The sequence below is a fragment of the Macrotis lagotis genome, chromosome 3 (genome assembly GCF_037893015.1).
Source record: "Macrotis lagotis isolate mMagLag1 chromosome 3, bilby.v1.9.chrom.fasta, whole genome shotgun sequence".
NCBI classification, from domain to species: domain Eukaryota; kingdom Metazoa; phylum Chordata; class Mammalia; order Peramelemorphia; family Peramelidae; genus Macrotis; species Macrotis lagotis.
This window is the reverse complement of record NC_133660.1, coordinates 177,047,279-177,191,457: the sequence shown is the minus strand read 5'-3', so window position 1 is coordinate 177,191,457 and position 144,179 is coordinate 177,047,279. Positions and strand designations below refer to the sequence as shown.

Below are 144,179 nucleotides of genomic sequence, written 5' to 3'. Positions count from 1 at the left end.
CCCAATAAATCTAAATTTGTAAAATAATGAGTTACTATGATAGAGTGCTACTGAATTTCTAAATGTATGATAACATTAAATATTACAATCATTTTTCCAAATTTGTAGACTCCCAGAAATCTATCAACAGACCCCTAGTTAAAAAAATATATGTCTTAGTACCAACCCTAGAGTCAGAAGGACCTGAGTTCAAATCTGGTCTCAGACACTTACTAATTACTTAGCTATGTGACCTTGGGCAAGTCACTTAACCCCATTGCTTTGCAAATACCCCCAAAAAAAAAATAAGAACCCGTTTTAGAGTTTAAAATTTAGACCATCTATACCATTAATACCTCTACCAACAAACTGGTATTCTACTGAAGGAATTAAACCATGTAAAAATTGTACTTCAGTTCTTTAGCCTTGACCTATAGAAATTGATAGGTTAGCTAAGTCATATGAAAGATGGAAGAAAAAGAGGGGAAGTTAAAAGACTCATTTATCTAGGAAGTATGAAACTTCTGCTTGTATCATATAAAGAGGTTGGTGAAAGAGGAAGTAAACAGTAAAAGGTGGGGGGAAAAGTAAAGGAAGTTCTGCCTGCATAGTGTGGGAAATCTGCCTGTCTTGCTCAGTCCCTAGGATCTGAAAGCCTGTATCAAAAAACTTTAAATTCTCTATTAAAATGCAAATACCCGCTCCTTTTTTTCCTCTCAGGTCCCTATCCATTTCTCCCTTCTTTTCTTTTTTTCCCCATTTTCATTTTATTCTTTTTCCTCTTGTCCCTCCTGTTACTATTTCCTCTCTCCCCATCCCATCCTCTTTGTGTCCTTCCTGTCTATATTCTTTCTTTTCTTAATTCTTCTCTCCCTTCATCTCTACTTCTGTCCCTTAACCAAACCCCCTTTCTCTCTATCTCCTTCAGCATCTCTTAACTCCTCACAGGCCTCAGCTTCCCCAGTCCTTAGTGCTCTACTCATTCTTCCCTGCCCCAAATCCCTGAGCCACGATGCTGTCCCCGAGGGTGGCTGGGGGGCTTGTGCTCCCGGGACTCTTCCTCCTTTCCAAGAACACGCTCCAGAGGCTGCCCCAGCTGCGCTGGGAGGAGGCCCACGCGGTCATGGTCTCAGCCAGGCTAGTGTCCTCAGTCCCAGCTCTCCTGGCCTCCACAGCTGGCTACATTCTCTCCACCTCCTGCAACCATGTCATGGATGACCAGCACTGGCTATCCTCAGCAGTGCCCTACTTCATCTATGACATCTATGCCATGTTCCCGCGTCACTGGCACAAGGATGAGGGAGGGGCTGGCCCCCAGGAGGCACCTGGGCTGTGGCCCGAGGCTACCTGCACAAGGAGTTCCTCAAGGTGCTGCACCATGCAGTCACGGTGCTGGTCTGTGTTCCACTATCCGTGGTGTGGTGCCAAGGCGAGGGGGACTTCTTTCTGGGCTGCATGTTGATGGCAGATGTCAGCACACCCTTTGTCTGCCCAGGCAGGATCCTCATCCGGGACAAGCAGCAACACACCCTGCTGCACAGAGTGAATGGTCCCTGGATGCTGCTGTGGAGTGCTGCTGTTCCCCTACCTGTACTGGGCCTACGGGCAGCATGCGGGCCTGCCCTGGCTCTCTGTACCCCTCAATATGCCAGCCCGTGTCAACCTGGGGGCCGCCCTGCTGCTTGCTCCACAGCTCTACTGGTTTTTCCTCATCTGCCGGGGAGCGTGTCGCCTCTTTAGGCCTCGGGGACCCACCCCTCCAGTCCCCTGTCAGCCCCCCGGACTTCACGATAGGCCCCGGGACTGAGGAGAGGGAGAGGGTTGGGGCACCCATTCCTCCAGGAATTGGGCTCTGGGCCTGATGGGTAGGGATGGGAACTAGGGGCCTCTCCAGTGGTCCTAGGCCTGGAGGCTAGGGATGGAGAAGTTGGGGGGAAGCTTCTCCCTATATGATGGTAAAAGGGATGGAACAGGGAGCAGGCTTGTAAGAAACAGCTACCTCTCTTGTCCTCAGGGTCCCCAGGACTGAGGGACAGAGGGTTTGGAAGGGCCAACGATCTTCTTTGTGTAGGAACTAAGAAAGTAAGAAAGTGGAAATTAGGAGGCACCCCCCTGCATATATAACCCCAGGGATACCCTTTTTTTTCCCAACTTTAATCTGCAGGGGGCCTAAAGGAGGGAAATTAAAAAGGAAGGTGCCCTATTCCACAGCAATTTAGGATAGGATGGATTAGGGGGGAGACTAACAGGGATTATAGAGGATCAAGGAGTAAATAATCTAGAGAAGGGCCCTCTCCTTTTTGCCAAGGACACGCCTATTTCCCTTCCCCATATGCTGTAGTCTAGGGGAAGGCAGCTCCTAACCTCACGCATTCCCTCTGGGTGGGAGAGGTACCTCTAACCTCTTTGTGTCTCACCAGGGTATAGCTTGGCTACCCCTTAGAGCTAGCTAGCTCCTCTCCTACACAGGCAGCCCAGCATCTTTCCAGACCCTGAGGAATTTTATTTATTTCCCCAGGTTTGTATTAGTTTTTTATGGGGAGGCAGACACTGACAGGCCACACACCACCACCTGGCCCAGCCTCTTCACTGCTGAGTGCCCCACTTGGGGGAAACTGGGGGAAGGGGCTCTTGCGCTCATTCCTTCAGGCTATATAATTTGGCCTTCTTGCCCTCTCCCACCTGTCCCTGGTGCTACAGACCTCTTGAGGCTTCCTCCAGATCCAGGAGCAGGGGGAACCTTGGGAGGCGTTATATAAAGACCACTAATAAAGATGAGAATCAGCGTGAATGCCAAAAAAAAAAAAATGCAAATACCCTGAGATGTTCCACATCTTATCACTTAAGAAAGGTGGATTATGCTAAGAGTAGAGCTTGCCCCCCCATGTCTTTCTCCATAGCCCCCAAATTAATTCCTGTTCAGTCTTGCATGAAGTTGCTAATTCAAATCTAGAATCTAGATCTTTTTTTTCTTGCAATTTAATCCAGAAACTAGTGATGGACTCCAAACTTCCATGACAAGAGAGATACAATTAGCAATTTTGGTACCAGTGGTAAATACCACAACAATGCCTCTGGATCATTCATTGGAGCAGAGGGGGAGGCAGAGAAATCTTAAAATGAATTTACCTGAGGATGGCTCCTGGGATGAAGGAAGCATATCACCTGGTACTTAATTATTCTTGTTAGCTGATATGAACCCAAGTTGTTTCACTTTATAAATTTCAGGATCCTGAACAATGTTCTAATTGTCTATTCTTAGTTATAATTCTGGTGTTTTCATTAGTTCACTTACTTGTGAAGTATTCAAGGATACTCACCGAACAAGAATATAAAGGGGTTTTTGGATAGAGATTTAACACCTTGCTTCTTTTGGGCTCTTTTTTACTTTGTAGGCTTTAATATTCTGAGAGATGAAGATCAAAGATTAAATATGAAAATTAATTTTGAAAATATAGTCTTTCAAACATATGTATGATATCATTATTATCAATATTAGTAGAACATTTACATTTTCTTTCTATCCAATTTCAGTTATCAGGCACAGCTTGAATGAGAACTATATATATAGTCCAGGAAATGTATGACTTCATGTAAACTGGGAAGAAGAAAAACATTCACAAGAGGGAGGCACTAGGTCAATACCCATGTCCTCAAATGTAAAAATACTTGGTAAAATTTCTGCATAATGGCAGGAAAAAGCAAGACTAAATCCATATCACAGGCTAGGTTGACTATGTTTTGCTATATGTAATTATTTTGCATTGAAAGGCATAATTTGGCCCTGATAAATCTAAATTTGTAAAATAATGAGTTATTATGATGGAGGAGGAGGAGCAGGAGGAGGAGGAGGAGGAGGAGGAGGAGGAGAGTTACCTGGAGTTTGCAACACAGAAGACATCCCACTATGGAAGAGAAAATAGGCCTTCCATCAAAGTCCTAGCAGAGCCTCACCAAAGCATGGTAAACTACCTGTGGACTGAAAGCCAGTCATATACAAGCTCTGATAGGTCATCCTAAACTGAAGATGTCTTAAATCTGAATTAGGTAACCAAGTGTATATCTGTCTTCTAAGGATTTGACTAGGTAAATTCTAAGGCTAAGGATGTTGATAATATGTTTACTGTTAGATAGTGATTTAGGGTACCCTAGTGACTCCTGAAGAACTCTACAAAGTCTGAGAGTTGCAGTTTTGTCAATGAAACCATTGTGTCTTTGAAACTACCAATAAACTACAAATCTCAATAATCTCTCTCTCTCTCTCTCTCTCTCTCTATATATATATATATATATATATATGTATATGTATATGTATATGTATATGTATATACATATATATATATATATATATATATATATATATATATATATATATATATATGTAAGGATTCTTTGAGCCCAGTTAGGTGAAGTGATATATCTTGTCACCCAACCAGCAATTTGAGGTCTTCTTTACTGCAAGTCTAGTGTTTCATTCACTAGTCATTCAGAAAGTCAATAAGCATTTATTAAGCACCTACTATTTGACAGGAACTGTGTTTAAATGAGTAAGGATACAAAGAAAGGCAAAAAACAGTCCTGTCCTTCAAGAGCTTACAACCTAATTGGGGAGACAATAAGAAAAGAAATACAGGCAACCAAGTTATAGATGCAGGATAAATAGAAAGTGATTACTGGGGGAAGACCCTAGAATTAAGAGGGATTGGGAAAGATTTCCTATGAAAGCTTTTAGGTGGTAGTTGAAGGAAGTCAAGAAGGTCAATAGAGTGGAGGAGGAAGAGCATTTCCAAGCATGAGGGAAAGCCTGGGAAAACGCTGGGAGCTAAAAGATTGGAGAGTCATTCATTAAACAGTAAGGAGGCTGCCTAATCTAAGCACTCCTCACTATGCAAAAAGACAGTTTTTAGTTTTTAGATATCAACCTAAAAAAATGAACAATGTTAATTGCCCTAAAATAAATTTGACTCCTTTATTTCCTATTTCTTAGATTACTATTCAATAAATTTTTGAGTTGTCTGAGATTTATATTTATTATCCTAGTAAAAGGCATCATGATGTATTTAGCTGGATTAGTAGTTCCTCCTAAAAACAACAGTCAATAAATACTTCAAAATAAGCATTTTTCTGCAATTTTAATGGATTTCCATAAATTTGTTATAAAAATAAAGATTACAAAAATAGCTTAAAATTGCACTGAGATTTTTGGGATGCCCAGTACAACTGTACTTGTAGATCTTGAAATCACAAAGATGTTGAATAATAGTACTTTTGCCCTGAAACTCAATTTCTTAGTTATGGTAAAATTTAGCTAACCTAACTAGAATTTCAAGAAGTATAAAAAGGCTAAATGACAAACCACATAATAGACTATTACAATTGATTTTAAAATTGATAAGAGCCGGAAACCAAAGTGGTAAGTGAAAGGAAATGTTGTTATGAGTAGAATTTAAAAAATAAATCCAGTAACATTAAAAGGCTCCAGTGGTCATTTTTGAGATTTCTCTGTCTTTCTTTATAAATAATGGAAATCTTAATCCAGAAAACTGAAAACAATAATTGGGAGCAACAAAATACAGTGCTTGTGGGTTTGTAGAGATATGTATTCTTTCACTACTGATAAAATGACATTTTTTTAGAGAGTAATCTGACAGCAGGCCTGGCATATGTAAGGACTAAAGAAATTTTAGCTCGGTTGATATGATAATGATAAGGACAATGTTAAAATAAATCATATCCTGTGACCCAATAATTCTTGGAAATTCTTGGAAATATACCTTTAAAAGTATCAGCAACAGCAAAAATAAAAAAGAGATAGTTGTTCAAAGATTTTCATAACAGCATTAAACAAACAAACAAACCTGCAAAAAACAAACAAAAAACCCCCACCAAAACTAGAAAGAGCCTAAATGCACAAGGACAGGAAAATGGGCAAAATAAATAGTGATACACTAATTTAATGGAATTTTGTGGTTCTTGTCATTTTTCAGTCATATCCAACTCTTTACACCTCCCTTGAGATTTTCTTGGCAAAGATATTGGAGTGATTAGTCATTTCCTTCTCCAGGTCATTGCCAAGAAAATCTCAATGAGGAACTGAGGCAAACAGGGTTAAATGACTAACTCAAGGTCACATAGCTAACAAATGTCAGGTCACATTTGAACTCAGGACCAATACTCTATCCATTGTACTACCTACAATGCAATTAAAACTGATATGAGGAATATAAAGAAAAATAAAATAATGTAAAATGTGAGGGGAAAAAACAGAACTTGAAGAAAGGAGTACACAAATTATGTTACAATTAATTACACATATGAAAAAAAGTAAATGAGAATGAATGAGTAAAGAATATTGATAGGGATTTAGAGTGATTGAAGTAATATGATGTTCATGTGTTGAACAAGGTTAGTTGTATTGAAGTTCAATGTTAAGTTTTTAATAAAATACTTTTCACTCTTCTACCACTTGTAATGGTTTGGCAAAATAGTTTTAACTCCAGAGTCAATAAATCCCAGTCCTGGGAAGTTTGTTGTTGTTGCTGCTGCTGCTTCTGCTGTGGTAGTTGTCATTGTTGCTTTAGTGTTTTGGTGTCTGTTAATTTTTCCAGTGGGAGGGAGAAGGTATTAGATGCTTTCGACTCAGTCTTATCTAAAACTGCCCAAACTCTGGTCACTTGGGTTTTACCAGCAGGGTTACTTGAAGAGAAGTTCAAGGATGAGTGAGGGCTACTTGGGGAGGGCAGCCTTCTGGGAGCTCCTGGGACTTCTCAGCTGCCACCTCACCTGCTCCAGCTGGGACCCCACCCCCTGCCTTCGTTGGAAAAAGAAAGAAGGTGAAGAGGAGGGACAGGATGTGGCTGGAGCCGCCAGCTTTGCTCCTAGTCCATATGTGGCTCAGCAAGGATCCTGGCCAGATGTGCTCAGCTGCCTCTTTAAGCCTTTCAAAGGATCCTTGGAGACCCTTCTATAGACCCTCAGCAACTCTAATTGAGGTCTTGACCTGAACTGGGATCAAGAGGAAGGTGAACTGAACATTCCACAAGCACCACAAATGCAAAATTGATGCCATTTATTTCTCTTTTTTGTGTCTGGTTTCTTGAAAACATAAAAAATTTCTTTGTTTTTTTTTTTATTTTCTGGACTGGTTTCTAGACCCAAAATAAATTTGATCAACCCTAATCTAACAATCCACAACTTATTTTGATTGTGATTCAAAAAAGAATTCAGTAAGCATTCATTATTGCATTTATTAATGTAGCCTCTTTTAGAAAACAAGTTACAGTGATTCTTCAAGCAACATACTGGATAATTTAAATGAAAACAGCTGAAGGAGAGTGACAGGCCTACAGGCCTCCCAAACAGAAGGACAGCTCAAAAGTGAAATTGGTTCAGTTTGGGAATGGTGGTTAGAGAGAAAGTTTTGGTGCAAAGGTAGGGTTTTGTACAGAGTTTTTTTGTTTGTTTTCTTTTTGCTGAGATTTCCTTCAGCCTGATCCAGAAAAAGCAAAAGAGGAGAGTGACTTGCTCTCAGAACCAAGCAAGAGGAAGGCCAGATACAATCAAGACATTGTGGCTCTTGGCAAATTAGTGAGTAGTAAAATAATATTAATATGGTATATAATACTAGGACTTTTGCTGCTTTAAAATGGTTGTGATATACTGAAATAAAATACAGCCAATAAGAAATTGATACTATCAAATTAGAATATTATCATTTTCTTTTTGGTACTTGAAAGTTTTTTTTTCTTTCCTTCGTGGAAGATGCTCAAAGAAAAAGAGACACCAGTAAGACTCAGGTTTGAATCTTTATTCTGACATATGTTGGCTGCACATTGTTGATGCTTTTCAATCATTTTCAATTGTGTCTGACTCTTTGTAGCTCTGTTTGAGGCAAAAATATTGAAGCAGTTTGCTATTTCCTTCTCCACTCATTTTACAGATATACAGATGAGGAAACTGAAGCAAACAGGGTAAAGCAACGTGCCAGATAGTAAGTGTCTGAGATCAGATTTGAATTCAAGAAGTTGAGTCTTCCTGACTCCAGATCTGGCTCTCTACATGCTGCACCACCCAGCCAACCTACTGACTTCTTAATCCTGGGCAGATCATAACCTGTCAAGACTCAAGATCATAACCTCAGCCAGCTCCATAAGACCTAAAAATGGTCCCAGCTGATAGAATGAGCTTTGTCACCTGAGAATTCCCTATATTATTAAAATAACATATCTAAGTTCTACTCTAGTCTTTGCTTTATCTTTTTTTGGTTTGTCTGTGTTTGAAAAATGAATTAACTCCTCTGATCAGATATAAATATGTTATAAATCATACATCACATACAAAGGATAGCAACGCCTTTGGTTTCACCATTACCCACAAAGATACTATTTCCATGATCAAGAATTCTGAAATTCCCCTATATTATTGTAACAGGGAACTGGCTGGTGAGGGTCCAGTCTTTGGAGTGTGAATTAGCCTTTTCTTGTAGGATGTACAGAGAATGAGCAATATTCTTTACCCAATGCCAATTCAACATCTAGAATCTTGGTGAACCTTCTTGTGACTATGGATGACATCGAAGCTACTGGTCACTGGTACAGGCCCTATTTGGAAGGATGTCTTTACTTCCATTCAAGCAATGTCTTCTCAGTAAATATCTTTTTATAAAAGCTGATTAATATCAATACTCCTCTATTTGGCCCTCCACAGTCTAACTCCAACCTTTTTTACATTCTTGCTATATAATGCCCCTGCTTATATTCTTTCTAAACCAGTCAAACTATTCTTCTTGCTATTCCATATACCTGGTGCTCATTCTCTCACTTCTTTCATACCTTGAAATCTATTTCTCCACTGCTCAGAATCCTTAGAGACCTTTAAAAGTCAGCTCAAGTGCCATGTACTATATGGTAATTCATGATAACTCCCTCCACTAGTGTAATTCCCCCATTAAATTAATCTATATTTTCAAATTTATTTTACATATTTTATGTATTTTACTTATGTATGAACATGTTGATTTCCCCCCAAAGAATCTAAGCTACTCGAAAGCAGGGGCTGTTTCACTGGAGGAGCCTCAGTTCCTAAAATAATTGTTGGCACGCTGTGGGTACTTAATAAAAATTACCGATTGCTTGACTCATGTTTAAAGATGATATTATAAAAGTAACTGCTATCAATGTTGTACAAGTATATCTGGAAAATACTTTTATATAGATCAATTGTTCTCTCTTCACTCTCCTTTGCATCACAGCTACAGACATCCAGAAGATTTTGGTTTGTTTTGAATGGCTCTTAACTAATGGTCTTCATCAAGGAAAATTGTTTTGAATGGTTGAGGAACTTGAATGTGAGGCTTATATGAAACATATTAAAAGGTGTTTGGAAATGGAAGATTCAGACATGTGTGAGCTTATTAGTGGAATCCTCCCCATCAAGCCCTTGAGAAAGAATTGCTTGGGGGTTGGAGAGTAGAAGTGCTTTTCCTCCAGCCTTGGCAAGAGGAGTATTTTTTTGAGGATTTTGGTTTTCCTCTTGGTGTTCTAGTACCATTCCTGGAATAGCTGATGCTTGAGTACCAATACTGTAAGCCAAGGTAAGACTAGATGTGATGAGGAAAAACAGTTTTAAGACTGCAAGAAGCTCAATAGAAAAATATCCTCAAGGGGAGCATCTTGAGAACTCTAGCTAAGTGACTTCTAGGAGCTATGAGTTACCCCTTTGCTTGAGCCCACTTTCCCCTGGAATCTGTATATACTAGTGGGAGAGATCATCACACACTTTTGGGGAGCTGTTTAGTGCCAACACTGCTGTCTATATCTCCTTAATAAGATATTTTTTCTTTCAAGGAAAGATGGCCATATAATGAGTTTCTTAACTTTTTCTGGTTAGTGAATCAGAATCAAAGAGTTAAGAACTATTCCAAAGTCTTCTGGGGTTTTCTATAAAAGCTACAAGAAACATGTATTTTTGTAATCTATATAATGATGTCTTATCTATCAGAGTGAAAGCACAAAAATCTCTGATCCATAGTAACACACAAGGGCTGCCATTTTTTAACCTTGCCTAGGGCACACAAATCTTTGCCCTAGTTTTGCCTAGGTGGAGTGGATCAGATCTAAAGAGATGTTTTAAGAGACTACTAAGGGACTACTAAATTGCTTGAATGTCTAGCTAATAATCAAGTGACCCATATTCTAAGCATATGACTTTTAGTAATTAAAATATCCCTTCAATAGGCCATGCACTTACGTGATTTTTTTTTTCTAATGGTGGTTATGGGTAATATTTTCCCAGGCCCTCCCTGACCAAGAACAGGCATTCTTAAACCATCTGGCCAGCATGGAAGGGGGCAGGGAGGGGTGTGGTCTATGTCTGCAGAACAGACTTTCTCTGTCCACTCTCCTCAGCAGCAGATGGCTGCTCCGCACTCACCCACTTCATACATCATGGCTCAGTGAGGCACTACCATTCACCATAGAAATCAATGGCATCCATCCTATGACCCCAGCAGACTAGAAATTCTATATGTTTGTTTGAAGTGGATTTCCTGAGTGCACCAGAGAAGGGGGAACCTTAGGAGTAGCTTGGTGATAGAAGAGGAGAGATGTGCCAGTGGGACTAGAGTGAGGCATGAAACTTTCTTATTTAAATTAAACAAAGCTCCATAGAGCCTTTTCAGTGAAGAAGTATTTTCTCCTAGACTTACTACCTCTCTGACCTGTTTAACTCACTTGATTCCCTCTTGAAATGTTTTTCTTTTACTTTGTTTATATGAGACTGATATTCTGGGCAATGAGCCCAGTTTAATATAATCTTTACTGTTGTTACAGCATCCCCAATTCTACCAAGATGGTTATTATCATTCTCCTCTGTTGTTTGAGACACCTTAGTATGGTAATTATATTATGTTCACACCTGTATTCACATAACCCCATCTAACCCCACCCAGCCCCACCCTTCCCCATTCTACTTTGTACTTAGGGGGTTACACAGGCAGGTACTACAAATAGTTCCTGTATCAATTCAAATATGACTGTACTGGCAGAATATAAAATAAAATTAAGATTTGACAAGGTCCAACTCACTATCCCTGTAACTTTCTGCACCTCTCCCTGGACCCCATCATCCAATGGATGTCGTCCCTCCTTACCCTCCTTATCAGAATAGAAGGGAGGAAGGGGAGATGAGAGGTGTGCTATCTTTGCTTTTGCATCTGTATCTCCAACACTTAGTAAAATGCTTGGCCTATAATAAATGCTTAGTAAGTTTTCTTATTCATTCATTCAGTCAGTCATTTCTTTTTTTTTTTGGTTTTAACAAAGCAATGGGGTTAAGTGACTTGCCCAAGATCACATACCGAGGTAATTATTAAATATCTGAGAATGGATTTGAACTGAGGTCCTCCTGATTCCAGGGTGGGTGCTCTATCCACTGTGCCACCTAGCTGCCACTCATTCATTCATTCAGGCAAAAATTTCAGTCATTACATTTACTCCAGAGAAATTGGAGGCCTGGATTATGCTAATTGACTATCTGTGTCTACCAAAGGAGATGGACAATCTAAAATGCAACTGTATTTGGTTCTGACAAGTATCATAGAAGGTTTTTGTAACAAATCTCTTAATTGTTTTACACAATCTTATATTTTAAATAAAGTTTTATATTTTCTAATTTTCAAAATATTTAGAAAATAAGTAGTAGGAAAGGACAGATTAGGGGTATCCTAAAAATAAGAGGAAAAATACCAAACTGAAATGGAGATCCTACTATAGGTAATTCAAAAGCAGCTAATAGAGAGATGAGAAAAATAATCAAATGAGATTAGGGATGTGAAGCAATTTTATAATGTTAGAGTGCTGTATATCTCCATGATGATAATAATAATGATGACGGTGGTGGTGGGTGAGTTGCAGGGGGAGAGGGTGAAGAGAGAGTTTGGGATTTTTTTTTGCCTAAAATCATGATTTATGATCATAGGGTCTTGGGTCTACAGCAGGAAAAAAAATTTTGAAGTTTTTTAGGACAATTCCCTAATTTTACAGATGAGGTAACTAAAGCCTAAAGAGATGAATTCATTTGCTAAAGATTACACTGATAATAACCAAGTTAGAATTGGGACTCAGATTTTCTAACTCCAAATCCAAAGCTGGTTTGAGTTACACCCTGTATGGAAGCTTTCTTCCTTAATGCAGACTGACAAGGAGTCAGGAATTTGAGGTCTTAGAATATTGCCTAGGGCACTAAGAAGTGGACACTGTCAACTAATTTAATCCTGTCATTTTGTAGATGAAGAAAATAAAACCAAGAGAAGGGACATGACTGGTGGATAGATAGTGAGGTAACTAGTCTATATTAAAGCCTTCCTGACTGACTTCATCATACTATCTTTCAGTGATGAGAATATGTCACTCAAGAAAGAGAGGTCAGTTGGAAATCTATTTGAATCCAGCATGTGTGTTTTAAAATGAAAACTCCAAACCTTATTTTCCTTTGGATTATGTCATACTTGTAGTATAAGTTTAAATGCAGATGTTGATAATAAGTGAGTGTAATAATAACATACTTCAGGGTGTGTGGTCATTAGCCAATCGACAGTCATGCTTTGGCCTCCAGTCAAGGCCCAAGGTAAAGTTGAGAGCCTGGACCTGTCCACAAAGTACTAGTATTGGCAGATAGAGTTCCTACAGAATCCTAATCTACTGACAATGTAATTTACTAGAACAACAAACAAAATGTGTTAAATGCTTAAATGCATATTCAAGTATTTATCCACCAAATATTTAGACCGTGAGCTATTTATGCCTAGAGCCTAATCTTCCTGAGCATGTTGGATAGAACCAATAACCTTCCAGACCTCAACAAATATATTCAAGAGGTATTACTGAGTGCCTACTCTGCATCATGTTTTGTGAGTTCTAGAGGTAAAAAGATAGGCAAGAGCTTGACCCTATTCTCCAGAAACTTGCAGAGAGACCAACTATATGCCTAATTGTGGCTTAAGGAGGAGCATGATATCAATCAGTTACTAAACATTTAATCTCCCACTATCTGTCTATGTATAGAAGAGAGGACCAGGCAATATGTGTTGAAAAGTTATATCCTAATACATGAAAGAATTGGGATTTTTATCAATAGGGAAGCTCCTAGAAGATTTTTAAGTTGCCAGGACTTACCCAGGAACATACTGCTAGTGCCAGAGCAGGGCAACTTGAGCTTCATGATTCAAGGTCTAACACTAGCCACCGTACCAAACTGCCCTTTAAATAATAAAAAGTGTATGTAAGGGCTGATAGATTGAACTTTTACAGGAAGTTGTCAGTCATTTATTCAACAGCCATTTATTAAGCATCTTCTATGGACCAAACTCTGATATATTCTGGGGATTATGAAAAATTAAATGAAATAGTTTGTGTACACAAGGAGCTTCCATTCTTTTGGGAGGAAAATAATATGTACGGAGAAAAATGAATACAAAATACATAGAAAGTAGATACAAAGTAATTACTGAGGAGAGAAGAGCTAGGGGGTCCAGAATAGGTTTCATGAAGGAGGTGGTCCTTGCTCTTAACTTTGAAGGAAGCTAGAGAATCCGGCTAATGGGAGTTCATTCCAGCAGTGGGGGACAAAAGAGACAAGAGATAGGATAATACATACGGGGAATAGCAAGCAAGCCAGTTTGGCAGGAACCCTGTGTAATATGAAGGAAGTCTGACAGGGTAGGCTAGAACTAAATTGTAGATGGGCTTTAAAAGCCAAAGAGATGAGTTCCAATTTTATCCTAGAGGCAAGAGGGAGTCATTGCTGCTTCTTGAGCAAGATCAGACCTGTGCCTTAGGAATATATCCTGTGCTTGCTATCAGGAATAGACCTTTGCTGACTGAGACACCTTGAGAAAATCCTGTTTCGCACTCAGAAACTTCATGTCCTCATTTTGTAAAATAGGACTTGTAATACTTGTACTACTTACCTGACAGGTTATTACTGAGGAATGCACTTTGTAAATGTAAAAATGCTATAGAAATGTGAGATGTTTATTAGGTTCTTTTAAGTAGATGTAAATTCTAGGTGTTAGAAACAGAAGCAGGAGTAGCCATGGATTATGTCTGAGTGTCTCCTGGTAGGGGAAGGAGTTGAAATAAAGAACACATATTCCAGATGCAGAAATCAGGGAAAAATAAAAATCAGCAGAAAAATTAAAAAAAGAAGTTCTGATGTGCTTCTATTGACTCTATGAATTAGGAGAAATGACATCACCTAATGAAAGATTGGGATAATGTATCTCTATAGGCAATTACTTATTTTATAGTAATAAATATTAACATTTATTTAGGATATTACATGTCATTTCTCAAATTTCTCCTCATCATGCCAGTTATGCCCAGCTCTCCACATTTCTAATTACCTTTCATTTATTTCTTTCCCCAAGAAAATCTAAGTTCCTGAGGGCAGGAATTGTGTTGCTGTTTTGTATTTTTATTTCCATTGTTGTTGGCATTTTGAAAAGGCTTTATCTAATACCATTTCTGATTGTAAGATTCAAATGGGCAAGATCTGTCTTAGCTAAACTTGGTGAACACTTGCTACACACAATAAGTGCTTAATGTTTGTTAAATGAATAAATAGATGGAGGGATTTTTTTCTTTTGGTGATTAAACTGTAACAATTGTTATTTGAGTTTCCTTTTATAATTTATGGCTTCCAATTTCCCTTTAGTCTCTAGCTTTCAAATGGGTCCAAGATCAAGAATTACAAGATCTGAATGAGAAAGATTCTTAAAAATCATCTGATTCAATCCCTTCATTCTGAAGGTGAGTAAACAACTCCAGTTGAATGACTTACCCAAGGTAATGGAGACGGTAAGTATCAGGCTCACATCTGAACCCAGGTTCTCTAAAAAAAAAATTCTGTGCTTTCTCTGCTTTTCCATGCTATCTAAACTACCTTCATTTGATAAAACTTTTGAGTCAGAGGCTCTCATGAGACACAAAGGGTCCAGGTATTCTTTGAGGGGAATTTTTTTTCTCCCCCAGAAAATCTGAGAAACTCATTATAGGATGCCACCCAAGGAGTTCTCACCAACTCAAAATTCAAAGAGGAAAATCTTTATTGAGAGGTTGAAGAATTCAGAGTTCACAATTGTAACTATGGAAAATAAATACATCTTTCAATGAAAAGAAGAAGACCACAACATCAAGTCATCAACACCATGACAAGCATATGAATTGGATTTTGAGTGAGGGGGTATTGTGCTAAGCCAACCAGCCTCACTTTCTCCTCCAGAGTCATCTGGGTCCAGTGGCCAGATATGGACTGGAGATGGCCCTGGATGAGAGGCATTCAGGATTAAGTGACTTGCCTAAGGTTACAGTTAGTAAAAGTCAAGTGTCTGAGGCTGGATTCCAACTTCTGACTGCCCTTTTCAATGAGATAACCTCTCCCAGAGAGATCCTTTAAATGGCTCTCCGATATTTACAGTGACAATCAGACAGGGATCCCTGCAGATGTTGTTACCTGATCCATTTAAGTGACTCTTCTTGTAGTTCTAAGAAGCATCCTGCAGGTGAATTCCCTTCTAGTAGCTCATATAATTAATATACAAAAGTGTTCCTTTTCATAGTTCTTCAGAGAATCCTTCTTGATATGTTCTCTACAAAACCACAAGGCTTCCTTATTATGTTAGAACAGATTTGCTACCTCCTCTAATTAACAAATAGTTCTCCCCCTTTCCCAGTAAAAACAAAAAACAAAACAAAACAAAACAAATAATGGAGGGTGAGGAAAAAACCAACTTTGCAACAAATATAAGTAGTCAAAAAAATCTGAACTTCTGTAAATATGTATGTTGCAAGCTGAATCTTGAATCCATCACTTCACTGTCAGCAGTTGGGCTAGTATACTTCATAAATAATCCTTTGGTACTATAATTGGTCAATGCCAGAACTGAAGCCTTTGAAGTCTCAGTTTTACTCCCAAATCACATTATTTTCTCTTACCTTTCTCTCCACAGTCAATGTAACCAATATTTCTAGATTAAAAGTACTTTACATTTGAATCATTTCATCCTCACAATAACCCTGTGAGGTAGGTGCTATTATTATGTGTATTTTATAGATGAGGAAACTGAGACTGAGAGAGGTCAAATGACTTATCTTGGGTCATACAGTTAGTAAATATCTGAGTCAGAATTCAAACTCAGATTGTCCCGACTCCAAGTCCTGCACTCTTCTCATTGCCCCCAAATTGCCCAAATTTCAACAGAATATAAAGTCCTGGAGAACAGGGATTGTTTTGGGTTTTCATCTTTGTAGTCCCTGCATAGCATCCAGCACATACATAGTAGGAACTTAATTTTCTTTTTCTTGAACTGTTGACTCTTCATCTACAGGGGAAAAAAATCCATTCCAAAATGAACCAGTATATGAGATAATGGACTGAAGACCTAGATTGTATAGGCTCAGTTTGCCTCTAGCTAGCTGTAGGAAAAAGTCAATTCACATTTATTAATGCAAGTTTTCTGATTTGTTAAGGTTCTTCTCAGCACCAAAATTCTACCATTAACTTCATTTATAACAACCTCTTTTCTGTAATTTTTTCCTCTCAAACGTGTTTGCTTTGAACTACCAAACCATCATCAATTTCAACCCACTCATCTATAATCCTTCTCTAAAACTAATTCCTTTCAAATGGAATAAATTAATTTCTTCTTGGATCTTTATGCTTAGAATTTTTTTCTCTCTCATATGTGTTCTATTATTGTGACTGGGGCTTTAAGGTTCTGATTGAAGGTAGATAACCAGCCTGGTGGACAGAAAATATGGAAATTGATCTAGATGCATTAATCATACTTTTCGGATTCATTTGTAAGATGGCTTAAATTAATTTTATAGTAGGTGTGATTTTGAACTAGTTAACATATAGTCTGGAAAATTTTAACCCGCCTGGTTCACAATCTGGTTGGTATAATTAAATTGATTTAAAATCCTAGAAGCAGTGAATTAGAAAGATCTCAGTGACTTTTAGTCCAATCCATAATTACAAACACCCTTGACAACATCCCCATGAAGTAGTCAGTGGTTTGTACCCATAGAGAACAGAATTTCTTTTTGTGATATTAAATCATGAGGAGTAGTTTTGTTTAATGAAAAAGCATGGGATGGCTAGGTGACACAGTGGATAGAGCACTCAGGAGTACCTGAGTTCAAATCCAACCTCAGATACTTAATAATTACCTAGCTGTGTGGCCTTGGGCAAGCCACTTAACCCCATTGCCTTGCAAAAACCAAAAAAAAAAAAAAAAAAAAAAATCAAAAACCCATCCTGGAATAGTAATTGGCCTCAAAGATTTTCAGTTTAATGTTTCATCCTTTTTCTGTTCTACTTATAGAAATGCTTTATTTATTTGGATTTTGTTAAGTTCATAATTTTTTAATGCTTTATCTCACACTTTTTGTTGTTGAGTCATTTTAGTCATGTCCAACTCTCTGTGACCCCCTTTGGGGTTTTCTTGTCAAAGATGCTGGATTGGTTTGCCATTTCCTTCTCTGGATCATTTTATAGATAGGGAAACTGAGGTATGCAAGGTTAAATGACTGACTGTCATAGAGCCAATAAGTGTCCGAAGCTGGATTTGAACTCAGAAAGGTGAGTCTTTCTGACTCCAGGCCTGACTCTCTATTCACTGAGCCACCTAGCTGCCCTCTCAGTAGAATTCTGTATAAGACACTTCTTCTTGTCAACTATTACTATGAAATATTAAACAAATGTGAATTTTTACCAGACATGTTTTTGTTTATTAAATCAAGACTTTCAAAGCACTCCCTCAACAACCACTGGACTATACACAAGAGACCTTGACCTGGAGGAACTTCTGCCCACGTTCCTAATTGATGACTCAATAGCACAGACCACTATTTTTAGAAAAACTCAGTCTTGCTTTACTTCACTCCCTCCTTTCCAGTCACTTCCTCACCAATTGACTGCCTAGGTTATGTGCCTTTCCATTCTCCACTTACAGGTCGGGAACCATGAGCCATTATAAGTCAGCTCAGTCAGTCAATAAGCATTTATTAATGGTTTACCTCTTGCCAAAGACAATGTCCCTGGATAGGGTGTGTCTGTCTCCTCCTTTATGGCCCTAGCCCATCATCTGGGTAACTTTCCATCCCAGTGATCCTCCCTGGCCACCACTCCCCTAGGTATTAAGGTAAGCTCCTTGAGGGCAGGGACTGACATTGTTTTTGTGCACTATTCCCAGAGGTTAGCATAGTGTTTAGCACCTAGTAAACTCTTAATAAACTTTTTTCATTCATTCATTTAGCATTTTTAATGGCTCTTCTTGGCCCTGCTCCAGACCTTCTAGACTTCAAAATCATTCCTCTGGGGCTGTCTCATCTAGGAACTTGCCCCAGAAGTTGGGGCCTCTACCAATTCCTGAAGACTCCCCACCATCAGTACTCTTCCTCAAGTCTCAGAAGTCTACTGTCAATACACTGAAGGCTTCTCACCATCAATACCCCTCCACTAATCCCTAAAGGCTACTCACCATCAAAATTAATTCTCAAGTCTCAAAAGATTGCCCACCATCAATTCCCTTCCACCAGTCCCTGAAGCCTGCTCACCATCAATATCCCTTCACCAGAGGCAGCTAGGTAAGTGCAGTGGATAGAGCACCCACCCTGGAGTCAAGAGGAGCTGACAAACTTGACCTCAGACACTTAATAATTACCTATATCCCTTCACCAGTTTCTGAAGATTGTGCACCATCAATGTCTCCCCACAAGTCCCATAACTCCCCCTCTCCTATCCCCTTCTCTCTTTGGAGGGAAAGGTCTTCCTGGAATCCCCATTTTGTGAAGCCCCTCCTGACCCTCCTTCTGTTTTTAAGGTCTTCAAAATCATTCCCCACACTGTATACTCCAGAAGCTTTGTACTGAGTTGTCTTTTCCCATTAGAATATAAGTTATTTGAGGAAAGAAACTTTTTTTTGTTTGTATTTGAATCTGCAGCATTTATCCCATTGCCTAGTATATGGTAAGCACCTAAGAAAGAATTGTTTCTTTCCTTCCTTGCTTTTCTTCCTTCCTACTTAAGCATTTACTATGTGCAATACATTGTCCTAGATATAGTAAGGATTCAAAGAAGACTAAACAAAGATTCTTCCTTTAAACTTTAAGGAATCTGCTAGGATCTTGCGGGATTTTTCCCATGTGAAAAATGGATCTCCCCAAATGAGAAAAGATGTAGTTGGGTTTGACCTGTTGGAAATAAATATGTGTAACCTTCCTAGAGTTTGTCCTAATCAAGGACAAAAATTACAAGAGATTTGACCTAAGAAATAGCAATAGAGAATTATTAGATTTACAAGGACTTTTAATGATGTTTTTCTAGTTGAGATTTATCTCAGGAAAGAGGGGTCTGGCTAGACCCCTCATCAATGGGTGGATCCCCTGATTTAAATAGCAAGTGTCCAGAGGGAGGTGTGAACTGAATTGTCACCTAATTTAAATTGCAGTGTCCAAAAGGTGTGATCTGAAACATCACCTCTGACTTGTTTAATCAAAAGAGGGTACAGCCCCCAACCTAATATGGGAAGGAGTCAAAGTGAGGAAGAAGTGGAGGAAAAACAGGAAGAGCAGGGGGAAAAAGCAGAGACACATTCCAACTGATGGAGATTCATATTAGACCTTCAAGGCAAATATTATACCTAATGGGGCTTCTGATGGGATTAGAAGGCAAACCCTTTGTTTTGTTTTACTTTAAGGGAGTCATCTCTAAGCAGTCTTCTCAAATGGCAGATGGCTTAATTACCAGGAGAGACTTTGGTTGGACCTCCCCCATAGCTCTCTATTCCCTAATTTGATCAAAAAGAAGATTTATGAAATGGTGAATTTATAGTCACTTGTTAGAGAAACAGGTTTAAAACATACTCACTTTTGACATTTATGAAGACTAGGAAAAATGTGTGAGTTTTATTATTAAATAGAGACTATTATTAAATTTTCAAGTCTTTATTGGCCACCACATTGTTGAACCAAAGCAGAAAGTGCTAATTTCCTTCTAGCTCCCAAATCTCTTGACTTGTTCGTATTCTTCAGTTCTGAAGCTTTTGAGTAAGGATGGAGGGGTGGGGATGGGGGAAAAAAAGGAGAGGAGGAGAGTGAAGGGAGAGGGAGGGAAAAGCACCTTATTTCTAATCTTCGCCAAAAAAAAAGGGATCAAATGCTATTACTATTGCTCACTCCATTCTCAACAACAAATGCATTTTAGCTACTTGCAAGTTGTATACCTTTTTCAAACAAGAACACAAAAAGATGATACAGATCATTTTACATAAAATACATACTCTTGTGTAGTTTTCAAAAATTATTTGGGATAGGGTGCAAAGCCTAAGTGTGTAGCAAAATCTGAATACCTTGCCTTGAACATTTTATCATTCAAAAAAAAACTTATAATCCAAAATTTTTTCAATTTTCCTGATTTGGGAGCCAAGACATCCTTGGGAGAAAGTGAGGAAATAGTTCCCCTTCTCTTTTTCCCTCCTACCCAAGGTCATATGATATACATGAAGCCATCCTTGATTTCTTCTTCCACCTACCAAGGGTTCTTAATAATTTGGGGTCATAGACCCTTTTGATAATCTGATGAAATTTATGAATCAGTCTATATATTAGACTACAAAAAAATCAATTACATTGAAGTAGTTATTTAAAGACAAAAAAAATTTTTGACCCTCAGGTTAAGAACCTTTGCTCTAAATGTGTTCATTACTGAATGAATGAATATCTAAGTGAGCAAAATATTCTTCAAAGGAAAATCCTTCCGCTTGGCAGAAGTTGTTGTTCAGTCATGTCTGACTCTTCATAACTCTGCGGACCATACCATCCATGCAGTTTTCTTGGCGAGGGTACTGGTGTGGCTTGCCATTTCCTTCTCCAGTTCATTTGACAGATGAGAAAAACAGGGTTAAGTGACTTGTTCAGGGTCACACAGCTAGTAAGTGTCTGAGGCCATATTTGAACTGGGATCCTCCTGCTCCATCCACTGTACCACCTACCTGCCCTGGAATAGTCGATAAATAGGCTAATTCTTAGGCAAATTGTATTTGATTGGAAAGAATTTCAAACACGATGATCCTTTTTAAGAAAATGGTGCTAATGTCTCTCAAATCTCATAGACCCTATGGCCCATGGAATCACAAAGTGGGACATAACTAAATAACAATTTCTGGTTTTCCTTTTGTGTTTTGAAGGATATTTTGCTTACTGAGATATTCATTAGCTGCTAAAGCCCTACCTAATTATGATTTGTCAGAGATGGATAGGAAAGGAGGTGAGCTTGAAGGAACCATAACAACAAATGGAAAGATGACCACACCCTTGGGTCACATCCTGCATCTTTCTCTCCCTAAACCAACCATTGATGCTCTAAGATTTCAAGCTTTTAGGATTGAGATCTACCTGAATATTATTTAGATAAAGTCCTATAAAACCACCAGTGGCACTAGCTAGCTGTATGACTTAGAGTAAGTTATTTAACTTTTGTAGTGCTCAATTTCTTCATATATAAAATGTCAAGGGTCCCTTCCAAACCTCTGATTCTAATGGAGAGAAAGAGGATGAAAGCATTCAATGAGTCCTGAGTTTCTGGATTAAAATTCTAACTCTGCTACTTACTATCTGTATGGATGACTTTGGTCAAAGCCCTTACCTCCCACAATTTTCTTATCTTTAAAAGGATGTTAGATGAAACTACTCCTAAAATCTCTTTTTTGACAAGATACCCAAATATACCAATATCTACACTGAAGACCTCTCAAAGTATGACAGTTTAATATGGAAATGACAGGGGTAACTAAGTGGCACAGTGAATAGAGCACCAGACCTGGAGATAGGAGGACATGAGTTCAAATACAACCTCAGACATCGCTGAGTGACCTCCAGCAAGTCACTTAACTCCATTGCTTTGCAAAACAAACAATAAATAGAAATGACAGAATCTAAGAGTTGGAAGACACCTCAGAGGCCATCTGGCCTATTACCAATACCAAAGAAATCCCCACTAGAACAAATTAGATCAGGAGTCATCCTACTTTGTTTAAAGACTCCTAAGAAAAGGGGAACCACTACTGCCTGTTTTTGAATTGCTCTGATTGTTAGGAAGTTTGTTCCAATAGTGAGTCTAAATTTGCTTCTTGGCAATTTCCATTTATTGCTACCAGGACCAAACAAAACCAGTCATCTCCTTCATGCCCAGGATAGCCCTTCAGATACCTGACCATGGTTATCATGATCCTCCTGAGTGTTCATTTCTCTATGCTAGACATTCCAAGTCCCTCCCAATTCATCATTATACATCATGAACTCAAGGGCCCTCAATATCCAAATTGCCTTCCTTTATATACACTCCAGTTTATCCATGACTTTTTTTAGGTTTTTGTAAGGCAAACGGAGTTAAGTGGCTTGCCCAAGGCCACACAGCTAGGTAATTATTAAGTGTCTGAGACTGGATTTGAATCCAGGTACTCCTGACTCCAGGGCCGGTGCTTTATCCACTACGCCACCTAGCCACCTAGCTGCCCCCTATCTATGATTTCTTAAAGGTCACCTAGGTGATGAAGAAGATAAAATACCAACTCTGGAGTCAAATCTGACCTCATTGGCACTTACTAGTTGTGTGATCTTGGGCAAGTCATTTAACCCCAATTGCATTGCATCCAGGGCCAGTTCCAGTCATTCTGATCCTTTTCTGGCCACTGGACCTAGATGGCTCCAGAGGAGAAAGTGAGGCTGGTCATTTAGCACAGCCCCCCTCACTCAAATCTAATTCACATGTATGAGATGGCATCATCTCTCTGATGTCATGGTCTTCTTTGAGAACAAAGGACAAAAACAACTACAGCAACTTGAAACCTTTATTGAACTAAATACAATGCAGGATGATTACTTTCCTCTTCCTAGAAACTATACCCCTTTTAATAAATCCCAAGATTACTTTTACTTCTTTAGCTTTCCAATCAAACTGCTAATCAATATTGGGCTTGAAGTCCACTTAACTCTCTGTATTTTCTTCAGAACAACTTTTAACTATACATGTCTCTTACACCATATTTTTGAGGGGTTTTTTTTGTCCCCAAGCTAAGAATTTACATTTATCTCCATTCAATTTCTCCTTATTAGATTTAGCCCAATATTCTAGTTTGTTAAGAATCTTTATTACTTAGCTATGCCTCCTAGCTTTGTATTATCTGCAAATTTGATGAACATACCATTTCTGTTCTTATCAAAATAAATAAAAAAGGGGCAGCTAGATGGTGGAGTGGATAGAGCACCAGCCCTGGAGTCAGGAGGACCTGAATTCAAATCCAGCCTCAGATACTTAATAATTACGTAGCTGTGTGGCCTTGGGCAAGCCACTTAACCCCATTGCAAAAAAAAAAAAAAACCTAAAAAAATCAACAAAATGTTAAAAAGTACAGGGTCAAGTACAGAATCCTAGGGTCCTTCTGGAGGAAAAACCTGATAATCTTTTTAATTAATGTAAGTACATTCCAATTCCAATAAAATTCAAAAAGGACTGGTCATGCCAGGCTTACCTAGCCAGCCTAAAGACCTCCAGGAAGTCTAAGTATTAGTTTGGGTCCCCATCTGCTTACAAGTTTGTTTGCACAAAGAAAGCATTCCTAATTACTTAGTACATGTTGGCTTATTAAACCAATTACCTAACAAGCATCAGAGTTTGGGGATAAGCTTGTGAGACAAAATATCTAAGGTACCCTTGGTACCATCTTCTTTCAAAAATTAGAAGAAGATTGGATTTGACTCCAAGAAAAATCCATCATAAAAAGGTGAAAATACTTAGAAGCATTTATTGTTGACCAATAGGTGCTAATGAACAGGGAGTGGTTAATAGCTATAGGCTTAATATATGCTATTAGCAATTCAAGAAAGCAATAGGGGAAGTCAATACCAGGTCAGATGCCCCATAGCTTTATACTCAGCTTGCAAGTCAATTAGCTTCATGATGGTGACAAATATAATGAGTGATACCAAGAGTAAGGCTGTCACACCCAGTATCCCTGTTGAAAAAAAGTTTTGTCACATCTGTAGATTCCTTGGTTTTACAGAAGTATCAGAAATAATAGTCAGGAGGGATAAAGGAAATGCAATTTGGTTCAAAATTCATTTATCAAATGCCTATATATATCAGATACTAAGCTAGGCATGGGTAATAGAAAGACAAAATAAAATATCCCTGCCCTTTAGGAATTTACATTCTACTGGGGTGGAGTGGGGTGGAGTGGGGTGGGGTGAAGTAAGGGAGGACAGTATGTATACATTAGCTAATACAACATAATAAATAGTATTTCAAAAGGTAGAGAGGATAAACCAACAATTCTGGAAATAAAAATTTCTGTAGAATCCATTCTCCATTTTTAGAAATTATTAAAAAACAATCAGTGATGGAAGAATTTAACCAAAATATGAATATAGTATATGGAAAAGTATTGCTCTCAATTTAATGAAAATTCATGGCATTAATTTTAAATGAAACAATGCTTTTACTTAATAACCCCATGATATCCATTTTTATGAATACCTCAAAATCAGGGAGGTAACTTTATATGCCAATAACCAGAACTAATAAAATTATAAACTGCTCCATTTAAGGCACTTAGTGATGAAGGATACTGATAAGATTCCTATCCTGCCTACCCAGTTCTCTCTGTTGTCTGAGGGCAGACCCCAGGGTCTAGGAAAGAATCCCCATGGAAATCTGGTGCCTCTAGGAAACCTATTTGGATTTACACTCACAATACACGAGCATTTCTATGCCCAAGAGTGTAGCTTCAATTGAAAGAAAAGTGACCTGCTTCCTGGGTAACCAAGGAATACCCTTGAGATTACAGAAGAGGAAAGCATTCCCAGATAATGGCATCTAATTGAATTCTGTTGTAGATAGGAGAGACATGAGAGTAGAATAAGAACCCCTCATCACTTGATAAGTAAGAAAAAGTCCAGAAGCCATGGGGCAAATTGACTTTAAAAATAGGAGGGCAGGGAGCTTTACTCAGTAGTAATTCATCTTGGACTTCATGCAACTTCATGTGACTTCAGGAAAGTCACAAATATTAACGAAAGAAAGTGGAATTAGACTGGGCAACCTTTGTCCAACACAAACCCATTAGGACAAAGGGACTGGATCAAAAGCATACGTTCAATTTTTGACATAATAGTATACAGTGTGGTCTCAAAATTCAAGACTCCCAAAACAAGGACTTGAGGCTTTTTTTATTGACTATGGCTTTGGAAATGTAGCTTCCCTTAATTTCTGCATCCTTTCTTTTTCATTAAGTTGTTCTCCACAAGTCTTTGAAATAAATACTGCTTTACTCCAAATGTTGACAGGATCTATGAATAAGGATAAAAGCTTCAGATAGTCTTGCTTTAACCAAACCAGAAGATATGTTGAGTAGTTTCCTACAATCTGTTTATTTCTATCCTGCCATCAGAGATCAGTTTATACCCAATCCAGGGCCTTCAGTCTGACTCTTCCCAGGAGAGTTATACTTTAAAAAAACAAACAAAAAATCTTTTTATTTAATTCTAGACTCATTTCTAGAGTCCAGACTTTTCTAGACTCATTCTAGACTTTTATTTTTGGCCAAGTCATCATTCTTTCCCTTGCTGTTTGAGTACTGTCTGTCCTAGTCCTGACCTGTTCTTCCTAGTCTAGATTGAATTCCCAGCTGGCCTCCTTGGTTATCTGCTCTAGTGCCCAGGTATTCCTGAATTGAAAATGTTTTCTTTGTTACTACATTATATTGGGACACCTGGATGCTATTTATTTTTTTAGATTTTTCAAGGCAATGGGGTTAAGTGGCTTGCCCAAGGCCACAGCTAGGTAATTATTAAGTGTCTGAGACCAGATTTGAACCCAGGTACTCCTGACTCCAAGGCTGGTGCTCTATTCACTACGCCACCTAGCCGCCCCTGATTTATTGTTCTCTATGAACTCAGAACCTTTGGTCTCTTCTAAAGGTCTCAAATGATGCCTCTTATTTATCCACTAACAACTAGCCCTTCACAATTAACCTATCCTAATAATTATAAACACTTCTAGGACCAAAGAGCTGGGGCACTATGCCTAATTTCTTTCATTGAGGAGTGTATCTGCTCTGTACCCAAGCACCAGAGATCAGGTTCAGTTTTGAGAAAGGTCAACTCTCTTTTCCTACACTCTTTTGGCTCAAACCTCCATCCTGGTGTGTTAGAAGGAAATGGTTAAGGCTCATGTTCAATATCTCCCCCAAAGTGAGTAATAGAAAGGTGGTTATGGCCTATGTATTTTTTTCTATACACATGCAAAAATGATAACACAAAACACAAAACATGAATTGACAGAAAGAAGGGATAGGATTCAGTAACATAACTATTATTATACTCTTCTGGGAAGTTGATTCTTAAACATCATCAAAACATAAAACAACTTTTTAGGACTCAGTATTTATTACATTTCAACTCAGTTTTGCATTGTACCCTCAAAGGCCAAAGATCTCTTCTTCAGTTGGAAGTTTGGTAAGAGAGGGATTTACTTCAACCTGAGGTCTCTGATCAATAGCTTCAGCATTGGTTGATGATTCTTTTGAGAACACTATGGAATTGTTTAACCTGTCTCTCCAGGATCATGTCCTTATCACTGATCAATGTGGCTCCATCAGCACTGAGTAATTGAGATGCAACAGAAGTCTTTGGCCGATAAATATCTTCTGGATATCATAGAAATGCTTTGGATTGTTGAAATAGTGATAAAACTGAATCTCAAAATCTGCTTGCTTACTGAGCCAAAAATCCAACCTCTCTCTAAGCTTTTTTTTAATAGAATTTTACTTTTTTTTTTTAAGGTTTTTGCAAGACAAATGTGGTTAAGTGGCTTGCCCAGGGCCACACAGCTAGGCAATTGTTAAGTGTCTGAGGCCGGATTTGAACTCAGGTACGCCTGACTCTAGTGCTGGTGCTCTATCCACTGCATCACCTAGAATTTTACTTTTGATAGAATTAAACACTGTCATCTTAAAGATGGAGGAATTGACCCTGTGAAGTTTTGATTTTTCATTTAGCAATTTCTGAATTTCCCCATTATTTTCGTCAAACCAGTCCTTATGTTTGCAAGAGTTCTGACCCAGATAAGCAAATGTGGTGCTGTATACCAAATTCTGAAAGCTGCCCACTCTTTTTTTTTTTTGTTTCACTAATGCTGTGTGCTGAATCAACCTTATCCCAGTCAAGATAACTCCCACTCTGGTGTAAAAATCACCCAGAATTTCAAGCTTGTACTCTTTTGGCACACTGATGATGAAGGTCTCCATATCTTCATAAAAGTTTTCTTTAACCTCATCAGGGTTGATCAGGGTAGGAGCATAGTCACTGATGATAGTGGTATTTTCCTGCAAATGACAGTAGCATTGTCATGAGTTTGTCACCCACATTCATTTGGGAGCTATACAAGCTTGCTAACTAGATTAGATCTGATTGAGAAATCTATGCCAACTTCATGGTGCTCCTTATCTCAGCTGTCACTCCAGAAAAACGTGTATTCAGTGCCAACTTCAGGAAGCTGGCCTTCATTTGCCTGCCTTGTTTCACTAGAGCTGCCATTTGGACAGAGTATCCTCTGAGTTCTCTTGCCACAAGAGCTGTTTGTTTATGGGTCTACTGGATCTTTCGGTTGTATATATTCCATGTGCCAATAGGGAGAAGGATCATCTTTGCAAGTTTTTGTTCATTTTTTTTTTGTACGTGTTGGGTGGGATCCCCACCTGCCACAATCAGCAGACCAGGGTTCAGTGAAGCAGACGATTTTGAGGACACCTTCTTCTAGTCCTTTTTCATGCCAGGAGGTGAGCAAGGTTATCCTTTTAAAAATCTGCCCAGGGGGATACCAAATTCCACTGCTGCTTCAGTCCAATGAGAAGACAACCCAAAAGCCTGAGCTACCTTTGAACAGGGTTGTGACTTCAGTTTCCATAGTGTCTCCACATCTGACATTTATCACTCATCACCAGAAGACTCCAAGGGAGGTAAAATAGTAATATAGTAAAAATAATAAAATGTTTAAATTGTAAAATAGTGGATGAGAGCTAATGTCTAGACTTGCTCATGAATTGCCAAGGTGGGAGCAACACTGAAAAGAGCTCAGCAAACCCTCACGTCGGAAGGAAAGTTTGATGAAGTCATCAGCACCAGTCTTTCTTACAGTCAAGACAAAAATTAAAATGACTGAGGGGCAGCACTTAATCCCATTGAGATATATATATATATATATATATATATATATATATATATATATATAAGCACACTCACCTGCTTCTGCTACCTTCTTGCCTCATTGGAACAAATTGTTCTCATTCCCCTATTCCACTGGGGAATGTCTTCCCATATTTGAGGTAGACACATCCCTAACACACTAAAGACTTTTAGACCTATTACTTACCCTCAACCCAGTTCTAAGCATCTGCCCAGAGGGTTCTACTGGGGAAGGGCCACTAAGCTACAGCTCCTTGAAGCCACAGGTGAGAGTTGGTGAGAGATGGACACCAAAAGTAGATGATCAGTCCTGAAAAGGGCTGAGCAAACTCTCACACCAGAAGTGCTAGTCCTCTCTGAATACCCCATATTCCTCAATCAATTCAGTAAATATTTATTAAATATCTATAATGTTCCATGCACTGTGCTGGCAGTGAGAATAAACAAACATCAAATACTCTCAGCCCTCAATGCAGCTTACATTCTATAAGGAAGAAACACTTTTTTCATCCTTCTTTACATTATTTTTTTCTTCTCCATTTGTTCTTATTTAGTTCTTGCAGTGTGGTAATATTCAATCACATTCATATGTTACAATTTGTTTAGTTATTCCTTAATTGATGGACATCTGCTTTGTTTCAAGTTTTGCTACTAAAACATTCTGACATATATATATATATTATATATGTGTGTGTGTGTGTGTGTGAAGAACCTTTTTTAATCCCTAAAATCTGAAGGGCATATTTTTTTAGAAAGATTTTATTTATTTTGAATTTTAAAATTTTTCCCCTAATCTTGCTTCCCTCCCCCCCCAACCCCCTACAGAAGGCAGTCTGTTACTCTTTATATTATTTGCATGGCATACATTGATATAAGTTGAATGTGATGAGAGAAAAAAAATATCCTTAAGGAAGAAAAATAAAAATATAAGAGATAGGAAAATTATATAATAAGATAATTTTTTTTTAATTAAAGGTAATAGTCTCTGGTCTTTGTTCAAACTCCACAATTCTTTCTCTGGATACAGATGGTATTCTCCATCATAGATACCCCAAAATTGTGCCTGATTGTGGCACTGATGGAATGAACAGCTCCATTAAGGTTGATCATCCTCCCCATGTTGCTGTTAGGGTGTATAATGTTCTTCTGGTTCTGCGCATCTTGCTCAGCATCAGTTCATGCAAATTGAAGGGCATATTCTTAAGAGCAGAAGCTCTAGCATAATTCCAAATTGATTTCCAGAATGATTAGACCAAGTCTTTCCATATTGACTGCTTAATTTTTATTATCTGTGCCAATTATCTGGATGTATTTGGGTTTTGATTTGCATTTCTTTTATTATAAGTGATTCAGATAATTCTTTCAGAATCAAATGTCTCTATGAACAAATAACAATATCAAGTTAAAGAAAACATAATGATCAGAAGAAACCATGCAATTATAACAGCTCCAACCTAATGTAGTCAAACAAGCAGATGACTCTGAAAAAAAAGAAAAAAAGAAAGGAAGGAAAGAAGGAAGGAATGGATAAAAATCAAATACATTGGTTCTATTTCCCATCACTTCATATATATAAAACCAATGTATAACAGATGCCACAGCAAAGACCAAAAGAACCCCATAAACCAATCAATATATTAGATTCTTCTTGACAAGCAAAGATAGATGACAGACATTGACTTAGAGTACATACTCATTTGCAAAATACTATGGAAAAAATAGTGCAGGTTTATAAGCATACATAGGGCAAAAATCAGTCTATAGAAAATTATCTTAAGACTCAGAACATCTCAAAAGCATTGACAAATGAAACTGAATGAGGGGGAAAATAAAAAATTTTTTAAAAATTTGCTAGTGTTTCTATTGTAATCTACTTTTATCATTATAATAATAAGGAAAATAAGATCCCACTGTATATTTTGCCTTTATTAACTTTTTTGTTTTAAATTTATATTTATTTTATTTTAATACAAATGGTGTTTTTTATACATTATTAAAATATTCTTGTTTAAGAGTAAACATAATACCCCTTCCCCCAAAAAAATATAGACCCTCATGAGCAATAAAATAAAAGAAAGAGGAAAAATTTAAATTTAAATTTAAAAAAATAATAAACAGGGGCAGCTAAGTGACACACTGGACGGAGCACCAGCCCTGGAATCGGAAACACCTGAGTCCAAATAATGGCTCCAGACACCCAACAATCACTCAGCTGTGCAACCCTGGGCAAGCCACCCTAACCCCACTGCCCTGCAAAAACAAAAGAAAAAACCCAAAATAAAATAAAATAATAATAATAATAATAATAATAGTAGTAGTAGTAGTAGTAGTAGGGGTGGCCAAGTGGCTCACAGAGCACCAGCCCTGGCCTCAGACACCCAACAATCACCCAGCTGTGCAACCCTGGGCAAGCCACCCAACCCCATCTGCCCTGCAACCCCCCCAAAAAAATAACAATAACAATAATAATAATAATGAAAATTATGTTTCAGTCTGTGTTCTAATACCACCAACTCTGTCACAGTAGATCACATTCTTTAGGATAAGTCCATCACAAAAGCTACTTCCATAATTTTCCACTGTTGCCATTGCTGATCACAGTTCCCCCATTTGTACTTCCCCATTACCATATACTATATTTTCTCTCTCCTTTCACTCTGGCCTTCTTCTTAAATGTGCTGTAGGGTAGCTAAGTGGCACAACAGACTAATCACCAGCCCTGGGGCTAAGAGGCCCCAAGCCCACCTACCACCCCAAAGCCCAGCAACCACCCGGCCCTGTGGTCCCAGACAGGCCATCCAATCCCAGCCCCTTGCAAGAAGTAAAAAAGAAAATGTGTTATATCTGACCATTCTCCTCTGTGGTCCACCCTCTCCTCCATCACTCACATTCTCCCTCCCATCCCCCTGTCCCTCTTCTCTCCTTATTCTAGATATCTGTACCCCATTGAGTATATATGCTGTTTCCTCTTTGAGCCACCCCTGATGAGAGTAAAGGTTCCCTCATTCCCTGTCACCTTCCCCCTTCCATAATCATTGCAATATGAAATATCTTGGCCTATTCTACCTCTCCTTTCTCTTTTTCCATTACATTTTTCTTTTGGTCGTTGACTCCATTTTTACAATATATTATATCTCAGCTCTCTCCTGAGCTTCATCCATAACTACCTGCTCTCTTAAATGAGAAATTTCCTATAAGTATTATCAGTATCATTTTTCTACACAGAAATACATGTAGTTCATAATCATTAAGTCCCTCATATTTTACCCTTCTCCTCCACTTTCTATGCTTCACCTGAGTCCTGTACCTGAAGATCAAACCTTCTGTTCAGCTCTGGCCATTCCAAAGGAACATTTGAAATTCCCCTGGTTTATTGAAAGTCCATCTTTTTCCCTGGAAGAGGACATTCAGTTTTGTTGGGTAGTTGATTCTCCATTGCATTCCAAGCTCTTTTGTCTTCTGGAATATTATATTCCAAGCCCTAAGAGCCTTTAATGTAGTTGCTGCTAAGTCCTGTGTGATCCTGACTGCAACTCCATGATATTTGAATTGTGTCCTTCTGATTACTTGTAATATTTTCTCTTTGATTTTGGAGTTCTGGAACTTGGCTATAATATTCCTTGGGGTTGGGTTTTTGGGATCTCTTTCCAGGGGAGATCAGTGGATTCTCTCAATTTCTATTTTGCCCTCTGCTTCTAGGATATCTGGGCAATTTTCCTGTAGGAGTTCTTTAAAAATGATGTCAAGGTTCTTTTCCTGATCATGACTTTCAGGTATCCCAATAATTTTTCAGTTATCTTTCCTGAATCTGTTTTCCATATCATTTGTTTTTTCAATGAGATGTTTCACATTTTCTTCTAATTTTTCATTCTTTGGGTTTTGAAGTATTGTCCTGACTTCTCATAAAGTCAGCAGCTTCCTTTAGCTCTATTCTAGAAATGAAGGGTTTGTTTTCCTCAGAGAGCTTTCTTTTCCTATCTGGCCAGTTCTGCTTTTTAAAGCGTTCTTCTCCTCAATAACTTTTTGAACTGTTTTATCCATTTGGCCTAAGCTAACATGCTGTTTTCTTCAGCATTTTTTGGATCTCCTTGACTAAACTGCTGACTTCTTTTTCATGTTTTTCCTGTATCTCTCTCATTTCTTTTCCCAATTTTTCTTCTATCTCCCTCACTTTATTACCAAAATCTTTTTTGAGCTCTGTCATAGCCTGAGCCCAATTTCTGTTTTTCTTGGAGTCTTTAGATGCAGGAGCTTGGACTTCCTCATCTTCTGAGTATTTTGATCCTTCTTGGGATCATAGACAAAGTATTGCTCAATGGTGTTCCTCTTTTTTCCCTGTTTACTCATTTCCCCAGCCTGTGCCTGTTCTTGGGGTACTTCCTGAGCTTTTCAGTATTATTGAGACATCCTCCCCCAAGGATCTCTGTTTGTGAAGCTCTATCCTCCCTCCTGGTCTGTGAATGACCACAAGCACCCCTTCTGCCAAGGGGCTGAGGTGGGGTGGGCCCCTGCTGTTCTATGGGGGGGCCTAGACTGTGATCAGGATCTGAATATGTTCAGAGCCCCAGAGTCCTGTTCCAGGTACAGAGGACAGACCTTGGAAGTCTCTCTCCACTCCCCTACCCTTGGTATGCTCAGCACTCAAGGCTTAGTTGTCTGGGGGCTCCTGATTACTGGCTCCACCTGCTTCTTTTCCTGGATCTGGGATGGCCATGCTGTTGGCTGAGTGCCCTCAGGGGTGGCCTTCACTTGCTCTCTCTTGCAGAGCCCCCCCCATCTTCCAAGTTGTGCCTGGTGCTCCCTGGGGTGTAGGTCAGGAAACTGCCCTGCTGCCATGAGCTGTGGCTCTCAGTGCCCTGGGATTGCCTGGGGGGGGGGGGGGGCAGGGACTGAAGTTCCTTCACTCTAGAGGCCGTCCTGTAACACCCCCCCCATCCCGTGGAACCCAGTCTTTCTGCTATTTTTCCAGGTTACCTTGGGCTGGAGAACTGTCTCACTAGATCCCTCTGTGGGTTCTGTCTCTCGAAAATTTAGTTAGAGTCCTTATTTTATAAGTTTTGAGAGAGAGCACCTAAAACAAGCTCTTCTCCTGTCACTATCTTGGCTCCACCCCATCCTCAACTCTATTAACTTTTAAAATGAACAAAGCAAATGCAGTCTTCAAAATCATCTTCTAACAGGATATTTCACATGTATATATATATTAAGAAGGTACAAGATTTATTGTAACAAGAAGTCACTATCTTCAATGATTCTCAGTCATCAAGTGAAAAACAAACAAATGGATATAAACTTGCCAAATGTGTTTGCTTCTGGCAAAAAGGAAGTTTTCTTCAGAATCCAAATAAAAAAGGGATTCCCTGAAGATGGTCAGGTCCTTCAGATACTCCCATTTATAGATGTTACCATGATGGTTTTTTAACAATACTCAGGATAGTGCAGAACTTCCCCAACAAGATATACAACCCTATAAACAAGATCAGCTGGGGAAAATTATTTAGTCCTTTGTTCTTGAAGACCAATGCCATCAAAAGGGGTGATGTTTTGACTTGCAAATGAATTGAATTTAAGTATGGCAGAGCTATTGGAAGACATTAGTCTCATTCTCTCCTCCAGAGTCATCAGAATCCAGTGGCAAAACGTGTTAAGATGAGTGGAGATGACCCAAGCCAAATAATAAACAGAATAGATAAATTCTATTGCCTAGTTGCCTACACTATGATATTCAGGTTGACAAGTTAGTTTCTCATGTTAGTTCAATCAATTAGTGCATATATTTGAAACAGGCACTGAAGATAAATTGAACTGAGCCCAGAATTTAATAGGTAGAAGACAGAAAACTGGATCTTATTTGGAAAATTGTAGAGCACTTTCAAGAAGTCCAACCTGCTCTCTGACATGAAAACCCAGCTAACATCTCCATTCTCCGGAGATGTTATATGTTTGCAAATAATGGAACACTCCAATCTCTAAAAAAGTAAAAACCAACAGCTATACCAAAGGGCAGTAGAGACATGCTTGGTTGACTCATGGAGGCTGTAACACATTAACCATGGTAAATTGTACATACACTGTGGCATGAAAAACATAATTCAGGAAATATATCATTAGAAAAAGTGGGACACGGGGGGGGGGGGGGGGGGGGGGCGGAGCCAAGATGGCGACAAGAGCTGATCATGACCTAGGTGCTCTCTCATAAATCTTTGAAACTAAAGACTCTAACTAAATTTTCGAGAGACAGAACCCACAGAGGGACCCAGTGAAGCAGTTCTCCTACTCAAGGTAACCTGGAAAAGACCAGAAAGGCTCTGCTCCACGGGGCCGGAGGGGCAGCCCACCAGAGCAAAAGAACTTCAGCCTCCTGGAGGCAGCCCCAGGGCGCTGGGAGTCGTGGCTCGCAGCAGCGGGGGAGTTTCCTGACCTATGCCCAGAGAGCACAGGACACAAATAGGGGGACCACTGCCAGAGTGAGCACGTGAAGCCCAGCCCTCAGGACACACAGCGAGAGCATGACCACCACAACCCAGATCCAGGAAACAGAAGCAGGTGGAGCCAGTAAGCAGGAGCCCCCAGGGCATGAGCCCATTGAGCCTAGGAAGGGGAGTGAAGAGAGAGACTGCCTAGCTCTGTCCTCTGCCCCTGGAACAGGACTCTGGGGCTGTGACCACATTCAGATCCTGATGGCAGTCTAGGCCCCCCAATAGAACAGCAGGGACCCCCCCACCTCAGCCCCGTGGCAGAGGGGAGCGCTTATGGTCATTCACAGACCAGGAGGGAGGACAGGGCCTCAAACACCAAGATCCCTGTGGGAGTATCCCAAAAGCTCAGGAAGCACCCCAAAAAACAGGCTAAGGCTGGGAAAATGAGCAAGCAGAGAAACAAGAGTAACACCATTGAGAAATATTTTGCCTGTGAGCCCAAGAAAGATCAAAACACTCAGTCTGAAGATGAGGAAGCACAAGCTCCTGCATCTAAAGACTCCAAGATAAACAGAAATTGGGCTCAGGCTATGACTGAGATCAAAAAAGACTTTGAAAATCAAATGAGGGAGATAGAAGAAAAACTGGGAAAGGAAATGAGAGGGATGCAGGAAAAACATGAAAATGAAGTCAGCAGCTTAGTCAAGGAAATCCAAAAAAATGCTGAAGAAAATAGCATGCTAAAAACCAGCTTAGGTCAAATGTATAAAACAGTTCAAAAAGTTATAGAGGAGAAGAATGCTTTAAAAAGCAAAATTGGCCAGATGGAAAAAGAGATAAGAAAACTCTCTGAGGAAAACAAATCCTTCAGACAAAGAATAGAACTCAGGGAGATTGATGAATTTACGAGAAATCAGGACTCAGTACTTCAAAACCAAAAAAAAATGAAAAATTAGAAGAAAATGTGAAACATCTCATTGAAAAAACAAATGATATGGAAAACAGATTTAGGAAAGATAAGTTAAAAATTATTGGAATACTCGAAAGTCATGATCAGGAAAAGAACCTTGACATCATTTTCAAAGAATTACTACAGGAAAATTGCCCTGATATCCTAGAAGCAGAGGGCAAAATAGAAATGGAGAGAATCCACCAATCCTCCCAAGAAAGAGATCCCAAAAAACCAACCCCTAGGAATACTATAGCCAAGTTCCAGAACACCCAAGTCAAAGAGAAAATATTACAAGTAGCCAGAAGGACAAAATTCAAATGTCGTGGAGCTGCAGTCAGGATCATACAGGACTTAGAAGCAACTACATTAGAAGCTCGTAGGGCTTGGAATATAATATACCCAATGGCAAAAAAGCTTAGAATGCAACCGAGAATCAACTACCCAGCAAAACTGAATGTCCTCTTCCAGGGAAAAAGAAGGACTTTCAATGAACCCGGGGAATTTCAGATGTTCCTGTTAGAATGGACAGAGCTGAACAGAAGGTTTGATCTTCAAATACAGGACTCAGGTGAAGCATAAAGATTGGAGGAGAGGGGGAAAATATGAGTGACTTAATGATAATGAACTGCATGTATTCCTGCATAGAAAAATGACACTGATAATACTCATATGAACCTTCTCAGTTAATAGAGCAGGTAGAAGGAGCTTTTATAGTTGAAGCACAGGAGAAAGCTGAATTTGAAGATAAAATATGGTGTAAAAATGGAGTCAATAGAAAAAAGGGAAATGTAATGAGAGAAAGAAAAAGGAGAGGGGCAATAGGCCAAGATATTTCATATAATAAGATTTTTCTTTGTTACAATGAGCTATTGCAATGATATGGAAGGGGGGAAGGCAAGGGGGAATGAGGGAATCTTCGCTCTCATCAGAGGTAGCTAGGAGAGGAAACAGTATATATACTCAATGGGGTATAGACATCTGGAGTAAGAAGAAAAGGGGGGGGGGGAATGTGAGTGATGGAGGAGAGGATGGACCATGGGAGGAGAGTGGTCAGATAAAGCACATTTTCTTTTTTTACTTCTTGCAAGGGGCTGGGATTGGAAGGCCTGGCCGGGGCCATAGAGCCAGGTGGATGCTGGGCCTAAGGGGTGGTAGGGGAGCTCAGGGTCTCTTGGCCCCAGGGCCAGGGATCTGTCTGCTGTGCCACTCAGCTACCCTACAGCAGAGTCAGAGTGAAAGGAGAGAAAATATAGTACATGGTAGTGGAGAAATAATGAAAGGAGGGAGTTGCAATCAGCAATGGCAACAATGGAAAAATATGGAAGTAACTTTTGCGATGGACTTATCATAAAGAATGTGATCCACCCATGACAGAGTTGTTGGTGTTGGAACAAAGACTCAAGCACATTTTTTATTATTATTATTTTGTGGGGGGGTGCAGGGCAAATGGGGCTGGGTGGCCTGCCTGGGGCCACATAGCAGGGTGATCGTTGGGTGTCTGAGGCCAGATTTAGACCTGGGTACTCCTGGTTCAAGGGCCAATGCTCTGTCACCACCCCACCCCTACTAATATTACTATTTCATTTTCTTTTTTTTTCTTTTTTTTGTTTTTTGTTTTTTGCAGGGCAGTGGGGTTGGGGTGGCTTGCATGTCACATGGCTGGGTGATTGTTGGATGTACAGGGCCAGATGTGGGCTCGAGTGCTCATGGCTCCAGTGCTGGTGCTCTGTCCATTGCACCACCTGGCCATACCTACAACTATTACTATTATTTTTTTAATTTTAATTTTTTTCTCTCCCCTTTACTATATCACTCAAGCGAGTCTATATTTTTTGGGGGGGAGGGGGTATTTTGTTTACTCTTAAACAAGAATATTTTATTAATGTATAAAAACATTATTTGTACAAAATTAAAATAAATAAATATTAAATATATAAAAAAGAAAATTATCTTTATGTGTAACTGGAAAAAATAAAATATTATAAACTAAAAAAAAATAAAGAAAAAGTGAGACAGTGATCTAGTGAGGGGGAGAAGGAAGCACAACAAAGAGGCATTCCTATTATTACATTGATAGCTACAAAGTGGTAAGTAGCATCTCCAATATAAGGAATAATAGACGCTCTATGGAATATTTATGGGAGAACATGGACAAGAATAGCAAAGGATGTGGAGCAAATGAATTGCTATCTGCAGTGTTAGAGGGAATCTCCACAAATTCATTGATGTTATGATATGATCTTGTACTGTTTGGTGGGAGACTGAGTTAGTAAAGTAACTTCACATTATGCTTCTAGTGAAATTTTAAAAAAAACTTTACAAAATATATTATTCTCTAGAGGTAAAAACTGAACCCCAGTCAATCCTCTACCAATTAGTTTCTTGTTCCTGCAAACATAGACACATAGGCTTCTACTTATGGTGTATATTATTATAGGCAGCTAGGTGGTCCATTGGATAGAGTTCCAGATCTAGAGTCAAGAAGATGTGAATTTAAATCTGGGCTTAGATTATTCCTAGCTGTAGGACCCTGGGCAAGTCACTTAACCCCTATTTGCCTCAGTTTCTCCATCTGTAAAATGGGCATAAAAATAGCACCTATTTCTCAGGGTTGTGGTGAGGATCAAATGATGTAGTAATTGTAAAGTCCTTAGCATGATAGCAAGTAGTAAGAGAACTGAAGGGATTAGGATAGCAAGAGGTTAATTATGATTGAACTACATTGACTCCATCTTGTGACTCAATTCTGGAGTTCGTTCAGTTCCCTTTCCATTCAATTATGGGTGTAAGTGCAACTTCTGTCCTGTTAGAAAACTTAATTCAATTGAAGCATTTGGGAGAAAATCTTGTTGTATTATTTGGATCTAGGCCCAAGTATCTGGGAAGCTAGACCACCTCAACCTATTTGAGACCCTTCACTAAAGACCTAGGTTCTGCTAAACACATACCCTGTCAGACCCAAAGCAAGGAGTTTTCTCACAATTATACATCTCAAGCAATTCTTATCTGAAAATTAGCCCATGTTCTTTTGATTGTTTATGGAACCTTGGGGGAGTGGGACACCTCTTTTTCTGAATTCAGGAAAACACATTTATTCTCTCCACTACAAAATTAGAAAGTCCGTAATATTTGCTTCAATTAGAAATCAGATTACCTGATTTTGTATCCTAGTTAATTTTTTCTTTTAATTAATTGATCTTATTTGATTAATTATCTTTAAGGTATAAAAATCTGTTAGGGGTCCAGTGCCAAAGTGGATGAAGGCAACTTGTTCCTAATTGTTAGGCAACTGCATTCAATCATTGCTTAATAAATTGAAATTTTCAGAAGCTCTAGCCTTCAGTTCCTCAATCATATCATCTTTCACCTACCACAGCAATAAGTAATTTATGAATGTTATCTATTATTATTAGCTATAATATCACATCTGCTATATGTTATGCTGGGGAAATATGCATATGGGATCAATGTGTGTTACATTATATTTTTATGTCCAATGTTCCTTGCATTTGATTCCTTGCAAAAAAAAATTTTTTTTAAATCTTTGTAGTTCATCTTTGAAAGACAAAGAACAGCACATAAGTATCTATAAAACAAGCAGAATGATTACTAAAAATAAAGCCCTATACCCACAAGCAAACACTTCAACCCTAGTATATAGGATGATACAGCTGAAATTCCCTTGAATTGATTTTTGCTTTACAGTGATACTTATAGAAAGAGCAACATTTTTGAGGAGTAAGCAATTTCAAACAATAAATAACAACAAAAATCTAGGTCATATAAATCATACATGGAAGGAAACTATAGAATGATTGTCATTTTCAGTCTTGTCTTTGAGAGCAATTTAGCTGTAAAAACAAATCAAACATCCTTTCTTAAAATTTCCATAACTGATTTAGTCATGTGAATAATTTTTTTTCAAAGTCTGGTCAAGGGGTGGCTAGGTGGCACAGTGGATAGAGCACTGGCCCTGGAGTCAGGAGGACCTGAGTTCAAATCAGCCTCAGAAGCTTAATAATTACCTAGCTGAGTGGTCTTGGGCAAGCCACTTAGCCCCATTGCCTTGCAAAAAACAAACAAACAAACAAACAAAAAAAGTCTGGTTAGATATCACAGCTTTAAAAAAAAAAAATCTCACTTTATTTAATAGCAATAGAGACAGCCAGACTTTGCAAGCTGGCAGCTTTATTTGGTCCAATTCAATTGACAATCACTAAGGTGATGATTGTTTTACAAGAGATGTTGTTTATGGAGAATAGAAAAAGAAGATTGTACATCTTTCTTAAGAGTCTCTGAGAAAATGATACTTATGTTTACCATATGTCTCACTTGAAGCCAAAACTTTAAGATGGGAAAATTAATAGATGCTTTGATACTTGATTAAGTTATGGACCAATGAACTGATATACAAAAGTTAAAATATTCCTAGCTGGTGGCTATTTTTTAAAACTATGTTTCTATTCCTTGTTTCAGGAATTTAAAACTGGGAAGTTTAGATCTCAGTTATTTCTCAGATTTCAAAAATCTACTTTCTGTTCAATTAGTTCAAAGAACAGAAATAAAATGGAATCATGACATTCTCTGGGTAATTTTTTTTTGGCAAGGCAATGGGGTTAAGTAACTTTCCCAAGGTCATAAGCAAAGAAATCATTAAGTGTCTGAGGCTGGATTTGAACTCAGGTCCTCCTGATTCCAGGACTGATGTTCTATCTGCTATACCACCTAGTTGCCCCCATTCTCAGGATAATTAAAATTCCTTTCAGTTACCCTTTGAATTGCTCTTTGTAAACTAGAATTTTGTCTGTTCCGTTTAGGTATTGTCCTTTCTTATCAAAAAAGTTATTGAAAATAATAGGAATGTTCAGATAGTCCAGTGTGAAATTCATGGGTCCCATGCTTTCACTATCCCATTACCTTTTTTGAATACTAGTCATTAATCTAGTGAATTGATTGGCAAAGACCATATACATCTTTTTGCCTATATTCTGTATTAGCCCTGGTAGTTTAAGTTCAATAGTAGAATAAAATGAGATAATTGTAGATCATTCTACAATTAATAAAAGGAAATGTACCTAGTCATAGCAAGAGAAAAATATTTAACAAGGATAGACTTTGAAAATTACTTGAATTGATTCAGTTTATTGAAACTCCCACTGCAATCTAATTGCCAAGCATTTGAGACTACTCAACCTCCTCAAGGCTGCTTTATACTCAATGTTAAGGAAAAAAATGACAGCCAAATCCCAAGAAAGTTCGCAATACCTTTTAAGGGAAAAGTAGTCTACGTTACATGGGAGGAACTATTCCTCCTATTATATGTCCTATCTTTAGTGTCACATCTTCAAATGTACCCAAAATATTAGAAATAGCAAAGTATTTGGGAGATTCAAAAAATTTATTTGAATGATAACCTAAAACCTGGTAAGGAATCTGAAGATCCTCACAAAAGATAAAATGGACAATTTTGGTTATCTAAAAATTTTTTTTAATGTATTTTTCACTAATATCTAATATAATTAAAATTAGAAAGGAAATAAGTAATATCAAAAATCATTGTCAATATTCTCTGATAAAGGTCTCATATTCAAGTCACATAAGACTCAAAGCTATAAAACTAAAAATAATTTACCAATAGACAAATTGTCAAAAGGAAACAATCAGTCATCTTTCAAAGGAAGAAATCAAAATCATCAACAATCACAAGATTTTTAAAAATGCCAATTAGGGAAATAAAAATTAAAACAATCTTGACATTCTATTTATACCCATGAAGTCAATAGATATGCCAAAACAAGAAAATCTCAATTATTGGCAAGACTGCTAGAAATAGACACACTAGGGCACTATTGGTGGACCTATGAATTGATCAAGCCATTCTGTAAATTAATTTCAAATTATGCCCCCAAAATTACTAAAATATGCATACTTGACCCATCTATAACCCAAAGAGGTTAAAACATTAAGAAAAGGACCTATATGTACATATATATGCATACATATATTTTCCTAGTCATCAAAAATTGGAAGCTGTCCTCCTTAAACAAATTAGAGAATGTGAATATCCTGGAATATTATTGTGTCAAAACAAATGAAGAAATGGACAGTTTCAGAAGAAATTGCGAAGCTATGAACTGATGCAGAGAAAAAAAGAGGAGAACTAGGAGGACAAGAATACGGTGACAAAATTATAGCAGAAAAACAACCTTAAAAGACTTGAGAATTCTAAAATGGAATAACAAGTCATAAGTCAAGAAGACTAAAGATGAAACTTGTCACACACTTTTTGCTAGGAAGGTGATACACTTAACATTCAGGAAGAGACATATATTTTTAGGTATGGTTGATAGAAGAATGTTTTGCTTTATTATGTATTTTATTATTGTCATTATTATTGTTATATAACATTATATAGATAATGGTATAAAATATAATAGTAAAATAATATAATTATATATAATGCATTATTATATTATATATTATTATATACGATGAGGGTTTTATTCTTGAATTTTTATGGGTTGTTTTTTTTTTTAGTTTTTGCAAGGCAATGGGGTTAAGTGGCTTGCCCAAGGCCACACAGCTAGGTAATTATTAAGTGTCTGAGGCCGGATTTGAACTCAGGTACTCCTGACTCCAAGGCCAGTGCTCTATCTACTGCGCCACCTAGCCACCCCCATATGTTATTCAATAGTGAAGTACATGACAGAGACAGATTGTAAATACATGTAAAAATAAATAAAGTTTAAAAAAATTTCTGAAAAAAATAGAAAATTTGAAGATCCTGTCTAACTAGGGAGTTTATAAGTTAGAAATGAAGAAGGAGGGTATTCCAGAATTAGGGAACAACCTGTGTCAAGGCATGGAAAGAGGAGACATAAAGGTGCATAACAAGATCATCAAGTAGGCATATAGGGAGAGGAACAGTAAGAAGAATAAATCTGAGGGGCAGCTAGCAATGAAGTGGATAGAGCACCAACCCTTGGGCAAGTAATTGCCTTGAAAAAAAAAGAATAAATTTGAAAGATAGGTTGGGAAGGTCTTTAAAAATCAGATGGAGAAGTTTGTGCTTTATCACTGAAGCTTCTTGAAGAAGAGAGTAACATGAAATACATTATAATATCAAGAAACCATTATGCCATATTATGTCACATTCTGTGAGATTATGGCAGAATACATCAGCTTGTCATAGAATGTTACTATAGAACATTCATAGTAAATATATGTATACAAATAAATATATATATATATATATATCCAGTTCATTTTCTTTTTTTTGTTTGTTTGGGGTTTTTTTTAGGTTTTTGCAAGGTAAATGGGGTTAAGTGGCTTGCCCAAGGCCACACAGCTAGGTAATTATTAAGTGTCTGAGACCAGATTTGAACTCAGGTACTCCTGACTCCAAGGCTGGTGCTTTATCCACTGCACCACCTAGCCGCCCCTGTTCAGTTCATTTTCAATCATATCTGACTCTTCATGATCCCATTTGGGGTTTTCTTGGCAAGCAGCTCATTTTAAAAACGAGAAAACTGAGGTGAACAGCATTGAGTGATTAGCCCAGGGTCACACAGTTATTAAGTGTCTGAGGCTTGATTTGAATTCAGGAAGATGAACTACATCTAACTAACTAGATCTAACTACAGGACCAGAACTCTATCCACTAGCTGCCTTGTATATGTGTATTTGCGTCCACATACAAATATGAGCACACACATATTTTTATAATACTTCCTTGGGTTAATAGTCTCTCTTGGTCCTGCCATGCTAAGTAAAAAAATAAAGCTACACAACACTTTCTGTATTTCTAGATTTTAATATATTTTTGTGTTCTCCTAATTGCCATTAGGGAGAAACTGAAGAGAAACATCTTGGAGTAGCTGGCAGCTGAGTTAGTACAAAGCAGAAGATGAAGTTTGGGCCACAAGTTTCCAGAATGGAAAAATCACCTACAGAATAAACCCCCTGGATGCCAACTTTGATTTAAGTCATCATCTCCAGATGTAGGGAAAACCCTATAGAAACCCAGGGGACTATTTGAAGGATGTGTTAAAGTAGGGGCAGAGAACTCTGGAGACTCCTAAGATTGTGTTCAGATGCTAAGTTTAAGGACATACTCAAGTAGTTCTCTAGACTCTAGTAGAGGGGATACAACATCTTGGAATCAGAAGGATTGTACTGCTGATATGATAGGCTGGCTTAAGGTCCTAAACTGCCAATCTCTGGGATTAGTATCTGTGAAAGAAAGTAAAATCACCAGTTGGGAAATATTATGGAATCAAGGACCTGGTCATTTTGGTTCTAGGATTAATTTGTACATTATCTTTTTGGTACTTTTTGGGCCATGATATTCTGGTAAGATCTTATGAAACTCTAAGAAATTGGTAAAATATAAGGGAGAGAACAATTCTCTTTCAAACTGGTCTTGGAAGTCCAAGTTCCCAATTTTGGAGATAATGCATAAATGCAAGGCATGGATTTGAATTCCACTGGTTGCAAGAGATTCCCAAGGCTGCTGAATGAAAAACTGAAAATCTAGTCATATTTCTAAACAAACCTTTTAGAATTTGAACTTGCAATGTCCTGTTTAGAACATCATATCTAAAGAATTGTTACTCTTGAGGGTTTTGATAAGCATGGTGACTTGCGTGACATGGTAGTAACTATGGAATAACCATTTTTCTGTTTCTCCTCAAAAAATGTAAAGATTTGAAATATATTTTTCCATTAATCTTTTACAAGTATGTACACAGAGCATATGAAAGTAAATGGCAGCTGTGACTTTTCTATTGATACTTCTTAATTCCTAATTGTTTAGAACACCATACCTCCTTCCTCTTTCCCAACTTCAGCCATACACAAAAATAGATCTCAGAAGTGAGCAATGCCAAAAAAAAAATGAGCAATAACTAAGCATGTGACTGGATTAAGAAGACAACTTTCTGTCTTTATTAGGGTTGAATCTCTTTAATTTTAAAATAATCTATACCTTAAAAACGGACATCAAAGATTCTCAGATCTAATACAGAGAGCTCTTTTTCTAGCAAAGAAGCTGGCATTGCCTTGGGTCAAAGTAGGCCCAAGTGGTTCAAGAGTGGTTTAAGGTCAGACAGAATTCTAGAAAATCAAATATTCAAATAGGGTTGTCTAGTAAAAGGTCTCTATTTTTATCCAACTCTACTCCTTTTTTGAGCCCTAACATTTAGGGCTCACTTCTACCACTGAATGAGCTTCAACTATGGACAGTTCCCTGACCTTTGTAGGGTTATCCATATAGGAAACAATGATTGCTTGGTAAGAAGAATAGTAACCTCCCAGGATTGCTCCCACAGACATGCTAAAACAGACATAATTTATCACAATGAATAAGGTCCAAGATGAATGGAAGTAAAGGGGACCCCAAACTGATAGGAGTAAATAGCAGTAAATATCTTTTGGTTTAACCCTTTTTTTTGCAACAATCCACTTTCAACATCTAGTTCACCTTGAAGCAATCTTTTAACTGCCTTGGCACCAGAAGCACATTTCTGCTCATGCTGGCAAAGTTAATGCATTACATGAATAACATATGTGGTTCTTGTGCAGATGTGGAAATGGGATAATTAAAAGTAACTCTGAGTTCCAACTCATCATTTCTTACCTTTTTTTATCTGATTAACAGGGGTTTTTTTTTTTGCATGTTTATATGTTAATCTGTGTTATTAGAGAAATACATGGGGTGAATAATATAAAACAATAAGCAATTACAAATCAGTAGTATCTGGTTTTGAGAAGTTGCAAAATTTCCTTCCTAAATATCTTGTTCTTAGACTAATATTGAAATTTGTTTGCACTCTTTGAGTTTATAAATATGAGCAAGAGGGCAATGTGACCAAGAAACCTGCTAGGTAGCAGGTGGAAATTCTTAAAAATTGGGAGGGACCATGAAAGTCAGCTAGTTCAAACTCAATGAAACAATCGTCCCAGCAGCATCCATACATACAAATGCTATCTAGAGAAGGGGAGCTCACCACTTAATGAGGAAACAAATTTGGGGAACTATATTGTTGAAGACCTCTGGGTTTGGAATTTTTTAGAAAAAAAAGTTAATAGATAACCACCAAGGATAGAATGAAGTTGATTGTGAGGCCTTCAATGGAAAATATAGTCAGAAGTTTCTAACAGGTATATCCTAGAGGCAATTTCTCCATAAATTTAGAGGCTAGCACTGGGAAAACAGACCAAGGGGAAAAATAGGTCCTGCCCTCAAGAAATCTGTATTATCTTGTGGAAAAACAAAAACAAGAAATAATTCATTTGGATCCCTATTCTATTCTAATAAGTAATATCAGTTTGATATTCTATATAAATCATATAGGGATAGATAGGTTCTTATAGTGGGCCTCAAATTTTAACATAATGTTCACTGCTTGTATACCAAGTTATGAAGCTCACTTGAACAATCATAAGAATGTTGACAAAGATATCATCATCCTATCCAAACCTAGCATGCTTTGGAAAATCTCCCAATTTATTTTTGTACCTCTAGACCATTCTCTCTTGTCCAACATGAGCAAGTGGCCACCTTATGACCATTTAGTCAGTAGAGATCTTCGCCCAACCTATAACCCTTCTTGCTATCATTTTTGGCCCTCAAGAGCAAGGTCTATCAACCAATGAAATTCTTATTTTATCATGGATCTTTGCATATTTGGATATCAAACCCTATTAAAAACAAGGTCTCAGAAGAAGGAGGTATCTCAGATCAAGAGGAAGAGGGGACTTCATCACTTCATCAGAGGGGACCATGAACCCTTTAATAAAGTGCCATTGACTCAGATCTATTCCCCAGTCTCTTTTATTGTAGGTTGGACAATTTTAATCCCCACAGTATACACACACACACACACACACACACACACACACACACACACACATACATGTGTACACTCATACCCATGTACTCATACTTGCCTTTCTGTCATTCAGGAAACATCATAGTCCTTCAGCCATTATGCTATTTTAATTGATTATACTTATATCTTGCTCCAGTACTAGACTTTTGAGTTCTCCAAGATCAAGGACTACATTCTATCTAAACTTTATATCCCTGCCAGCATCACCTAGCATTGTGTTAGACACAAAGTTCTTGTTTTTGAGTTGTTTCTGTCATTTTTGAATTTCCATGACTGCATTTGGGTTTGATTTTTAATACTTTGCTTCTGATCAGCTTGAAAACATATAAAACTCATAAAAGCTCACAAACTCAGAACTAGAAGAGACTTTAGAAGTTATTTCACAGAGGAGGAAAATAAGATCTAGAGAAAGGAAGTGAGCCAAGGTCATTTGTGAAGTAAGCAGCAGAACCAGAATTTGAACATAGGTGCCTCCAGCCCCAAATTCAACTCTTTCCTTTTGAAGATCTCAGATGAATTACCTGCTCCTTCTAGAAGCTCCAAGGTTAACAACCCTTATGTCTGCAAAAGCTTCTATTTCTGCCATCTCTTGAAATGCAGCAAGCATAGTGAATATCATGTTGGACCTGGAGTCAGGAAGACCTGACTTCAAAATATGATGCTACGGGACTGGGTGATAAAAAGCTCTTTGGGCCTGAATTTCCTTATCTATAAAATGGGGGCTCTAGGAGGGTGGGGGGGGTATGATAGTATCTGTATTAGCAATTTCACAGAATTGTTGTGAGGTTCAGAGGAGATAACAGATGTAAAACACTGCAAACCTTTCAGCACCAAATAAATGTCAACTATCATTATCTATAGTTCTTACTCAAATCAATTTTCAATTAGTTACTGGCACAGCAAGGTATCCAAGCAGTGCCAAAGTCAATAACTGGGCATCTGTATCTGCAGCTACCTGCAATGCTGGTAGAGGAAAATAAGAGAAATTACTATTGTTGGAATTTTCTGATTTTCTCTCTCTCTCTCTCTCTCTCTCTCTCTCTCTCACTCTCTTTTTCTTCCTATTTCTCTCTCTTACTCTTTTTTACTCTCTCACTTTTTTCTCTCTTACTATCTCTTTCTCTCTTTAATTTTCTCTCTCTTTTGCTCTACTACTTTCTTTCTCTCTCTTTCCCCCTCCCCTCCCCCATATCCCTGATCCAGGACTCTATACAAACTAAGAACATTACTATAACACTGGAAGCAAAAAAAAAAAAATGTAAAAATGAAATAAAAATCCCAAACTTGAAAATGAGCATCACAGAATTTGAGATTTGAAAGGGATGTTGTAACTGTCAAGTCCTCAGCAATTACCAAAACTACTCCCTATGATAATATACCCAACAAGTGCCCATCTAGTCTCTACTTGAAGGTCTTCTAAATGGAGGAATACATCACTCCTGGAACAGCCCATTCTACTTTTGGATAACTCTAATTAAGAGGAAGTTTTTCCTGGCATCAGGCCTAAACTTGTTTCTCTGGAGCTGCTGCCCATTGCTCCTGTTCCTGCTCTTTTTGGGCCAAACAGAATGAGTCTAATCCCTTTATCACACGGCAATCCTTCAAATGTTGGCACACAGAATCAAGGTCCCCCTGAGTCTTCTCTTCTGGTTAAATCTTACTAATTCTCTCAAACTATTTTCTAGGAATGTTTCTTAAAAAACAAGTAAAGGGTAATGTTTGGGGGAATACAAATGAATTATGAGGTTTCCTTAAAGATCACTACTTTCCTGATTCCTTATAGAAAAGTAGGATATGAGCCTTGGGGAATAACCAAGAGAAAGAAATGTCCATCTTTAGGGGCACCACATCAGGAAAACTAGCTAAGGGAGGCAAAGGTATATGTTTGCATGTGCCCTGGATATTTATTTGCCTGAATAAAGTACTGCATTCACTTAGAGTCAGATTAAAAGTCTGGCACAAAACCCAGATTTTTAATTAACAAACAATCTAAGAGAAAACAAGTGTAACTTAAAACACCTGAATAAGCAGGTTAAGCATGTGCAGCTGTCCTCACAGGTGTGATGCTGGGTAGTTCCCCTTCTTCCCAGTCATGCAGAATAGCAAGTGATCTTGTAGCAGACACTCAGTGGCACTTTTTCCTCTGTGTATGATATCTTTAAGGAATAGCTGGCAATTTTGATGATATGCAAAACAGTGATGTGCAATCTGAATACAACTGGGGCTATTATTAAAAATGTGATGGAGTTGATTTACAAACATGAGAGTTTATAAACTTTCTTGTTTTATCTCTGAAAAATAGGCATAGTTTCCCCTTGGTTTCTATTGCCTTACATAAAGGAAGATGATAAAAGACTCCTTGAATAATACTTAATGATAATTCCATTCAAGCACTTTTGGATGGGGGGAACTGAACCTATGACTTTCGATAGGGGATTGAACCTATGAATTCAGGAACTCCTAGAGTCTGAAAGTGACCTGCAACTCCTAATCTTAATGAGAGGAAAAAGTAATAGATTTGGAATCAGAGGATCTAACTGCCAATCTCACCTCTATTATTTCCTACCTTTGTGATTAGTCACACCTCTCTGGGCCTCAGTTTACTCATATGTAAAATGAGGGCTTAACTAAATGGTCTTATAGCTACAAATCTGAGAAGTTAAGTGACTTACCTAGTAAGACACACCTAAAATATGTCAGAGGCAGAACTTTAAGCCAGATTTTCCAGAGTCTTAGTCTAGCTTCTATCAAGTGCATCAAGCTTACCCAAATCCCCCAGCAGTTAACAGATTTTCTGCAATAAAACAGAGTATTCTTGAAGGATGCTATCCCCAGCCCTGGCAATGCCCTTGTCCTCCGTGAGTTTCCTATTCTGAACTCTTCTGAACTTGGTCTGATACTGGGGGGGGGGGGGCGGGAAGCCTGATCCTAAAGAGAAGATTCAAGCTCTTGTATTCTCTAGCTCATTAAGCCCCAATTTGAGGAAATTAGAGGAAAATATTCCCCATAAAACATAACTTTGGCTCATGTCTAGAATATTCCCAAAAGGAGACAGCAGGATCTCTTTTAGAAAGGTACTCTCTATACAAATTTGTAAATATAAGGTATGTATTTCTTCTACCACAAAAATGTTTAAAACCAAAAAAAATTTAAAAATGCACATTGAGAAATATTAAAATATGAGAATAGTAACCCATGACTCCTAATATATCCTCCTGGGAGGCAGGAAAAACATTCAATATATCTAAGGAAACAAAAGACTCAGAGAAACTCATAAATATATAGAGAAATACATTACCCCCCACCTCTTTCATACTGTATGAGAGACAGACTTCAAGTATACAGATGATCTTACCAAATCAAAAATATTGTTTTCATTGTCCACGAAGCATCACAAAGTACTGGTCTTCCAGCCAACCAGATCATACCTAGGCTTTCAGACTTTAGGATGGTTCTGTTGGTGGTCATTTTTTCCTACATAACACAATCCAATTACAGGAAGCAACTGTCAGTTACCACATGGACTCCCAAACTCCCAAACTCATGAGCTTATATAGTAGCTACCAAAGCTAGAAACAGACATTTTAGGTTTACTAATCCATCACTTAATTTCAAAGAGATAAACACAAAACAGAAAAGATGGTTTGAATCCAGTACCCATTTCACTTAAGCAAACATATATACTATTGGTTATGTGAATGTAGCCACCAAATCTGCTGCTGGGAGGGTGAGTGGAGAAAAATCCTCTTCTTACCATTTCAAGGGTAAAGAATCCCAAATCACATGTTCAGAACAGGCATAGAGAAGGAAGGGCAGTGACTTTCACTGCAGTTTTTAAGCCCACTAAGTAAGTGACTCTTCCTAGCGCAGCTTCCAAATTGCTCTGACACTCTGTTCTTCCCCTCTACCCTCCAGGCAACCCAACCCGCAAGGAACCAACTAGGAAGCTCTGGTCATGCATGCCCTTTATTTAGCAAAGGGCCTCTGCAAATCTATCACTGAAAATGACCCTACTACATGCTCAGAACTATTTGGCTCATTACTTTTTCCTTTATAACATTTGAAAAGACAAGATATTCTCCTTGAAGTGTCTAACAATAACTCCCCAAACTTATAAATATTAAAATATTATATATATATATATATGAAAAATCATCCTGTGTTATAAGGACAGAGATGAGTTCTCTTCTGAAGTTCAGTAATGGTCAAAATAAAGTAGTGAGGCCTCAAGTCTTTCTCACCACACTCCAGTTAATGATCATTGAAGATGAAGAAACAAGGTAGATGGAGAAAGAGAAGAATAGTAATTCATGATGTTGCTATAATTCTCTTCATGGAAGGTTAGGCAGGTATAACCAGGAGTAGAGCAGTAGTGGGGGGGGGGGGGTGAGGAAAATAATGAATATTCAATGTTACCATGTTCTCCATAAACATATATTTTCCTGAACTGCTATAAATGCATTTTGATTCATAAACTAGACTACAAAAGTCTATTTAATAATGAAGGAAATTAACAATTTCTAGTATTACCAGAGTGAGAAGGAACCTTTTTGCATTTATGCTTCAGAGGCATCCAAGAAATATCAGTTAAGAATCAGAGTACATTTGGGTAGATTCCTATGTGGAATTTCAAAAAGATATGAGTAGGGGTGGCTAGGTGGCACAGTGGCACCGGCCCTGAAGTCAGGAATACCTAGGTTCAAATCCAGTCTCAGACACTTAATAATTACCTAGCTGTGTGGCCTTGGACAAGCCACTTAACCCCATTTGCCTTGCAAAAACCTAAAAAAAAAGAGACATGAGTAGCGTATCAAGAGATGAGATGTAGAAAGATTGCAACTCATAGCAATGACATAACAATCATTGAAATATCATGGCCTTCTGTTTTATTTTCCAAAGATTTCAACAAACAAACACTGGATTATTTCATTCTTTGTATTTCTATTCCCATTACCTAATACAGTATATGACACATACTTTTATTAAATTTAACAAATACTTGCTGATGGATTGATTGGTCTGGACCTGTGACTTCATGGGGGGTTAAATGACTTGCCCAAGGTCACAAAGCTAGGTAATTGTCCAAGGTTGGATTTGAACTGAGGTCCTCTTGACTCCAGGGCCAGTGCACTGCACCACCTAGCTACCCCTTCTGTATGTTCTTAAAAACTTATAACCCACCATTTATCACACTGTTTCTACAGATAAAGGCTTTTTAAGTTTCAAACTTCAGGCATACAAATGAATTCTAGTATTGCGAACCATTAGTAAGCTGGGAATTGCTTGTAGATGACCGAAATGTAGAAACAGAAAGGTTATTTACCCAGATTAATCTAACTTGTGAATACAAATTTGAAAGAACTTTTCATTATGCTTAAACTATTCATTTGCTCTGGTAAGGTGAATGTTATCCTCATGGTCTAGTAGAGAGCTATACAGTGCCATAGCAGCAAGAGGAAAAGCAACAAATTTTGTCAGTGGACTATTTTGTGTTCATAGTACCAAATAACTAACTTAACAAGTTGTTTTGTTTTGTTTTTCCATCAAATAGATAGTGTTGAGTGAGTGTTTGAGCTCCTAAGCTCCCTAAAGTTCAATTCTCATCTCTATACAGGTGACCTCCACCTTGAATATATTCAATCCTCATCTCTCTCCTGAGCTACAAGTTTGTCTCAACAATTACCTGCTAGGCTTGTGCACCTAAGATATCCTGTCATGGACATCTCAAGTTCAAGACATCCAAAATGTAATTCATTATGGTTTGGTAGTTATTGATGTTGTACATACTTTGGGGCTATTATCTTGACTCTCATTCTCAAGTCAAGTCCTCAGAGCAAGGGGACTAAAGGTAATCCATAAGGGCTAAAGATTGCTAGTACTATTGCTTATGAGACCCCATGTAATGTGTTCTTATCAATATCATGTGACTAACTTTTCCTCAATATCAATTAACTAAAGATATATTTACTGAGAAGGTAACAACAACCAAATAAGCTCCTTCCCTTCTACTCACCTGAGTCCCTGGGGAAAACAGGCTAAAACTTAAAAGAATAACTATAAAACATTTCCTCTACCTCCAGAAGTTCACTTCTGGGTGGGGCATACTCAAGAACAAGTTGTTCCCTTGCTTGCAAGATATGGTGTCTCAACTTCTGGGTCAGTTCACTAATGGGATGAATTAAACATGTTATTTCTTAGGTCAGATTCTGAGAACTCTGTTGTTGCAGCTACTGGCAGACTGTTACTGACTCCAATGATTGGAATTTCTAGTAAATCTTCCAACGTTTCAAAACTCAAAAAGTCATAACCTCATCCAGTCTACTTTGAGTATTCATTTGGCTAAGATAAACATAGCAGAGACAGAAGAAGCAGAGAGACACCAAGTATTAATGGACATATGGCAGCCAGGTAGGAGATCCCACTCCACCGTTCACAGTTCTTGCCTTAATTACCATCAGGAAGACCTGAGTTCAAATGTGATTTCAGATGCACCCTAGCTGTGTGACTAGGCAAATCACTTAACCTCTGTTTTCTTCAGTTTCCTCTATTATAAAATGAATAATAATAACAATAATAATAATAATAATAATAATAGAACCTACCTCTAAGGGTTGTTTTGAGGAGCAAATGAGAATATTTATAAAGCATTTAGCGTGATGCCACCTAAGTTGCCCAAGTTCATTTAGCCAGTAAATGACAAAGTTGAGCTTCAACTTGTTCTCACATTCTAAATCCACTCATCTTTCCACCATGGCATAATATCTACAGCAATATCTCTTCTCCAACTTTGGTCTCAAAAATTAATTCAAGCGGGGCAGCTAGGTGGTACAGTGGATAAAGCACTGACCCTGGAGTCAGGAGCACCTGGGTTCAAATCCGGCCTCAGACACTTAATAATTATCTAGCTGTGTGGCCTTGAGCAAGCCACTTAACCCCATTTGCCTTGCAAAAAAAGAAAGAAAAGAAAAGAAAAAATTAATTCAAGCAATCAACTAATATCAACTATGGAGCAAGTGCCCTTAATCTTTTTCTGTGGGATGGAACCCTTTAGGCAATTTGGTGAAAGCCACAGAACTCTTCTCAAAATAATGTTTTAGGGGCGGCTAGGTGGCACAGTGGATAGAGCACCGGCTCTGAAATCAGGAGTATCTGAGTTCAAATTCGGCCTCAGACACTTAATAATTACCTAGCTGTGTGGCCTTGGGCAAGCCACTTAACCCTATTGCCTTGCAAAAACATAATAATAATAATAATAATAATAATAATGTTTTAAGTACATTAAACATATAGGACCACCCAAGCATACTAATTATATTGAAATACAATTATCAAAATATATTTTAAGGGGCAACTGGTAGCACAATGGATAGAGCACTGGCCCTGGAGTCAGGAGGACCTAAGTTCAAAAATTACCTCAGACACTTAATAATTACTAGCTGCAAGAGCCTGGGCAAGTCACTTAAGCCCATTGCCTTGCAAAAAATAAAATAAAACAAGTTCATAGACCCAAGGTGAAAACCTTTACTATAGAGTAAGAATCTTCCAAGGAACAAATGTAGGTGATTCCCAGATTCATATATCCAGGTATAATATCTCTTCTAAACTACAAGCCTTAATTGCCAAAGAACCAATAGATATCTCCACCTCAATATCCTGAGACAGCTGAAATTCCACATCCCTCAAACAGAATTTGTTCTAGTTTTCACTCAGATTCATTCTTCCTCTAAACTTCTCCATTTTATGAGTGACACTACTCTTCTAGTCAAGGTCATAAATTTGAAAAGCGTGTTCCTTTTGCTTCCCTTTTCCTCACCTATATTCAATTGTCAATTGTACCTCCTCAATCTCACATCTATCCCACCTCTTCACTCAGCTTTTCCTTTGGTTCAGGCTTTCTTTTTAAGATTAATGTAATCTTCTAATTGTTCTTCAGATCTCTTCCTTCTGTATGTCCTCACCAAACAGCTGCCAGATCAATATTCCTACATTATAGATCTATTCAAGTCTCTCATTCTCTTGCTTAAAAATTTCCAGTGGTTCCTTAGAGCTTCCAGGATAAAACACAAAATCTTTAGCCTGGCATTTAAAGCCCTTTGCCATATGACTCTCTAAGGTGAGCCCCAAAGGACCCCTTTAGAATTTTTGTTTTGGGGGATTTTTTGGCTAATAATCTACCTCTTCCTTGAGTTCCTTGTGTTCCAGGAAAACAGGTTCCATGCCTACCTCATTGGACACCAGTCAAGCTGTTTTTCCAGCCACAATCTGACCTGTTTACAGAGGTTCTCTTCATAGGAATCTCTGATTAGTCTTTCTCCTAATTATAATTATTAAACCCCTTATTCAGTTTATTTTCAGGATTCCATACTTCCTAGTGTTTCTATCCTGTTTCTTTTAAAAAAAAAATCTCATCTTATTCTTGCTTTTAAATCTTTCCCACTGGCCTGTTTTTTACAAGCCCTCTACCCTGAATTAGCCCATTCTTCATAGCCTCTAGCATGTCTCACAATGAGGGCACTAGAAAAACTTCTGATGTGCCAGAGGGGAAAAGAGCTGTTTTTAAAAAACCAAAACACAATTCTAACCCTACAGTTTAACAAAAAAGAACTCTTTGCTATTCAGAAATCTATCCCCCTATTATTAACCCATTTGTCCCATGTTTCTCCTTCTCTCCTGACATACACACATCTTTCCTTAGTATCTTATGTCAGAATAGCACTTAAAGATTTCACATTTCCATCTACAATATTTAGAACCTTAAAACAAAATAGGCAGAGTGAGAACTACTATTCCCATGTATCAATAAGAAACCTGAGGTTTAGTAATATAACTAATAAAGCCATAGCTAGTGAGTTGCAGAGGTAGCTTTAGAATCCAACTTTCTGAGCAATGTTTCAATGCTCCCCTCTACCAAGCCATACTGATGCTATTCCTAGTAAAGATTTCCACATCCCTTTGTTAAGGAATCATGAGAAAAGATAGCCATCCTTTTTGCTCTGAGAAATCCAGTATTGTCTTCCTGAAATCTTTAAAGATGATTTAAAGATCTTACATTTATATTAAAAATATAGCTTTGCCAAGAAAATCCCAAAATGGGGTAACAAAAAGTTGGACATAACTGAAAAAATAACTGAACAAAACTGACAAGGACTTAGGACAGTGCCTTTGTCACAGCCTTTACAAAATTCCTTTTGAAATGGAGCATACACCAGACCACTAGCATTTGAGTATGAATGAATGTCAGTTCTTTCTTTCTTTCTTTCTTTTTTATTTGTTGGACTTTTGGAGGTCCAAAAGAGACCTGGTTATAAAGGAAGTGAAGTTGACATATGCCCCTTAAGGACAGCAATTATTTGCTTTTGTCTTTGTTCCTCTGTGACTTGCATAGAAGTAGGTCCTTAATAAATGTTGGTTAAAATCAATTAAATAGAGCAACATCAAGACTGGACATCCTCCAACCCTATAATCTATGATCCATTCAACTGGATCCCAAGTAGTACAAATAATGAATCCCCTGAAAAGGTCACAGGCATTAGAATTCATTTTCTTCAAAATTATAATTATATAAAATATAATCATTGGTTACAGTCCAATGGAAATAAGCTGTGCAAATTCAAATAATGAAACCACTTCAGGGAATTCATTACTTGCACTACTTGGAACCTCTCTTCACTTAACAACTGTAAAAATACCAAATCCCTATGTTCTGGATCTTGAGATTCAAAGATGTTTGATCTTCTACTACACATTTCTCTCCTCAAAGTAAAACATTTCATGGTAAACTAGAAGAGATAGGTCAGTAGCAAATTATACACTATATAGTTTACCCCTCCAAAAAAAATTTATAACTTCTTATTTCTATTTAAAATCTCTTACAAGAGACCAAGCTTTAGGGGAAATATACTAACTAAAAATGGGAAAAATCTTACACCTTCTGGAGGTGTTAGTTCTGCTTTTTTACAAAGGAATAAATATATTTCATATCCTCTTTTCGTTGTCATGCCACAAAGAAAAGAAAAAAAAATCTAAATTCTGTTAGTTTCAATCTGGAATGCAAATGACATGCACCATCCCTCCTTCACATCATGGTCCAATGAGAGCTCTGGAGAGATGGTGATGTGCCAGGGGAAAGGAGCTGCTCTCAAAGAACCAAAACAAAAACTGCAGCAAGGACAGAGCTCTGCTGCTCCAAGCACGGAAACCTCTTTGGGAATGGAAGGGTGATGGACAAGCCTGCAGGTTGTGCACCTACAGACACCTACCTGGAACAGGAAGCTCCCAGTGATTTGAGTTTGACGTTATGAACTGCAGGTGCAGCTTACAGATGGGAGATTGGGTGAGGGCTCATGCCAAATGTATAACAAAACTCAATTGAGGGGAGCCAATTTTGAGACCACAGCCTGAACTAGTTGAATATAGATGATAGGATGCCATAGGATTGGGGTACAAATGGAGAATTTCCAAGTATTTCACCCTGAGGCAACACACCAAAACTCAACTATCTTGTTTTTTACTTCATAGTGCATTTTCAAAAGAAAGTATAATATGTATAAAACATGTACTATACATATTACATAGAGTCGTAGATTTGCAACTGGAAGATTAATGACAGAGAGGTCATTGAGAGCTACTCCTTCATTTTATATAATGAGGAAACTGAGGTTCAGAGAGGTTAAGCAAATCACTTAAGGTCACAGAGATTTAAACCTAGGACCACTGGCTCCAGATCCAACACTCTTGCCACTCAACCACATATTTGCTGATATATTTTATCAATATTGGTCCCAAACTAAGTTAGTTTTCCCACATCATCACTTGTATATACTTGAGTATGTACATTATGTTTAAGATTTCAGAGATGTAGAAGAGGAACAACTTAACATTAAGATACACCCAAAATTCAACCTTGCAATCTAACCTACTCCAGTCTTGATTTGTTTATTAATTTATTCACCTAGCATTTAATAAACATTTATTATGGAACAATGATATGCTGGATCCTGGAAAGTGGGGAGGGGGCCAAGGAGAAATATAAAGGTAAACCCAAACCAGTCCCTGCCCTTATAGCTTTCATTCTACTGAAGAATTATAACTTATAATTTATGCAAATAAATAAAGACATACCACTTGAAAGGAAAAAGAGAGTATCAACAATCAAGTGAAAATTCTTCATGTTCCTTTCCAATCCTTTTTTTCTTTAATAGTGTAATAGAATATTATTCTATCACTGGTAAAAAGGGTAGGATGACCCCCACATTGTGGACTTTCTGAATTGCAGTGAGTTAGATCCACTAACACTATTGATAAGATTTGACCCAAAGTGGTACTAGGAAGAGCTTTATGATGAGGCTTTATTGAATGCTCATGTGCAAGACCATTCATGTAGTATTGGAAAATCTTGGAATTTACAATCCAAATAATATTTGTATTTAAGGTTCTTAGAACTAAAAGCTTCTATTCTTCCCTTTTGATTTATAAAATACTATTCTTGAATCTTAAATGGAAAAGAAACATCATTTTGAGAGGGCTTTAAATCTCTTTTTTTCTTCTGCTCCTACTTTTATCTTTGGGTAATGTACATGCAAAAATGAGATGCTTCTGTTATCAAGATAAGTCAAGTAAAATAATCAAATATTTTTCATAAAGAAAAATATTTGGGAGTCAATGTGAATATAAAAAGAACATAAGTTTCTTACAAAGAAATTAAGAAAAAAATATAGCTTAGTCATGTCACCTCACAAAATAAGTGATTTTTTTAACTACCCCACCCTCTGATCATATTGCGATTTAACCTGTTTTTAAGCAAACACAAATTATTCACATTTTCTGTCCTTAAAGCAAAATGCTCTTTGCTTGGCTAAATGACAAGGTTAAAGCAATGCCTACCACAGAAGCATTAAAAAAACCCTGGCAATTTTCCAGTTGAAATCCGCCCTGCAGAATGTCTCCCAGCAAGTGTTCAATAGCCTTTTGGTGAACCTGCTGGCTCAGTGTATGCTTGAACAGGATCTGGAAAGAACAAAAGAAAAACTGATAGACATTTTCCTTTTTGTTAGTCTAAAGCAGTAGCACTCAGTTCATTGAAGCAAACTTTTCAAGCTGGAGAAGATGAAAATGTGTGTGACCGTGGAGCAAACCACATCACTTAGGCTATTGTGCTGGAATATAATTTATAAGCATTGTTCCTCTGAAATTTAAGTAAGATTAGTGTTCTTTTCATTTATTATCAAACCCAATGCATATAAGCTATGGGTGCACTTTAGAGTGCACTTATACCTGTGAGCTCTGAAATAACTAATTTTCTTTGCAATATGACAGTTTCTGATCACACATAAAGTCTTAAGACATTAACAATAATATGTTATTAGGGGAGACAGTAGGCGCAAAGTCACTTCAAATCATTCCAGAGGCCTTCTGAATTTGCTAAGGCTATTCGTGTTACCACATATTATACTACAATTTCACCAAAATTGGGGGTTTCTGTGTGAAAACCATGATACTTCTACAAAAGGAACACTTGTATGTGTTTCATTATTGTAGGCCTACTTGCAACTTTTTCTTAGAATGAACATTTCCTATTAAAAGAAAAAGGTGTTGGATATGTTACAAGTCCATTATAAGCAGTTGCAATACATTTGACCCAGTTCAGCCCCTAGGCATGGGGGAAGGGCTTGGTTTGAGCAGGCACAAGGGTGGATGTGGGTATCCTTAAATGCCCTGAATATTTGGGGTTTGGGAGAGGGGGAGCATTCTTTTTCTCCATCTATGGTTATAAGATCATCAGCTTTGATGGAGTAACTTTGAACTTGGAGTCAGCCCATACTCAGCAAGAACAGGAAATCTTGAAGACCTGTTATCACACCTCTTATCAATCAAACCAAATCAATACACATTTTATGAGTACCTTTGAGCTGATGATGGGATTATAGGGTTTGGAACTAGAAGAGACTGTAGAGGTCATCCAACTTAAATTCAATTCTTCAACACCATTTCTTTTCACTGTGGTATATACTGCTTTACAGTGTCCCACTGAGGAAAGTTCAAATTGTCCCAATTCCCCTACTTATACAAGATTGGGGATATTCCAGGAAGTTCCAGTGTTTACTGAAAGGACCCAGGATGATTTCAGAGTCAACACTACTATCTTCAAAGAAAGGATGCTCCTGTTTCCCAAACCACAACAAATTGACTTCTATATAAGATATCAATAATACATCCCAGTAAGCTAGAGCTCAAGGTACATTCAAGGGTAACAAAATTACTGATAGGTTATTCTTTCCAAACCAGATGCTCTTTTTGACTAGCTAGTATTGCAGTTTTTGCAAACCACAAAGCTGTCTAGCCTTTCTTGTCCTTTGATACTCATTTTGCTCATCCATCTTAAATAGCTCATCATCTTTATTTAAATTCAGTCTGGAGCAGAAGCAGAAGAACAGTTTATACAATAAGAGCAATATTGAAAAGACAAACAACTTTAAAAGACTTAAGGTCTCTGATCAATGCAATGATCAACCATTTCATTCCAATGGAAAAATGATTCAGGTGAACCTACCTCCTGAATGAGAAGTAATGAACTCAACATGCAAAAGATAAATACATTTTTGGATATGGTCAGTGTAGATGTTTGCTTTTGCTTCACTATGCAATTTGTTAAAAGAAATTTGTTTTCCTTTCCTTTTTTCCCCCAATGGTAGAGTTGTTGATTGAAAAAAATTATCATATACTCAGTCTAATTGTTTTTCCTCCTTCAATCCTTAATTGGAATATTTGGGAAATGAAAACTATTGATTCCAAAGATCTACATGATTGGCAGTACCACCTGTCTTCCCTCAGTTTTCAAGACATGAAAATAACCAGATTTCTTTCAGCCCCATACTGATTTTTCCCTTTTCTGAGAACTTACTTCACAGTTCATTGTTCTCTAATTGGACCAAGTATGTTAGAAGGTTCAGTCTCCTAAACTAGAAGTGAAACACAGATTCTCTCCTGTTCTTTTTCTCTCCAGCACAGTGTGAATTGGACATGGGAGGGATAGTGGGAAAAGGGCTACATTCACAGTCTAGAAATTTGTATTTGTATTTGTTCCTTGACACCAAGTTATAGGATTATAGTTCTGGAACTAGAAGGAACTCCAGAAACCATTCTAATCCAAATTCCTCATTTTACAGACGAGCAAACTGAGGCCCATGGAAGTGAAGTGACTCATCCAAGTAGTAGGAGATATAGCTTGTTGTATGACTATTATCAATTTCTCTGAAACTTAATCTTCTTGTTTTAGTAATATTAATAGCATTGGTACAATATCTTAAAGTTTGCAAAGTACTTGGCACATTTCCTCATTTGATTCTCACAACCACCTTAGGAGGTAGATGCTATTCTTATTCCTATTGTACAAAAGGGAAAATCAAGGCACAAAAGAGGTTAAATGACTTGCCCAGCCAGGGACACACAGGCAGTATCTTAAGAATTTGAATCCAGATCTTCCTGACTCCATATCCAGTGCTCTATCCACTTCAACAACATCACCCACATCGCAGGAAAGCATTATGTGAAAGAACTTAAAATATTATTACTATTACTATTATTATTATTATTGTCATCATCATTATTATCAGAATAGGCCTTCAAATAAAACTAGATGACTAAATAAATATATTTTTCCTTTCCTCCCAGACAAGAATTGATTTTTCCTCCCTCCCTCACTACTTCTCCCCTCCTTATCCAAATGAGTTTACCAGCTGAATCTTCCTTAACTCTCAGTCTGAGCTTGAGACAAGTGGAAGTCAGTAAGATTCTTTCTCACTGCCCCCTCCCCCGAAAGCAAATTGAGAATAAAGATAATCACACCTTTTAAAAAACTCTCTCTTTTTTTTTTTCAAGAAGACTAAGCCAAAATCCGCCTTTGGGTGTGTACTTGTGGCTGCTGCTGGCCCTAAGGCAAAGCTTCTCACAAAGGACTAATTCTCTTTTGAAATGAAGTCTGGAGAAAGAGGCCCTTTTCCTTCTCTGCTTTTAAAAAATCTTCCTCTCCCACTTCTATCTGTGAAAGGACATCTTGTCCACTTTTCACTTTACATTTTCAGGCTGCTAGTGTCAAATCAGTTTTTAGGTCCACTCCAGGGAAACATTGATATTTGAAGGTTCTTGAAAAAATGTCACTTTTGAGGGACATGGAGAAAAGTTCATGCAATTACCAATCAGACAATGGGCTATGTCTCTCTCTCTCTCTCTCTCTCTCTCTCTCTCTCTCTCACACACACACACACACACACACACACACACACACACACACACACAGACACACACAGACACACACACACCAATCTTGAAAAAAGTCATCAAACATTGAACTCCTGGATTGTTTTGTGGAGGAAAAATAAGCTAGGTAATTCTTTTAAGACAGGGAAGGGTTCTCTTAATCATAGTATTATGGACCCCTTTGCCAGACTGGAGGAACCTGTAAACATCTTCTCAGAATAATAATGAGTAAATAAAGCAAATGTGTAAAATAAGATGCATAGGATTACAAAAGAAACCAATTCAACTGAAATACAGTTATCAAAATATTTTTTTAAAAATAAGATTCCAGGATCCTAGATTAGGAAAGGGCTTCACTTTGAGCTTATATTCTTGCTAAATATTTATTTCATCCCTGGACTAATTCATTTTGCAATGAAGCCATATTTTGTATTCTTCTTTTTCTCAGTTTAGGAGGGGGGGTGGAGATGGGAGGAAGAGAAAATAAATGTTTAAAAAGAAAAGAAAATAATTCATCATGACAACCAGTAGATAAGAAGCTTCAGAAGAGGCTTCTCAGAACCCCGATTTTGCTCAACAAGTAATTATAAACATTATTTGTAAATAGTCTTCCCATGGGTATAATGGGTGCATAAAATTTTGTTTCTCTTTGAGAACAGTAGGAATATGTTATTTGAAAGGTCTGCTTTAAATATTTGAAGGAAAGACTAATCTGGCATCATTTGTAAGCGATCCCAAGCAGCCCAGTGAAAAAGGACAATCTAATAAGCTGTGTAGAGGAGTAGAAAGAAGGTGGGACTATAGAAAGAACACTGACTTTGGAGTCAAAGAACTGAAGGAATCCTAGCTTTGCCATTTACTACCTGGGCAACAGATGACTTAACCTGTTTAACTTAGTTACCTCATTGATAACATGAAGGATTTGCAGTAGAAGATCTCTGAAGTCCCTTCCAACTGTTAATTTATGATCCTTGAAGACAAAGGACAGCTGTGTGTTTATGCCTAAGTACTTTTGTTAGAGACTGGTTTGATAATAAAGTGATGATCCCAGAATCCATCTATACCTTCTATCTTAGTCAAAAAATAAAATAAGAACCCAATCATAAGGTGTAGATTTAAAACATGAAGAGCCTTAGAAGACATCTAATCCAACACTTTCATTTTACAGTTGAAGAAAATGAGACCCAGAGAATCATTTATCCAGAAACATGGTGGCAGCAGAAGGTTGGATGTAGAAGTCAGGAAGACTCAAGTTCAAATCCACTCATTTAGCTATATAACTCTGGGCAAGTCATTTGAATTCTGTTTCCCTCAGTTTCCTCAATTCTAAAATGAGATAATAACTTATCTCACAGGGTTATTATGAGGATAAAGTGAGATATTTGTAAAAAAGGACACTATCTGATATATAGTATAATATAGGTAAAATATAATTATAGGTATAATATAAATGCTTATTCCCTATCTCCCCTCAGTTGAACTGGAATTTGAACTTCAATTCACTGCTTCTAAATTCTGTATACTTTTCACTAACCCCCATATCATTTTTTTTGTAGGGTTCTCCCCTAAGAGCTTCATCTATATTAACCCTGTTCCAAATCCTAATTTATGTGTTAGATTTGGGAAGCTATGAACATAGATATAAATATATAATACATATATACACATTTAATATGTTATATACATATTTGTGTATATAATACATATATAGATAATATATTCATATGCAGTTATATATTCACATGTACCCTATTGTGGTATCTCCTATTCGATGAAGACAGGGGCAAAAAGATCTCCTGAGGCTTCTTCTTTCCTGGTTGTCACATGTATAGTCATGTAATTACTGATCAAAAAAAGGAAAGACAGTACAGGTATATGTAACCTTATGAGCTAAGACATCATAGGGAATGTTGGAATTCAGGGGGGGAAGTGTGGAATGGATAGAACTCTGGGCCTGGAGACAGAAAGACCTGAGTTCAGACACTAGCTGTGTGACCCTGAGCAAGTCATTTAACTTCTGTCTGCCTTGGTTTCCTCATCTGTAAAATGGAAATAACAATAACACCTATCCTCCAGAATTGTGAGGATCTAATAATATAAGGTCTGATAAGAGCTTAGCATGGTGGGTCTTTGATAAATGCTTGTTTCCTTCCATCCTGGGGGGAGGGGGGGAGATATTCTGGCAGAGTTCAAAAGGATGAGACTAGAAAAGGGAAAGAATGGAGTCCTCTGCTTGAAAACCTCCAGTCTTGGGCAACATTACTTTAGAACAATATTCATTATTCAGATTTCCCTTAGATCAGCTAAAATTTTCTCTATATCTTCTCATAACATCTACTCTCTCTTGGTGTTAAGTAAAACAAATCCAGCTCCTCCCCAACATGATCCTTCAACTACTCCAAAGCAGTTGTAGTCTTCCCCAAACCTTTGATGAGTCTTTCCTTTTCCAAACTAACCACCCCAAACTCCTTCATATCCCCTTGAGTCATGGGGCTTCCAGTCTCCTCTCCATTGGGGTTGTCCTTCTCTGGGGCTAAATGTGGGGCTCATACTTTATGCTCCAGATAGAGCCTAAATTTAAGACACCAAAATTCTCACTTCCCTACTTTGGGACTTCAACCTTTCTTCATGAACTCTAAAACCATGGTAATTTTTCAATCACCCACTATTTAATTCAGGGATCACTGAAACTCTCCTCCTCTAGAGTCCATTGTCAAGGTCAAATTAAAGTGCCCATCTCTATTGGCATGGTTCCTAACTGGGATAAAAGAAAAACCTGGGCAAATCTACAGTTTGCCCAATATCTAACCAAGTAATTATTTAGTTTGCCTTCTAAAGTAACACCACACCCTGAACATGATGCAAAACCCAGTACTACAAGATAAGCTCTGTCTCATGTTTCTGCTAGTTAAGAGTGCCCGCAAGTATTTGTTCATATTCTAATAGAAAAAAAATAAGAAGTAATAAGGAGGCTGGTGTTCAGGGCAGGACTTCTTGCAAAACAGAATTTTTCAGACTGGTTCTTCAAATCTATGAGTACTTAAAAAATTGATTAATTCTACTGCAATATCATCAAAGAGTACTTTTGAGAACTCAGGGAGGGTAGCTATGGTGGGTCACTAGAGGAAAGAACATTATGTCACCTTTTTTGTTTTTTTTTAAGTTTTTGCAAGGCAATGGGATTAAGTGACTTGCCCAAGATCACACAGCTAGGCAATTATTAAATGTCTGAGATCATATTTGAACTCAGGTCCTCCTGACTCCAGGGCTGGTACTTTATCCACTGCACCACCTAGCTGCCCCTATGTCACTTCTTTTTAAATTGGGAAAAGGCATATGCTAGTTCACTTCATTTCAAAGCCAAACAAGACACTAGAGAATAGTAAATAATCATCCAAAAATGCAAAAATTGCACAATACTTTTGAGTAATAACAAAAGGTTTGATGAAAAGCACATAATACCAGACACACTTGTACCTATCAAAAGCCTATCTATCTAGCCTTCACAGCCTGGTTCAAATGCCCCCTCTTCCATGAAGATTTCTTTGAACATGTTCATATACTCCAGGTATGGCAGGCATTTAATGAATGAAGGAATTGAATGAATGCATGAATCACTACAGGAAGAAATATCTTCTACCCAATAATGTTTTATACCATTCACATCATAATAATAGCTGACATGTAAACAATGCTAAAGGTTTACAAAGTCATCTACATGTGTATATATGTGGCTATATTTATATATATATATATATATATAGGTAGATATAAATTTCCCTCACCTGCTTTACATCACTACCATAAGAAGTAATTATTAAGTTTTTACAAATGGGAAAAATGAGATTCAGAGAGATTAAGTTAATTATCCAGAGTCACACACCTAGTAAATTGTTACTGTTTTTTTTGTTTGTTGTTTTGGAGACTAAATCTCCCTATCTTTCCCAGACTGGAAATACAATGTTTATTCATAGGCTCCAGCCCAATTCTGATCAGCAGGAAAGCTTGAACTTGTTGCATTTTCCCAACCTGTGTATGTTTGCTCATCCTTAAGCTGGCCCTCCACTCCCTTATTGATGCAGGTCTTATTGAGGTCACAAGTGATCCACTAGTCTCAGTCTCCAGCAGCACTGACTGGTGTGTGTAGTATGATGCCTAGATCATCTCATTTCTCACCAGACTTCAAGAACTATTTTATCTCTGCTTCCACAATATGCTTTTATACATCATACATTGACTTGTATTACAGTTATGTCACCAATTTCCTCCTAGATTTCAAGCTGCTTAAAACTCAGGAATGATGTTCTCTGTATTTCTGTATTCCCTATAAAACCTAATTTAATTTAAATGGACTTTAGAAGTTAGGATTTTGTTGCTATTCCAGTTGCATTTGTCCAACAATAGCTCAATGATATTACTTCTTTCCCCTTATTTACATCCACTTCCCCAAGGTAGCAAAGCCAAAGTCCCAGGTTCAGGCCTTAAAAGTCCTCCATTAGCTAAAAAACTCTACCAAGAGGTTTTCATTTCTGCTGCTTAGTCTTTTTCTCTTTCAGTTAAATTAATCATGCCATCAGCTCTTTCCAGGTCTTCATCTAGGGTTTGCACCCTACATAGACTACCACATTTAAAGTGCTGAGATTGGTATCTGGGTTCAAATTGGAAAATCTGGATTCAAATTCCACCTTTGTTACTTTATCAATGTATCTCAAAATATTCCTTGAAAATGGATGGGTAGGGCGGCTAGGTGGCGCAGTGGATAGAGCACCAGCCTTGGAGTCAGGAGTACCTGGGTTCAAATGCGACCTCAGACACTTAATAATTACCTAGCTGTGTAGCCCTGGGCAAGCCACTTAACCCCATTGCCTTGCAAAATCCAAAAAAAAAATGGATGGGTACACTACAGTGGGTGAACATACAGCAACTTTCATATGCTGCTTTCATATATGCTTTAAATTTAGAAAGCATTTCATGTTTAATTTTACCTGAACCTCAAAACAACCCTTTGAGACAGAGACTACAATAATTATTAGCTTCATTTTTTAGACTGATTGACAATCAAAAGGGTTAAGTGATTTGTCCATGGACACACAGCATTTAAGGGTAAGAGACAGACTGAACCTAAATCTTCCTTGCTCTAATTCTAGTATTCTATTCACTAGAAAAGACTGAATGACTATGACATACTCTTCATTTGCTAAGGTAATATGGTATATAAGATTATTTGAGGTATTCAAAGGAATTACTAATGAAGTTCAAGATCAAATATATTTAGTGTTTCCTAAAGGGTCTTCTTCAATTAGGAATTAATATCAACATCATCAATGCTTTTGATATTTAGGCTGGGAAGTGGGGAAAAACAATGCTTACAAATTCTGGGGAATGCTAACTCACTTAAGAGGTATTAATGAACAACTTAGAATTTGGGAATGGAAAAGCTGCCTTGAGCAATTTGAGGAAAATGGAAGACAAGTCATTTGTAATAGGAAACTGAGTTCTAAGAACATAAACTACACAAAAGTCAAAATAGTGTGTTGATAATGAAAATGGTAGTCGGATAGATATATGTGTATACATATTCATATACATACAAATGTATTTACATATAGATAAATAGAGCTATTCCAGTCCAAACTGGATGTTCTGAAATGAGTGCATTATGACTGTACAATTCAGCAAGAAAAAAAAAATCTGACAATGCATACAAGCTCATAAATAGAACAGAAATTAGCAAAAGTGATATGTTAAAAACATAGCAATAATAATACAATTGCAAAAAGCAATTCTCCCAACCTGCATTGTTCTTAAAACTTATTTCCCTTTCTGGACTAAAAATTTTAAAGAGTATTTGGACATAATCCCCCAAGAGAGTAACAAAACTTACCAAAGGACTGGAAAAATAGGAAAACTTAAAGAAACAAGTATGATTTAGTGTAGGGAAGATAAAACTTACTTCTAAATTCAGGCAGAGTATTAATAAATATATTTAGCAGCTGTTGTCCATACCTAGCAAGCCAGTAAAAAAAGGAAATTGTAACTGGAGAGCTTTACTTTATATGTAAGGAATTATTTCTGAATGGCAAATGTAATTCTTTTATCAGGGTATCTCTGACAAGAAAGACCTAGTTTGTATCTTGGGGGAAAGGGGCAAAAAAATTTACTTGTCAAAGGTCCCTCCACAGAAACCTTTTAATTTAAGAAACCTTTTCATTCCATAACCAAGGGAGATAACTCTTCATTGCAAGGACACTGTTCATATGTATATTAAGGATGTTTTATTAAAAGAAAATCAAGAATCATTTTTATATTTTATAGCAAGTAATGCCCAAAGATCCCACAATTAGCATTTATTAAAGAGTTCCAGGAGGAAGTGTCTTCAGGAAGCATATCTCCCAGAAGCCAGTGTGGAACACAGTAGATTTGAGCAGACTCTGTCTGAAGGGAGTAAGGGAATGACATGGGAGGATGAGATAACTAGGAGACTAGAGGGAAAGAGATGAGAGAGAAGTGGAAGTCAAAACCTGGTCTTGATGACCTTTTCATCCAAGAAGTAACCATACTCCTCTACAATGCTCCCCAGTGTTTGGTCCAACATCCTATCCTGAGAGCCTTTAGCTCCCAGTCTCATGATGAGAAACTCAAAATAGCTAATGATGCTGCTGCAACCATTCACCTAATGTGTTACCATGATTGATTTGATAGATGCTGCTAAGGAGACTGGATAAACTCAGAGTAGTTAGGAGTTGAGTCCATCACTCCCCTGGAAGATACATGTGGGAACATAATAACTTTAGGAAATGGGTGATTCGAGGGTTTGCTACTTGACTTAACTCCTTATTATTTACATTGTATTATGATTTGAATAAATATCCTTTGCTGTACTGTGATAGATCCTGAGTTGGTCTGGAAGGATTAAGTAGAAATGGAGGTCAGGGCTATGGATTAAGATAAATTATTATCTCTGTGATCTAGGAGAATCAACAAGGATAACATCATAGGGTAATTAGACTAGGGTTCAGAGGAGGCTACTCTAAGGAATTTGTTGTGTGACTTCCATATAATCCCCTAGAGTCCACTGTATTCCTTCCACTCTCTTCTATATTAGATCGACATAACTACTAATTTTTCTTCTTTACTGATCTGTGTTGATATCTTTTAGTTAGAAAATCACAGATATTTAGGTTACCTACAGCTTTTCCAGGTCCCCTTAATAGTCAAGAAAAAAAGGAGGAAGGGGCAGCTAGGTGGCATAGTGGATAAAGCACCGGCTCTGGAGCCAGGAGTACCTGGGTTCAAAATCCAACCTCAGACACTTAATAATTACCTAGCTGTGTGGCCTTGGGCGAGCCACTTAACCCCGTTTGCCTTGCAGGAAAAAAAACCTAAAAAAAAAAGGAGGAAGAGGAAGAAAAAAATGGTCAAGGGAAAGAAAGGGAAGGAATATGGAAGAAAGGAAGAAGAGAGGGTCAGGAGAAAAAGGAAGGAGGAGGGGGAGAGGGAAGAAGAATTTTGATGCTATACCATTTGGTATATATATATGTCCAGTATTGACATTAATTCATGTCTATGGTACCTTTACACAAACTATATAGGCATACCTCATTTTTTTTGTTTTGTTTTTTGCTTTTAGATTTTTGCAAGGCAAATGGGGTTAAGTGGCTCACCCAAGGCCACACAGCTAGGTAATTATCAACTGTCTGAGACCAGATTCGAATCCAGGTACTCCTGACTCCAGGGCCGGTGCTTTATCCACTGTGCCACCTAGCCGCCCCCTAGCATACCTCATTTTATTGTACTTAATTTTATTGTGCTTTGCAAATATTGGGGTTGTTTTTACAAATTGAAGGTGTGTGGCAACCTTGCATCAAGTAACTCTATAGGTGCCATTTTCCCAATATCTGTGCTCACCTAGTGTCTGTGCACACTGATAATTCTCACAATATTTCAAACTATATTATTATTATTTTTTACCATATCTGTTATAGCAATCTATATTACTACTGTAATTGTCTTAGATACCCCATATAAGACAGTAACTTAATAGATGAATTTTGCATATGTTCTGTAATACTGGTTGGTTTCATCGATCAGTCATTCTCCACCTCTCCTCCTCTCCTTTGGCCTCCTTATTTCCTGAGACATAAACAATATTTATTAGGCTAACTAATAATAGTTCATTGGCCTCTACATGTTCAAGTGGAAGAAAGAGTCAATTAATGCAGCAAACTTCATTGTTTTTAATTTAAGAAATTGCATGGCCACCCCAAATTTCAACAACAGTGGTAATCAACCATGAGACAAGCCCCTCCACCAGCAAAAGGATTACAACTCCCTTAAGGCTCAGATGATGGCTAGCATTTTTTAATAAAGTATTTTTAAACTAAGCTATATACATATTTTTAGACAAAATACAATTGCACACTTAATAGACTATAGCATAGTATAAATAAAACTTTTATAAATAAATGAATAGCTGGGAAATGTACTGGGAAATCAAAAAATGCATGTGATTTGCTTTATTGCAATATTTATTGGGTGGTATGGGATTAAATACATTTTATCTCCTGGACTACATTTTTCCTGATTATCTCTTTTAATTCATTCTATTTTTGCTTTTGCTTTGTCTGAGATCTTGATTGCTATTCCTGCCTTTTTTTCCCTTTCAGCTGAAGCATAATAAATTCTGCTCTAGTCCCTTACGTTCATCTGTTTCAAGTATGTCTCTTGTAAACAACATATTGTTGGATTCTGATTTCTAATCCATTCTGCTATCAACTTCTGTTTTATGAGTGAGTTTATGTCATTCATATTCACAATGTTTTTCAATTGTGTATTTCCCTCCATCCTATTTTCTTTATCTTTATCTTTTTTAACTCAGTCCTCTTCTCAAAAACCTGTTTTGTATGACCACTGCCTCACTTAATCTACCCTCCCTCTTATCACCCCTCCCCTTTCTTCTAGCCCTTTTCTCACCTACTTCATTGAGTAAAATGGATTTCTATACCCAACTATGTGTCTGTATATTTGTGTGTACGTGTGTGTGTGTGTGTGTGTGTGTGTGTGTGTGTGTGTGTTATTTCTTCTTTGAACCAGTTCAGATGAGAGTGAGGTTCAAGTATTGGCCAACCCTTCCTGGCTCCCTCTTCTGCATTTTTGTTTACATTGTAAAAATTCTTCCTTATGTTTCTATTTTGTGTCAGATATTTTTCTCTATTCTTTCTCTCCTTTCCTCCTTTTTCAACACATTCCCCTTCCTCATTCTCCCATTTTTCTTTTGAAATCATCCCAACACAATAGACCTACACCCATGCACTCTAATTGCCCTAATGATGAAAAGTTTGTGGGGGCTACATGTATCATTTTTCCAAATAGGATTGGAAACAATTTAACCTAATTAATTTCATTAATGTTTACATTTTTTAGGTTTTTGCAAGGCAAATGGGGTTAAGTGGCTTGCCTAAGGCCACACAGCTAGGTAATTATTAAGTGTCTGAGACAGCATTTGAACCCAGGTACTGCTGACTCCAAGGCCGGTGCTTTATCCACTATGCCACCTAGCCGCCCCCCAATTCTACTTTTTAAGGAATTAATTTCTTCAGTGAAGTTTTATGCCTTCTTATTTTATTTTTTTATTAAAGATTTTATTTGAGTTTTACAATTTTCCCCAAAATCTTACTTCACTCCCCCACCCCTACCCACAGAAAGCAATTTGTCAGTCTCTACATTGTTTCCATGCTGTACATTGATCTAAATTGAGTGTGATGAGAGAGAAATCATATCCTTAAAGAAGAAACATAAACTATAAGAGGTAACAAGATCAGACAATAAGATATCTGTTTTTTCCCTAAATTAAAGGGAATAGTCCTTGAACTTTGTTCAAACTCCACACTTCTTTCTCTGGATACAGATGGCACTATCCATTGCAGACAGCCCCAAATTGTCCCTAATTGTTGCACTCCCATGTTGCTGTTAGGGTGTACAGTGTTTTTCTGATTCTGCTCATCTCACTCACTATCAGTTCATACAAATCCCTCCAGGCTTCCCTGAATTCCTGTCCCTCCTGGTTTCCAATAGAACAATAGTGTTCCATGACATACATATACCACAGTTTTATGCCTTTTTATTAATTTCCAATTTTTAGTCAATTTCTGATTTTTAAGGACATTTTCCCTATATTTTTATGCCTTTTACAAAACTGTTAATTCTCTTTTCATAATGTTCTTACATTCCTTTCATTTCTTGTCTCAATTTTTACTCTACTACATTTATTTTTTCAAAAATCATTTTGGGTTCTTTTTTTTAAATCTATTTCTTTAGTTTTTCTAAGAATTCTTATTGGGTTCATATCCAACCTACAGTTTTATTTGAAGGTTTGCTTGTGAATGTTTTCAAATCATTTGAGACTGTGTTTTGGATTTTTTTTTTTAGGTTTTTGCAAGGCAAATGGAGTTAAGTAGCTTGCCCAAGGCCACACAGCTAGGTAATTATTAAGTGTCTGAGGCCAGATTTGAACTCAGGTACTCCTGACTCCAGGGCTGGTGCTCTATCCACTGCATCATCTAGCTGCCCCAAACTAAGTAATTCTTGATGGAGCTGCTAAATTGTACCTCCTCTAGTGCCCAGTGCTAGCACAGGGAGCAAATGAATTCTCTTTCTGGCAAGACATTCAGTCCTCTTCCCTTCCCTGGGAATTGGGTACCCCTAATAGAAGTCTGGCAAAAACCATAGCCCATGCTGCTTACCATGCTCCCACTTCAGTGTCCTTAGAACTCTATCTGTCTAAGATGCCCTGGACTCAAAAAATGACTCACTTTGATTTTTAATTTGGTTTGAGATGCTTTTTAAAGTTGTTCAGAGGATTATGTTGGGAGAGTTAGACAAAAATGCTCACTTCACATTGCTATCTTGGCTCTGCAACCTTACAACTTCTATTGTCAATTGCTTTCTGGTTTTTTATTCCCTCCATTTATATTGAATATATTGTCTTATTGGCTCGATGTACTTCACTGCATTAGTTCATATAAGCCTTTCCAGGCTTTTCATTATTTCTTTTAGATCAGTAATATTTCATATTCATACAATTTGTTTGGCCATTCTGATGAATATCAATTTTGTTTCAGGTTATTTGACACTACAAAAAGTGTAGCTATAAGTACTTTTGTATATAGAGAGCATTTCTTTTGGTTAATGACCTCTATGGGGTCATTCCTAGCAAGTGGAAGATGATTTTTATTTCTAAAGCAAATCATGAAGTCCATTTACTAAGTCAGGAAGCATTTGCTATTAATAAAACATTGAGCTGGGGGAGGGGGGAAATGTTTTTTTTTATGTCCAAATGCTTCAATCCCTTTCAAAACCAATTTTCCAAGATGCTAGTCTTAAGGAGTATCCACAAACTGAATAAAAAAATATATGTTTTTTATTCTAACATAAAAGTTACTAATGACCCTTCTGCATGTAAAATTATAAATATGGGCTACAATTCCCTAAACATTATAGGCAAAAGATTCCATCCCATCTTAAAACAGTCCTTTCATAAATTCAAGATACTACATGGGGTAATTGAAAGACTATTGAAGTCAGAGGATGTGAGTTTAAATCCTTATCTACCCTGAATGACCCTGGGAAAATCACTTCTCTATGAGTCTCAGTTTCCTCACTTAATTGACTTAATAATATTTGCACTACTCATTTATAATATAGCAAGAAAATTTGAACAGACCATATGTTGAATTGCTACCCTTGAATTATTAAAATAATCTGGAAGAAAGTCTCCAGCATATTGGGTGGATTTTTTGTGGAAAATTTAAATAAGAAGCAAAGATTTGGAAATGGGAGATGGAGGACCACGTGTAAAGGACTTCAAAAATTTAAATTTATCTGGATGAGAATGTGTGCTGTATAATAGAAAGAAGAGTAAAATGCAATAAAATTGAAGAGGCAGATTGGAACCAGGCTATGAAGGGTTTTCAATGATTCTGGAGGTAATAGGGAGCCACAGAGCTTAGTAATGGGAAGTATCATTGTTATCTTTTCATCAGTTGTATTAAGGATTGATTGGGGAGGATAGAGAACTGAGGCAGGAAAACTAATTAGGAAGATATTGTAATATCCTCAATAAGAAATGATAAGAAACTAAAGTAGAGAGGTGTCTATGAATAAAGAGAAAAAAAGAGATGGATGAAGGAAGATGTGGGATTTAAGAGATATTGTGGAGGTAATATTATAAAAGTTGATAAGTAAGTAGATATATGCAGTAAGAGCAAGGAGTCAAGGATGGGTGACTGGAAAGATGGTGGCACTTGAAAGAAATGAGAAAGTTCAGAAGCAAGAGGTAGGAGAAGGTAATAAATTCAATTTGGACATAAGCTTGAGTTGTCTGTGGGATATTTAGTCTGAAAGGTCCAAGAGGCAGTTGATGGTGTGAAACTAAGCTCTGGAAGGTGACTAGACAGAAAGGCCTAGATACAATGACCTGAGGATCATCAGAATAAAGATGATAATTAAACACATTTGAGTTGATAAGGTCATCAACAGAGAGTGTGTGGAAAGAAATAAGAAAGACTCTTAGAATAAAATACCCAAAAATAGAAGGTGTGTTGTGGATGATAAGTGATCACATGAATTGAAGGAGAACCAAGAGAGAACTATATTACAAAAACCCAGAGATGAGAAGGCATTCAGGAGAAGAGAATGGTTAATAATCTTAAATGATGCAGAAAGATTAAGAAAATTGATGACTGAGACAAGAATTAACACCTAAGAGATGACTTTGATGACTTTGTAAAGAGCAGCTTCAGGTGGTGAGGCCAGGAGACAGAATATGGTGGTGTAAGAAAGTGAAAAGATAACAAGTGAAAACAATGAGAACAGACAGCATAGTCAAGATATTTGTCTCTGGAAGACAGGAAAAATACAGAGCAATAGCATTGAAGAGGAGGGATGGTGAGTAGGAGAAATGTGTCTATGTCTACAGACAACAAATAAGGAACTAGTTAATATATATAGGGAAACACTGCAGATCCAGAGAGGGGAATAATAGTAAAGGCAAACTATTGGGGACCACAAGAGGAAATGGGTACAAAGGTACATCCAGAAGAATTTGTCTTATTAAGGAGCAGGGTCATCTTTTAATTCTATATCCCTATCACTTAGTACACTGTCAGATACAAAAGTGATCTTTATTAACTTATTGATTTATTGACCGACTGAGTAATGACCCCAGCTTCTCCAACAGCTAAAGGTCACCCACTGGCATATCGGTATCTACCTACAAGACTTGGTAGAGTTCTGAAGACCACACAAATCAAGAAGTCCTCCATTCTATCCTGCACTGATAACCAGACACCTTTCCATTTGGAGACAAAATGGGTTGAGAAGCCACTGTATCCTCACTACATATCCTTGTTGCATTAGGGTAAAGTAAATTTCCTTTTGTTAGCTATTCAATAGTTTATGAGTGCCTCATTTCATCCCATCATTGACCTTAATTAAGAGAATATTGGTGTTAGTGCTGTCTATAACATTTGGCTTAGCATAGATTCAGCAATTAGGATGAGATAAGATGGCCTCCTGCCTCATATTGTGGTTGAGTTAGGGGAAGAGTTACAAATCTGGAGGGCGATGAAGTATCAAGACACTACATACCTGCTGGTTTCAAAAGTCCTCCTAATATATATATATATATATATATATATATATATATATATATATATATATATATATATATGTATATATGGAAAAATCTCTAAGAGATAGGGAGTAAACCTCGCAAATAAAAGGTTTGGCTCAGTAGGCAGCTTGTTAATGAAAGGAGGTTACCTAGGAAAGTAAAAATAAATTCCAAATCCAACTTTCTTTGGTTATTGTTGACTATAGTATTGTTGAACTGCTATCATATTAAGACTAAAAGTAAACTGGAATCTAAAAAAAAAAAAGGGGGGCGGCTAGGTGGCGCAGTGGATAAATCATCGGCCTTGGAGTCAGGAGTACCTGGGTTCAAATCCGGTCTCAGACACTTAATAATTACCTAGCTGTGTGGCCTTTGGCAAGCCACTTAACCCCATTGCCTTGCAAGAATCTAAAAAAAAAATGTAAACTGGCATGGCACAATCAGCAGCTAAAGACAGACCTACATTTTCAAGTTCTGTTCAGTGAAAATTAGAGGCAAGTAATGGAACTAATGGTTGTACCAATATAGGAATTTTTTCTAAAGAGACAGACCCTGATGAGCTCCAGTCTGGAATTCATCCTACAGTATCTGACCCAAAGATTTCAATTCCTACAAAGAGTCATGTGACAGTCAAAAAGCAGACAAGAGTTATAGATTCAGAAACTCCCGGGGATGAAAATCTTCAGGCTTATCCTATCACTGCTTTTGGGAAGAGGGTGGCTTCCTCTTCCTGACTTCCACTTCAGAGCTGAAGTGGTTTTCTGAGAACTTCAATCATAAACCTGATGAGTTCCTGAAGACTTATTCTAATGGAGCCTGAACTGAGAGGCTCTCTACAACTGATTTCCATCTACTGAGAAGCTACCTGAGAAGCAATTTTAAAGAGTCAACTACATTTATTTGAGCATCCAGTCAGGGATTTTTTTTTGTTCTTTTTTTTAGATGGCTAAGGTGGGGAATTATTTGCAATTGATCTCATAAATATGAATTCCCATTGCATTCAAATCCCCAGGGGACATCTTCAAGGTAGGAAGGAGGTGAAGTTCCAGAAGGAATTGGGTGTGATAGATTGGATTTACTCACCCTCCTCCATAGCCTGTAACATTCTAAACCCAGACTGTCTCAGAGGCAATAAGATCTCACCTTCCGGGTGAGCCCCACCCAAATGGTCAATTGGTGAAATTTGAGCAGCAGTCTGGGACATTTGTGGCTTGGACAAATACAGCTGTCAGTGAGAATAGGCTCTCTGGATATAGAGAGAGAGGAATTACAAAGCCGGTCTCTCCTTTTAGGAGAGCAGATGGCAATGACACCTTCTCCCAGGGGGAGCTTTGGGTGTGGCTCCTGAGACAAGAGGTTGTTTTGATAAGAAAGCAATTGATGCCTAATCCATGGGGGTGCTAGTAGAACTTTACAGGGAAATTCAGCACCAGGGCACTAGGAGGCCTTCATCCCCATCCAAGTCTGTTTTAAGCCTCTGCCCATTTGGATTGTTTAAGGGAAGCTACAGAAAAGGCAGATCAGGAAGGAAAGGGGCATTATGGTCTCATGTCTTTCTTCAACCTCTAGGCATGTTACAATGGGTAGGACCAAATGGAAACCCTTAGAGCTATCCAAACGTGAAGTTAGCACTATATAGTATTGGGTTTTCAAGGGTGAGAGATATTTCTTTTTTTTTATTGAAGTAGATAAAGGAAACTGGAGAAGAGGAGTACAGCAACCCTATTTTCCAGTGAGAAAAGGAAATGAAACCTGGAAGTTTACAATGAACTGCTTGTTTTCACCTGGGAGAGCAGTCAATATTATCATCACCATCCTTCCCCTTACTTGAACTCTTCCTTATATTGCTATAGAATAGTGGGCAGAGGAAAGAAAGAGGACTTCCTTCCCGAGCACATATATCACCTCAATGATGACATGTTTTTGACCAGGTCAAATGAGGTCATGATGACAGAGGCCCTAGATCAGATGGTGGCCTATGTGAGGGACAAGGGGTAGGAAACAGATCTTAAGAAAATCTAGGGCACAGCCTATTCAATCAAGTTTGAATAATATAGTAGTTGAAAAAACCCTGGAGACTACCAGACCCAGTCCAGAATAAGATACTTGCTCCCCTACCATCTAAGAAGGAAGCACACTTACTGTACTACTCAGGTTTGGAGAACTCACATTTCCTACCTGGGTCTCCAAATGGCCCTCATTTCCTATGTCACAAATCTCCTTTCAAATAGGACCCAAGCTACAGCCCTGGAAAATATAAAGCAGGCTGGTCAGCAGCCTCTTCCCTAGGGTCCTTGGGACCCTATGAGGCCATATTTATAGAGGTCTCTTTTCATAAAGCCCAGGCTAAGTAGATCTTTGGCAGGCACCAAGAGGTATTAATTGAAATTCAGATTAATTGAAAATTATCCTTCCAGAGCTCCAAGTTCTGCAGAGCAGCCAATCAATAAACCACCATTTAAAAGCAGTTGTTTGCCTGGTACCAGGCTCTAGATGCTACTGAACAAATGACACAGGTTTATTCAATCACCTTTTGACCAGAGTTGACTATTATGGGTTGGGTTATGCAAACTGATCCCTTTAACAAGATGGGTTGAGCACAGAAGGTTTCTATTGATAAATGGAAATGGCACATTCAAAATCAATCTTACCTGTGTCTTTCCAATCATAGTATTCTTCATAAGCAAATGGTGCATCTATCAGAGACTAAGGTATCCCTCCATTTCAATCTGGAATCCAGATCCTTTCATATGGGACCTGACTTTTAAGGACATGGCTCCTGATGGATGTTACCTAGTTGAAGCCTAAGGTTCATTTGCTACAAGAGAAGCATATGCAACTGGACTACAACAATCACTAAAGTACTAACGGGAGATACTTTAGAGCATGAAAAGGCCTTCCAGTGGGCTGAGTTTCAGGCTGTATAGCCAGGATTTGAGAAATCATTGAGGACTGGGTCAAAGATTTTCAACCACATTAATTTCTGGGTGAGGGTCATGGGTTTGGCTAAGTGGTTTAAGATGGCATGGTACTGGACAATCAAATCAGGTAAAATCAGATTCTTCCTTTTTAAGTCAAAATCAAAAGAAGAATTTTTCTGCCTTCCAATACCTACACTTGTTTATTGGGCAAGTCAACACCTAACAGACACAACCCATGCTAAACAATCATTGTATCAGTCTTGATACTTGCTATTCATCAGTTTCCTCAGTATCCTCTACCTCTCTGAAAGTGAGAGCAGAGAATTTTTCCCAAAGTCTCTATTTAAAGAGGGTTTCCAAGGGGTGGTTAGGTGGTACAGTGGATAGAGCACCACCCTGGAATCAGGAGTACCTGGGTTCAAATCCAGCCTGAGACACTAATTACCTAGCTGTGTGGCCTTGGGCAAGCCCATTTAGCCTCATTTGCCTTGCAAAAACCTTGAAAAAAAAATAAAGAGGGCTTCCAGAACAGTCAACTTTTCTTTTCCCAACGGTTCACATACCTTTTGGACTGGATTCCATTATGGTCTTCACGCACAGTACTTTTCCTCCCTCTCCTCACTGCTTTTCAACTTCCTTTTGGGTATTATCTTCTCCCATTGAATTATTAGTTCCCTGAGGGTAGGAATTAGCTTTTTTAATATTTGTAATATCCAGCATTTATTAAAAATCCCTATTACTTATTAGTCACTTGATAAATGTTTATTAGCTAACAACTAGGCTAGAGACTTTACAAGAACAACAGAAGTTGGGGAGCGAGTCCATTGCCAATTTGGACATTGAGGTGGTGATGCCAGACATCACCACACATCATTGGAGTGCTGGGCAAAGGGCCACGTGACCTCCATAACTAAGGACATGGGCAGCTATTCCTGCCCAACTGGGCTCCTTATGCCAGTCTGAATACCTACCTAAGCCAAATGGTCCTCAAACTATACCCATCTGGCAAAATAGCATTCTCTCATCTCAGGGCATGAGCTTTGTCCTTGAATATAAATAATTGTCCCATTATGCATCTGCCTAGGTCAGGTGCCCAGTTTCCCAGAAGCTATTTATTTGACAAATCAGTGATACCCTAGGAATCGGAAAGGCTGTCTGGTCCAGTAGTTTCTGTATTCTAGTCTCTAGGAAGACTTACCTGATAAGAATGAACTGGTTTTGAACATAATTCCTGTTGATCCTCTAGAATGCTTTTTTAGTCCTTCTCCAGTACAAAGCTGCTTTGGCTTCAAATTCCTTAGTCTTTCAGAAGATTCCATATACCCTAGAGCTATAGCTCAGTTATCCCTCAATTGGAAAGCTTCTTTTCCTTTGGGGTGGTTTGACCACTTTTTCCAGCAAGGATGTAGGAGCCTAAGGTGGTATTTTTGGGAGAAGCCTTCCTTCCTGATTGCCTATGGAAGATGAAATCATTGCTTTAACTGTGGTGAGTATGTTTTTACTTAGAAGAGAGGAGATCCCTTAACTAACTTGGAAGAAATTTTGAATCACAGAATGAGAGAAATCTTTAACTCTTTATGGAAGAAGGAACCCCCGCCCCCCAACCCCTCAGAGATTTCTAAAGTGGCAAAGATTTTGTTTCTTTCCCTTGATGGGGGGGGGCAGGGAGAGAAGGAATGGAAGAGTTTGATAGGTGACCCAGAGAATACTGAGTGAGAAGCAATGCATGGAAAGGGAGATCTGGGACAGGATACATGTAAGAGACTTATGACCTTAACCACTTTAAACTAGATGACCCTGATCCATAATGAAGAATTATTGACTGGGCTAGAAGTTTCTGAGTTGTAGTCCTGTGTTCCTCAACCTGTCCTTACTGTTCATCAGCACCTCACATGAGAAGAAGTACCAGAGATGTCATCATCTGTGTTGTGATTCTGATATTCCTGGTGTTGGCATTCATTCATCTTTACCACATTGCATTGAGATATCCACCATAAACTATAAAGAGTTGAACTCACCTACCACATGGACAAGACTGTTGAGACTTGACACTTGATCCTCCTGAAAGAGGGAGAAAAAACTTGGGATCTCTAGCTTTTGTTCTCCATATTTTATTCATACTTTTTCTCCTTTCATTATGATAACTTCCAAGGAAGGGGTTATAACTTTCTCCTTTTCCTTCTTTCCCTTTAATACTATGCAATAAAAGTATTATAAACAGAAAATTCTTAGGACCTTACCACCAAGTGATGACTAATATTTAACCTGCATTTCCATGATCCAATTCCTATTCCATCACCCAAAAATTATCTGAAGGCCTAGGCCAACCCCCTCCTTTTGTCAGCTATCCACTTTCGCTAACTCTAAGACCTAATTGACCCAAGCTTTCCTGAACAGCCTACTGGTCACTCAAAGACACATGGAAAGTATCAGAACTTGGTAGATTTCTGAAGACCATGCAAGTCAGTCACCATGTCCTTCACTATTTCTTGCTCTAATGACCCAACATGTTTCCATATGGAGACAAAGGAAATCATGATGGAGAGGCTAAGTGTCACTCTACCTTTGTAGTATATTCTTACAATATTAGAATTGTTAACTATCAACAGCTTGTAAATGCCTCATTTCATTGTAACAATGAACCTGAACTAAAAAGCTGCTGACACTAGAGCTAGCCACAAAGAGAAATTTTTTTCTTGGCTCATTTCAAAGTCCTTAAGTTAAAATGGGGTAGTTAGATGGTACAGTAGAAAAAGTACCAGGCCTGAAGACAAGAAAACTCATCTTGGATTTAACACTGACCCTGAACAAGTCACTTCACCCTTTTTGCCTTAGTTTCCTCAAGAGCTGGAGAAAGAAATGTCAAACCACTCATATTTTTGCCAAGAAAACCCCCCAAAGGTAAAATAACTATGTAACATATGAAAATGGGAAAATGCAAGGTTTTATAATTAAATTTTTAAAAGCTTTACTCCTGCTATTTTTTTGTTGTTGTTTTAAACAAATCCTTTTCCTCATCTAGTTAGACCTTAGTAGAAGTAATAAAAATGTTCCTATATTACCTTGGAATCAGCATCTTAAAGCTAGAAGGGACTTCAAAAATCATTTCCCCTAATCTTTCTCACTTTACAGATTAGGAAACTGAAGCCCAGGAAAATAGTAATTGGGCCAGAGTCACATTGTTTTGCAAAACTGGGATTGGAATCCAAATGGAAACCCAGTGGTAATCTCATATCCTATAACAAATTGGCTAAAATGATAAAAGGGCTAAATAATAAATGTTGGAAAGGATGTGGAAAAATTAGGATACTAATACTGTTGATGGAACTGTAATTGATTCAATCATTTTAGAGGGCAACCTGAAATTATGCCCTAAGAGTTATAAAACTGTCTTATACCCTTTAACCCAGGAATACCACTGATTGGTTTGTTTCCCAAGTGATCAGGGAAAAGGGAAAAGAATCTATATTTAATTTTTTTAGGTTTTTTTTTTGCAAGGCAAATGGGATTAAGTGGCTTGCCCAAAGCCACACAGTTAGGTAATTATTAAGTGTCTGAGACCAGATTTGAACCCAGGTACTCCTGACTCCAAGGCTGGTGCTTTGTCCACTACGCCGCCACCTAGCTTCCCCTAAGAATCTATATTTCTTAAAAATATTTGTAGCAGTTCTCTTTCTGGGGTAAAGAACTGGAAATTGATGGGATGAACATCAAGTGGAGAATGGGTAAGCAAGTTATGGTATATGATTATGATGGGATATTATTGTGCTATAAAATATGATGAGCAGTTTGTTATTAGAAAAAACAAGAAAGATTTGAATGAAATAATGAAGAATGAAACAAGTAGAATTAAAAGAATATTGTATATAGTAATAGCCATATTATTTGAAAAAATTATGAAAAATAAACTATTGAGTATTATAAATATTTAAATCAACTACAAAGGACTTATGAAGGAAGATACTCTCCACCTCCAGAGAAAGAACTGATAAAGAGAAGTCTGATTTACATATACACAGATATACATCTGTGTATGAAATGATGACCTTCTCAAATGCAAGGTAGGGAAAGAGGAAAGGAGATAGTTTGGAACTTAAAATGTACCCAAAAAACAAATTAAATTATAAAACAGCAAAGAAACCCAGATGGAGTTGGAAACCCTGGTTTCCTACCTCTAAGGAGTTTGGCATATAGTAAAAACTTAATGACTGACTATTAAATGGATGAACGTCTCATTCTACTTTTCTTTTTACTATACTAGTTTACTCGGACTTTGTCATCTTCTGAGTGTGTGTTCTGATCCTCCATGGGACCAAAGTAATTGTCTATGGTCAGGTCCTTTTTTCTGTTTACTCATTTCCCCAGTATGTGCCCTAGTTTTGGGGTGCTTCCTGAGTTTTTGAATATTATTGGGACACCCCAGAAGGACCTCAGTTCTTTCAAGTTCTTATGGGAGGCTCTGACTGCTCTCCTGCCTGTGTTCTGGTCTGTGGATGACCACAAGCACATCCCTCTGCCCTGACTGTGAGGAGGGTCACTGCTCTATGACAGTGTGGGTGACCAGGGTCTGAATATGGACAAAGCCCCAGAGCCCTGACCCAGGGACAGAGGAGAGACCTCGACAGTCTCCCCCCAACCCTTACCTTCTGTGTGCTGAGCGCTCAGGAAACAACTACCAGGGGGCTCCCTGCTGGACGGCTCTGTGGTCTGCTTCTGTTTCCTGGGATCTGGACTGCGCTGAGGAGGGCCACACTGACCTGGGCTTTGTGCTCGCTCTGGCACAGGTTTCCCTGCTGATCTTCCAAGTTGTGCTTGGCGTTCCCTGGGTTGGCAGGTCAGGAAACAACTTCTGCTGCTAGGAGCTAGTGCTCCAAGGGACCCAGGCGCCCCACCATACCCTGTTCCCAGGTGGAGCTCCTTTGCTCCAGCTCAGTGATCCTAGCTGTGCTGCTGCCCCCTCTAACCCTGTGGAACAGACTGCAGTCTTCCAGGTTACCTTGGGATGGAGAACTGCCTCACTGGATCTTTCTGTGGGTTCTGTCTCTAAAATTTAGTTAGAGTCATAATTTTAAGGTTTTTGAAATATTATGGAGAGAGCTCCTAGGAAAGGCTGTTCCCATGGCGCCATCTTAGCTCTGCCCCCACTATACATGTAGTTTATTTCTTATTATACATAGTTAAGCATAAAATCTAAGCATAAAATTATCATTCACCTTTGATGAAAATTGTTTTTAAAAGACAAGACTATCCAGGGATTTGATAACAAAAAGTGCAAAAGAAGGTGGCTTAGTCTTACCAGATCTAAAATTATATCACAAAACATCAGTCATCAAAACTGTCTGGTCTTGACTAAAAATAGAGTGGTGGATCAGGGCAAAAGAGATAGCAGGAAATGATTATAGTAATGTGCTTTTTGATAAACCCAAAGAGTCCAGTTTTGGGGACAAAAACTCTCTCTTTGATAAAAACAATTGGGGAAAAATGGAAATTAAGTATGGCAGAAACTTGGATTAGATCAACATCTCCCACCCTATACCAAGATAAGATCAAAATGGATGGTTTGAGACATAAAAGACAATATTGTAAGCAAATTAGGAGATCAAGGAATAATTTGCCTGTCAGATCTATGGAAAGGGAAGCAGTTTATGACCAAAGAAGAGATGGAGAACATCATCAAAAACAAAATTAGATGGGGTGGCTAGGTGCGCAGTGGATGGAGCACTGGCCTTGGAGTCAGGAGTACCTAAGTTCAAATCCCACCTCAGACACTTTAATAATTACCTAGCCGTGTGGCCTTGGGCAAGCCACTTAACCCCATTGCCTTGCAAAATCTACCCCCCCCCCAAAAAAAACCAAATTAGATAACTTTGATTACATTAAATTAAAAGGTTTTTGTACAAACAAAACCACTATAACCAAGATCAAAAGAAATGTAGTAAACTGGGAAACAATTTTTATGATTAGTATTTCTGACAAAGGACTCATTTCTAAAATATACAGAAAACTGGGTCAAATTTATAAAAAAAAAGCCATTCCCCAATTGACAAATGATCAAAGGATATGCAGAGGCAATTTACAGATGAGGAGATCAAGGCCATCCATAGTCATATGAAAAACTGTTCCAAATCATTACTTAATAGAAAAATGCTAATTAAAGTATCTCTGTGGTACCACCTCTCAGACTGGCCAATATGACCAGAAAGGACAATAATCAATGTTGGAAGGGATGTGGGAAATCAGGGACACTAATACATTGTTGGTGGAACTGTGAACTCATCCAACTTTTCTGGAGAGCAATTTGGAATTATGCCCAAAGGGCAACAAAAATATGCATACCCTTTGATTCAGCAATACCACTACTGGGTCTATACCCTAAAGAGATCATGAAAAAAAGGGTAAAAACATCACTTGTCCAAAAATATTCATAGCAGCCCTGTCTGTGGTGGCAAAGATTTGGAAATTAAGTGAATGTCCTTCAATTGGGGAATGGCTGAACAAACTGTGATATATGTATGTTATGGAACACTATTGTTCTATTAGAAACCAAGAAAGATGGGATTTCAGAGAAGCCCTAGAAAGACTTGCATAAACTGATGCTGAGCGAGATGAGCAGAACTAGAAGAACATTATACACCATAACAGCAACATAGGGGTGATGATCAATCTTAATGTACTTGCTCATTCCATCAGTGCAACAATCAGGGACAATTTTAGATTACCTGCAATGGGGAATACCACCTGTATCCACAGAAAGAACTATGGAGTTTAAGCAAAGACCAAAGTCTACTACCTTCAATTTTTTTTTAAAGTTTTGCTTTTTCTAAAGTTTTATTTTCTCCTCAAGGATATGATTTCTCTCTCAATACATTCAATTTTGATCAATTTATGGCATGGAAACAATGTTAATATTATCAGACTGCCTTCTGTGGGGAGGGAAGGGGAGGAATTGTAAAATTCAAAACCTTACAAAAATGATAGAAACTACTATTGTATATAATTGGAAAACTAATAAAATATTTTTAAAAAGAAAATTGTTTTCAAATCTCATTTTTACCATTTCTCCCTTACTATATAATGTATCCATGAAAAGAATCTCTACTTAGATTGCTTCTTCATGAAATTGTTCTCTGAATAAAATTTTTTTGAATAAAACTTATAAAAATGTTTTCAATTAAATTCTATAACTATCAAAAGGCTCCTGTCCAACAAGACACTAATGGCCCTTGGTGCTGGGTATGTAGACAAAAACTAAATAACTCCTGCCCCAAATGATGAGATAGAGGGAAAGGAAGGGAATGTACCAAGGTGAAGTGTAGGGATTGGAGTTTTGGGAAGAGGGAAGGAAAAGGGACAGGGGAACCTCCTTCTGAAGTCAATCTAAAGTCATATTCAAACTACCTGTATGACCTTTGCAAATCACTTTACCTCCCTAGACCTCAATTTTCTTACCTGTAAAATGAAGGGACTGGCTTAGGATGACCTCTGAAGTCTCTTCCAATTCTTTATGCATAACCCAATGATCCTAAATATAAGATAGGGAGGGGTGGGGCATTTAAGAAAAGTTTCTGACAAAGTGCACTACGACTATTTGAAGAAGTAAAGTACACTTTCAATCAGGGATGCTCAATCACACCCCCCCCCCATGCATTTTCAATTTCTGTCCTGCCAATATTTTTTCTCCATATGACTACAAATTTGCTCAGGTTTCTCTTTAAAAAAGTTTTTAAAGTTCTTTCTCAACTCTTCTCCCTTTTGCCAACAAGCTACTTGAAAAATTAGTCTACTTTTAATGTTGCTTTCTTATCACTGACCCCTTGTAATCTGGCCTCTATCACCACTCCTTTGCTAAAACAGTTCACTCAAAGCTGATCAGTAACTTCCTTTGTAATCCTTAACTATCCTATGTGTCCAAACCTTTTAATCCCTCCTCAAACCTCCTATGGCACCTAGTTCTCCCACCCTTTCAACTGAGAATCTTGACTCACATTTTATAGAAAAAAAATTGAGGCCAATAGCTGTGAGCTCTCTTTTTCCCTCCTTTTCCTCATCTCACACAACTCACTCTCTTCCTTCATCCTGATCTCATATAATGAGGCGGCTTTAGTTATTACCAAAGCTAATGGCTTTACCTGCCTAATCAATCCCATTCCATCCAGTCTCCTTCAAAAGACTGGCCCCTCTATCATCCCCACTTGATTACTCATCTTCAGTTTCTCCCCATCTACAAGTTCCTTCCCTCCTGAATACAAATATGCCCATATCTCCAATTCTGAAAAATTCTCACTTGGTCTTTTCATCCCCACTAGCTATTGGCCTCTTATCTCTTCTGCCTTTTATGGTTAACCTTGAAAAAGCCAACTACAATAAGTTCCTCTACTTTCTTTCTTCTCACTCACCTTTAAATCCCTCATCATCCCAACAAAATTGCTCTCTCCAAAGTTAGCAATGATCTCTAAGCCGCCAAATCCAGACGTCTTTTCTCAATCTTCCTTCTCAACCTCTCTGCAGCCTTTGTCACTATTGATAATTTGATCACTTTCTCCTTGATGATTTCTCTCTAGTTTTCAGGACACCACTCTATTCTGGTTTCTCTTCTTACCTGGATTCTTCTGGATCCGGTTTTCATCAGCTTCCATTAATTTAATTACCATATTTATACCAAAGAATCTTAAATCTATTTATCCTGCCCTATCTCTCACTTATCTCTGTCTTTCAGATACACTGAACTGGATATTCCATTGATATTTTAACCTTAACATGTTCAAAATTGAATCTATTATCTTTCCCCCTAAATCCTTCTCCAGTCTTACTATAGAGAGCAAAACTGTCCTCCCAATCTCTCAGGCACACTACTTAGGAAACGTCCTTGAATCCTCACTACCTCTCAGCATCCACATCCAATTTTTTACCAAAGTCTCCTTCATCTTTGCAAAATCACTTCAATAATATATTCAAGATATGTCCCCCTTCTCTCCTCTGATACGGCCACCATTCTGATATAGGTTCCCATCACCTTCCACCTGGACTATTGCAATGGCCTGCTGGTGGGTCTGTCTACCTCAAGTCTATTAATATATCATTCAGTCACCAGAGTGATTTTCCTAAAGTGCTAGCCTGACCACAGGACCCTCTAAAGTCCACAAACACCAGTGGTTCTCTATTACCTCCAGGATCAGATAAAATCCTAGCATTCAAAACTTTAATTCTCCTCTGTCTTTCCAGTCATCTTATCCCTTACTCATTGCCATATATTCCTTGAGCTAGTAACAGTTCTATAAGCAAGACATTCTATTTCAAGGCTTCAGCTTTGGACATTTTCTCTGGCTGTCCCTCATCCCCACCTACTACCTTCCCTGGCTTCCTGTAAGTCCCACCTAAAAATCATTTTCTATAATTTATTATAGAATTATTACTGTTGTTCCCCCAACCCTATTAGATTGTAAGCTCCTTGAGAACAGGGACTGTCATTTGCCTTTTTCATGTCCCCAATGATGCACAGTTCTGTGTGTATATACAGTAGGAATTTAAAGTATTTTATTAGGGGCAGCTTGGTAGCATACTGGACAGAGCACCTGGTCTAGAATCAGAAGGACCTGAGTTCAAATCTAAACTCCAACATTTGATATTTTCTAGCTGTGTGACCTTGGGCAAGTCATATAACCCCATTGACCCCCCCCAAAACAAAATTTTTAAAAAAGAAAACATGTTTATTATTTTTGTCATTGATAAAGATTCTGTTCCATTTCATAACACACCCCATATCCATGCCTTCACTCTCAGACCGTCACCTTTACTTCATCCCTATCACCTGGATCCTAGATATGTAAAATGATATATAAAAAAATAACAAAAAATAAGACCTATGTCTGACTATAAGCACCCCAATATGAACAAAGAAACTCAAAAAGAAGAAAAAAGATGTATGCTCTCAAAGAATTGAGTGGTTTTGAATGTGTGTGTGTGTGTGTGTGTGTGTGTGTGTGTGTAAAAAATGATTTCTAAGTGTCTATTATATATAGTGTGGTTGCTGGGGACAGGGAAGTGGCACAATGTACAAAAAGTCCCAGGTCTGAAGTTAGGAAGACCTTAATCCTAATCTGATCTGTATGCCCTAATAACTGTGTGACCTTGGGCAAGTCATTTAACTCTATTTGTTTCAGGTTCCTCATCTGTAAAATGAAGTAGAGAAGGAAGTGGCAAACCAGTCCAGTTTTTTTGACAAGAAAACCTCAGTCACAGAGTGAAATGACTGAATGACAACTAAGCTATATTAAGTTCTATAGTCTTACAAGGTACAAGACAATGCCTAAGCTGTCAAGAAACTTGTAAGATAATAAGGGAGTTAGGACAAAGAAGAGTGCCCCACAAAAAGTAAAAAAAAGAAAAAAAGAAAATAATAGCAAACAACTATTTTCTCAAGGACTTCTTTTGTTTATATTGGAAAAATTAAGATATGATGAATGATTTCTAAAAAAGCAATATAGTAGGGGGTTATTTAAATAAAATGATAGTAATTGCTACTATGAGGTACTGGGAAGTCATTTTTCTGAACTTCCTTTTCCTCATCTGCAAAACGAGTAGTTTGATTAGATAATCACCTCTCTCTCTTCCATGAGTCTCAGAAATACAAATCAATTTTTTTTCCAGATATTCCTAACCAAATATTATATATTAAAGTACTGCTTTTGAGAATCCAATTGTATTTCCAGTCACAAGTACCAAAGTAAGTAAAATTAAAGGCTTTATTAAGAAGCAGAATTTGCTAGGCAATTTTCATGAATTCAAAGGCAGGAAAATATGTCATGATAAAGCACATCCACTGTAAATTACAAAAGAAGTGACTTTCTAATTGTGAAGTGTAAAGATTATTGCCTGATATTTGGTTAAGGGTGTCAAACCTATCTCTCCTCTAGCCTAGTGACAAGAATTTTGTTCAACATAGCTTCTGAATCAATTTTTCTTGTACCACTTCAAAATTTCTGTTTTTGAGAGAACATGAAAGAAGTCATATCTGGTTTCTAACTATTACTTTACAAGATTCTAAAAGGTTTCTACTTCTTGTGATTCTTCCTTTTTATCATCAGTTCAGCCTCTTGGCTCTGCAACTTATTATCTCTGCATCCTGGGGCAAGTGATTATGCGCCCTCACTTTCAGTCATCTGTAAAATGAGGAAGTTGTATCACTAAGGTCCCTTCAAGTCCTAAATTCAAAGATATCATTAAATAACAACATCCACAGCAATAATAACATAGCTAGCATTTAGGTATTACTCTAAGATTTGAAAGGTACTTTTCATAAAGCTATCTCTTTTGGACCTCACAACAACACTGTGAGGTAGGTGCTATCATTATAAATAATTTTAAAAAAAGGAAACCGAAGTTAAATGTGATTTTTAGGTGATGTTTCGTGAGGTTAAAGTCTAATTTGGCAAATTTTTATTTTCCTTTACTTTTGTTCCTTAGTTCCTTTTCAGAAAAATGAATGCTTTCTGTATAGCTTGACAATGAACTGAGTGCTGTGATCATAAATCAGACTAACTTTCTTTGTTTTATTGTAACATTGATGGTTTCATATACTTTCAAGTTTTTGCCTGCTTCTCATAAACAAACAAAAATGAAGAGACAACAGATTCCTTAAAAGTTCAATTAGTTTCATTTACAATAAAAACTAAGGACATTTACAAGTAAATTCAATTAGTAATTAGAAATAAATTATATGAATAAGCCATACTCTTAAATTCAATATATAAAACAGGAAACTTTTAGGACCAACACTATGCAATGGGGGGGGGATGGTAGAGAGTTCAAGAACTCAAAGACATATCCCACATTTGCTACACAGAAGGCTAAATCCAGTAATTTTCATTTCTCCACTGTAGACTCCCTACTGCCATATCAGAAGAAAGAAGAAGAAGGAGGAGGAGGAGGAGGAGGATACTGGAAAAATAACAGAATTTGTCTTGGAACATGTAAAGTTCAACCCAAGAAATGAGATTTGAGAAAAATCCCTTCTCAAAAGTCAAGACACGAATATAAATTTGAAGAATAAGGAAGAAAAGCCAGAGGTCCTAATGCAAAAAGGTAATTTGATTTCATAGTTAATATGGCATTGATGGGACAAAAACCATGACTAGACTATATTCTGTATGGGTTTCCCTAAGATAGGTGAAAAGTGGGGTCAGAAAATTGCATATATGCGCATGAATCCAGAAAGCAGAAACTGGGGCTATATGGTGAAAAGAATTTAGTTAAAGATAAAAGGAGAAGAAACAGAAGTGTTTTTTTTTCCATTGGAATATATTACAGGCCACCTGGATTTAAAAAAAAAAGGTGGAAACAGGTGAGTTAGGAAATAGATTACAAGTCTAGAGGCAAGATGAAGTAGTGGTAGGAGACTTCAATTCTCCAGACATCTGCTAGAGCTCTCTTTCTTTGCCAAAAGCAAAGCAACTAGCAACTTAGTGACTTGCCTTATTATTGATAATTTCATCATTTAAAAGGTGAAAGAACTATCAAAAGAAAATTATATTCTAGATCTGACTGACACTTAAAAAAGAGAACCGGTTGGTGGAATGTAAATGAGGGGAACTTGGAGGAAGTGATCGCCTTATAAGAGAGTGATAGGGAATGAGAGAAAAGTCAGACATGCTTACTAGATTTTGGGAAAGTAGGTAGGATCCTATCTATCAAGGAAGTCAGCCCTGGAAGGTTTTCAAAAGATAGAAGCAAGGGTAGGTGATAGATTATGAAGAGAAGAGTATATGACACACAAACCTGTTAAAATAGTGCCAGGGGACACTATTTTAAAATAAGATGAGACTAAGCTGTCAAGGAAAAGCAAGGATAACAACAAAAGTATTTTTTTCCCTTAAATCTATATCAGGGAGAAAAGGAGAGTAATAGAAAGCATAGAGCCTTGCTAGGGGTTGATGGAATGGAGATAACAAAGAGAAAAGAGTGGTTTGATTCTTATGTTGTTTTTGTTTTCTCTGTTTGTACTGTAAATGACACAATCAAAATGGTTAACACAATGTAGCTAATGAGAGAGCACCAAGTCATTTTTTTAAATTTAATATTTTATTTTTCCCCAATTACAAATAAAACAACTTTTACCATTTAAAAAATTTTGAGTCCCAAATTTCTCCCTCCCTCCCTCTCCTCCCTTTTTTTGAAAAGGCAAGTAAGTTAATATAGTTATACATGTTCAGTCATGCAAAACCTATTTCCATGTTAGTGATGCTGTGAAAGAAAATACAATTCCCTTCCAGAAAGAAAAATTAATTAAGTTTTAAAAGTATTCTTGGGGACAGCTGGGTGGTGCAGTGGATAGAACACCAACCCTGGAAGCAGGAAGACCTAAGTTCAAATTCGACCTCAGAGGCTTAATAATTGTGTGACTAGCTGTGTAACCTTAGGCAAATCACTTAATCCCATTGCCTTAAATAAATTTAAAAAATTTTTTAAAAGTATATTTGGATTGCCTTTAGATTTCATCAGTTCTTTTTTCTGGAGGTGGATAGCATTTTTCATCATAAGTCCTTCAGAATTTATTGCTGAGAATATTTAAGTCATCCACAGTTGATCATTGTATAATATTGCGATACTGTGTACAAGGTTCTCCTGGTTCTGCTTATTTCACTTTGCATCAATTCAGGTAAATCTTTCCAGATTTTCCTGAAAGTAACCTGCTCATCATTTTTTATAGTATTCCATCACACCTATATACCACAATTTGTTAAGTTATTCTTCAGATGATGAGTATGCCCTTAATTTCCAATTCTTTGCCACCGCAAAAAAGAAGCTGCTCTAAATATTTTTGTACATATAGGTCCTTTTTCTTTTTCTTTTTTTTTTATCCCACTGAAATTCAGAACTAGTAATGATATTGCTGAGTCAAAGGGTACAGCTCTTTGGGCATAGATGCAAATTGTTCTCCAGGATGGTTGGATCAGTTCACAAGTCCACCATAGTGTATTCGTGTCTCAATTTTCCTAATCCCCTCCAACATTTGTCATTTTCCTTCTCTATAATATTAGGTATGTGGGGTGATACCTCAGGGTTTTAATTTGCATTTCTCTAATCAATAGTGATTTCTAGCAATTTTTTCATATAATTAGATAGATTTGATTTCTCCATTTCTCTCATTCTTATCCTTCGATCAGTTATCAAATGGGGAATAACTCTTATTTTTTTATAAATTTGATTCAATTTTTTATATATTTGAGAAATGAGGCATTTTTCAGAGAAATTTTCCATGATATTTTTTCATAGTTATGATTGCTGTTTATTTCCCTTCATCCTTTTCCCCCATTTATCCTATTCTCTCTTTTTTTTACTTTGTCCATTCTCAAAAATGTTTTATTTCTGACTACTACCTCCCCAAATCAACTCTCCCTTCTATTAGTTCCCCTCTTCTCTTATCCCCCATCCCCTCCTACTTTTCTTTAGGGCAAGCTAAATATCTATGTCCTTTTTGAGCTGATTCCTTTGAGAGTGAGGTTCAAGCTTTCCTCCCCATTATCCCAATATGCCCCTCTATTATTAAGGCTCTTTAATAACTCTTTTCTGTGAGATTATTACCCCACCCCCCATTCTACTCCTCCATTCTCCCCTTTCCCAGTGCATTTCTCTTTCTTACCCCTTTCTCTTTCTTATTTTTTAGTTATAATTCCATCATATTCAACTCAAAACCATGTCTTCTGTTAATTCCTTTTAACTGCCCTAACAATGATAAAGTTCTTAGAAGTTACAAGTGCAAGTATCATTATTCCATGTAGGAATATAAAAAGTTTAGCTTTATTGAGTCCCTTATGATTTTTCTTTCCTGTCATCTTATACACCTCTTGAGTCTTATATTTAAAAGTCAAATTTTCAAATTTTCTTTCATCAAGAATGTTTCAAAATCTTCTACTGCACTGAATCCATTTTTCCCCAGTCAATTTTGCTGGACAGGTTATGATTCTAGTTCCTTTGTCTTCTGGAATATCAAACCCCAAATCCTCTGATCCTTTAATGCAGGTACTGCTAAATCCTCTGTTATTTCGACCATGATTCCATTATATTTGAATTATTTCTTTCTGTATTTCTTTCAATATTTTTTCCTTGACCCAGAAGTTCTATAATTTAGCTATAATATTTTGGGAGTTTTAATTTGGAGATCTCTTTCATGAAGTAGATTCTTTCAATTTCTATCTTATCCTATAAATGCTAAATATTAGGGTAGTTTTCTTTGATAATTTATTTAAAGATCATGTCAAGGCTCTTCTTTTTATCATGTTCTTCAGGCAGTCCACTAATTCTTAAATTATCTCTTCTCAATCTACTTTCCAGATTAGTGCTTTTGCCAATGAGATATTTCTATTTTTATTCTAATTTTTTCATTTTTTTTATATTTTCTTGGGGGTTTTTTGTTTTATTATTTCTTGATAATTAGCTTCCAATTGCCCAATTCTATTTTTTAAATGAAAATGAGTTCATTTATTCAGTGAACTTTTGCACATCTTTTTTTTCCATTTGGTCAATCTTGCTTTTTAAGGAGTTCTCTTTAATGAATTTTTTGTTCTTCTTTTACTATTCTATTTTTTTAAGGTGTTATTTTCTTCAGCATCTTTTGTGCCTCCTTTACTAAGCCAGTGAATCCTTTTTTAATCATTTTCTTCATCACTCTAATTTCTTTTCCTTTTTTCCTCTACTTCTCTTATTTTATTTTTAATATCCTTTTTTGAGCTCTTACAGGAATTCTTTTTGGACCTCAGATCAAATCAGTATTTTTTTTTTGAAGCCTTGGATGTAGTAGTTTTGATCTTGTCTTCTGAGTTTATATTTTGATCTTTCCTGTCACCATAGTAACTTTCTTTGGTCAAGTTTTTTTTGTTATTATGTTTGTTTGTTCGTTTTCCAACCTATTTCTTAATTTTCTTAATTTTTAATTTATTATGAGAGCTCCAGAAACAACTCTGCCGATTCAGTTGCCCCCAGTACCTGCTGCTGGCTTGCCAAGGGCATCGCTAGCTTTCAACCTGGTGCCATAGTCCTTTCCTGCTGACAGTCTAAATTATCTTGGGTTGGAAAATCATTTCACCCCATCTTTTTGTGTGTCCTGCTGTTCCAGAATATGTTTTGAGGTGTCATTTTTAAAGTTATTTGTAGGGAGATTTGGGAGAGCTGCTGCCTTTTCTCTGCTCTCCACCCAATCGTTTTTGATAAATTTCGAGCCATACCTGGTAAGGGTGACCTAGATCCTCAAGTACCAAAAGAATTGGCAGAGAAGATTGCCAAGTCATTATCAGCGATATTTGAAAGATTCTGATTTGTGGGAAAACTATAAAATAATCCCTAAAAAAATGACTAGGAAATATCTAGGAAAGGAATCAGTATTGGCTTTAGGAAGAACAGGTCATTCCAAACTAAACTTATTTCCTTTTTTTTTGGAGGATCACTAAGGTAGTTGATCTAGTGAAGAATGAAGGCATAATTTGCCTAAATTTCTCAGCAAAAATATTTTACTGTATCATCCTCATTCTGCCCCCAAAGCATTTGAGGAAATATCTCATTTTATTCCTTTGGAAAGACATCTAGCTGTTGTGAGATGAGGAAGAAGAGAAGAACAGGAAACTAATTCTCAGTGAATGATCTTGATTTTTTTGGTGAATAATGAGGCAAGGTCTTTAGCTGAGAAGATGGGAGTTGGGGTATATAAAACTCTTTCTGAAGGATGAAATGGTTTGGATTATCACACATGATGAGTGTGATAATGAATTAATAATTGGGGCTGCATAAAAGGATTGCCTTCTTTCAATGAGGATTCAATTGAGATTATGTAACATAAATTTGTAGTTGACCCAAAACATAATTTTGTGATTTTTCTCTAGCTCTTGGGCAGCATGTAAATAGGTATTAAGGCAGTGGATGGTGGAAGTAATCTAAAATTGGGCTTCTCAGGCATGATCATCTGTAGAATAAGGGGCAAGGAATCTGAGTGTAAAGGATGGTGTAGATTTGAACTGGTTCACCAAGAAGTCAATATGAGCAATGGAGCTGAGTGTATGGGATAATAATCTAGAAAAAAAAACTGAAGGGTAGAGGGTTTAGACATCATTGTAAGAACAAAAACTAGGGTTAGGAGTTCCAGCGCTTAGTATAGTAGACATTAAATGAATACTCACTGACTTGAGAATTCTGGATTTCATGAACATGAAAACAGAACACCTGTACATGATAGCAAAATCAGCAGTATAATCATCTTTTATGTGTGGTTAAATTATGACTGAAGAGTAAGTCAAGTAAATTGAAGAATCTGGAAATTAGGATATACAAAGAAGTATCAATGTATGTATTGAAGACTTCCAGTATGAAGGAAGGAGTTGGAATGATAAAAAACACTGTGAAAAAGCCATAAATTCATTAAGGAAGGAGAACATTCTAGGAGTCTATACTTAACAGCTACCAGAATCTTTTTTTTTAATTCTTTTTATTTTTTTCCCCAAGGCAACGTGGTTAAGTGACTTGCCCAAGGCCACACGGCTAGGTAATTATTAAGTGTCTGAGGTTGGATTTGAACCCAGGTACTCCTGACTCCAGGGCCAGTGCTCTATCCACTGACTCCAGGGCCGGTGCTCTATCCACTGCGCCACCTAGCCGCCCCCCACTGCGCCACCTAGCCGCCCCCCACTGCGCCACCTAGCCACCCCTAGCTACCAGAATCTTGATTGAGTGATATGTTTGGACTGAATGAACCTCAGAAGAAGAGAGGTTGTTGGGAGATGGTGATAGAGGAAGAGTCTGGAAGTAGCAATGGGGAACATGAAATATGGGAGACAGCCAGGTCTTAGGGAGAGCCAGAAAATAGAAGTGCTTAAAGGAAAAGGTTTAAGATGAAAGAGTCTGTTAACCATGGAACAGGTATTCCAGAGATCATGGTGGAAGAGACTAGTAAATCTGTTGCGAGACAAGTGGGAAGTATAGTTGAAGGAGAAGGAAGGAAGGAAGGAAGGAAGGAAGGAAGGAAGGAAGGAAGGAAGGAAGGAAGGAAGGAAGGAAGGAAGGAAGGAAGGAAGGGTTGTTCAATGGGAGTGCAGAGAAGGAATAGGATTTGTATCATGATAATAGAGCAGTTCAAGGCCATTGGGAAGAAGATGGAACAATGTGTTCAGGTAGAATATCAGTGGCTAGAGAACTACCGATCATTTGAGGATCTACTGAGATCCACTTATGGAAGAAGTTAATTAGATTATTCAAGGCCCTTCCTCTGAAAGCAGGAGATGTTGAGATCTGTAAATGAAGCTTGGGAGGCTGGATTCACAATGGACAGGGCAGGTAAGGGGATATCTGAAACTGTCTATCTGTCAGTTTTGATTGGGGCTTATTCCAGAAAGGATTACAGATCATTGAAGAAGGCCCAGGGCAAAAGCAAAGGACACAGATGGGTGGTCTGGATGCAAGCCTCCCTGGGAAGTCTCAAGATGGAAAAGGCCCATGGGTAGGTAGGCTGGCTGATGAAAGAAATAGATTATAAGGTATAAGGAGGTAATATCCCATTGTATTCTTCATTTAGGAACACAAATAGAATCCTCCAGAGATTATAGGCCATTGTATTCAGGTCTGGACACCACAGTTTAAGAAAGATTTTGATAATAATTTGGTCAGGGCAATTTTGATAGACAGGCCTTGAGTCATATAAGGACATTTATTTATTCATTTGTTTGTTTGCTTATTTATTTATTTTAGGTTTTTGCAAGGCAAATGGGGTTAAGTTGGCTTGCCCAAGGCCACACAGCTAGGTAATTATTAAGTGTCTGAGGGTGGATTTGAACTCAGGTACTCCTGACTCCAGGGCCAGTGATCGACCCACTGCACCACCTAGCCACCCCTTCCTTATAAGGACATTTATAAAGGAATTGGGGATGTTTAGCCTGGAGAAGAAAAAAATCTAAGAGAGGGACTTCATTGGAGTAATTGAAGGGTTATAATGGGGAAAGAGGATAGAACCAAGAGCAACCAGTTGCAAAGAGATAAGCTTATGCTTGATATAATGAGAATCTTTCTTACACATAAGAATGTCTGAAAATAGGATGAACTGCCTCCAGAGCTGGTGGATTTCCTCCCCTTGGAGAGGCGAGATCACCACTTAAGGGTGTAAGACAGGGGATTTCTTGGGTATAGGTTGTTGATGAACAGTGAAATTCTCTTCTAATTATGAAATTCTATGATTCTGGCCTTTATGTTCCTGAAACAAGTCTCATTAATCACAGGCATCTGGAAGTTGGAAGAGCAGCACAAAATGTGTCATGGTAGAAAGACCCTGGGCTCTGACTTGCACTCAAATTTGATTAGAAGAGGGTTGACTCTCTAGCAAAACAAAACACAAAATTCCCTTTGGGAACAGTCTCAACCTTAGTTTGGAATTTCCTACCTTTCCTTTCCTAAAGATTTATACTATAGATCCCAAAGAGAAGGGGAAGTTCAGATTTCTTTTAAGTCCAAGGAGGAAAAGAAGTTCTCCAAGGTTTTAAAATTTTTAGAAATTTTACTTTGAGGACAATAATAGCTAGTATATTATTTTTATGATGCTTTCAAATTTGCAAATTGTTTTGTATATATGATCTCATTTAATCTAAATACTTTGGTAACAGGGTCTGTTCACACAGAAATGTTGTCAGGTTCTTTGGAGCAAGGGTATGCATAATGAGTGGACTTAGCTCCTTCATCTTAGCCCCTCTGGTGTGCACATTGGAGAACACCTGGAATCAGGTGCTAAGCCAATCTTCAAGCACAATCCTTGTTCCACCACCTTGTATTTGAGCAAAGTTCTGCCCAGACTTTTTTCTCTTCTCCTCCTTGATTTTTCTAAGCTGGATTCATCTGCTCTGGTTCATGCTACTGGACCAATATGGCCCCAGCTCCATGTAGTCGATCTATATTGATCTAAGCCTTTTTCCTTTTAACTTGATTACTCACCTCCTTTCTGGGCTTGTAACTAACTCTTTAAAATAACTATCCTTTTTGCTATTTGCTCTCAACTGTCTCTTTTGCTCAACTTTATTACTTTCTTAAGAAAATATTATCTCCTTAGAAACTACAATTTCCTTTAAGAAATTCTCTATCTAGCTACTTTTCCAAAAGACCTAACTTGTGAACTTGTATAGTAATTTGTAGATTTTTTGTAGTAACCTGTGAACTTTTGCAGTAACCTGTGAATTAAAGTCTAAGCCTTTCTTCCTTCCCTGAGACAGAGATTGGTGAATTTTTCACAAAATAAACCCATTTCCTGAAGCCCTTTTTCCTCCATCTTCAGTATCATTCATTCTCATTTTAAAATGAGAAAACCAAAGCTAGTTCAAATAATTTCTCTAATGTCACACAGCTAGTGTCTGATGCAAGATTTGAATTCAGATCTCTCTGCCTCCAGTACTTGCTTTCCATCAACCGTGCTGTGGAATTGCCAAGCTTATAATAGACACAGACTGGAAACAAAACTATGTGTATATAAAGAATAGACATTAAAAGATACCTGGATGGATCATTGAATAAAATGTTGATTACATCACGGTTGTTGCAATGTTGAATCCCTAAAAAAAAAAAGCAAAAATTAATGAAGATCATCCTGAGGATGAAAACATAGTGAAAAGGACTGAAATGGAGTGAGAAATAGGCTTGGTTAGGGGAAAAAAGAAGGGAAATAAAGCGGGAAGTGATAGGCACTCTTAAAAATAAATGGTCCTGCTGTTTAGAGATTCCAGGAAAGAGAAAAGAATGACAAATAAATATATCCCCAATTCAAAAATTTAGCTTTGAAAGACCTTAGGCCCTAGGAAGGAAGACTGTCTACAAGCTGGCAATTTCTCACTCAGTCCACAGCCCTAGGTATATTCCTGTCTTACATTTAGTCACCAGATATTGGTGAAAGGACAAACAAAGAGGCAGAAATGGACCTTGAGCTCAAGGAAGTGTATTTCTGTTTCTCGAGAAGAAGGAACTAAAGTTTTGTCTACAGTGGTTTGCATTTTTCCTTTTTTTTTTTTTAAGAGGGTTAGAAAGTAAACACTTTTTTATTTACTGAAAGGAGAGGAACCCAGATTCAAAGGCAGTATGCTCTTTCCCATCCACCCTTCCCAGGGTACATGGTTAAGGTTCTTCTGAAGATGTAGGGCAGGTCAAAAGCCACTTTACAAATGTGTGTCCTCTGTGGCCCACACAGAGGGACTCAAACAGTATTTATTATCTCTTCTTCGGAGTGAAGTCAGCAGTCCAAAGAAGTCCTCCTTTTACTTCCTCATTAAACTGGGTGGAGTAGGGTGGAGGTCAGAGGGGAAAAGGAGGGAAAGAGAAGGTGTGGCCGCTGCCACCTTTGTGCTTGTATTCCTTTGTCTGACTGCCCGGAGTCTTTTAGCCAAAGTGAGGGCTTGGGTTCTGTAGGAGGAAAGTCCAGAAAGAGATTGCAGCCCCTGGGGATGGTTGAATGTTAGGAGAGTGGACCACCCCTTACGAGCACGATCATGAACACTTGTCTGTGCCAATAAAAATAGGTTGCAAATCTAAATGATATTTAATTGAGCAGTTTATTATTATAGGCTATTTTATTCAATTGTTCTCTCCTTCATGTGTTCAAGTCTAGTTTTTTCAACAAGATGTAAGATCCTTGAAGGCAGAGCTTATCTTTGTAACCTCCTCTCTATCTCCAGTTGCCATTAGCTACACCATAAACTTTCAATTCAGTTAGGTGGTGCAGTGAATAGAATACCAGCCCTGGTTCAAACTAGACCTCAGAAACTTGACTACAAGGAGGGTGTAACCTTGGGCAAGTCATTTAACCCTGACTGCCTCACATTCAAGACCATCTCCAGTTCATTCTAATACTTATCTGGTCACTAGACCCAAATGGTTCCGGAAGAGAGTGACCTAGGGCAGCACCCCCTCACTCCAATTCATATGCTGACATAATGATCTTCTTTGAGAATGAAGGACAATCCATGTCATCATCAAATTTCAATTCAATTAAATTCAACCATTTGTTAATTAAATTCCTAATATGTGCAATGTAATGCATCCTTAAGCCTTGGGCATAACCAGGCAAAATAGAAGCTTTCTTAACCAGCTGGAAGCTAGGACAGGGAAGTAAATACAAAATAATTTAACTTTATTGTTACTATTCTGCTCTTATTAATTAGGCAATTTACCTTTCTCTAAATATGTTTTGTTAGTTCCTCTTCTATTACTTTAGATTAGATAGCTCACAGTATCCCACCCTCACTCCCTTTACTATTTCTTTCTGCTTATCCAAGTTCTATCCAGCCTTCAAAACCCAACTTGAGTCTTCCCTATGAAGACTTCTTTATCCGTTCAAACTTACACTTTTAACATTTATTTTCTCTATTTACTCATACATTGCCTTGGGCAAACATCATAGGATGCTAGTTTTAATCTCCAAGAGCCCTTAGCCATTTTCTTGTAAGATTCTTAAAAATTGTTAAGCTTCTTGAAGGTAGATATTATGAATTGTATTTATTTTCATACTACCTTGGTTAGAGTAGGTGTTCAATAAGTATTCATCGATGAACCATTCATTCATTTTCAGAGGTTGGTCTCCAGATTCTATCTCTTTCCTACCTGAATCCCATATCTACTTTTCCTGCATCATGCAATTAATATGTCCACACTTCTTAGCACTGGGTCAGGAACACTTTTAGTCCCTTAATGCCTGTTGATGGATTCACCCAAATGAATGACAGAAAAGAGATGTTTATAGTCAAAAGTTTCTTAACTGTAAATAAACTCAGTCTAACAAAGTCACCAGTATTTAATGGATTTGAGTTAATAATAGTAATAATAATGTGCAGTATTTAAATACTATTTATTACTCAGTTACACAGCAACTTCACATTTTATGAAGTGGTTTGCTTTTAATGTAGTGGTGTTAAGTAAATAGGGTAAACATTATTATACTCATTTTATAGATAAGGAAACTTGGGTTTAGGAATGGTAATGAATTTGCCCTAAATTTCTTTTTTTTTTAAGGTTTTTGCAAGGCAAATGGGGTTAAATGGGTTGCCCAAGGCCACACAGCTGGGTCATTATTAAGCGTCTGAGGCCACATTTGAACTCGGGTCCTCCAGCCTATCCATTGTACTAGCAGCTGCCCCTTAAAATATATTTTGATAGTTGTATTTCAATATAATTAGTGTGCTTGGGTGGTCCTATATGTTTCATGTGCTTAAAACGTGGTTGTTATTGTTTTATTATTATTAGGTTTTTGCTAGGCCAATGGGGTTAAGCGGCTTGCCCAAGGCCACACAGCCAGGTCATTATTCAGCATCTGAGGCCACTTTTGAACCGAGGTCCTCCTCTGTGCCGCCTAGCCGCCCCTGCCCAACATTTGTGAATGATTAGATGCCAGCTTCTGCGGCTCAAGCTAAGAGGTCTGTCCGTCGGTTGGAGGCTTTCCGCGGTGCGGACTCAGTTTCTCCTCGGCGGTTTCCTTCCCCCAATCCCAGCACTCCCAAGGAAGCTTGACTTTGCGCTTTGCCGCCACGGAGCGTTGTGGCTGCGGGCCCCGGAGGTCCCGCCACAGCGGCGCGGCTCGGCCCCGGGCGCAGCCAGGCCGGGCGCGGGGCTTCCCGCGGCGCCTCCGCTCCGTCCTTTGTTCTTCCCGCGGCCCCGGCGCGGTCCCGGGGGAGGTCCGGGCGGCCCGGCCGGAGCGCCCTCCCCGAGCCCGCTCGGGGAAAGTTTGCGGCATGCCCGCCGCCCCTCCCGCGGCCCCCGGGCCCGCCCCGCGCCCCGCCGGCCCGGGCCCGGCCCCGGCCGCCCTTCCTGCCCCGCGGGCCCGGGCGTGGCGCCGCGGCAGGTTGGGGGCGGGGCGGGCGGGCGGGGGCTCCGCGGGAGCCCCCGGCGGCGGAGGCGGCGCCCGGCCGGGCGGGGCGGGGCGGGGCGGGCCGGGCCCGGAGGAGGGCGCGCGTCCGTAAGTCTGTCCCCGGGTGACTGGGGCGGGGCGGCGCGGCGGGGCGGGGCGCGGGCCCGTGCGTGTGGGTGCGAGGGCCCGGGCCGCCCCCCGGCCGCCGCCGCCGCCGCCTCCGCCCTGGTGGGTGGGGCCGCCCCGCCCTGCCCGGGCCGCGGCGGCGGCGCCCTCTCCCCCTCCCTGACCCTCCCACCCCAGGTCCCAGCCTCTACTTACCCGGCCAGCCCCGGGCGGCTCGCAGAGCGAGCGGCGCCGGCGTCATGTGACGGCCCGGACTCGGGGCCAGGAGCGGCGGAGACCGAGCGGGCGGCGAGACGGGAGCCGGAGGCCGGCTGCACGCACCGCCGCTCACGCTGCTGCACGCGCGGGGACCAGGGGCGCCCGGGCCCGGGCCGCTCCCGCCCGCCGCGCTCCGCACCACGGCGCTCCAAGTAAGTTTTCCCCGGCCGCCGGCTGCGCGGGGCGAGCCGGGGCCGGGGCCGGGCCGGCCGGGGCGGACCGCGGAGCCCGGCCGGGGGGCGCGGGGGGAAGCGCGAGGACCGCGGCGCCGGGGGCGGACTCCGTGGTCCGGGCTGCGGGGCCGGGCCGGCCGCTACACTCACACCTGCGCGGCGCCCCCCCCCATCTGTGTGCGCTTGGGGTGTCGCTTCCTCGTGCGAGGGGGGCGGCGGGGCGCGCCCCTCCCCCTCCGGGGAGCCGGCTGCGCCTCCGCGCGTGGCCCCGGGGCGCCGCTCCTAGAAAGCCGGGTCCGCGGTGTCAGCGCGCCCCCGGGGCGCCAGGACCCCCCGGCCCCGGGGTGCCCGCCCCCCGCCGCCTGACAGCGCAGGGCAAGCCCCCAGCCGCACCGCTGCTCTCATGTATCCCATTAAACGTTGCATTTGCAATAATCATTTATTTTGAGTTTTGCAATAACTATTTTTTAAAGCTTTTATTTGAGCTTTACAATAATCGTCATTTTTAAAGGTCTCATTTATTTTGAGTTTTACAATAACTATTTTTTAAAGCTTTTATTTGAGCTTTACAATAATCGTTATTTTTAAAGGTCTTATTTATTTTGAGTTTTACAATAACTATTTTTTAAAGCTTTTGAGTTTTACAATAATCGTTATTTTTAAAGGTTTCATGTATTTTGAGTTTTACAATAACTATTTTTTAAAGCTTTTGAGTTTTACAATAATCATTTTTTAATCAAAGATTTTGAGTCTTACCACGTTCATTATTTTTTAAAGATTTTAATTATTTTGAATTTTACAGTAATGATCATTTTTTTTTAATTGTACATGACCCCTTCATTCTAGATGGGGGGAAATGAGAAAAGAGACTTGGCTTTTGAAGAAGCGCCTCCCTTAGAGGTAGCTGGAAAAGCAATCTTGAGCATTTATTGATCGCGGCATTACCGTAGCTTACATTCAACCGGTCCCTCCCTCCCCGTGGAATTTCTTGGGATTTCAGATTTTAACTCCGAATCTTGTACTTTGCTGTAAACTCATTATTTGCCTCAAGGTTTTTCTTTGCACCATTCTGTACCCCCCTTTTTTTTAAGTCTTGTAGAGGTACAGTGATTTCGTTTAGATTCAGTTGCATTATCAAATGAATAGGACTGCAGCTCCTAACAGGTTTTTCCACAAAATAACTATGACATGGTAGTATTTTACATATTAGTGAGTAACATCTGGATTTGATAACCTGCCTACTCTTAAGCAAGATTTGGGGGGTGGGGGGGGAATTTTTAAGTCTGAAAGCATTAACACATCCCTAAAGTATCGGCGAGTTCAGTGGGGGGGGTTTTTTGGGGGGGGGGGGTTAGTCATTTTTTTGTTTTCGAAGGACTACTTGAACCATAGAGAATGCTGGTTTTAATTGTAAAAATCTGAAGGTTTTTTTAAAATCCATTTAAACTATGTGGGTACCAAGTTTACACATTTTCAAAGCCAGAGGAGACTATTCTGCAAACTATTTGTACATCAAATGTATTCTGTAATGCGATCCATGAAGATGTACTGTATAATATAAGTCATTTTGTATATCTGTTTGAATAAAGGAAAACAGGGATTAAAAAAAAAACCACAGTATGAGAATAACACTACCAAATCCGGACATTAGGGCAAATGTAAAATAATAATATGATAGAAATAGATCTACCTAATTTGTCATTTGAAAGTTTCTAGACCCAGATCAGTGTTTTGGTTACTATGGTCACAATGATGCCATTTTCCCCCCCTTTTACTTTTGTCTCTACACCTGATTTCCTAAATGTCTAAAGAAAGTAAAGATAGACATTTCAAAGAGGCACCGAAGAGATCATTTAAAGTAAAGAAACATAATGAGTTTGGAGGGTCATAGAGTGAGACTTTTTTTTAAAAAAATCATTTTTCCATGAATAAATTTAGTATCATGGAACAAATTGCATAATTTCTCTAATGAAATCCCAAGTATGTGTTTGAGTTCATGTGTGCCTGTGACTTAAATCAATACAGTGAATTTTAGGAATATTCTGAGCTTCTTACCTTTTTTTTTTTTTTGCTTGGCCGTTCAGAACCATGAATGAATGAATGAATGAAAGAAACTGATTTGCTGAATATTTTTAGTAACTGGTCCCATTGTGTTCCTAGTAATGCTAGGAATGGATCTATGATAATCTGGACTTTTTTTTTTTCCAGACATCAGTCCCTTTTCCCCCCAGAAACATTTTGGGCTGTAATAATAAAAGCAGTGGGCAGTGTGGCCCAGAAACTGTACCCCACTTGCGACTCCCGTCCTCCAGAGGAAGGAGAAAGGGACAAAAGAAATCCGGGAGGGAAGGCTGGTGTTAATTATGATGGGCTCTCCTGTCTTGAATGTTCACTTATGATGTTTACTGTACATGGTTGCTTCTATTTGTAAATAGGGTAGGTCCCGTGTATAGGCTGGTGTTGTTATTCACACCCATCCAACCAACACCTCCACCCCCTGTTGTTGTTTTAAAAACTCCAGCTGCTCATGAATATAGGGTCAGGGAGGGCCGGCTAAATGTTTCTCTGCTTTCTCTCCAGCACAGCCAGCAGAGCTGTTTCCTGTTCTTTGTTTCAAGGCTGGGGTTTGCGTCATACATTCCTAGTGGCATATGTGTGTGCTCTTTCCTGTTTCGGGCTGTTTTCTGGTAGATCAGTAGCCCAGACCAGGCCCCTTGTCCCTGCCCCTTAACTCCCAATCCCCACCCAGGGAGTTATCATGTCTCCGCACACTCAGGATTGCTTAAGATGCCTGTGTTATGTCATAATGAGAAGTCAGTTAACCTTTTTACACACACACCCCTTTACTTCAGTATGTTTATATGGTTGAATAAATTTTCCATTTCTATTTGGATCCCAAATGATGGTGGGTTTTTTTTTTTTGATGCATGTGCATTATTTGAGGAGGTTCTGCAGAGTTTGGTGGTGGTGGTGGTGGTTGTTTTCTCTTGGGGTGTTTGGTTTTTTTTTTTTTTTGAAAAATGCATTCTGCCCTGAAGATACTACTTTTGGAATTGAGATTAACCCTTGTATAGTTTTGGACAAATGATGTAGGAAAGACTCACCAGGAGAAAGAAAAAAGACATCTACTTTGTTCAGTTTTAACATAAGATGCTATTCAGACATAGGTGGCTACTCTTTAATTGGAAGATACAAATGCTCTTCTTGGCCATCTTGAATTCTCTGCTTACATTTTAAAGAAAGCATCCTTTTTAATTGCATTGCACAAGTGGGGGAAAAAACCCAGATAAATTTTTTTAAGGGAACATGAAGATTTTTTATTATTCTGGATCTGACCAGTTGAAAAGTGAAAAAAGGAGAGCTGGAAATAGGGAAACTTACTCATAATGCTTTGAGAACTCTTGGGTCCTTTAAGGAAGATTTTGCTATTTGGAACATGGACCACTTTTTTATATATCATTCCATGGATTGACATGCTTTTTTTTCTTTTTCCTGTTTGCAATTTAATATCAGTTGAGTTTTAAGTACAATTATCAATTATTCTCTTCTTACCTCCCCCAGAAACTAATTTTTAAGTTAAGATTTTGGTTGGAAGAGAAATAATTTAATTTTTTGCCAAGTTTTTATGACCTTGTTAATCTTTAGTGGGTTTTAAATTTTCTTTCTTTGGTAGAGAATTATATAGAATGAGATTAGATCCTTCTGTATAGTAGTATTCTCTATAAAGTTTTATAGAAAATCATTTTCTATAATTTAAATTTGATATCAGAACAATCTCCTTAATGCCTGTGACAATCTAGGAATCTGCTTTTAAAGCAGTTTTCACATCATCTGCACTCTGTGACTTAAATGGTAGTTAGAAACTAATGTGTTAAGTAAGAGGTATGCTTTCCTACTTCAGCAGAAGATGTGATTTTGGAAAATATCTAAAATTGTGCTTTCTTTTTGGGAAAGGGAAAGCAAGCATTAGAGATTAAGCCATCCTTTGCCCGGAGCCCTTAAAATCGAAACTTTTCTGTTTTCATTCTAAAGCTACTTGCTAAAGCTGCTTGCCAATCCAAAATATGGTATTTGGCAGACATGCTTTCAGGCAGAAGTTTAACCCTTCTTTTAGTAATGATCTTTGGCTTCTGAGGGAATATCATAGATAACCATCAAAATGAAACTTTAGCAAACTTACAAATGATAACTCAAAAATAATGGGGGAAAATTTTAGTGATATCTGCTGCACAATCATTCTAATTACTAACAAACATTGGTATGCTGGAGAAAAGACGTCTCTTGAGAAAATCCACATTTATTTCATCATTTTTCCATTCATTTTTGTTCTCCCCCCCCCAGTGAAATCCCCTTGGATATTTATCTTCTACCTCCTTTCCATCTCTAAATCCCCATCTTTCTATAAAATTAACAAGCTGAATTGTTTGTTCTTCAGCTTTCCTAGATGCTAACTTCATTCTCTGTTGTCAGATCTATTCATGGGTGACCCAGTTTTGTTTGAGTAAGTTCAAAAAAAGCAAATTCATCCTTAAAAACTAGGAAATGGTATTATTTTTGGCATTTTTCTTTAAAGAAGGGTTGAAACTGGCCCTTATTTCCTAAGATTTCTTTCTTAAAACCTAGGCCTGCTTTCTTAATCTTTGTGATTCCCTCCCAAATTAATTTTGAAGTCTTCCTTATGAGAGAATTATTAGACGATTCAGCATACTTGTTTTTAGAAGTCTGATCTGTTCACTTTACTAGACTTTGTTTCTCCTTTCCAATGCAGAGACAGGAAACCAGACAGCAGTCTGCCCTGATAAGGCAGGGTATTGTCTAAAGGAGGTAGCCACTGCTTTTTTTCCTTTCCATTCTCTTTCCTTGGAGTCTAGTGGTTATTAAAATAAAGGAGACACAGTGCTATACAAATTTGCTATTTCTGAATCAGGTCTGGATGAGCTATATATACCCACTTAAGATATACATACATATATATATGTGTGTATATATATGTATATACACACATATATATGTTTGTATATGAATGTATTGATTTTTTTAACCAATCTTACATAAACTCTGGAAAATGTGCCATTTCTGTGCAGTTTTTGTATCTGTATATTTATAACTTAGGTGAAATTTTCTTATTCTTAGAATAAACTAGTATTTTAAAAACACAAAACAAGGTAGGAAAGCTTTTTTCTTCCCCCTTATTGCATACTCAAGCCTCATTCTTTCATTTTTCTTCCTGCCCCATCCTTTACCATCATCTCTTCCACCTCCAAAGAAAAAGAGAGTTTCAGAGACAGACAGTAGTAAAATGTAGTAAATTAATTGAGCATTAAACCATTTACATGCTTGAGGCTGGCCCACTCCAGCCAAATCCCTGGGTCTAGTCCAGAATTAGAGAGGGGGGGAATGTGAATCAGCCTTTTCATCTGGAAGGATCTAAAGGGATTTAGGTTGGTTCTGGGACACCCTTGAGATTGTTGACAGTCTTTGGCAGCCCAGAGATGTCCCCACGGATGACTTGAGGCCAGTCTAGACCTAAATCTAAGGAATTTAGCCAGAACCAGACTGACCTCAGAACACCAGTGAGTCAAACAGTCATTTAGCTCAGAACATTCTATACAAAAAAAAAAAGGACTGCCTGTAAATAAAGGGTTTGGGGGTTGGTTTGGTTTCTCCCCCCCCTTCCTACGTCTATTCTTTATTCTTCCCAAATACTCTTCTTTTAACTCAGTCACCCAACTCCATTCCCTTAGCTGTTTCAATATTTTGCATCTTGTCACTCCCCAAAACTCCTTTCCAATACCACTTTGTGAATATATTCTTAAAAGTGAAGGTCATCTGTTATCTAGAAGATCAACTTTTCTCAAACTTTGTTCCAGTTAATTCTTTAGGATCATTTTAGTAATCAGCAATAATTTGTCAATTAAATAAAATTCTAATTGTAATCATTTTAGATTGATAATGCATAGCTGTAGATAGAAAATTTTATTCATTAAGTGACAGAAATCTAGGCTTAATGATACCGCTTTATAATCAGATTGGGAAAGGGGAGGTATAACATGAGATGCATTTCATTCAGGAGTGTTCTTCTATAGTTATTATGTGTAAGGTTGAAATTTGTGAAGTTCTTTAGGAATCAATCCTGAAGAAAAGTAATTGCAATCTGATTTCTTGCCCTGGAACTTGGCTATGATGCTGATAAAGAACAGAAAGAAGTCAAGTTTTTCTTGGACCCCATCCAGTGGGATATTATCATTGAACTGCCAGAAAGAACCTCTTTATAGGGTGATTTCACCTAAAAAGACAGGGCCACAGCCTGGGCAGCAAGGTCCCTCATTACATAGAAGGCCTATTTCTAGTCCTGGCTACAATTCAGACAAGCTGTTTGATCTTGGGCAAGTCTTTCCACCTCTGTCCCTCTTATTTCCTCATTTCTAAAATGGGGATGAAAGTGCCTGACCCTTCCAGCTTCATAGAATTATAGTGAGGATTTCCGTATTGACTTAGATAAAGCTGCCAATTTTTCCCTTGAATTTTTAATGGACAAAAAATACAGGTGTGTCGAGAGAGGCAGAATAATAGATAGCTTTAACTTTGTATGTCTAGATTTTTCTTTAACCTATTAATCCCAATGGGACTGGGGCTACAATTAACTGCTTTGGGGGAGGGGTGTCATTGAGGTACTGTCCCAGTTGAGCTTAAGCGAAAAGTCATTCATCCATCTTCTCTCCCTTTACGCATGTGGGCAATTTCTGGAATTATTTTAGGGGTTTCATTAATATTAAATTTTCATATATCAAATATTAATATTAAATTCCTACATATTCTCCTCAGGGAGAGGTGTTATGACTTGGGACTGCAAGCATACATTTGTCTACCATCTGATGACAAACATTTTTAAGAAAGGGCCATTCCACTCCCTTGAGAAGAGCAATGTCTCCACCCATTTCTTATTGGTTAAGATGATAACACTGAAGAACTTCAGGAAGGCTCCGCTCTTCTCTGCCTTTCCTTTTTCAGTGGATTGGCTTTTATAGCCATTTGTCCATTTTCTCATATTTATTCTTTGTAGATCTTAGAACCTTTAAAGTTGACTTCAGACAACCTTTGAATGATACAAACATTGATTGGCTGTATGTAAACTATGCCTCGACTATCTGGTTCAGATTCTTACCTATCTACTTATTGCCTTGCTCTCATCCTCGGAACATACAAGTGCTAGAGGGCGTGGACTGTTGTCTCCCCCTTCGCCTTTGCATCTCCGGGACCTTAATGGTCAATCTATATGGTAGGTACATGCTTAGTATTTGTTAACAGTTTTATTATCTGGACCACTTTGCTTTTGCATCTCAGGGACCTGATAGTCGTTTATGTAGAGCAGATGGATACTTAGTATTTGTTGAGTTTTATTATCTGGACTATTTTAATAGTTTCCAAATAGCAAAATGCACATTTATTTTATGAACTTTTAAGCACATTCTTCACAATAACCCCGTATGACCAGCCAATCCAGTAGATCCTCTCTGTTCTCTTTACTGGTGTCTGAGCTTGACCAGGCTCGGAGCCTAGATCTAGTATCCTAATCCATACTTGGTTTAATAAATGCTTCTTGACTGTAAAAATTGGAGTAAATGTTACTTCGTCTTACCTATCTCACATGGTGTTTGTAAGGAAAGTGTTTTGCAAACCTTCAGATTCTGGCTAAGGACTAAAGAGGGAAGAATGGGGGAGAAAATGAATCATTTATTTATTAAATTCCCTTTCATCCATGAGGTCCCATCTGGTCAAGTCACTCCTATGCTTGAAAATACTATTTCTTCCAAATATTTCTGCTTTTTTAGTTTTGCCCTAATATCAGAATTTTATTGTGCAATGTTATGCACACTCTTAAGTGCTTAATAGATCTTTGTTGGGAGGAAAGGAGAGGAGATAACTTGGTAGATTTTTGAATAGAAAGTTCTGGATATTTTATAAGGTATGTCATTAGGGCACTGTTGCACTGATCTCAGTTTGAGGTATGGTCTGGAATTAGGTTTTTGCCTTTGGAAATAGAAAGGAAAGACAAAAGAAGAATTGAAATGATAGGAAAGCCTGACTAGTCTTTTTAAGGGTAGAAGAAGGAAAGAGTAAGGAAGGGGGGGAGAATTCAATAAAGGGTGACCTCAGGGGATTCCATCCTGGGTAATTGAGAGAATTGTGTGCTATTGATGGAAAAATGAAGAAGGGAAATTTAAGGGGGGTTTAATTATGGACACTCTGAATCTTCTTTTTTGTTTTTCTAGCAGATGCTTTTGTTTTTAAAGCTTTACTCTTTTTCTTGGAAGGTAAAGGAATTTATAACTAGTGACCCTTGCTTTTGGTCCTAAGTCCCTTGGATGTTTGGGGAGGGGAAAAAAAAAAACATTTTCAGGAGCCTTCAATAAATTACCACAGCCCTAGATGATGCATTTTGGTTATTTACTAGGTTGCCAGCTATCCCTGTTCAGGCCGGAATTTCCAGGAACTGGCTACTGACTGGAGCCAATTAGGCCCTCCCATCCTCCCACACCCAGCAGGGTGGGACGCTGGGTGGGGTCCCCTCCAGGGTGGAGCTGGGTGGGACTGCAGTTCGGGGAGATGTGGTAGGCAGCGATGAGAAAGAAAATCCACCGGGAAAGGGGAGGAATGAGATGTGGTCTGCTGAGAACCTTCTAGAAGCCATTATATAATGCTTTACAGAAGAGAATCATTAACTCTCATTCTAAGCCCTGTGAGATACAGTCAGAGGAAAGGGTTTATTCTATCAAGCAGGCTACACATGATAGGTATTTAATTTTTGCTTCTCTGGAACCTGAACGGCAAAAGTTATCCAAACCATTTAAAGAAAACCAGTATGGAAAATGTTTAGTGCTTGCTAAAGGTTCTTCTCCAAGAAGGTGTGGATGGCTTGTTGACAAGGTGGCTTTGAATTTGAGAGCTGACCTTTGATAAAGGATTTCTCTGTGTGGATTTTTCTTTCCTTTCTTAGGAAGGAGAGACCTGGGTCTAGAAAGGGGAGGGATTTTGCTTGGATTTTACCTTTGCACCTGTCCTTATTTACATGCAAAATCAATTGCTTCACTTGTCTTTCTGAAGTACAGGGTGTGGGCAGAATCTTATCAAAAGCCATGTCCTGTTTGGACAAGTTGGACGGCTTTGGCCCAGATCCATTGGGTGTAGCAAAATGGGTGGGAGCCCGGAAAGCAAAATTGGGTGGCTTGTTGGAAAGGAGAGGAGAGAGAGAGAGAGGCAGGCAGGCAGGCTGGCTGGCTTTATAGATCAGATACTTAATCTGAAACAAATTAATTGACTTATTTCCATTTAAGATATTTTTTTATGCAGAAAGAACTGGTTTGATTTATGAGGAGCAAAGATCCCCAAAGTATCCCATATGGTTTTTTAGTTTCATGCAAACACTTCAGGCTTGTGTCTTTTGAAGATAGTAAGTTACTGAAGTAAAAATTAATTTCTATTTCCAAGGAATGTAAGCTTTGTTCCCCCCCCTCATTGTAATATTGATAAGATGGGACTTGACTTAACATGATGCTTTGGGTTCAGGGATCTTCTTATTTTCATGGGAACTAGAGTGAAGAAAACTTGGAACTTTTGCAGTCTTTGGCAGTCAAGTAAGTAGAGGGGTATTGGGGGGGGGATAGGGTTGAGGAAAAAAATATCTAAGATGAAACCGACAGCTTGATTGGTGACGCTCTGGTCCAAGAATACCTTCCCCTACATGACCAGAATTTGTTGTGATTTTATTACCCTAACTTGTTTTTTGATTTGCTAAATTAATATCCTCTTTAACTTAAACTGGATGGGGAAGCTTAAAGCTCTACTATCTATTTGCTTATTAATTCATCCAACTTGCTTTCTTCCTAATATCTAGTTAAGACCAGCTATACTTGAGGGAGAAGTAATTTTTTTGTGTCTGTGGGGGAGGACAGTCTGTTTCCATGGGATTCTGCTGTAGAAAGGAGACTTGAAGCAGTCAGAACCTGGAGAGGAAGGCCTGACACTTGGGGCGGGGGGGGGGGGGGGGGGGGGGGGGAGCAGAGCAATGCCCCCCCCCCCCATTTCTTCACCAAATGGCCCCCTGCTCTCAGAACACAGGCTTAGGTCCAGCTTGGGGTACATGATGGGTTAAGCAGGCTATTTGAGCTCAAATGGGAATATTTTTCTTTGGGAATGTGTATTTTTGACTCTCAAAAAAGCTGACTTCTAAAATCCTTTCACAAATTGGGGGCTTGCCATATATACTTTGAATTTCTTTAGCCACTTTGGAACCTTGGAAAGGAATTAGATCAGACAATGAGAATGGTACCATTTCTAAAAGTTCACAGAATGGGTGACATAAACATTTTATTAAATTTTTAGCACAAACACTGGCCCTTGCCTTGTCGGCTTTTGAAAGATAAAGAGCCTGAAAGGTAAAGTGAACTAAACTACAAAGCTACCTTTCCTTCTTTTGGGAAAAAATGCTATGATTCTTTTATTTGGTTTCCCTCCCACCCACCCTTTTTTACCCTATCCCCATGCTTCCTAAGATTTATTTCTGTTTCTGATCTTGCTTGGCCTAAATTTTCACTTTAAACTCCTTTTTCCTTAAAAGTTTAAAGTGTAATTTATATTCAGCTTTAATAATCCCTATAAACTAGGGAAGTTTTGTGGGGTTTTTTTTGTTCTAATCATATTTTGTAGTTCAGTTGTGGATAAATTGAATATTGCATATCTCTGGTGACTTCATTAATAATCTATAACAGCTAAAGTTAAGTGACTTAAAATTCCCCTATATAAATTAACCTTGCTAGGCAACGTGGTTTATGTATGGATGTAGCCTGCCATCTACTGGCGAGAAGAAGAATGGCAATCGGATATAAGGTCTTAAACTGGAAGAATAGGTTCTGTAGCAACCATTCACTTAAAAAAACTCACCCTGGGATACTAGGCCACATAGGCTTTATTTAAAGCCATGTCCGACAAATTTCCCAGACTCTCCCAGTGCCTAAATTATTCTGGATAGGCTACTTCGAGAAGAAATCATTGACTCTTGAGCCAAGAGAACAGCAGTTCAGGATTAATGCTGTTTCTAAACATTCCAAACCAAATCAAATTGTTCATTTTTTTTTAATGTTAATAATTTTTATGGTCTTTATGTTATTTCTAGTTATTCTTTATAGCTCTAGATGTTTGGCCATCATCCCTTTAATTCTCCCGAATTTCCTTTTCTTTTTGTGGTATTCCTTCAGTAAATATGTCACGATACAGTTCTATTTTGTGTTGGTGTCCTAAAACTATATTTCTATCAACAAGAAACTAATTTCTAGCATGACTCCTAGGCTAATGGATAAAACACACTCGGATCTTTTGTCACATGTGCTAGTACTGGGGTAATGTTTCAATGGGAGCTGAAGACTGTATAGACCTAATGCTTTGCTGGATTTTCTTTTCCCTTGTGATAGCCTGTCTGAAGACACTGACCTTTATCATATATTCATTTTCCTAAAAGGTAGTTCTTTTCTGCCATAGTTACAATATTAATGCTAAAGTTAGGAAGTTATTTTGTTTTTATATGTATGAGTATATAATAGATCATTAATAAAAGCATCAGCTCAAGCAGCAAGTGTTTATTAAGTCTAGACATGGGGGTGGAAGTATTAAGTAAATGACCACACTTAAAGGGGCTTTCCTTTTAGTTGTGAAAATAAGATATAAATTAAATGGGAACCTTAAATGGTAGTTTAGGAAAACGAGAAATTACAGGACTTGCATGGTTTGGTTAGAAAATGATTACCATGGAGAGTCATTTCTAGAGGAGCTTGGAGACATGAATGATCAGTTGGAGTTCTTATGGAGCAGACGAGTTTTGAATTATTGATAGGATTTGGAAGAACAGGTAGAGGACAGTGAGGGCAAAAGGGCAGAGGGTAGGAAGGGCAAGACCCTTTTTAGGGTGATAGTGAGTAAACCTGGCTAGAGTTGGACAGATGATGGAGGGCCTGGAGGAGCAAGCCCTGTTGTCTCGTCCGTTTATTCTGTAGACATTTGGGAGAGATACTGACAGATCTGTCAATGAGACACCTAAGTATTGAAAAGAAGAGTTGAAGGAATTGCCTTCTTTTTTGATATAGATTCCTATGGATCATAGGTTCCAGATATAGAAGGAAACTTAAAGGTTTTTATGAGTGAAGAAACCAAGACCCAAGCTCTTGCGTAGCCATCCAGAGCACAGTAGGTGGGAAAGATGGGATTTGATCACATGTCTTTTGGCTCCAAAGCCAGGGCTCTTTCTACTATTTCATATTGTCTAATTCTAATACTCTCAAATGACTGGCATTGAAGGCCTCTCTCTGCCTTCCAAATCCTAATTAATTTGTTAACTTGACCATTGAAGAAAACTTCTACTCTATTTAGGCACTTTTATATCCCTTATCTAATTTAATCCTTACCAACAGTCCAGGAAGGTAGAGCACAGAAGTCTGAGCCTCAAGAACTCTCTTCTGAGTCTCCAGACTAGCTCTTCCTTTGGGGCTCTTGGTTTCTGACCTGGGAACTCTTTCTTCTGGGGTGCTACTGTACTTGCATTGGGGTCACACAGCTAGGTAATTATTATGTGTCTGAGACTGGATTTGAATTCAGGGCCACTGTGCCAACTAGGTGCCCTTCTGCTGTACTTATTAATGTGGGATCTATTGGAGGAGGTACATAAATGAGATTAGTTTCACATGAATGTGTAAGACTTGGACCTTATACAGGGTGTGAGCCCCAGAACAAAGTTCACCTGTTCTGTACCGGTGTACTCCAGGTAATTCCAATTCTCAGGCAGTTCCTGCATCTAGATGGTGATGCACTCATCCTATGGACTTCATTTTGCATATAGACTCAGACTAAGAATTTCTTTTGTTAGCATAAGATGCTTTGACATTCTTTATCTGTAATTAAAGAAAGCCCGGTCTTCTCTACTACTGTTCAAAAGTGGCCAAGCACATGCGTTCAGAATTTGGGTGAGAAGAAGGGGTGTTATATGTTTTTCTGGAAGAGATGCTGACTGATATAGTCTGGTTTTGATTTTATAAAATGGCATCGTAAGCAAAGGAAGCAAATTCCAGACATTCCTAGTAGGGTTTGTATATTATGTGTGATAGAGGTATTTTCATTATAATTTGGGGGTACTACTTTTTGTTTAAAGTCAATTTAGATTTCAACTGTATATCTTTCTTTTTTGTTTTCTAGACGAAATACAAGAACATCTTGGAGGATTTAACTAAAAGAATGCTGATGTTTGACCCAGTCCCTGTTAAGCAAGAGGCAATGGATCCTGTCTCAGTGGTAAGATTTTCAAAGATGAAAGATTGGCTTTCCTAATTACAAAAGGGTTCTTGGGTTCTGTTCCTGCTTAAAATGATTGGTAGCTGCTTGATAAGGTTTTCTGACTAGAAGGTTTTTCAAAGCCAGCAGTGGTAACTGAGTTAAATTCTTAGATAATTGATAATGGGACTGGCCCAATGGCATTATTGGTTTAAGGAGCTTGCACAGGTGAACAAAGTCTCTCTACTGATAACTGGTGGTCACCTTCTCTGTAATTTATAATTGGTTGCCTGGAGACCTGTGAAATTAAGTGACCTGCCCAGGGTTACACAGCTATTATGGGTCCTGAAGCCAGATCTTTCTGATTTTTAGTTCTCTACCTTTATACCATGCTTCTTCTCTTGACTATCTCTATGTAGCTACTACATTATGAAAAAAATCTGATAGTGACTTGTCCATAGTACTGTAATGTTTGCAACTAGCACCTTTTCTGTTATCCCTATTAAATATCAATTGTGTTAAGAATACAATGTCTTTCTTAAGACAATTTGGGTCAAAAAAAAAAAAACCTGTGCAACTATTGAATAAAGACTGGAAAGAAGGAAAAAGAGTCAGGACACCTTGGCTATGTCCTTGAGACTAAGTTTTGCTTTTTTTTAAGGTAATCTTGTGAAAGGGCAGGGATTTCTAGCTGAATGACTTTTGAGCAAATCTGTGAATGACTTTCAATTTTTGCCATCTGAAAAATGGGGATGTTGATTATTGTTGTGACAAAAGAACTTTGTTGACCATAATTCAACTATTCAGTTGCTCCTTATGACACTTGAATACAAAATTCACATCTATTGACTCTTGAATAACCAAGGTGGCAGAGCCATCCTTTATGGGTGTGAATATTTTTTAGGAAGTTTTAGGCAACTTTAGCTACCGGTCACTTGTCTGATTAGTTATTTGGCCTTAGAGTAACCCAAATGAGTTAATTGGGCAAAAGTCCCAGACTTCAAAAAAGGGGGAGTAGTTGAACTTTGGGAGGATCCAGCTTAGTCAGTATTAAACAACAATTCTTACTCTCTCTTCTTCACTCTACTTGCATGTGCTTGGAAAATATTCACAAGGGGAAAAACTTGGACCAAAGGCTAGCAATGAGAAGCTTTTAAAATTAGATCATCTTTATGTAGTGGCCATGGCTATTCTTGCCAAAAGTGTTTATTATACAAGACACAGGGGTCACTCTGAGGCTGCAGAAACTTGAGTTGCTATGGATATGACCATTTGTAATTTTTGGTAGAAAATCTTTATAAAATAACCCAGTGAAATTTAATACAGTTGCTTATAATTAAACATAAAGCAATAATTGTCTTGAAGGAAATAATGCTTTATTATTAAGCATAGAGTAATTTTATATATTTGAACAGGTTGAGGGGAAACTAGAAATGAAAATTAATATTTAAATGAAAAAATTCTTAGAATTGTTCAGTATTCATAGAATTATATAAAAACTTTCATTTTTCTTTTCCCTATTTCTTGACAGAATCTTCTCTAAGGATTTAAGTAATGTTACAGAAAAGCAAAGTATAAAATTTCCCCAGACACAGTGACAATCCCTAAAAGTGAGGCAGTATGTTAGGCTACAAATAACTTTTAAGTACCAGAAAATGATTAATTTTGTAAATGATGCAGAACTATCAAATGCTCCATTTTATCCAGTGGGGTTTCAGGACTGTAAATTGGGCATAGAAATAGGACTCGGGAGTCTAATTTAGACTTGTATTGCTAAGTTAATTTGATAATTGAGAGCAAGAAAATTCACCTCAACCACAAAAACTGAATGTAAAATGAATTGTGAAGTTATTACTGGTTTCTGTCACATCCTAACTTGTGTTCCAAAATGAAATCACAATAGGTGTTATTTTTATATTCCTTTGCAGCTAATATTCTTTTCCTTATATGCTTTCTTTCATACAGAAATAGATTGGTATCCTTAAGTTTTGGGGAAATCTCAGTTTAGATACAATAAACATTTTAGTATATTAGAATTCTTAAGAGAGTGGGCAATTCCTGTAGTTGAACATCTTTCTAAAAGGGGTCTCTTCCCTTTATAGGCAGAAGACAATGAGTTTAATGTTGATTTCTTAAGACCTTCCAGTGTCCTCGAGGTGTCATTAGTTCTAAATGTTAATTTTTATTCAACAGAATTGTAAATTTAGGGAGTTTGTGCTAAAGCTGGATACTCAGTATGTTCCCGGGATATTTTTCTATCCCTTGCTTCAAATATGTTTTCTTCTGATTTGACTCTGTTAGGAGTGGGCTAAAACAAGCATGTAAAAAAACTAACAAAACCTGGTCCAGTAGGTGCTCAATAGAATGGTTGTCAACTTGATTTGGGTTTGTGGAGGTTTTCTTGTAGTTTCAACCTCAGAGTTAGGAGAGAAAAATAAAATTTCTGACTTAATAATAGAATATAGTACACTTTTATGCCATCCTAAGCTCTGTGAGCTGGAAAGGAGTTAAAGGATTCTATAAAACCAGCCAAATTGAGAGTGGAATGGGCACTCCTGGGGTTCCATTGCAACTAAAACAAAGCCCTGGAGGAATGTTACTGAAATTGAAGGAGGAAGAAAGGGGGGAAAAGTATTAAATAAAGTTCTCTTTATAGAGTTCTCCTGGAGGTGACATCTAAAGTCTTGTTTCTTTTATGATTTAAAAAAAATCCCTCTTACCCAACAAGCCCCTTATGGAGCAAAAATTACATTTATTGCTATTCTCTACTATTTTCTAATAGGGAAATTTTATGTGAAGTTGGTGAGTTTGGTTGAAAGAAACCTTTCTCTAGTTGTGTTTACCTAGAAGGGTGTGACATTTGCTCTTCCTACATTCTGTTTGTTTATAAATAAACCACACCTTCCTGGTATTTCCACTCCACCCTGGCCCTGAAGATTTCTGTCCTGGTATATAGCAGCACTCACTTCTGATTCCTTTATTTTTAGTGATAAAAAAGATTGAAGAGGGAGAATAGCATTTTAATTTCAGAGTATGGATGTTTTATTTTTTTGTTTTTAAGAAAAACAGTGAATTTCTTTGGTAGAACTCCTGTGTAAGGCCATCACCAAGCAATCTCATAATTTTGGTTCTTCTGGGCTAAATCTTTGTTAGCTTTATGTAAAATGAATGGAGATAGACCCTTACTATTAAGACTATTAGGGGCGGCTAGGTGGCGCAGTGGATAGAGCATGGGCCTTGGAGTCAGGAGTACCTGGGTTCAAATCCGGCCTCAGACACTTAATTATTACCTAGCTGTGTGGCCTTGGGCAAACCACTTAACCCCATTGCCTTGAAAAAAAAAAGACTATTAAATATTTCAAGTCTTTAAAAGACTTTTTTTGTCTTACTCATTTGCCAGTGGTTTTATAGAAGAAATCACTCTTTCTTCCCAAATCCACCCCTTTCTTGGGAATATTTGCCTGGAGAATCAAATTAAGTTACCTCCATGGTAGAGTGAGGGGTAAAACATTTAGAGTCAAAAATTAAAGATTTTGGATTTGAATCCTCTCTCTGCTTTTCTGTATAACCTTTGACAATTCACTTAATCTCTTTGGGCCTTGAGTTTTTCATCTGTAAAATCTTGAGTTAACCAGAGGTTCTTAACTTGAAAACTATGAACTTGCATTTTAAAAAGTATTTTTTATTTAAATAAACCATTATTTTTTATATCTAAATACAACTAATTTTATTTCTATGCACAACAAAATTTTAAGATATCTTGGACAAAGTCACTCTTTTAAGAGGTGCCATATTTCCTTTCCCCTCCATGGGCTGTAGAACCGGAATTCTGCCAGTTCCTCTCACCTATATCTGGAACATAAAATAGCTTTCTCCTTCCAGCCAGAAAGCCATCTCCTATACATAAGAAAGGAAAGGGGGAAGAGAGGGACAAGCATCCCAAGGCTGGGGCATTGCTGGGACCTGGTGGTTGTTGTCAACTTAATCATTCAAAGTTTTGGTTTGTACCCAGGGGAGTAGTACTTTCAAACTCCTCCTGCCTTTGGGGATAGATAACAACAAAGGAATGTTCCTTCGGAGCTGAAGATGACCTTACTGAGGAGGGTTTCTTAAATTTTGTTACATGCGCCCCTTTGACAGTGCAATAAAATCTTTGAAGCCCTTCTCAGAATAAGGAAAGCATTGATAATATATCTTAGCAAAACATTTTCTTTTAAAAACAGTCATCAGGTTAAAAACCCTTGATCAACTCCCTGCATATCACAGGTGAAGAAACCAAGGCCCAGAGAAATTAAGTGAATTGGCAAGGGTTACACAGGTAAGTAAGGCATTTTGAAAAGCAGAACAAAGATTTGAACTCAGGTCCACTGATATTCTTTACTCTTCATCCATGTAATGACAACTCAGTGTTGAAAGTTATCAATTGAGACTTCAACTCTTTCTCAGTATTATGGTGCTGGTGGACAAGGTTGTAGTCACATTTCCGTGGCCTTTTTTGTACATTAGCTCATTTCATCCTCACAGTGACCCTGGGAGCTTTTCCATAGTCTCATGTTTACACTCAGGAAATTCTTAGGGAGTTTGTCGCACCTTTAGGATTTGAACCCGGATCTCAAGTTTGGCAATTTATTCATCATGCCATTGCCCTTTTATCTTACACCTTGTGGACATTTCTATTAGCCATTAGCCTGAATCAGAGTGTTTTAGCTTTAACAAAATAAACTTATTAAGATAGGGTCCTAAGATGTCCACTTGCAAATGAGAAATATATTTAAAAAAAGACTTTTAAAGACTTGAAATATTTAATAGTCTTAATAGTAAGGGACCATCTCCATTCATTTTACTTAAAGCCAACAAAGATTTAGAGATGTTAGGTTATTTTCTCCCAACATCTCCATTTGATAGAAGAAGAAATGGAACCTGGGAGAGGCAAACTGAGGCAAAGTCTGTTGATAGTTTTTTTTAATGTCAGTTTTTCCTGATTTAAGTAAATAAACATTAAGCCATGTCCACATTGTGTTTACCTTTTTTTTCCCCCTCTCTCTGTTACAGATGAATAACTTGGTTGATTTTTTTTTCTGGTTCTCCTTTTGAGATTTTTTAACTCCTGTTGTACCCACATGAACTGGATTGAAAATATTGGGGGGGGTAGTGTTAGCTATAATCAATCAAGAAATGTTTATTAAGCAGCTATTATTTGCCTATGCATGAATGCATTAAAGGGGAAAAGGAAGCATAACTAAAAAAGCATCTCTGTAATACACTATATGACATGATTGATGGAATAAATATGGTGATGTCTTAGGGAAAGGTCATGACTGGTGTCCTGGAGGAGCTGGCATTCCTTTTGGGCTTCAGGAATAGCACAGATTAAGCAGGTAAAGAGAAGGAGAAAGGATGTGGGGAAATATTGTGAGAAAACTATGGAGCTTGGGAGTGTGGTGTGTGTTTTGGGAGGCAAAGAAAAATTCCTTTTGGGAGTAAAAAGAGAAGGCTAACCAGCAGAGGTGCCAGTTTGGGGAAAACCCAGATAAAGGCATTTCACCTTTATTCTCTAAGAAATAGGGAGCTACCAAAAATTATTTTGAGCATAGTCATGACCTGACCAGATCCATCTATTTATTAGAATTATAGTTCTGGAAACAGTATGTGAGATAGCTTGCTAAACTAATGCTTGTAGAAAAAAAAAGGAAGCATAGAAAATCTTCACTTCATTATGTTGCAAGTACTTATTAGAACTTCGTCAGGGAGAGGAGCATTTAATCATATTTCAAAATCTTCTTTACCTTTCCCTATATGAGGACTTTTTTTTTTTAAAGAAATGCATAGGAGTTAGGATAAAACAGATTTTTCTACCTTAATTGCTTGTTGTTTGTTGTATAAACAGTTAAAACTTAAAACTAATATTTGGTTGCAGTTTCTTTATAGTGTTTTCCTTTTTTTTTTTAAGGTAATTATGTTTGCACAAACTACTTTTTTTTAAAGATCCGCTAATTTTTTAAACTATTTTTTTTTGCCTTCTACCTTCAAATATTGTGTCCATGATACATTTTTTTAGTTGTGTTTTTTTTTGCAAGGCAAATGGTGTTAAGTGGCTTGCCCAAGGCCACACAGCTAGGTAATTAAGTGTCTGAGACCATGATACATTTTTATGACCATTTAGTAGTCGGAAAAAATGCTAGTTCTTTTTTTCTCTTTTGCTTTTGATTTGATTTCTTCCTGAGCCTTGGTAATTTATAAGACTTTGTTATAAAAGGGTGTGTTTCTGGATGGGTAGGTAATGAACTTTAACTATGCTTCTCAGGTGATGGGGGACACACCCAAGGTTCTATGAACCTTATATCAGTCATACTGTAGGGAGAACTGTATTGCAAGAATTCTCTGCAGTATTAAGATACTATTAAGTGGTGGTGTAAAACCAAGCTAATTATAATTGCTTATTATCCCCACCTAAAATTAATGCATTAAAATAAATGCATCTTTTTATAAGGTCCCGGTAAACATCCCAGCAAAATTATTTAGCTAGTTTTATTAATGTTAGTTGCTTGTCTTCTTTTGTGGTGCAATAAGACATTTAATTAATTAGTCATGTACAACAAGTCCAAATTTTTGTGTGAAATAAGTTTAAACTTATTGGTTTGTCCTTGTGACCCCTATGTTCCTAAATGGATCCCACTATTCAAGCAGAAAATTAGTTGTTATAGAAAGAGAAAAGGGGATTCATTTGAAAACAAGGCACAAGCCAAGGCTGCCAGTGATGTTTATGAAGCTTCCTCTTATTTGGGTATTTTTTTTCTCCCTGAGTTTGAAAAATTTGAGAATGTTATTGAATTTGCAAATCTTCCCCAGCCTAAATTACTAGTTCCCTGAAATTTGCCACACTGGATGGTTGAAGCCAACAGCTACAATAACCAAAGTATGTCCAATTTGCCTGGCGGTGATACATGGGGCCACAAGGAAGTCAGAAGCATAGCATGCTCCGGAGCTTATCCCGTTCCCTGGCTTCTTGGCCACCCATCCGAATCTGTTGCAGAACAGAGCATCATCATAGTGGGCAGGTATTTCTGATTTCTGTCCCCATATCAGACTTCTAAGTAGTCTCAAGTATGGGGAAAAAAGTCATTGATTTGAATAAATTTAGACTTTTTCATGATATTTTATCCTTAGTTGTGTGTGTGTGTGTGTATATATACACCCATAGACAAATATGTGTATATGGTTTATAAGCAATAGTCATTTCAAAAGGTTGGTACCACTAGAGCATTAATGAAGTTTTTCATTCTAATAATAATGATAATAATTAACATTTATATAGGACTTCTTATTGTGTACTATGAAGCACTGTTAAGCTCTATAAAATTATCTCATTTGGTCCTCATTATGACCCTGGTGCTGTTTATTATTCCATTCTACAGATGGGGAAATTGGGGCATCAGTTAAGTGACTTGCCCGGCTCAGATTTGATCTCAGGTCTTCCCTTCTCCAAGGCCAGCTCTCCTGTACCACCTAGCTACCACATAATGGATTTTTGAAGCCAGGAAGGCCCCTGACACCGACTGACAGTGGGACCCTGGTTCTTTAGACAACTCTCCAAGGCTAGAAGTTGAATGATGGCAACCTGCTTTGGTGTAGAGGAAATCACTCAGTAGAAGAAACTTAAGTTTAGTATTTGCAGAATCTTGGCAAATCTCTCTCTGATCCTGGGTTTCCAAAATCTTTAAAATGAGGGGACTTAAATTAGGATGGTCCTTTATTTAGAGATTATCTTGATTCTAAGTCTTGTGAGTCTAGATGCAAAGATTATTTAAGAGTCTTTAGTAAGACAGTTTCCATACTTGGATTGACCAAAGTACTCAAGGAATGGGATGATCTGAATGATTTTAAATTCTTGAGTGAAATAGTTAAACAAAAATCCCTTTTAGTATCAACTTTTTCTTCAAAAATCTTCAATTAATATGTTTCTGTGACTTGTTCAGTCATTTCAGTTGTCTGTCTCTTTGACCCCATTTGGGGTTTTCTTGGCAAACATCCTGGATTTGTTTTGCCAGCTCATTTGACAGATGAGGAACCTGAGGAAGACAGGCTTAAGTGACTTGCCCAGGGTCCCACAGCTAGTAAATGTCTGAAGCTGTATTCGCACTCAGATCTTTCTGACTCCAGGCCCAGCTTCTTATCCAATATGCCCCACCTAGCTTGGAAGTAAATACATTTAAACAATAGACCAAATGGAATTCAATACCCTTGTAATCTTTTTGATGTTGGAAATGTATCCATATCTAGTCTTTTTTTTAGGTGTAAAAGGTGTATTTCTGAAGATAAAAAAAGATTAGATTCTGAGTTCTGATTTCAGAATAGGCTCTGAAAAGGGTTATTTTGATCACTGGGATTTGGAGTGAGTTTTTTTTTTAACTCTATCTGTTGCTTTTTTCTTAAGTCAGTTTAAAAAGGGGGGAAATTACACTTAATTTAAGATTCTAGCCACTTGCATTTTTATTAGGGACAGAGAGACAAAAGGGGATGAAAAAAAGAGAGGAAAAAATTGTTCATTTCTGCAAAGTTTATGATCCAAGCAAGCTCTTTTGTCTTTAGTAAGATCTCAGATTGATGGAAGGGGTTTTTTTTTGTTGTTGTTTTATTCCCATTGTGCTGAATTTATTTGTAATGTCATAAAACCCTCACTGCACATTCCTTTTTATTTTTTTTTTCATTGACTTTCCAGTGAACCTGGTGCCATTTTTGGCTTCTTGCCTTCTATTGTGGTATGAGCTCCTTGTGGTCCTATTCTTCGGGGTTTGGGAGAGAGAGAGATTGTGTGTGTGCGTTTGCTTGCTCACTCGCTCAGATGCCTCCCATGACCTTGGCCATTGGAGTGAAAACTCAAGCAGCCTCTGCCAAGCTGGAAAGACTTTAGTTCGGTGCCAGTGATGGAGCCCATGTCTCGGCTGTTCATGGACCAGCCTAGCTAAAGACCCACGTGAATGTTCCTGAAGACTACCTACCCAGATGCCAAGATTTATAAAGTGGAAGGAGCATCCATAACTACTAAATCATAGAGCCTTGAAATAGTATTATAGCCAATTTTTAAAATGGAAATTTGCATGCATTTTAAGGTTGGTTTTCTGCATTCCCTATTTTTAAAGTGGGAATAATGTCAATTATTGGTGGAGAGACTAAACTTAATTCTTTCATTGGCAATAGGGAATTCCCAAGAGCAGGGAACTCTCTCAACTGATGCAGTTAGGCTCCTTCTTTGTGAGTTAAGAGAATTATCCAGACCTCTGAAAGACAAAAACTTGCCCAAAGTCACTCAATATATATATCAGATGCTGGCTCATCTCAGTTTCTCATTTTGATTTTAAAAATTCACTTTTTTTCCTCTCCCATAAAAATATTGCAAGGAGAATATCTGGATCATCAAATCCAGGGGAACCCTTATTTCACAAGGTTTAGAGGGTGGTAGATCATCTAAGCCAACACCCTCCTTGTGTAGGTGAGGTGATTGGGACCCAAACTACTTAACTGACTTGTCTAAGGTCACACAACTAGTAAGTGGAAGAGACAGGATTCAAATGCCTCAGTTCTCTGACTCCAATAAGGCAACGTAGGGGATACCTAAACCTCAGCATACCAGGACAACTGGACGGTCCTTTATCATTTTTATTCTGTCCTTTATCTTTACAAAAAAGTTCAAACTACACTAAAATTAGATAACTCTGAAATTTCAGGACCAGGTCTGTAGTTAAGGAACTTGGCTATGTTATGGGTGTGGCAGCTGGTCGCCGGGAGAGCTAACTTCCATCATTCTATGGACTGTAGTCATTTCCTAAACAATCTTATCTAGAATAGATTATCTGCCTTGACCTGAGTTTCCTTATCACCTGAAACTAGACTGTCCACACCGTGGGGCCAAACTGGCAGAGGAAGGGGGTAGGGGCTAAGGATAGATTTGACTATTACAAGACCAAATAGAAATTTATTTTTGTATTCCATTCTCTGATAGTCCTTAAACCTTCTCCTCCAATTAGTGTGGTGAAGCAGTTAAACCTTCTAAACAGCACTTGAATCTATCTTATCCTTTGGTGTATTGGGGAGATGCGGATTTTCTCACTGTCATCAATTATCAATTATATTTGTCCAAGCTTTATGATTCAGGTTATATTGACAGCCCTTTCTACCCTTTGGAAGCCTACTATATAAGCATATCCTATTGGAATAGAAAATGAAACATAAAAGCAGTAAATTAGGGAACTGAAGAATTAACATCAGAAATGCATACATATAGAATTAGATTGCCAGGGTAGATTGATATGTAAGTTCTAAGAGAAAATTGTCTTATGAAAAGTGTATACAGGTGATGCCACTGGGTCAAGTAATTACATCATTTAAATATACTGTTTTTATACACATACATTTGTGTGTGCAGGTGTGCACTTTGGGAACAGCCATTGATCATTAAGCCAGATAACATTTTGCAACTTTTTTTTTTAAGGTTTTTGCAAGGCAATGGGGTTAAGTGGCTTGTCCAAGGCCACACAGCTGGGTAATTATTAAGTGTCTGAGGCCAAATTTGAACTCGGGTCCTCCTGACTCCATCCAGGGCCGGTGCTCTATCTTACTGTGCCACCAGCCGCCCCTTTGCAACTCTTAAAAGAGCCATTTAAAGACTAACTGTTGTTACTAATGACAATGATAAGACCAGTGCAATATTGGTTGCTGTGCAATGTGCATATGTAGATATGATCAACCAGCTTCTGCTTGATATTATTTCTAGGTATAGGGAGGTAATATGATGTTGGAGAAGGAGCCCTGAATTGCAAGCCAGTAGACCTTGAATGGGTCACGGAACTGTCCTGAAACTCACTTTCCTCTCCTTATAAAACTGGAAATTGGACTTGTTTTTTTATAATTTCTTTCAGCTCCAGTGTTGCATGACTGTTTCATAAGACAGGCCATACGACCATGGGTGTTCTCACAATAGAATTCTTAACTTATGTTGAAATGGAATCTGCCTTCCTATGTTATGTATGTAGGGTTACTGGGCTTTGTTTTATCTTCTGGGACAGCCCTTCAAATGATGGAAGACGGGTCAGCTAGGTTGCGCCAGTGGATAGAGCATTGGCCCTGGAGTCAGAGGACCCGAGTTCAGATCCAACCTCAGACACTTAATAATTACCTAGTTGTGTGACCTTGGGCAAGCCACTTAACCCCATTGCCTTGCAAAAAACAAAAAAAAATGGAAGACAATCACCTCTTCTTAGCCTGTCTTTCCTTCCTCTCTGTCCCTCCTTTTCCTCCTTTTCTTTCTTCCTTCTTCCCTTCCACCATTTTCCACCTAACATGAATTCAAAACAACTTACCCACCAGACTCAATATATTCCAGTTTATCATTGTTCTTAAAATGTAGTTATCTCCCATGGTTTGAACACCCTACCGATATTCACGTAACCCAGATTACATTAGCTTTCTTTTTTTTAAGTAGTTATCTCATGCTGTTGCTTTATGTTGAGCTATCATATCCAGTTTTGTGTCATTTACAGATTTGTTAAATGGATTTTCTATATCTTGTTCCTGGTGATTGTTAAAAAAAAAAAACAGATAACTAGAACACTCCCTCCATCATCCTGAGGTTACTCTTTGGGTCTAGTTCTTCACCCCACTTAGAATTCCCTTAAGTTCAGTCCAGTCCACCATTTTATCCACAAGATAGACCTTAAATGATTTTTGTCAAATATTAAAAACCATTTTTGTCAAAAAGTTAAAAATAATTGTCTCATTTGATTTTCACAATAACCCTGAGAAGTATTATCTCTATTTTATAGATGAGGCAAAGAAGGGTTAAGAGATTACCCAGGGTCACATCAATAATAACAATTGTAATCTAATAAATGTCTGAACCTGGATCTGAACTCAGATCTTCTCTAGTTTCAGTATTTTATCTATTATACCATCTAACTTCTTCAACACTTTCACTACTCAACTTAATGGAAATAGGGGGATCTGCAAAAGGATTGTAGTTGAACTCTTGATGCTTTTGGAACCATGTTAATCACACTTCTTTGGCCTCATTTTTTGTTGACCTCACTCAAATTGTGTATGGTAGGATAATGTGTACATGTAGTTATATGTGGTGGAGTTAAAATTCTTAACACTTTTTTAAAAATTGTCTCTTCCTCTCACTGTGCTTCCCTCAACTCCATTGCACATGAGTTAAAAAAAAAAATCCCTCACAGTAAATATCCATAGTCCAGCAAAAGAAATTCCCATATTGGCCAGGTCAAATCCTGGATTTTTAAGTCCCTCTTGTCTTTGGCAGGAGGTGGGTGGTGTGATTCAGCTTTAGTACTCTGAACTCATGGTTTTATCACAGTCAGTTTTTCAGAGTTGTTTTTCCTTGAAAATGTTGTAATACAAGTTGTTCTCCTAGTTCGACTCACTTTATCTGCATCGGATCATAGGTGTCTTCCCACTTTTTTCTGAAATTGTGGATTTCAATAATATTCAGGACAAAATAATAGTCTATTACGCTCATAAACTACAATCCGTAGCATCTCCAATAGGTTGGCGCCACCTCAGTGTCCATTTTTGGGATCCTAGAAAAACAGTTGCTATCAGTAGGTCCTTTTCCTCTTTGAATTCTTGGGGGTATGTATAGAACTGACTGGGTCAGTGGTGGGCGCACACGTGTGTGTGTGTGTGTGTGTGTGTGTGTGTGTGTCTGTAGTTCAGCAACTTTGGGATTTAAGTACCAAATTTTAAATTGTCACACTTTTATTTTTCTTAATAGGCTTTCCACTATGCATGAGTATATTTTTGTTTACACACTTCTTTTTTTTCCCCCCCTCAAATAGTCCTATCCATCTAATTTCATGGAACATATGAAGTCAAACAAGTACAGTGTCATTTATTCTACACCGAACATGTTACACAATAAATTCTATCCGACCCCGGAAGGCCTTACTTCCAATGGAATCCAGATGGAACCAGTGGATCTCACAGTGAACAAACGAAGTTCCCCACCTTCGACTGGAAGCTCACCTTCCCCACTGAAATTTCAGACTTCTCATAGGCGAGCTTCACCTGGATTAACCATGCCTTCACCTAGCCCACCTATGAAAAAGTTCACACCGCCTCCACCTGGAGTACAGCCCTTCAGTGTGCCATTATCAATCCCTCCAGTGATGGCGGCTCTTTCTAGACACGGAATTCGAAGCCCTGGAATACTTCCAGTTATTCAGCCGGTTGTTGTGCAACCTGTACCTTTCATGTACGCAAGTCACCTTCAGCAACCCATCATGGTTTCTACTGTTCTAGCAGATGAATTGGAAAATACAAGTAGCATGCAAGGTAAGACCGGCTCCAGAGATACGATGATGCAGGTTCGTCTGAGAAAGAGAAATTGTGGATGAGGCAGTAAAAGGAGTCAGCAACAGTGAAAGCATTCAAAGAGGTTGATGGTAGAAATGCCATAGAAGATAAATGAGATTATTGGACTGTGGCTATGAATTGCTCTCCAGAACGCTTAGAGGATAGCTCTGTGTTCTTATTTACTACAAAACAAGTAGTCATTTATTAAATGCTTTTAAAAGTAGGGAATTGTAAGAATAGTTATACATGTATTTACATATTTGGTTGGTACTGATAGGAGGCCTGAAGGTTGATTGGATATTTTCAAAACCATGATAGAGAATCATTCTGGGCTAGAATTTCTTCTTTTGAATTCTTTTCTCAGGCAAAATAATTAAAAACCCAGTACTTCATTCTGTCATTTTTGTGATATGCAAGTAGATCACTGGTTAGAGATATGAAAAAAATAAAGTGTTTTCAACAAAGGTACTTAAATTGATTTCACATTCTCTTTTCTCCCTATCCAGTACCTGTAATTGAATCATATGACAAGCCTATTTTACAGAAAAAAATAAAAGTAGAACCTGGGATTGAACCACAGAGGACAGATTATTATCCTGAAGAAATGACACCCCCACTAATGAACTCAGTATCTCCTCCACAAGTTGCAATGTTGCAGGAGTAAGTATATTTGAGAATACCTGTCATTTGCACACAGTCCTTTCACCATAAATGAGAGAGGACATGGCAGCAGAACCAGTCAACCATAATATGATATTACAGTGTTCAGTAGCTGGAAATAATTTGGAAGGAGGGGGAGGGTATCTTGTTGCCTGACTATAAATTAAAGGAATTCAATAGGTAGGCTAAGTAAGTAATGACAAATTTTATAAATCAAAGAACCTGGAGGGATTTCTGCCACCATATTTTTTTGTCATTAGAGCTCATTTTATTATGTTGCTCTTTGGACCATCTGGAGTCTGCAGTTAAGTTCAGTGTGTAGTTCATAAGAGATCCTTATTTGCCATTTTTAATATCAGAATTTTTCAAACTCAGAAGACTGTTGTTTTTCCTGGGAGATCTAAGGGCTGCAGTCATTCACAATAAATTATGCTGTGATCATTATAGACTGGATAAGCGTCCTATTTTGGCAATATGAACATGAACCCTCATCAGATAGGAGAGAACAGTTTTTTTTTGTTACTTTATTTTATGTGCAGTGAGATTCTTAGATATTGATTATTATGGATTTTAATTTTAAGTATGTCATACTTTCAGGATCTCATATTTAAAATAGAATGGGCCTAGGAGACCATTTAGTTAAAAAATCCCTCATTTTATTGAGGAGGGCCAGAGAGTTCAGTTGCCTTGAGTGATCTTGTCACTTAGGAAATAAATAGCAGAGCTGGATTCTAATCCATTTACACCACAATTTGTATATAAATTTTTACTTCTGTTCTTCAAAATCTCTAATCTATGCCCATTTTTAATTATTGTAACCAATAGGAAAAACCTTAGTGCCTTTCAGTGATCCCTTCACTAAATATCTGCAAACCTTAAAGGGCTATAAATGAGCAATTGTTATTCTTAGTATTACTTCATGGTAATAATTACTGGTTTTTGACACTACTAAAATCTTTAATTCCGGTTAAAGCACTGTATAAACAAGTAGTTGTTATACTTTGGATTACTTTGTGTGATGCACTACTGAAAAGTTAACAAAATAAGTCTTCCACCCCTTGGACAGTGTGCTTCTGGAACAGTGTTGTTTGCACACAGATGTGATGAAGTCATGCCTTGGAACATACCCAGTGGTGTCCCACATAGTAAACCAGCTCGCCAGGAAAGAATCACTTGTAACCCTCAGCCTATAGCTTAATAGCATTGCTTCAGACAGTTTCAATGATATTTCCATTATGTATTCCTTACTCTGGAGGCATTAAATAAGACTTCAAAATTAATTTCTTTGAAGCATGGCATGCTGACATGGCAGACTTTAGAATACTTTAGGGTTTTTTTGTTGTTGTTTTTTAATTCTCTCTTTTTTTTAAATTATACTTAAGGATATGTGAAGATATTTTTTTTTGTGTGAGAGTTCATTTTTCTACATATGCATCCATATTTGGAAGGAAAAGTTTTAGAGGATGGAATGCGTTGCCTTTTTTTTAAGTTGAATTTTTATTTTTTACTCTGGCAAACTTAAGTAAAGCCAGCTTAGAAAACTCAGTTAAGAAATTTATCCTGAGAGCTTAAAGATGACCATCTTTTCCAACTCCTAGCCCAAGAGGATTTTTAATTCTCAAAACAGTTTTCAAATTTAACTGTAGTAGGCTGTAATCTTTAAAAAAAAAAAGTGATAGGAGTATCCTGTTACTTTCAAAGCATAAATTTTTTTTAAATTTATTTTTATTAAAGATGTTATTTGAGTTTTACAATTTTCCCCTCAATCTTACTTCCCTCCCCCACCCCCACAGAAGGCAGTTTGCCAGTCTTCACATTGTTTCCATGGTATACATTGATCCAAATTGAGTGTGATGAGAGAGAAATCATATCCTTAAGGAAGAGACAAAAAGTCTAAGAGGTAACAAGATCAGACAATAAGATATATGGGTTTTTTGCTAAATTAAAGGGAATAGACCTTGAACTTTGTTCAAACTCCACAGTTCTTTCTCTGGATACAGATGGTATTCTCCATCACAGACAGCCCCAAATTGTTCCCGATTGTTGCACTGATGGAATGAGCGAGTCCTTCAAGGTTGAGCATCACCCCCATGTTGCTGTTAGGGTGCACGGTGTTTTTCTGGTTCTGCTCATCTCACTCAGCATCAGTTCATGCAAATCCCTCCAGGCTTCCCTGAATTCCCATCCCTGCTGGTTTCTAATAGAACAGTAGTGTTCCATGACATACATATACCACAGTTTGCTAAGTCATTCCCCAATTGAAGGACATTTACTTGATTTCCAATTCTCAAAGCATAAATTTGACTACTTAAAAGTGAGTTGAATCTCAAGTACATGAAACTACTAACAATAGTTAATAATTAGCTTACAGATGTGAAATATTTCAATATTGATGCATGAAATTAAAGACATACTTAACTTTACTAAAGGTTTTTGGCTTTTCTTTTTTGTCTTAATGGAAAATGAAGTACTGTGTAAAAAAACATAAAACAAAAAATACAAAACAAAAAAAAAGCTCAAAAGTTCCTTTTCCCTTCTCAAACTACCCCGCCCCCAAAAAAAAAGAAGGAAAGGAAGGAAACCTTAAAAACTTTACTGTTGACTGTTCTTTTCTCACTTCAGTTGGCCATGCTAGTTCATATGTTATCTGTCCACTTGATCTCAATCCTGGTACTTTTTGGGAAGGATCATAGTCCACTGAAATAGTTTATCATTGTTAGGATATTTTTTCATAAATAGGTTCTATATAAGTTCCCCCATATGAAACTTCAAATCAGAAATAAAGTATAAAGCAAAGTGCATGTTTAAAAAATATTTCCTTGTTACATTTTAAGTTCCAAACTGTGTTTCTTTCATACACACACACACACACACACACACACACAGCCGTATTGATACCTTTTTCTTTAGGAGCATATAATATCTTGGGTCCTTTTTCATGTTTTTTTTTCTTTGAACAATATTGCTATCCACTGTAGGCAGCGGGCTGTTTTTGGTTGTTGTTTTCAAAAATCAAACCTGTCCATCCTTTGTTTTACTGCACAATAGTGTTTCATCACCATCCTATACTCATCTTGTTCACTTTTTTAAGAAAGAGGTGTTTTTTGCATTCCAAGCTGTTTCACATCAAATTTGGTCTCTGACACTAACTTTAACCCTGGGCAAATCACTTAACCCTGTTCATTTGTAAAAAAAAGGGAATGATAATAGCTCCCTACCTCTCAAGAGTTGTTTTGAGATAATAAACTAGTGAAATAATCATTATAAAACCTCTTATGGCAGGAGGTTTATTAATGTTAGCTCTTATCGTTGTTATTATCATAATTCAGCACAATGGGAAGAAGGAATTTTTAGGTTAATTACTCCCAAAACAGCATTATCTAGCTATTGATTTTAAGAGGTCACATTTTCCTCTATAAAGCTTAGCTCTAAGTAAGCAGAGGAGACAAATTAGTAATGTTGCCTGGTTTGTTTTTTTAATTATCTTGATGTCTCTTCTCTAAGCATGAGCATAAATGAAAATTTATTGTATTTTCACCACAAAATAGAAACTTAATAAATGTTGATTTGAAATTGATTCAGTATCCCTCCCTCCTTCTTTCTTGTTTGTTCCTTAGATCATTTTCAATCACATTGATGAGAATGTTTCTTGTAGAATTGCCTGTTGCCCGTCTCCAGTTGTAACTCTAATCTGCTTTGTTCCGGAGCCCCTGATTTATTTCTTTTTTGTTGTTGTTGTTTTTTTGTTTTGTTTTGTCAAGGCAATGGGGTTTAAGTGACTAAAGTCACACAGCTAGGTAATTATTAAGTGTCTGAGGTCACATTTGAACTCAGGTTCCCCTGACTCAAGGGCCGGTGCTCTATCCACTGTGCCACCTAGCTGCCCCTGATTCATTTCTTAAACACCTACCTACTCCAGGTTTCCAGGGAACAAGACGTGATCCCTGCTTTAAAGGTTCCCATGATCCTGTAGGATCAGAACACAAATGACTAATGTAGAATGTGCTTAAGTACAGGTCCCAAGGTGGGTTTGAGGGGGGGAGAGAGAGAAAAAGAGGCTTCAAGGATTAGGAATGGGGGGGGGGCTTTTGTACCCATTTCTAATGTAAACACAAAAGCATAAAAGAGGGTCATATTAAGACTTGTTGACATTTCAATGTCAATGTCATCATCTAAAAAGGGAAAGAGTTTTTCATTGAAATTGGAGTCAGATGCTGTCCAAGTGTGATTTTTTTTTCTTAAAAGTATCAAGTATACCTAGAAAAACCCTGGATTAATCCCTGTCTTTGGAAAAATAAATTTTAAAAAATTAACTAAACTGGATTTGAACTTTACCTTAACCAGCAAGGGAAACAGCCCCTTAATATTCCTATTGAATAGTAATAGCTGCTGTTTTTTTTAAAAGTTTACAAAGGCCCTTCACTCACAGGATCTCATTTGAAGGTTTAAAATCAGCCGGGAGTTGGTCAGTGTCATTCATGATGTGATGATGTGACTTCAAAGTCCATTGGAAAGAGGCGTGCGTTCACAGGACCACGTGTACCTGTGGGGTTGAAGCCAGCTTACGTGTTTGTGAACGCCAGCTTCAGACATCCTGTGGGCGGTCTACGGTCTACTTTTAGGAGTTGTTGCCCCGGGTAAAGGGAGACCACACCTGCCTGCCCACCCCAAACAGGAAATTCTCAGCTACTCTCTTCTAGGAGTGGCAGTGACCATAAAGCCTGGCCTTTGTGGAGGCAAAGGAATGATTACTTTGATGATACAGAAAAGCTATTATTTAGAAATTAAAAGCAAATTTTCTTTTATTAGAGACCACTCCTCAGTACCCCTCCCCAAGGCAAATCTTAAAGTATAACTTTTATAGCTTTAATTATTGCCTGAGACAGGAATGTGAACCTATGGTTTTATTGTAAACTCAATGCAGCTTATGAAAAGGATCTAATCGTTTTGCTTCCATGATAAAATGCTTTAAGTGAGCAGAACTGGGGTGGGAAAAGGTGATTATTTGGTGCTTATTAATAAATTGAAATTAATTGGTATAAAATTATTGACTGAAGGTTAGACTTTTCATCTGGAATTTTAAGATTTTTTTTTTAATTAACTTTTAACAGGAACCACCCTTCAGTCATAGTACAGCCTGGAAAGAGACCTTTACCTGTGGAGTCTCCAGATACGCAAAGAAAACGCAGGATACACAGATGTGATTACGAGGGATGTAATAAGGTCTACACTAAGAGCTCTCACTTGAAAGCCCACAGAAGAACACATACAGGTACTGATGCAGGATGATAGAATAAAAGCATTGACATGTTTTAAAAAGTTTATAAATATTTAAAAATTTATAAATATTTGATTCTTGTGACAATCCTGAGAAGTATATCTTATAGTTGGGGGGGAACTGAGGCAGGCAGAGGTAAAGGGAATTGACTCGAGGTCAGATAACTACCACTAAAGGCTGGATTGGAACTCAGGTCCAGAGTTTGATCTACTGCACCATCTTGCAACAAAGATGGTGTGGAAAATTTTGTATTTTGGAGTTAATGAAGGTGAAGGGGACTTGTTGGGGTTTAAAAAAAATTTTTTTTTTTAATATGTGCAAGAGGGAGGAATTTATGTGTCAGTTTAATAGAACTGGGACTCTTAAGTGATGGATGCCATTTGGAATCATTGCTGACCAAGTGATGCATCCATCCCTGGATCCCCAACACCCAGCTCTGTCTTTACTTGCAGTATTTAAAGCTCCACAATTCACGAGGAACAGGACTTAGTCTTCTTAGGCACTTGCCTTCTAGAGGAAGATAAGCCATAGGCAGGCGGTATGGCTTAGAGGAAATACTCCTCGATTGGGATCCAGGGGACCCCTTCCTCTATTTCTGGTGGTGTTATAGCTCTGGTTGCTCAACCTTGATACTTCTTCTAAACTCATGATCCAGTGGGGGGGGCATCCAATGACCTCTAAGGTCTCTTGCTTGGAACATTTAAAAGACCCTTTTGGCAGTTTTAAGTTTAGACTTTTAGAACCCTCTCAGTTTAAAGTATGACATGAGGCATCAGATGTATGTCACTCCAGAATTAACAAAGGAGATATGTTAAGTTTTTGATGACTCCTTCAGATTAATAAACTAAGAAAAATCCATCAGATTTTTTAAATTGATAATTCTCAAGGAGTAATACTAATATAATGAATCTGCTAGGACCACAGTTTTAAAGTGGAACTTGCACCTTAGAGAAATTTTAGTCACCCCCCCCCCCAATCTTTCTTGATAAGAAACTTCAACTCCAAAGAAGTTGTGACTTTTTTTGGTGTTTTTTTTTTGCAAAGCAGTGGGGTCACAGCTAGGTAATTATTTAGTGTCTGAGGCTGGATTTGAATTCAGGTCTTCCTGACTCCAGGGCTGGTACTCTATCCACTGCACCACCTAGCTGCCCCAAAGTTGTGACTTTCCAACATTAGACAGGTCACAGAAAAACATTACCAGAACATGTATTTGAACCCAAGTTTTTCTGATGTTAAATCTCTCTCTCCACCACACCACATTAGCTCTCAAATAATCAAGTGAATCAAGTGTTATCTATGTGTTGTGGCACATACTCCCACTTCTTGGGAGAGGATAAACCCCAAACCTGCTGTGGCTTTGTGGGTGACCCCAGGGCACTAGTTCAGTACTGCCCTTTGCTTTAGCTAACTTTTAAAATTCCATTTCTTGGCACAGATTCAGTTAGACAGAGAATAAATCCATTTGCCCATCCTTCTGAAGAATATGATGCTCTATAGGGAAATGTCCCGGAAGCAATAGTCCTTGAGCCCCACAGTAGAAATGTTAAGCTGCTTTGACTGTTGTCAATTATATTGTTTTCTTTTTAATATTTTATTTTCCAATTCCACATATAGGTAACTTTTTTCTTTTTAAAAAAAAAATTTAAAAATATTATCTTCCCTTTTTTTTTCTTTTGCAGGAGAAAAACCCTACAAATGCACATGGGAAGGATGTACGTGGAAATTTGCCCGGTCTGATGAACTGACAAGGCATTTTCGAAAACATACTGGGATTAAACCTTTCCAGTGCCCAGACTGTGATCGAAGTTTCTCTCGCTCTGATCACCTTGCTCTACATAGGAAACGCCACATGCTAGTCTGAACACATCCATCTCCTGCATCAACTTCCTTCTCTCCCACCTCTCGCCGTTTCCCTCCCTTTCTCTAACTCATTTTTTTACATGTACATTTTAATTTTGATTCAGCTGGTCTGAATCACTGAGTTTATACCATTAAAAACTTCCATGTGGTCAGTAATAGATGGTATGTAACCCTCCTTTATCTTTACCACGGGTCAGACCTAAAGAATGTGAACACTTTTTTTTTTTCTGGGGATGCTAAGCAAACCCAAATTCCTTATAGACATGTTTAATGTACTGCAAATAAGGGAATGTGTAAATTAACATAGCCATGTGTCAGTTTCTCCATGTATTCAGTCATCATATATTGACAAACCAGTAAATGTATTAGAAATACAATATCCAGACTGCTAGTTCTTGCCAGAGATCTTCATGCTTATGTGCCCTAGCATCTTATTTTATGCTCCACATTGGAAAGAATGGAACCTTCCCAATATGGGTTTACTAGAACTGTGGCAAGAGGAGATCCTAATACAGTCAGTCAACTCTTCATTATTCTCAACGAACCCTACTTTTCAGAAGTTGGATTTTTTTTTTGCCTCATCAAAATTTATGTTCTTTGACAGTATTCATTGTCTCGGCCTCCTGGATTCAACCCAATAGAAAATGTTTCAAAGCGGGCAGGTGAGCCTGGTGCTGCTTCCTCAAAGTCTGGAGCATCAGTCCTAGAGAGGGAGCTAGGAGGAGCTGAGCAGGGGTGGCGGTCAGGGGGGGAGACTGAAAGGTCTAGGTGACCTGGTTTTAAGAATTGCCTCTCTGACTTCTATTGTTTCATTTGAAGTGCTTCAGATCCCCAGAATATCAGACACACCAACATAAAAACAAGCATGCTTCTAACCTGGGCCGGTGTGCTGGCACACCCTGGGAAAGCATTTTCATCGACTATGGTTTCCTCTCATAGCAAAGGTGAATGAGAATGCTCTCCCACTCCCTCACCCTCACCCCTGGGTCTTCCAACATACTCAGCCCACATTCTGCTCACGCCTGTGCACATTCTTACCGTGATAAGCACAAACCACCTAAGTTCTTTAACATTTGGGTCATCCGTGCAACCATATGGATGAATAAGTGAAAAGTTGATTTGGGGAAACACTGCAAAAAAAAAAATATCTTCCTTAGTTAATAGCTTAGTAATCTTTTGGGTTCCAGATGGCATCTTCTTGTATCTGCATCTAGCTTCAAAACAATGAAATACTTAAAAACAATATTCCCATAACCTAATAGGTTACACACACACAAACACAGTCACAAACTAATATGCAGAAACTAGATTCTGCATTGGTAGTAATGTGCCAACTTGGCTCTCTTCTGTGTTTATTATAAGCATCCTAAAGAAGCATCTGTTAATGCTTTGGTAGATTCATTTAATTTAAGACCTCGTAAAATGACACTTTGTAAATATAACTAGTTAATACGAAGCACACACACCCCCACCCCCCCCACACACCATACTTCTGTAACAACTTTCCAAATAATTCAGCAAACCACCATTCAGGGATTCATGTGTGTCCATTTGTGATTATTTTAGTAGCATCCTCAGAGATTCCCAACACGATGATGACGATGATGATGATGATGGTGGTAAGATTCCATCCATACAGTGGGATGAATGTACCAAAATCATGACCTCTATTTGAGTTGGGATTGAATTACAGCACCAGTCCCATGAAGAAATTCTTCCTCAAAAGCTGATTTTTTTTGAGCAGTACTGACACAATTTTGGCTATTTTGGAGTTCAAATACTATACTCTAAATTAGCAGATAGGGCACCAAGAATTAAATGTGGTCACTATGAGCAAATATTTTGCTGTTTTTTGGCCAAAGTAGGGAGAGAGGAGAAGAACAAATGAAAGACTTATCCCTTGGTCATTCAATTTCTAATGTTTAAAAAAATGTAACTTGAATTCATTAACCTAGCAAAAGAGGGCCATCTTGAAGATTCCATCACCTTTTGAATCCTGGATGAATATGTGGGACAACCAGTTGCAATGGTGGTAGACAAAGCATCAGGAAATCTAACTCATTTTCAAAGAGTTAAAAATGGAATGATTGTGTATTTTTCAAATACTTATGCCCAATTTCTCCAGCATTGATCCACCTTAAGAGTGAGACTACTATATTTTGGTTGATGAGATGTTTTGGGAATGAATCTATTATCCTGGCTTATCTGAATTTCTTTGGTGGGCTTTTTTCCTCCTAAGTAATGCGAAGTTTGATTCGGTTTATGGATAAAAAGATGAATCCACAATTTGATTCCTTCTTCCCTCACCCACAAAATAACATGAAGAAATGTGTTGTCATGGGAATGAGATGGTACATTCTTGCCAGAACACTATATTGAATTTCAGTTACATCCTCAAGAATCAAGATGGAATGGAATACAGAGGACATACCTAAGATAATTTGTGATGTTCTGCCCTCAAAAAGTAGTCTGTATGATTTTGTTACTTGTATGGGTCTGTGTAGTTGTATTGGGTGCACTGAAATTTTTGGTTTGCATATTTGGCATAATTAAGTTATGTTGGAAATAAGTGAACACAAGCTTTCAAAAAGAATCGTCAATGCTTTTAATTTGTTTAGTATCATTTTGTTTCAGTAATATAGAGCCATCCATAATCAACTTCATAAGGAAAGCAACATGATGTTGATGCATGATGTGTTCCCATATTACCCTCTATCTTTAACATTTGGCCTTTTATCAAATTTTCCTTGATAAATACTGTATTTTACTGTCGTAGATGAAAATTCTACTTTCTTAGTCAATTTTTAGCTGTTTATTTGTGAAAGGACTCAAATACAACCTAATCTTGAAATGCCCTTGAACATTTTTATGCTGTCTACCCTGTCATTCCAGTGGTGTAAAGTTTTAGTAACAGCATCCTTAATTGTAATTATTTGTTTGTACACATGGAATTTTTATTTTCCATTTTAAATTTCATTTGCTATAGAATTTCTCAAATTACTTAAGTGTCACGGGAAGAAGTCAGAAAATTGACAATAAATCTGTCTTGTATTAGAGTTTTAAAATGTGAATCTACATCTTCAATGGGCATTAACTTTCTAATAAACTTTTGGGTTGGGGAATGTTTTAGCAAGACTAGCTACTACATACAACTAAGGAGATGCTAAATTAGCAGAAGGTTCTCTGGAGCCTTGAAACAGATTCATAGGAGAACTAGACGTATATTTTTTAAAATGAAACACTCATCTGCACTATCAGTATTGCACTACTAAGGAACTTTAGATGATCTTGCTGATACTGTATAGCCCTGTGTGTTCTTTGTGATCAGTTTATTTTTAAAGACAATCTCTTTGTGGGAAGCAGGTTTGGCAGTGATTTGGTTTGTTTAAAAAATATACCATAGTTCTTGATTAATCTCTGGAGTACATAAAGTTGGTCAAAGTATGTTGTCTTCTTTCTCCTCTCAGTCAAGGGTAACAGCTTCTAAAATGACTGAAAGTTCTTTCTAAAATAAAGCCATTTTACATACATTCAACAAGGGCTACAACAATGTTATGTTTTACAAATACTAGCACTTTTTTTTGCTATTTATGTACTTAATGTTAGAGGGTCAAAATAATCTTTCTGCTTAGCATCTCTTAAACCATACCTGCCAATATAGCAGGATTATTACATTTACAGTACTTTAATACTTGTGTAAACTATGCAGAAATTTTTAATAAAGTGTAATATATTTTATAAGCTAATAAGACTGAATGGGTAAAAGGTTTTTAGCATGCATTAGTATAACTTGCAAATACTGAAACATTTTGGTAATCTTTCTTACTAAAGATGTGAATGTTTAATGTACCTTCACTGTTTCTACTTTGGTAGTCCGATGGGAATTCAGTAATGACATTTTGTCATGTCAAACTGTGAACATAAATTTGTACTGTACAGTCCTCATATACTATATATCATATGCAATATATGTATTATAAACTTGTTAATAAAACCATCTGAATATTAAACATGATCACATGATTATTATGGATGAACCACAAAGATCAGAAGGAGAAAAATAACCTGTCAACTGCTGGAGACCTTCCCTTACTTTCACAATTGACCTCATGGATAGGGCAAGTCAACAAAATAGTGAGATTAAGTAGAAAGGAGTTTTATAAATCATGCAATAATAAGTAATATCTAAATAATTATTGCTATCATTCATATGTCATCTATCATGTGCCAAATATTTTGCAAATACCTCATTTGGTCCTCATAATCCTGTAAGGTGGGCTATTATTGCCCATTTTAGGGTTGAGGAAACAGGCAAAGAGGTAAGGACATAAAGTGTGAGGCTGAATCTGAACTTGGAGCCACTATTCAATGTAATTGCATTTTAGAGGATCTGGTTTCACAGTCCTAACAGCTACTGTGTGACCTTTTTTTAGGTTTTCGAAAGACAGTGGGAGTTAAGTGGCTTGCCTGAGGTCACACAGCTAGGTAATTATTAAGTGTCTGAGGCTGGATTTGAACTCAGGTCCTCCTCACACCAGGGCCTGTGCTCTAGCCACTGTGCCACCTAGCTGCCTCTACTGTGTGACTTTTAACCTGGTTGTCTGTGGAATTTGATTTCTGCTTAGACTCCTGTGATTGTGTTTGAATAGCAAATATTCTTTAGAATCGGTATATATTGGCATAATCTCTCACCCTGCTCCCAAAGACCCTTTTTTTTGAACCAGATAGATTAAAAGTCTAGGCTGCTTATTGCATCTTTTGAATTGTTTTTCAAACTAAAGTATTTTTTTTAGGTTTTTTTTTTTTTTGCAAGGGGTTAAGTGGCTTGCCCAAAGCCACACAACTAGGTAATTGTCAAGTGTCTGAGGTCAGATTTGAACTCAGGTACTCCTGATCCAGGGCCGGTGCTTTATCCACTGCGCCACCTAGTCGCCCCTAAAGTATTTTTTTAATATAATTAATTGGAATTAATCTGTCATCCCCACAAGAGTCTTGATCTACTTTCCTTCAGTTGGTGGGAAGCATAAATCTCCAAGACATAGATTGTCCAACCTTTTAGCCCTTCCAGGGTGCATCACTCACCAAAAATTTGCTAAGGCTTGCATCTAGAAATTATTATTTATGACTATAACACAACTCATTAACAATGAGTATAATAATAAAATGTAATAATGTCTGCATGAATGGGCATTAAAGGTCCTACATGTGGCCTGTAGGTCAAAGGTTGGACACAACTGATAAATGGATCAGAGCCAAGAGTCCAGAGAAAGGATGCTGGGAAGGTATGAGGTGAGGGTACATTTGCACATTCAGGTGAGTGTCATTTTGAATTTAACATTTTGAAGATCTGCTTGTTTGAGGGCAAGGAAGAAAAAGGAATGGGTACTGTGGATTACTGCCTACAAAAGAAGGAAAAAAGGAAGGAAAGTGTTGCTTGGGCAGGGAGATATTCTAACAGATGCAGGTGTATTCTATAAATTTTAGATTCCTGGTAGAACCTGTCCTCCAAAGATGTACATTTAAAAACAATGGTCAACAGGCGAGAAAAGTTCTTTATGGTTTTTTTTTTGGGGGGGGGGTTGGATAGCTGAATCATTTACTACCTGCCAACCACTGTGCTAAACCCTGAGAATACAAATATAAGCAAGATAACTTCTGCCCTCAAGGAGCTTACTTTCTAGTTGGAGAATAATGAATAATAAAGGAGAGCAAGTGAGGGAGTGGGGAGGGTCAATGTGAGTAGTATATTATTGATTTAGAGTTGGTAGCAGGGAAGAGAGGTAGAGTCCCAGGTTTCCAGTGAGAATGAAGCCCAGCTAGAGTGATATCTTTAATATATGTGTAAAATATACAGTGTATTCTGTCAAGGAAGAGGAACAGATAGGTGACATCTGATATGACCTTGGAATGGCAGAAAGGGAGGGAGAGAAGGAAGAAGGAAGGGAGATAGATAAATGATGGATTAAATCAGAAAAATCAGTGAAAAGAAGTGATATTCTAATTATAAAATTTTGGGGATGGGGAAGGGGAAATTTTATAGGAAGGTAAATAGAGGATCTCAAAGGACTTATAAAACTACCTGAAAGTATAGTTTCATGATTCATATTGATATCTAGTCTCAATAAAATAATGATATTTCACAACATGATCTAAATTGGAATGAATAATGGCTAATATTTAAAGTTTGCAGTGTACTTCATAAATATTACTTCATTTGATCCTCAAAACAAGGTTTGGAGGTACATGCTGTTATTCCCATTTTACAGAGGTTTGATTTGGTTGGTTCTTGTCTTTCATTATCAAAGAAGACCATCATGTCAGAGTAATGAAAATGGGGAAAAGAAACGTAGAATTCATGTCCATAGGCCTAATGAGGTATCTACAGAAAGGAGGATTTGCTTTGCCAGTAATTGGGAAGGAGACAGAGTAAACAGAATAGTTGTAGATCTACTCTACTCAGTCCTTGTCAGACTACATCTGGAAGATTATATTCAGCTGTGAACAGCATAGAGATCTATTGAAAAAAGAGGTGAATTGGGATGCTGAGACTATTCCAAAGCATGTCATATAAGATGTTAAAGGAATTAGAGATACTTAGCTTGGAGATGAGAAGAGGACATTATAATTATTTTCAGAGAGCTGTCATAAGGAAGAAGGATTAAATAGTCCATCTTGTCGCTTGAGGTGTTTGCTCTAAACTTAGGTATCTTTGAGTTGCTTCAATTCTGCAATTCTACCTTCCTCAGAACCACAGCACCGTCTCTGATGAGGACACACCATTCTTGTGCCAGTGTCTCCCACGCTGCTCAATCAATTCCACAGTTCTTAAGAGAGACCTTTAGAGTATCACGAGATACCCAGAGGTTAACTGACTAGAAGATGCTGGAGTTGCTTACCATTTCCTTCTCC

General features: G+C 37.9%; 1 protein-coding gene, 1 long non-coding RNA gene and 1 pseudogene across 7 annotated transcripts; 2 read left to right on the top strand and 1 right to left on the bottom strand.

The window, feature by feature from the left end:
* Positions 1-991: 991 nt before the first annotated feature.
* On the top strand, positions 992-1,786 carry LOC141516340 (ceramide synthase pseudogene; annotated as a pseudogene).
* Positions 1,787-49,462: 47,676 nt separating this feature from the next.
* LOC141518013 (uncharacterized) lies at positions 49,463-102,604 on the bottom strand. Of its 3 annotated transcripts, none has more exons than XR_012477053.1 (6): positions 102,558-102,604; positions 98,901-98,958; positions 85,841-85,913; positions 79,590-79,845; positions 78,955-79,066; positions 49,463-58,549 (listed from the first exon to the last, which is right to left on the bottom strand). It is a non-coding gene; the product is annotated as an uncharacterized LOC141518013 (long non-coding RNA). The 3 variants fall into 3 exon arrangements; XR_012477054.1 differs by lacking the exon at positions 85,841-85,913 and adding an exon at positions 80,410-80,452; XR_012477055.1 differs by lacking the exon at positions 85,841-85,913.
* A 75-nt stretch (positions 102,605-102,679) lies between these two features.
* On the top strand, positions 102,680-137,848 carry KLF3 (KLF transcription factor 3). Of its 4 annotated transcripts, none has more exons than XM_074229640.1 (6): positions 102,680-102,772; positions 116,033-116,128; positions 128,956-129,451; positions 129,979-130,132; positions 135,244-135,404; positions 137,090-137,848. In XM_074229640.1, the coding sequence occupies exons 2-6, from the start codon at positions 116,072-116,074 to the stop codon at positions 137,269-137,271; spliced, it is 1,050 nt and encodes a 349-aa protein (XP_074085741.1). In that variant the 5' UTR covers positions 102,680-102,772; positions 116,033-116,071; the 3' UTR covers positions 137,272-137,848. The 4 variants fall into 4 exon arrangements, with proteins under 4 accessions (XP_074085741.1, XP_074085739.1, XP_074085740.1 ...); XM_074229638.1 differs by lacking the exon at positions 102,680-102,772 and adding an exon at positions 107,792-110,072; XM_074229639.1 differs by lacking the exon at positions 102,680-102,772 and adding an exon at positions 111,606-112,428.
* Positions 137,849-144,179: the final 6,331 nt, after the last annotated feature.

What these genes read in the sequence shown, in the direction of transcription:
- KLF3 (XM_074229638.1), top strand. An exon ending in CAATGGATCCTGTCTCAGTG is followed by an intron (nt 116,129 to 128,955) that starts GTAAGATTTTCA and finishes CCCCTCAAATAG; the next exon opens with TCCTATCCATCTAATTTCAT. An exon ending in CCACAGAAGAACACATACAG is followed by an intron (nt 135,405 to 137,089) that starts GTACTGATGCAG and finishes TTTCTTTTGCAG; the next exon opens with GAGAAAAACCCTACAAATGC.